Below are 122,937 nucleotides of genomic sequence, written 5' to 3' on the forward strand. Positions count from 1 at the left end.
TGTTCTGAACTGAAGAGGGGGTATCCCAAGGATATCAATCATTCTGAAAGATTCTGCATGTAAGAATGGTCAAAAATCCCTTCCAATGTGTTCTCTAACCAGAATCGTAAATTATAGGAAAATATTCCATTGAATCATTAATAAAGCATACTGCTTTCCACATGTTGGAAAATAAAGCTTATGTCAATAACTGTATTATTCTTTTAGTTTACAGCATTTTTTCGTGCCAATAATTCTGGAGCCCACTGTATATGGATGATTTGAGCTTTGGGCTGGAACATCAGGTATCCCAGCCCATGAGTAGGAAGGTTTGGGAGCCTCGCCAGGAAGGAGCAACCAGCTTCAACATGCCCGTGAGGATGATGCAGCACACTCCCAAATGAGAATGAGGTGCTTAAACACTGTGACTGTGATTGATACAGGTAAATTGCCAGAGGAGAATGCATATATCACACTATTGACAACTATGAGACACTTCTGGTGTTTTTAGTGCTCAGGACTGCAAGGTTGATGAAATCTCAGTTTTCACAGTCCAAGAGTGGTCCAAATCTGGTTTTAAGGGAGGTGGAGGGCACAGGAAAGGTTTATTTCTTTATTGAAGTACCTGTTAAACAACTTTGAAAAGATTCCAATGAATATGCCAATGCAAACTGAGTAATCAAATACAGGTTAAGTCAGTGGGGAATTCCATACAAAGCCCAGCTGCCAGCATGCTCCCATTTAATTACAGCAGAAACATTATAATGGGGTTGTGTTTGACTGACAGCTTGGGTCTTGGAAAGCTGTGCTATCTCTCCATTGAGTATACTGCTGCTGTGAAGCACCGTCATTTCTCAGTCAGCTTTGTTAGGCTTGGTCAGTCCTCCAGTGACTTCAGTTATATTCCATTCAATAATTAAAAGTGTGGCTCTCCGGGACCCCGATGTTATTCTGTTATGCTGGGACCCTAATCGCAGGGGACAATGAATTAAAAAAAAAAACCCTAACACCTGAGCAAGCAGCTGGCCCAGTTGTGGATAACGGCAGGAACGTGAGGAAAATTTGGGAATGCGGTTTAGCGTTGGCGGGTGGGGATTCACCAGGCGGAGATCGCCTCTGCTACCTTCTGTCTAATCTTGTGATCCGCTCCTCTTGGCCAGGAGTCAGAGGCTTAATCTGCGGTCTGTAGGAGCACGCACACTTCCTGTGTGAGCCCTGAAGGTAGGAGATGCCTTGGCCATACCGCCACCTCACATCCCCTTCCTGCACACGGGCCCTGGAGCAGACCGGGAGAGGGCTACCCCAGGGGCCCGCCTACCCCGCACCGAGGCTGGTCCGAAAACTGTCAATACACACAGGAAGAGAGAGAAGGGAAGGTATTTTACTGAGTCTTTGTACCCCCCCCCCCCCCCCCCCCCCGTCTCTATGACCAGGGGAATGGGCTAGGTCGGATAACAAGTTGGACACACATACTGTAACGTCCTGTTTTTCAAACTTGTAAAACTGAAGAACCAAACTTTTCTCTTTTTCACCAATCTAATGCCTTTCGGAAATGAGTGTAAACACCAAGTAAATACGCTAATCTGAAACTAAACATTCCGACCGTCTTAATCCCCTGGCTGTTATTTTTAGCTCATTTCTGTGTTTTTCTTCCATTTCAAGAAGCTGTTGATAGAAGGGAGCCGAGAAGCGTGGTGCAGAATGATTTGAGTCCTGTTATAGCAATGCCAGCGGTCCCATCATTCATCCACATCCATTCATCTACTGACGTACAGCACGGTTCAACATTCCAGTTGGAATAAGTGACAAAATTATTATTTAAATTACTAAGCGAGGCATTATCACATTTATTATCCTATATCCTATATATCCAATCAATCAGAACAACAATGCTGTTGTATATTTAGCAATCAAATTTCACAGCTGTGTTTTGCTTATTAAGCCTATCTCAGTCTGTCTGTCTCACTCTCACACACACAGACACACACATACACAAGTAGACCCTTGCCTGATAGAGCCATTAATTAATGTTGTGATAAGAAACATATGACTAATACATTATAAAATATACTTGATAAATTAAGAGGCATGCTTTGTTATTATTCCAGGGCACAAGCTGGCAGATGAAAGCATTCTTCTTCCTGTTCAGCCTAGTGGCCCAAACTCTGAGAGATTTGCAGGCGGCAAGGCAGCTGTTGTAAGACTGGCGCCTGGCCTGTCCCCACACACCCCGACAGCAAGGCCGAGTGCCTCCCTTAATGAAGAGAGCCCTCTCACATGAGCGGCACAGTAATCATTATTTCCCTTTTTATTCAGGGTGCCACGTGCAAGCTCCCCAGCTTTCTAAATGGATTTGCTGCATGACTACTTCCTGAAGCAGTCTGTGCTGTTCCAGCAAATACTGCCCCCTGTGGGTGAAGGGTGGTGGCTCAGCTTGTGGTAGTGGAGCACAAGTGTGAGAAGGGCGCTGTTTAAAAAAGCATTACTTTATTTACGAACTGAAGACAAAAAAAAGATAGATTAAAGATAGAAATGATTAATTTTTCAGCTTGCCTTTTTTACTCAGTCTAGAGTGTGACTTCACTGTTCACCTCATTTAGGAGGGCTGCAGTGTTTTCAACATTTTTCCGTCTGCTGTATGTTTTGTGGGAGGCATCTGAGACAGGCAGGGTGTTTGTACACACGCTTCTCCACTTCTGTCTCCCACACCCCGCCCCACACCCCCCTTTGCAGAATCTTGGCTCAGCTGAAACCCAAATGCCAGGCTGTGCCTGGCCAGCCAGCTGGGCTCAAGCATCCCCCTGCTCCCAGTGGCACATGTGTACCAGGAGAAAAACAGGAACCAGATCTGATCCCTTTTAATTAAGTCCCTATTAATGTCAAGGACTGTGTTGACTGGTACTTTCAGAGTCTCATTAAATCTAAGCAGCACCCTTTATTCTTGGACAAATTGAGGGGTGAAATTTCAGTTCCAGCCAGTGCCTCAGTTAGAATGCTTCCCAATCACTGGGGGAGGATTTACGAGGCCTGCTTTACTCAACAACGAAAGTCAATATGTTTAAATTAGTTCGCTTTACATTTCTGTCCCTAAATTAACATGCTTTTAGTGTATAGGTAACCTTATTAAATGTAACTTCATTAGTTCCTGATTTTCCCACTCTTTGGACGAAGTGACAAATTTATAAGTGAAATGGCTGAGCCATTATCCTATTTATTTTATTAGTATCAAAAGTGAAAGTGGCTATTTAAATTCCCTGTTTCTCCTTGGCAGCTTCCAGCGCGATTCATTTCCATGCAGCTTGTGCTCTGGAACTGTGGCAAGCCCAGTGAAAAACGGACATCAGTCATGACCATTAACATAAAGCAGGCTGACTGCCCTGACAGTACTCTGCTTTGGACAGCTTGCATTAAAGCAATGTTAGACAATCCTGCCTCCGCTCTGAGACTGACACAATTGGCTGCGTCAGAACTCATTACATTAAATACAGAAAGTAATAAACAGCAGTAACTGAAGGAGTCATATGTAGTATTTATTGATAACCAGATATAATTCATGGATAAAGTCCCAGCATAAACATTATTACTATGTTTTAACTATATTAATGTGCAACAAAAACAGTTATATTTTACATGTGTTTGGCATTTATTGTGCATTCTTTCCCCCGGTCATTAAAAAGTTATGAATGCTACATTAGACTTGTGTTGTGTTACCACAGGGAATGAATTTGCATGAAATTTGTAAAGCAGGGCCGATTGACCATGCATGTTTACGCAGTCTCCAGTAATCCAATCCCCACACTGCCATCTACATTTGGGCTTCTCCCAGTACACACATTCCTCAACTTGCACACACTGTAGCCTACTGTCTATAAGCATGTGGGCCATGTCCCAATATTACACCTAGACCCAGAAATCTGACCGCCTTTCTTTCAGAATGCATGCTTCCTTTTTGACTTTATAAATTTTGACTTTGACGCTGCCACTCCCCTTCCAGTATTGGACATTTTTATCCTTGACATTTCTCTACGAATTCATCAACAGCATGTGCCTCAGAACTCGCAGCAAGGCTGCCCTTTAAGTGATCCGTTGGTTCAGAAGGGCAAGTGAGATGGGAACAACAATGTTACTGAAACCATTCCGTCCTAAATGATGCTACAGAGATAGCAGTCACAGTTAAGCGCAGCAAAGGTCAGGATTTGATACCCCTCCTTTGAGTACAGTATGTCACTGGGCAGCAGCCCAGATTCTGGCCAATTTGATCTGTTTCCTCTTACTTCTCCCCCTGCGGAGCTGTGACTTTCATAGACGAGAATGACGCAGACAAACGAACTGAATTGATTACATACGGCAGGGTCATATAGCTTGTGTGAAAGTGCAGTGGTGAGCTGGTAGATGTTTAAGAAGTGAAGAAAGCTGCACCTCATGAAATGTAGATTTGCACACTCCTGTGTCCTGATGTTCTGCCCTTAGGCGTATCCTGCCTGACTGACGAAATATTCATAATAAAAAAAGCTGCCGTTTCCTCTTACACCGTAGCCATTAGTTGCAAATATTATGGGATGTGTAACATGGAGGGAGGGGGTTGGAGGAGGGTTGATTCAAACCAGAAGGGAGGGATGTTTTAAAGCTAATGACGCCAGAACTCCATTAGCTCTGGGTAATTTAAAGTCACTTTATGGTGTAAATCTCTGGCTCCCTCGTCAGAATGCTGGGAGAACAGTACTGACCGTTCAGTCTGTATCAGTCCATGCTATGCAGAGCGCCATTTACACGCCGGTGCACTTCTCACACTGTAAATAAACAGGGCCTCCATCACTGCCACAGCCTGGATTCCAGCTACTGTCATTATGCGCCATGTCACAGTTTACTTGCACATTATGAGTGTGTTGCCTATTAATTTGCCTCTGTTGTTATTTATTCTTTTTTATTATCCATTTAACTAGTACCCTTATCAAGAGCAGCTCCATAAATAATAAAAGGAGTTTCAATGAGCTCCAGTATAAATACAAAAATGGACTACAACACAATGAAAACATTGTCATTGTAAAGGTAATTGAATCAAGCCAGGGATACTACAGTATATAGCCATACTATGAGGGAAGTATTAATGTAATTTTCCAGAATTCAGCAATATAGGCATACAACTCCTACTAATTACCTAGCTTTTGTAATTTGCCCAGAGAAATCTAAAGGAGTTAGAGGGAAGAGGGAAGCACTTGATGGATGATCGGTACTGTAAGGACAAATGAGGGAAAAGGTGCTTGGACACTTTCTTACACATACACAAACAAACAAATGCCCCCTCTATTGGTTTCTGTTCTTGATTTTGAGTCATTCTGAATCAGACTGTTTGCCAGTAGTGGGAAATTTGGAGTTTGTGTGCTCCTTGCTAATTAAAGACTGAAGTGAATTTCCCTAGTGTACGCAAAACTGGTTTCACTGTGTGCTGGAGTGGGGCGGGGCGGACTGTGCCTCCAGGCAGCTGGCTGTTGCTGTTGTTGTTGCCATTGCTGCTGTTGTTGTTGCTTCAACTGTGGCAGAGTGGAGCCTTTTCCTATTTCCTATCTTTGTTTTTAATTCCCAGAGCACTATATGGGCTTTGGCTCTGCTTGTCCTGAGCCCATAAAAGTTGGCACCAATGTCTCTCTCACTCACTCTGACTCTCTCTCTCTCTCATGTTCTCACATTCTCTCTGTCGAATACACTCTAATGCACTCCCTCATTCTCTCATACACTCTCTATCATACTCTCTCTCTCCCTTTCTGTAGTACCATTTATGTTTCTCAGTCATCTAATCTCCCCCATCTCTGCCAATAAGATGCATGCTTCCCTGCATCTTTCTGCTCAGTCACACTCACTCTTAGCCCTGGGGGGGGGGGGGGGGGTCACAATGAAGGAGCCATTTTCAGCCACTTGTTTCTGCTTTTATGACCGATAAGTGGCAGAGGGAGAGAAACTCTCTGCATTGGCTTTTTTCCCGCCCACACCCACACCCCAAAGGAGTACGGCATACACACCCTCTCATTCACCATGATTGAATGCTTTGGAATGCCATGCTAATCATGTGATAATCATAACGAATCTAACAGACTTTGACTGGTACGTACAGTACCATTGCTGTTTGAACTACCCATACACCCACACACCCATACAATCATCAAAAATATGGTATATTTATTTCAAAATAATAAGTTTAATTAAGCATACGATACCAACACCCCCGTTTTTAGTAATTTGTGCACTTCAGGGATAACACTACTGAGTTTACCTCAAGTGTTTTATGTGATTGTTGCACATTTTCAAGGACCTTTAACTATTCTTACTATTCCTAACCACTCCTGCATACAGAATCTCTCAAGATCCTTCAAATCCTTCAGTCTGTGCCTCATTTTTTGATCAGGTTCAAGTGTACAACCTAGAGATGGCCAATGCAAAAACAATAATTGTGATTTTTGGTCCTTTGCATTATTGTCTTGCTGAAAGATCCATTTCAGTCAGGTTTGGGCTTCCTTGGGAAGGGAAAGGTTTTTGTAAAGTCTTGGTTCATGATTCCATTTATGTGAACAAGAGCCCCAGGATGCAAAGTTAGTAGATGCAAAACAGCCCCCGAAAAACAAAGATCCTTGCACTATATTTCATCATGACATCTTTTTCAACATAAGCATCCTTCTTCTGACGCCAAACCCACCATTGCTGTGCGTGGCCAAAAGGATGAATTTTGGTCTCATCTGACCATAACACCTGGTTTCAATCTAATCCAATCTTCCAATGCCGTTTTAGCACACTCCGGGTGCTTATTTTTTATGAATGCCATCGATATTTTTATGTAACCATCTCCTGACTGCTGAAGAACTCCCAGTATAAAATAATTCCTGGGTAATGTGTACCCATCTTGCAGATGGATTTTGTATTTATATTTAAGTTTGAGGGATAAATAAACTATAGTATTTGTGCTGCTAACTATTACTTTCTCAAGTTACATTTCTTAAAAAAAAAATCTAGAGCATACCAGGAGGAAAGACTATTGTCAATGAGAAGCTTATACTAAAATAACACGGTGAAGCACAGCGGGTTTCTCACTTGTTCTGGGAGCGGGGAAACCTGAGGTTAATTCCTGGCAGGGCGTGGGGGTGGAGAGGAACGCGGCGTACAATTGGAGGAACGGGTGTCTGTCCTCAGCCCCAGGGTGACCCCACAGACCACTGCCTCCTCCATTCAATATTAAAACATAAACAACATGTCTGTGTCCGTTTCTGTTTCCTCTTCTCCGTCGCATTAAAGACCCTGTGTGTGTTAAACTGTACCCTGACTCCGGGGCTGGAGAGATCTCTGATACTAATTTCTGGGGGTTAAAACAATAAACACTCCGCTGTTGGGCTCAAAAGACCAGCGAGGCCACCCTTCCTGTCTCCATAGTTCATGATTGGTGGAAAATCACAACAAAGGGAAGGGGGGAAAAGGCATGGGACACATGATTGCCCTGCCAGATCTGAGCCAGCGGAGGAATTTGTCAAAGGTGACTGCCTAATCTCTACATTTCACAGGAAGCTGCAGGCCTTCTTTGTTACTGGTCACTTCAGAAGTCATTTTAAAATATAGGTTATTAAAATACAGATTGTTTGCATTCATTTGGTCTAACTGCTAATAATTCCCTCCTTCCCATTTCTACATCAATATCTCCTTATTTTTCTTTGTCTAAGCAGACATCTGTTCAAGTCATCTATAAAATGCCTCAGTCTTGCTCCTGTCAATATGTCAGCAATTATACCACAAAGACTTCACATGTTGGTTAAATTTATACTCAAGGCGCATTCTGAGAAAATTAACATTCAATTGAATGCTGGCTGCGCTGCTGTTGTACTTTCTACCTTCAGTCTTCTTCATGTGGCTCTATACATTGCTCTGGAGCATGTCTATCTGGCATTTATTAAGCGCCTGATTCGATTCTAATATTCCCCATGCTGTGTTGCCCAAAAGAACCTGGAATGAAACCCAGCCAGTACATATGGGGACATGTGTAAATTGTTTTTTGTTACTTTTGTTTTTCTCCAAAACTTCATCTCGTTTTCATGGTGCTAGTAGACTTCGAGTCTCTTGAAGCAGACAGGGGTCAGTACGCCAGGCACAGTTTACTCTGAGTTTTATTTTATTTTATCCAGCACCATAGAACTCATAGACAGTTTGCTCAAAGCTTTCCCCTAATTCTAGTTTCACCGGAGAGCTGTCTTAACTGGCAGCAGAAGCACAATGGGCTCCTGAGTACCAGACACCCGCTAGTGTGTGTGTGCTAATGGTCTCCTGCAGTCTGGGCCCCAGCTGTCTGTCTGTGCAATTAGCTGTAATCAACTCTGCTGGCTCCCTGTGTGTCCTGCACAGTCCCTTTCACACGCTGGCACTGAACCGGATACTTCACATCCGCACATCTGACACATGAGCACTCACACACACGTGCACAAACACACAAACACACATACACACGCGCACAAACACACATACACACATACACACACACACATGCACACACACACGCACACATACACACACACACACACACGCACAAACACACATACACACATACACACACACACATGCACACACACACGCACACATACACACACACACACGCGCACAAACACACATACACACATACACACACACACATGCACACACACACGCACACATACACACACACACACGCACGCACAGTCAAGTATACAGGCAGCTCCAAAATTATTTGCGCCATTGATAGTAATGGTGGAATGGAAATGAAATATCCCTCAATAAGGGATGGTGTCTTAATCAGATTGCAGACCAGAGAAGAGCAGGATTGGCTGAAACCGTAGCTATGTAGAGCACTCTCCTGCATCTTGTCTGCTTTCCCACATGTAGTTCAGCAGGCTCATTAGAGATATGACCCTGGTGGTGGGAGGCCGGTACTGCGGGCCCTGGGCTGTGGCTCAGCCCCCCTGGATGGGATGGCCATGTGTTGTGCAGATGGCGCTCCGTCTTTGTGAATCGGCCTTTGTAATGAGCGGCATCCTTCACGGCAGTTACTGTATTTCCCCTTTCAAATGCTGACCTCGTCCTCCTTTCCCCTCTGATTGAAATCACCTTTCCCAGGCTGAGACGGATGTGGAGCTTTCACAAGACCCACTCAGCCCTCTGCACCCCCCTCCCCCCCCCCCCCCCTCCCCCCCCCCCAGGACTTGTTATGCTCTAGTCTCTTTCTCATAACCAAACCTGTAACCTTATTTGTGTTAGGATTAAAATGTACATTATGCTTGGTGTGGTGGTTAATTTGATCAGCTTTATGTTTGTTTATGTAGGGTGTGGGTGCACTTTGTCAAGAGAACAGTTTCAGGCTACTTTTTTTATTACTAATTCCTGAGTAAATTCACAACGTCACAAAGGACAACATAACACAGGCTATGTAGGAGGCCATGCCAAAATGTGGGACCTCTACCTGGACTTACTGCCAACAAGCTTGTGAATAATTTATAAATATGTTCTGCTGTGGGAGTAAATTCATTTGTTTCATGAAGGCTTTAAGGAATACAGACTTCGGGGGTTCCCTCACTGCCCTTTCCTCCTGCTAGGATCAGTAGAATGATGAGACGCTTGCAGCCATAGTGGATTTTCTTTCAATGAACCCCCCCTCGTCCATTCTTTCAGCTCACACAGATGAGGGATATTGATATTTCCTTTACCATTGCATTGTGTGTCACTGTCCCACTGCTTAAAGGCATTACCGAAAGTAGAAACCTTTGCAAAGAGGACATTATGTTCAACTGGGTCTAATGGAGCTGAATGAACCACACATTTGCAAATAAAATACTGGCCCTTCTGAAGGGTCCGGGGAGGGGAAGGGAGGGGGAGTGTATTTGGTTTTGGCTGTGCAGACCTTGCATTAGTTCTCTGGCTGCCATGCACTGGAGGGAACTATGGAGGGCGAGGAGGCCCAGGGAACAGACCGAGTTCAGGCACAGTCCCCAATACCAATGACTGCAGTTCTAACAGTGAGAGAGGCGTGGCACCTCCAGAGGACGGATACAGTTACAGGAGCAGCCCAAGGCAGCCGTAGGGTGGGGTGTGTGATCACAGAGTTGGCCGGGACGCTTTGGCCGTTCTGTTCCGTGCATAATGTCTCCTGTGTAATGAAATCCCAACTGGCTCTCTGCACTGGGAAATCAGAGAGGTTTTGAAAGGCTGGTGCACGAGCACGCTTGTCACTTTAATAATGGGCGAGGAGGGGGTGGGGCTGTCTGCAGATGCTCTGAGCTGTCAGTGACAGGGACTGTCTGACCTGCGTGTGTGTTTGCAGTGTGGTTGGGAGTAACTAGTGACAGAGGATTTCCTGCTAAAATGAGTGACATGTAAGATTGGGGAGGGGGGGCAGAGGGCACCCCATCTATCCCTCTTCGTGTGTGTTCCACTGAGTCGGCCGGCCTGTTGTGTTTGGTCCTCTCAGGCCCAGCAGGATTAGTATTAATCAGAGTGGCTCTGCATCTGTCACAGCTGTGCCTCAGTGCACTGTGGGAAAGTACAGCTCTGCCTGGGGCCTAGGCAGTCTTCAATCCACTGCTAAGCCATGGCCTGTTCCACTCCACCGAGCCCTCCCCACCTTGTCTTACCCTGCCCAGTCCCACAATACCCTACCCTACCTAGCCCCAACCAACCTGACCCACTGTACCCTGCCCCCACCAACCTGACCCACTGGACCCAGCCCCAACCAACCTGACCCACTGTACCCTGCCCCAACCAACCTGACTCACTGTAACCTGCCCCAACAAACCTGACCCACTGTACCCTGCCCCAACCAACCTGACCCACTGTAACCTGCCCCAACCAACCTGACCCACTGTACCCTGCCCCAACCAACCTGACCCACTGTAACCTGCCCCACCCCACTCAACCCTGCCCTGTCCAATCCACCCAGCCACACCCCACCCCACTCCACCCTGCCCTGTCCAACCACCCAGCCGACCCAGGGGTTTGTAGCTGTGGTGCACTCCTCTGCCTGTGTGTCCCTGGCAGCCCCTCCCCAGCCTCCCACTGCTCAGGCCTGGGGGCAGTGCGGCACTCAGCACATTTCCCAGGACGTGTTGACTCTGTGTCAGGAGGACAGACAGTGCTTTTCTGTGCCCGGAGCAGTTTGTTTTTCCAGGGTCAGGGCAATTCTTCTTCCCTGCAGCATGAAGGCACACTAACTCCCCAACAACTGGGATTTTCGCAGTCCTTCGAGACGGTCCTATAAAAACAGTGGTGTCTGGCAGAATCGTGCTGTTTGTCCCACAGTGGAATCCTCCTTCAATTGGAGGTCTTCACACAAGAAGTCTGGATAGAATTTTTAAAAACCTCTGTAATTTTAGGACTATTAAAAACCTCCCAAGAATTCTCAGCTCTTGCCTAAACTAAGTCTCTCAGAAATGTTCCTCTTTTTGTAGTGTGATAACTTTATCCTCCTATCTATATGTGTCTGTGCGTGTCTCTGTGTGCACGTATGCGTGTATGTGTGTGTGTGTTTGTGTGCTTGCTTGTACTTATTTTTTTATTACACACTGCACTCACACTGTATGTGAAAGTGTATTACAGTAATATTGCTCTGCACTGCCCCATGCAGGCCGCTCAGAAAACTGCAGATTACATTACATTATTGGCATTTGGCAGACGCTCTTATCCAGAGCGACGTACAACAAAGTGCATACTCATAACCAGGGATAAGTGCGCTGAAAGACCCTAGAGGGAAGTACAGATGGTTGGGTAAAGGTGCCGTGCTTTACTGCAGCTTCATTCTGCCAGAGACAGAACAGCGCTTTCTCACTCAGGTGACCCCGTTCCAGACCCTGTCATGGTGCTGCCTATAAATTCAAATGGCTCAAAAGCTTGATTCTGTTAATTTTCCTATTTTGTTATAGCAATGTCAATATGGATGTGACCCACACAATCACACCTTATGATAGCCCATGCCAGTTGTCATAAGTATTTTATCAATACTGAGCAAACTAGCAAAGTTCCCCCCGCTACACATACAGTGGTGTGAAAAAGTGTTTGCCCCCTTCCTGATTTCTTATTTTATTTTTTTGCATGTTTGTCACACTTAAATGTTTCAGATCATCAAACAAATTTAAATATTATTCAAAGACAACACAAGTAAACACAAAATGCAGTTTTTAAATTATGCAGTTTTTATTATTAAGGGAGAAAAGAAATCCAAACCTACATGGCCCTGTGTGAAAAACTGATTGCCCCCCCTGTTAAAACATAACTTAACTGTGGTTTATCAAACCTGAGTTCAATTTCTCTAGCCACACCCAGGCCTGATTACTGCCACACCTGTTCTCAATCAAGAAATCACTTAAATAGGACCTGCCTGACAAAGTGAAGTAGACCAAATGATCCTCAAAAGCTAGACATCATGCCGAGATCTAAAGAAATTCAGGAACAAATTAGAAATTAGAAATTGAGATCTATCAGTCTGGAAAAGGTTATAAAGCCATTTCTAAAGCTTTGGGACTCCAGCGAACCACAGTGAGAGCCGTTATCCACAAATGGTGAAAACACGGAACAGTGGTGAACCTTCCCAGGAGTGGCCGGCCGACCAAAATTACCCCAAGAGCGCAGCAACGACTCATCCAAGAGGTCACAAAAGACCCCATAACAACATCCAAAGAACTGCAGGCCTCACTTGCCTCAGTTAAGGTCAGTGTTCATGACTCCACCATAAAAAAGAGACTGGGCAAAAATGGCCTGCATGGCAGAGTTCCAAGACGAAAACTACTGCTGAGCAAAAAGAACATTAAGACTCGTCTCAATTTTGCCAGAAAACATCTTGAGTCTTTTGGGAAAATACTCTGTGGTCTGACGAGACAAAAGTTGAACTTTTTGGAAGGCTTGTGTCCCATTACATCTGGTGTAAAGATAACACCGTATTTCAGAAAAAGAACATCATACCAACAGTAAAATATGGTGGTGGTAGGGTGATGGTCTGGGGCTGTTTTGCTGCTTCAGGACCTGGAAGACTTGCTGTGATAAATGGAACCATGAATTCTGCTGTCTACCAAAAAATCCTGTCTGGCCATCTGTTCGTGACCTCAAACTGAAACAAACTTGGGTTCTGCAGCAGGACAATGATCCAAAACACACCAGCAAGTCCACCTCTGAATGGCTGAAGAAAATCAAAATGAAGACTTTGGAGTGGCCTAGTCAAAGTCCTGACCTGAATCCTATTGAGATGCTGTGGCATGACCTTAAAAAGGCGGTTCATGCTCAAACCCTCCAATGTGGCTGAATTGCAACAATTCTGCAAAGATGAGTGGGCCAAAATTCCTCCACAGCGCTGTAAGAGACTCATTGCAAGTTATCGCAAACGCTTGATTGCAGTTGTTGCTGCTAAGGGTGGCCCCCACACAGGGCCATGTAGGTTTGGATTTTTATTTTTCCCTTAATAATAAAAACCTTCATTTAAAAACTGCATTTTGAGTTTACTTGTGTTGTCTTTGAATAATATTTAAATTTGTTTGATCTAAAACATTTAAGTGTGACAAACATGCAAAAAAATTAGAAATCAGGAAGGGGGCAAACACTTTTTCAAGACGGTGTTACCCAGTCTTTTAGGCAGTGACCTAGAGGAAATGACACGTCAGTCTGACAGTGCTGATTCTTCTCTCATTACGTTCATGCTTATATTGACCTGGGTCTAAAAATATGGGTCACTCTGCTTGCATAACCACAAACCCCACCCCCACTCCATTAATGTGTCACACGGTCTCCCCCGGTAATGCACTGCGAAGAGGGGGCCAGCCCCGCGCTTTGACTGGAGAGCAATCCAAGATGTTGGCATTTCAGAGGTAATGCCAAACGCATGTGGGAGAGCAGAGAGAGGAGAGCCAGACAGGACCGCCATTTTAAACTCTTGATAATTGCAACTGACCTGCCTTCTTTTTTTCTGATTCTTTGTACTTCGGATATCTTTTTCCAAGCTTGAAACCAAGGGAAGCAGTTCTCAAGCACAATCACCTGATCTTAAAACACAATCAACAGCAAGAGACCCAAACTATAGTCCAAATGTGAATGTGAAATTAAAGGTCCCATATTGTGGAAAAACAAAATTTTTCTTGCTATTTGGATTATAAAGAAGTTTTCGGTGCTATAAAAACATTGTGAAAGTATCAAAATGCACTGTCCCCAAAGAAATCCACACAATCCAAATTACAAAACTGTGCATTTAAACAAGCCGTTTGGACTTCCATAATGATCAGGTCAAAACTGCAGTGCTTATTTGCATATGCCTGCGTTCAGCTCGACTCACCTTGTGGCTGGAAAAAATCCAAGGGTTGGCACAGACAGCGGTCAGTTCGTTGGCTAGCCAGCCAATCAGAACAGAGGTCCATTGATACTAATGAGCCTTATAGATACAGTCACTAAAACAGTTTCTGTTCTTGGCCATGCTCATGAGAGGTACTGCCGAATGGATAGATATATAAAGGTGGATAGAGATTGTTTTTGGTCTTTAATTTGTTATTTTTAAAAGTACCTCTGATTTAACCAGATTAAACACTGCAGTAAATAATGGTAATTTGTTTAAGAGAGTATTAATCATTTTAGTATTGCATGAAAGGACATAAGAGGGAACATATGGTAGGGAAGGATGTTGGCTGGGTGGTTGTGTATGTGTATGTGTGTGTGCGTGTGCGTGTGCATGTGTAGGTGCGTGTGCAGCCGAGGGTGGAGGCCGACAGCATGACTCAGATGCCAGCGGCATGGGAAGCATCTCTTCCCGCCAGCTCTAAATATTTTCCGAGTCAAGATGCACAAAGGCCCCAAAGGCTCAGCCTGGCCTAATTCTGTGTCAGGAGGGAAGTCTGGGGAATTTTGAGGAATTGTGCTCTGAACATCATGTCACTGTGATGAGAGAATGTTCCAGGGCCAATAAGTCTGTCAGAGAAAGAGACAAATCATTTTCTAACACACATTCCCATTTCCTCTTCCTCTGTACTTCTCATCAATAATGCTCTCGTTTCATTTGGTCTAATGGAGAAAATGTTTCATATGGTAACTGTAACATTTCATATGGTCATGTGCCTCAGAAGGAAATACTCTCAAAAAATGCAAATCCCGTCCTCTGGTACTCTTAGTTGGCTCAATTACACGAGGTAAGATCAATCAAGCGCAGAAAAGTATTTGAATCCAAAACAATTATGTATTTGACTCTGTTCAGGTCACGTTTCCAAGTTCCTCAATCAAAGTTTTAATGGTGACCCACGCTGGAACACAACTGTGGGCTTCTGGGTAGAGGCAGCTCTTCCAGTACACGGGCCTTCACTGGAGCCTCGTTCACCCCATCCGAGGCTCAGTGTGTGCCCTTGTTCGGCACATTCCCCCAAAATGTCAATGCCGCTTCCCCGTCTGCTCCCAGTTACAGCGGGGCGGGTGGAACAGTGCGCTGGAGGACAGGGAAACCCAGAGCGATGTGCCTTCCTTCTGCACACAGTGAGCTGTCACCAGCTCCCCGGCACCCTGAATTCACACACACGTGTTCTCCAACTGCTCTCAGGTTTCGCCTTTCAGTCCAAGACTTTTGTTTTGCTTGATGCGTCTCAAATTGATTGTACACGCCGGGTCCAATAGGGACCCCTGTGCCTGAATTAGCTTTCACTACATGACAGAATTTGAGCAAAGATGAGAACATTCTAGGTTCCTTTCTTGACACTACCAGCAAAATGCATCCTGAATCAAATATTTGCTTTGCTCGCTATATCACTTACTAATTTGGTCATACCCCTTATTCAGCAGCGACATTATATTTTGTACACTGAAAACATTTTCAGATGCTCATTTTTGCTGAACCAGCAATCACATCTGTTCCAAGTACTCAGTTCACAATATTCATGACAGGAATCTAGGCCTGTGTCTCTGGGTGAAGGTATAATTTCTGTGTACCAAATGTGATATCGGTTACAAGCATACACTGCGTGAGCATAATTCTTGTGTTTAATAAGCATTTAATTCTTAAAAGAGACAAAAGGTAAATGTGGTGCAGTGTTGCCACCCACTCTGATGTTCTGGTCCTGGACAGAATCTCTTCCTCTGCTCCCCAGTGTCTCCAGTCTTCCAATGGCATGTGTCACATCTTACCCACTTCCTGGAGACAACGGAAATAGTTACTCAAATGCTTAATGTACACAATGTGCTATTGAACATCAGCACACGGGCGGCTGCCTAATCCCCAGTGTACTCCCTGTTTAAACTCCAGATTGAGCTCACAGTGCACAGGATGCTGTCAGGGGCGCAGCGTGTGCTTGTCTTGATCTTGTGCAGGCTGCTGTGGAGAGAGATGTGCTCGTACAAGGGAGGCTGATTCTAGTGCAGCGTGAATATTAAATGCTGATTTTTGCAGGTTGAGAAAACTAAACCCGGTCTCTCCTCTCAGGCACAATACCCCACTTCCTGTGAGAGAAAGACTGCAGAACCAAACTTGGCCTCTACACTGAGCAAACCATCCCCATAACCAGCAAGAGCTCAACTAGCACACCCATTATATCCACATACCTGCGATTGTATCACCTTTTTCCACAGCCTGGTGGTAATGGCTTAGCTAAACACAAATGTGTGACTGACGCACCTCTCTGGTTTGTCCAGACCCAATAGCAGACCCACATTAATGTGTATTCACAATTTTTTTCCACTTTGGATGAAATGCAAATGAATGAGTAGCGAATTTGCTGAAGGGAACCTCAGTGTTTGCTCCTGGGTTTTGGATGCCTGTTGCATTGCACATACATGTCGGAATAATTAACAGCCCTAAAGTCTGGTTGGGTTACATTCTGCAGTTCTGCCCTTCAAAAAAATGTTGATGAAAAATTACGCAATGTTTACATGTAACACGGTGCTCTTTCAGATCAGTACTCTGGAAAGTGACCCCAATATTCAGACACTATTAAGCTCAGAATGAAGACATTTAAATGCAGCTCTGTCTCTCACACACACACACTCTCTCTCTCCCTCTCCCTCCCACCTGCTCTCTCTCACGCTCTTCACTGTCAGGTGTCTTACAGTATGACAGATACGTATATCTGCACATAAGCTTGGCAGCCTACAGCGTTAGACAACACAGATCTTTGCATGTCCAATCTGAGCCAGTCTAGGGCAGGATGGTGTTGGAGTGATTCTATCAGTAGACTAGAGGCAGTCATCTCCATTTCTGTGTTCTGTGTTTCCTTTCTGACCGCCATCATATTCCATTATCTTCCTATCTCAATCTGTCAGGGCAGCACTAGAGAGCAGACAACAGGAACTCGGCTGTTATCTGTGTGTATGAGAGATATCCTAAGAGTATGAGGATAGCTGTCAGTGATGCGGCTCATAGCTTAGCATTCTTCCTCTGATGAGATGTTGTCTCCTATACTGGATAATCTTTCCCATCTTTCAAGTGCTTTGCCTCTGTAAGGAAACATTCACTGCAAAAAGGGGTAATGCAGCTAACACGCGTCTAATGGATGTGATATGATATTGTGCATAAATCATTGAGAGCTATAAGTTAAAAGTGTCTCACCCACTTTCCTGAGTGTGGTCACTTATAACAGTGAACTAATCTTCAGAGGATATGTAAACACAAAACCTCACACAGAAGTTATTTTTTATAAACATGCTTATATGGAAATGTAACATTAGTGTTACATAAGTGTTTTTAAATTTCAAATAAATCATGAAAAAATGAAAAAGGAACATGAAAATTATGAGCAGTACCGGATGTGACCTTATCAAAATTGCAAGCGTAAAAAAGGACAAACCAGTGCCTATTGTTTGTAATGAGGGCATGTACATATATGCCTTTCAGTTTTTCCCATTTTGTGCCGAAAAAATTGCTTAATGTGGCTTTTGCAACTGGTTTATTTGGGAGGGGGGTGTGGGGGTGTCTCGGAACAGACTTTGTTTAAAGTTTAAGTCTGGTCTGTTTTGACAGGTGTGAAAGCTTGTTTCACACCACAGCGCACACCAGCAATTTGGACCAAAGATCAGCCTCCATAGATCTACTGCCAGTGCTCTCTGCATGTCTGCTTGCGGGAATACTGTTGCTATAAATGCAAAGAAAGCAACCTGACTTATTATGTACAGTACATACTGTATGTATGAATATGGTTGTGTATATGTACTGCATGTATGTGTATGCCTGCCCAAAGCAGGATCAACACTATGGAACACATATTTGTGTTTTGCTGGCCTAATTCTTGTAAATGTTTTTTCTTTATTGAAACACGGCCACATTTTGTACTATTTGCACAGTTTGTATTACTTTTTCATGTTAAAACCCCAGTCTAGCCAAATTAAAACTATTCTTAATTTGCAAATGAGTTACAATTTGTCAAGTGAACTAAATATGCACCTAAATAAATACCTCCTCAATGTTAAGGCATGTTGTTCTTTAAAATGACATTAAATCATTATAATCCATTAAAATCATTAAAATTAAAATGTATTCCTCAGGGAGGCAAACATTTGACCAGCTGAACCCAGCGATGTGCTTTCAGCCTTGCATAAACATTAAACCGCAAGCCTTGATTAATCTTTAATGATCTCTTGATTAAATCTGGGTTCTTTTGAGGTGCACCTACATTAAGCTGCTCCTACATCTGACTCCAGTCACAAGTCTCCCTCTGGCTCTGGCTCTTAGAGGAGCACAGGGGCAGCTGCTGGTCCATATCTGATCCTGGGCCTGTAATGGTTTGCTTGCCACACAGTTAACAACAGCCACATCAAAATGCAATTTAGCTTTTTTCCTCTCTTTTCTTTTTCTCAAGTTGAGTCTTTGAAGGCTCAATAAAGTAATCTATTTAAGAGCACATTGAGTGCAGAGGATTGACACCTACCTGGTTAATAATGTACTTAGGGGAGTGGCCAGCTCTTTCTGAAGATGCCTGCAGGTGTCTGGGGCAAGCTCGACACAGGTGTTAGAAACTTTTTAAACAATGTCGGGTTTGCAGTGAAGCCCTCACTCGTGCTGTCTGAAAGATTTCCGCTTAATGCTGACATAAACCATCTCCACTGTGTCCTGTTCCTGCTGATACCACAACCACTGTACTATGGTCCAACACAGGATTTCATTTTGTCTTTATAATTAGCTTTTATTGATTTTATTGTCCTGTTTCTTGTGAACCAGTGAATGCATTTACTGTATATTTATACCTCATGTTGTCACTTCTGTAAATAACCTTGCATGTTTTTTGCCATATAGTATCTTTCATTTTATTGTTCCTAGTGACATGACATGGTTTATACATAGACTTTTGCAAACCCTCAGATCTAAACTCAGTAAATAAAGCACACAGTATTTAAATATAAGACTGAAATTATTTTTACAGAGAGCTTGAACATTTCCTTGCCATCTGTGGCACTGTTTCAGTATTTGGCATGATGCTGGCCCGGTCACTGCTGTGGTTACTGCACTCATCAGCGTAGTCTGAGGTTTCTGAGCTTCATACAGAGCACATTCCCCTGCTCTACCAAACACACACTGCTTTTAGCAGGACAGAACCTGTGTTGGGTTTATCTTGTTGTTGAAATTGTAGTTGTTTTTTTAGGGGGTGTGGGTTTGGTTCACCAGGGACTGAGCTCTGCTCACTCATCCCCAGCATGAGAGCTTCTGAGAGAGGACCAGCAGTACCCAGGGCTTCTTGGAGAGGACCAGCAGTTCCCTGTCCACCAGGCATCCCCCTGCCAGCAGCACTGAAATCTGCTGTGCTGTGTGCTTTCCACTGCTGGAACTGCTGTTTGCCAGTGATCAAACACCATACTGTAATTTAGACAATTAGGCTTTAATACAGAGGTCTGAACACAGTGAGAGAGACTGGCACAGAGACAAGTTCACACCACTCACTGTAATTACTGCTGCACACCAGGCAGTTATCCAGCAGTCTGGCCAAATACTGTAAATATTGAAGTGAGATGGTTTTTCAATGTATTTTACTCTAAATTAACATGAGACAGCACAGAACTCTGCTGCTTCAAACAATCCTTCAGGAGACTTGGGTGAGCTGGAGCAACATCATCTTATTAAAACAGACAGTATCCTCTCCATTCTTAATGTGGGCACACGCAGCACAGAATGGCATTGAAACAAACGTGCTGTTGAAGTCTGGCTCCTGTAACCTAACCAGAACATCCTTGGGCCAAAGGCAATGCTACTGCTGTGGCACAAAGTCACCACTGTTTCAGTTTAATGGCTGCTCTTCAAAGTGCCGCAAAAATTACTGTGTAGCTTTTCGGTGCCAGCCCAAATTTGAGCCTCCAATTTTCGAGCACAAGCCCTATTTTTTTAATTCCAACATTTTTTAGGTTGTTGTTTTATGAGGAACAGAATTTCAATCTGTCTGATTTGGTGGTGAATACAAAAAGGCTATGAGGTCCCTGCAATTTGTCTGACTGGGATTCTGACTTAATGACCCAAGAAAAGCAAAACGTCTTGTAATATGACTACACAAACATCACACAATCAAATGATTGATGTCTTAATTACTATAGTCCAAAAAGACCAAATAAGACTAATTCAAACTGAAAAGCAAACATAAATATACTGTGAAATACCAGAATAATGATTGGAAAATGTATTTTAAAAGTACAAACATTGAAGACTGAATGATTATTTTGTTTCAAATTTAACACAATTTAAAAAGAGAATACTTAAAGCATTCTTGTATATCTATAAAGACAAAACCAGTTGCACCTCAAAGAAATACAGCAAGTAAATAAAAGTCATACCTGTAAACCAGCAGATGAGATCAGTAGAAAAAACATTAATCAGATTGATAGTAGAGGTTGTTCATGTGCAGAACTTTTTATTTGTTTTGCCAAACTTTACTTCCTTGTTTTTTTATTCAGGCATATTTTTCACCATTTGATGGCATTTGTTGCTCTTTTCACCCTTAAACTCCAATGTGGCTGGAAGGAAAGCGACTGAAAACTAGAATATGTTTATCATTCGTGAGCACTTTATTAGGTATTTATGAGACTTGTTTTTTTACACTTAAGTTTTCTGCTGCTGTAGCCTATCCACTTAGAGATTTGACGTGATGTGTGTTCAGAGATGCTCTTCTGCATACCAATGTGTGGTTATTTGTGTTACTGTCACCTTCCTGTCAGCTTTGACCAGTCTGGCCATTCTCCTCTGACCTCTCTCATTAACAAGGTTTCTGCCTGTGTCATGGTGGGAGGTAGTACCCGGTGGGTCCACCAGAGGGCTGAGGATCATTAGTTCCACCTGTTCCTCATTAACTCCTGGGGAATTACCTTCCCCAAGAGTATTTAAAGCCAGTGCTGACTCCCTTCAGTGCTTTTGTGTTCAACGTTTGCACTTGCACAAAGCCGATAAGACCCCAGGTAGACTCTGTACTGGTAGAGTCAGGTATGGTGTTGGTTATTTATCAAAAATCTCTGAGACTACCAAAAAATAGGTAAGGAAGGCGCTCGGTTGTGATGTTTGTTCACCGACGCCTTCCTGAAAGGTTTTCATTTCTTCCTTTTTGTTTGGGGCTCGTGTGAGCCGGTGGTAGAGGGACGTTGTCCCCGGTATTGTATTTTAGTTTGTGTTTTTCTTCCTGAGCTGCGCCTCATGGGTTTTTGTTTTGTGCCTAGCGGTTTTTGCTAGGTTGTACTTTTATTTGTGAAATTCACTATTATTACTCACAGTGCTCACTTCCCAGCACTATATCTGGTTTGTGTATTCGCCCTGTTTTCTGAGGGTTGTTTTTATTTTCTACAGCTGTTTTTTGGGCTTAATTTCTGTTCTTTCCAATTACCGCCTACGGGTTAGTTTCTGTTCCTCCCTGTGTCCCGGGAGAAGGTCTTATTGTTGTGTACCACTTTCTTTATTGTGAGTTCGCCTTCAAGGGTCGAACCTCAGTCGCTACTGGCCCTCCACCCTGCCCCTACCCTACAGCCTGCAGAACTGCTGCCCACTGGATGTTTTTTGTTTTTCACACCATTCTCTGCAAATTCTAGAGACACATTTTTCCCCATTCAGATGGTTGCTGTGAACACTAACTGGAGCTCCTGACCCATATCTGCATGCTTTTATGTATTGCAATGCTGCCACACGATTGGCTGATGAGATAATTGCATGAATAAGTAGCTGGACAGGTTATTCTAATAAAGTGCTCTGTAAGTGTACATTGGTATATGTCTGCACATCAAATGCATATTTAACAGTTGGAAACATCCAATTTCTTTCCAAACGTTACTCTAAGTGTCATGTTATCATGTAACTTACTGACCACACTAATATATGAGTAACATACCTACTATGAAACAAGTACAATTTTGCCCCAGTCTCATAGCTCAATGGCCCTCCAAAACATACCTGAACATGCAGCTGTCCTGAAATATACCTGCACTGTGCATTTTCCTCTGCCTCACTAACATGTGTGAAGCTGGCTGTTGCTATTCTGTTTTAGCACACTGTTATAAAATTATATCCATGAACAAACACACTGTCACATTTCATGTTTGTCATGTCATGTTTTATGTTTTGTTATTGTCTTGGTTATGTTATTGTCATGTCACGTATTATGTCAGTCTAGTCTCACCACGTGTTTATGTTTCATGTCATGTTATGTTTCAGGTTTAGTTGTTACGATTTAATTGTTAGTCTTGCCATGTCATGTTATATAGTTTATTGTCATTGTTTTGCAAACTGGTTATGTCACAATTTATGTTCCATGTTATGTTGTACTGTTCATTGATTTAGCATACACTTTTTCGTGTCTTTCTGCAAACCTTGCATTCCTGCTTTCTCTCTCTCCCTTTCTGTCACTCACACCCTAATTGTTTCAATTCCCCTTGTCTATTTACTAACCTACTAATGCTAGATAGGGACTCCAAAGCTGCTCATTATAATTTACTGAAAGCTAGGCTACATTGGCTTTTAAGGTTTTGAGCCTCACTTTATGCTATTATGATATCAAAACATGCTTCAACGAGGAATAACATGATCATTTGATACTCTGCACAAAGGGAATTTGAGTAGTGACTGTTTTTATTTATTTTTTATTATTTTTGAGAGCAATGCATTATCACATATATGTCACATTTCATGTAATGGATTCTATATACCCTGTTGAGTTAGCTACTGTAGAAAGCCAGCAAAAAGTATAACGTATTGATTGCAACAATTGTCTGTAGCAAATATAGGGATAATGTGTAGTGGGACTGTAGAGACCCTTTCCTCCCAGAATTGCCTTAAAAAGCCCAGATTTGCAATTATACAATCTGTGGTTCTGGGCTTAATGTCTAAAATAATTGATCAAATTACTGGTGCACACTTTAATGGCAGAGTTTAGACTTCATAAATGCAATGTGTGTCTGCTGGTTTGAACCTGAATAAGAAGTTTGGAATTTCTGTGTAGCCTGGAATGCAAGGTTCAAGTTGAGTGAAGGTTTGGAATGGAGTGTAAATTAAGGAGATACATGAAACTTGGCACAGGGTGGTTTGGAAATTTGAAAGGATTTTTAGAATGGAACATTGAACTACACAGACAGATAAAGTGCCTCTTGACTTCATGCCAATATCTAGCAAAGGCTTACAGTGTATATTCTGTGTGTGTTTGTGTGCGCGCGTGTGTGTGCGTGTGTGTATGTGTGTGTGAGTGTGTGTGTGTGTGTGTAGTCTCTTAGTTCTTTATGGATGCCTCTCATAGGTGTGAAGTGTGAAAGCTCCCAAACAAATAACCATTTTACCAAACAAAGACGTTGAATTCTTAAGTGGATTAAGCTGTTATTGAGACATTGCTTATAGTATGCAGTTGTCTTTACTTGTGCAATTTTTTATGCATGCACTGCTGAACAGCAAGCAAAAGTTTTTTTAAATTATTATTTATTTTTTTAGGCCTGACTCCTAAAAAAATAAAAGTAGTTTTCACTGCTGCTAGTTGGAGTGGTCCTGGATAGAGTTTTCCATTTTTATATGAATCTCCTGGCAGCGATAAAGGTAAACATGCCCAATTGTGTGGTGTTTTTTTTGTTGATGCTAAGCCAAAAAATAAATTAGACCTATAAAATGCAGGGTTTTTTTGCAAACCCCCATGATTCTGGAAAAACAATTAGAGCACCGGTGCACAGACAAGTGTGTGCAAAAGAAACACGCAGGTGGAGCCCAAGCAGAACCAAGATTTCTGCAAAAGATGTAAAAGGTATCAAATCATGCTTTCATGGATGTCTGCTGCATTATGAGGAAAACTGAGATGGGAAGTAAGTGATTAAAATAGCTGAACTTGACATTGATTTTTCTTAGTCTTTGCAGCTCTTAACATTGACTAATGTTAGCTTCCTTTCTTCTGTAGTTCAAGGCTCCCATGTGCATCATGTTTCTATTCAGCACTGAAAAAAGACTGCACAATCCTCTTTCAGCTCACATTTTAACCTGCTTGTTCAGAACTCTAAACTGTCTCCAGGTTTGTTGATATTGTAGGGTATTTCTGTTCCCAAAAGGTTTCTGTGTCTAGATTTTCTGAGTGTAGCTTTTCATTACCTAAACAGCTCCAAGGTGAGACTTTGGCAGGCATTTGGTCTTAGTTTTCTTTTTTTCTTTTAAATGAAATTCTCAATTAATATCTCAGCCCTTCAAGATCTCGGTTTCTTACTGTTCATTGAAGAGGGAATAGAATAATGCTTCCTTTTTTGATATGTATATAATTAGTACACTAACCTAGTGCTGTAGAAAAAGGGTACAGTGTATTTTACTGTACATTGGAAGTACAGTCTTTCAAACGTGGATTTTTCCAAGGTGTTTTGCGCAAACCTGTGCATGTGCATGAATGTTTGTGCGTCTGTGTGTGCGTGCATGGGCATGAGCATGTGTGTATTTGTGTGTGTGTGTGTGTGTGTGTGTGTGTGCATGGGCATGAGCATGTGTGTATTTGTGTGTGTGTGCATGTTTGTGTGTGTGTGTGTGTGTGTGCATGGGAATGAGCATGTGTGTATTTATGTGCGTGCCTGTGTGTGTGTGTGTGTGCATGGGCATGTGTGTATTTGTGTGTGTGTGTGTGTGTGTGTGTGTGTGTGCATGGGCATCGGCATCGGCATGTGTGTATTTGTGTGTTTGTGCATGTTTGTGTGTGTGTGTGTGTGTGTGTGTGCATGGGCATCGGCATGTGTGTATTTGTGTGTTTGTGCATGTTTGTGTGTGTGTGTGTGTGTGTGTGTGTGTGTGTGTGCACATGGGCATGGGCAAGTGTGTATTTGTGTGTGTGTGTGTGTGTGTGTGCATGAACATGTGTGTATTTGTGTGTGTGTGTGTGCATGTTTGTGTGTGTGTCTCTGTGTGTGTGTATGCGCATGCCTGTGTGTGTGTGCATGTTTGTGTGTGTGTGTGTGTGTGTGTGTGTGTGCAGCAAGTCTGATCTTTTGCTGTGGAAAGAAAAACACAGGAGCCAGTGCCAGGTCTCATCATTGGCAGTGTTCCCAAAGCAAAAGGGTGTCAATTCTTAAAGGCCATTTGGTCAGGAAGGCGGTTGGTCTCCTTTTCCATGAAGAAAAGTATATGGAAATTGTATGTTGCCTTGCTTTATTGCATTGTGTATACTACACCTGCTGCACCAAAGGCATGTCTATGTGTGTGTGTGTGTGTGTGTGTGTGTGCGCGCGCATCAGGACATGTGCATGCGTGCATATCTACTATAGTGTGCATGTATGCATGCATTTTTATGGTTATCAGGCATGACTGTCGAATGGGGTTTCAGATTATCTGTCTAGATTCATACACCCGCTTACTTACCCTTCAGCCTTGATTTATGTCTAGTGATGCGAGCCTGAATTGTATTCTCACCCTCTCTCCTAAACGTACAGTACAGTTTTCTTTTATGGTATTTCTGTCTTCCCATATGCTGGGCCTCTAAGACAGGCGACACAGGGCCAGGCAGTTTGGAGTCCTCTGCAGACTGTCTGCAGTGTACAAAAACAGCTCATTTTTATGCCGTTGACATGTACATATTATAAATTATCATTACTTTATTGCTGACTCATAACAGAGTAGTGGGGAACCTCTGTGCTGAGATGGCTGGTTTCAGTCACCTCTGCTGTAATTAAACTGAGAGAATTATCAGGATAAAAAAATCATGTGTCAGAAGGATGGGATTGAGTGAGTGACTGTGGGACCAGGTCAGAGATTATATTAGCTGCATCACATTAACTGAGCAGACACTGTCACCCAGACGTGCAATGGAGAAGAAACATACTATATGTGCATTCATCTGTTTAATATCAGCTGTAGTTCCAGACCTGGCTGACAATATTCCCAGGCCAGCAAGAAAAGATCACTACTAAAACCCAAATGCAAGTTGATGCTAGTACTGTACATTGACAACAAGTCCTAAGAGAAACCTAAAACAATCTAAATATAATCTAAGACCATAAGAATCATAATTGGTATAAAAGGTAAGAGTGTTAAGGGGTGGAGAGGGGAGGGGATCCAAGATGCAGTCTGAAGAAGTGGGTCTTCAGTTTGTGCTGGAATATGGCCAAGAATCCTGCTTTCCTGACCACCAAAGGGCATTCTTTCTACCACTGGTGGGCCAGTACAGACAGGCACGGTGACTAGAAGGAGTGAACATGCAGAGAGGGGAGCCAGTCACCTGGAGGGTGCTAATCTAATGTAATAAGTTGAAGATTGATTTGTGGTATGGTGTGTTTCAGGCTGGTTTTTTTTTGTTTGTTTGTTTTTTTTAAAGGGAGCCACTCATCCTATTATTAAATATACATTTCCTGTGCTACTTATTTCAGTTATAACAAAATAGGTATATTAATACTGCATGATATGACTAATTTTGAAGGATGACAGTTAATTCAGTAGCGTAACACATTCTTACAGGTTTTGAATTACAGAACATAAAATTAATTGCATAGGCTTGTAAAATAAAACCGAAGAAAGGGGAAAAAATAGTATAATTTACAGTTACAGTTCTCTACTGTGAATAAAAGATGATACACTCGTCGGTCAGATTAACCCTCTGCACAATGCTCAGAATGGTCACCCTATTCAGTGGCTTTCATCTCCCTGCCTTTGAGCCCTGATGGAGAGAGGCATCTCCCAGGGCCAGGGTGTTTACATTGAACAACAGAGGCTGTCACCTTTCCAAACATTGGGCTTTAACAGTCTGGACCAGGAATGGCTGTCAAACACTGAAGGTTGGACAGATTGTGGCAGCTGCGATCGTTATCCCACTTTCAACAACGATCACTGTGATTTAGAGAATTTTTTACATTTATTCACAAATTTTGCACCATGTGGATGAAATTGTTGCCTTGGTGCAAATGTTGGTAAAAGAAGGATGGGAGTCCAGTGGGTCTTCAGTTTGAGGAATGGAGATATTTATGTGTTAGACATGGCAACCCACTGGCACATTGATACCCACACATTTAATTAGTTTTACCTGGCAGGAGAATAAAACATGAGTAAGCTTGTACTAAAGGTTTAATTATGTTTCTGTCAGGTTTGAGGTCACCCTCCCTTTCTGTGGCTTTTCCTGTGAGGGTTGTGTATGGTTCCCCCACCCATAATTTCTGCTGTGTTTTGACGTCTTCCTTGCTGCAAAATGCTTGGCTCGAGGTGGGAGCAGTGCAGCTCTGGAGCAGGGGAGTGAATTACGACTGCAGCCATGCATGCCAGCCATTCCGTGCGCTTTTCTCAGACCGAGCGCGTTGGATATCGTAGGAGTGTGTGTCCACCGTGTTCATGGGTGACCGTCTGTGCGAATGTGCTTATGCTGGTGCTGTGTTCCGGATGGGAGCTTGAGTCTGCTGCATGCCTGTGTGTTCCTGTGTGTGCGAGCCATAGTCATGTTATTACACATGTTTAGGCACTTTCCCCTTCTCTCAGTAAAGCCCTAGCATGTACAACAGTGAACCTTCTCTCAGTAAAGTGCTAGCATGTACAACAGTGAACCTTCTCTCAGTAAAGTGCTAGCATGTACAACAGTGAACCTTCTCTCGGTAAAGTGCTAGCATGTACAACAGTGAACCTTCTCTCGGTAAAGTGCTAGCATGTACAACAGTGAACCTTCTCTCGGTAAAGTGCTAGCATGTACAACAGTGAACCTTCTCTCAGTAAAGTGCTAGCATGTACAACAGTGAACCTTCTCTCAGTAAAGTGCTAGCATGTACAACAGTGAACCTTCTCTCAGTAAAGTGCTAGCATGTACAACAGTGAACCTTCTCTCAGTAAAGTGCTAGCATGTACAACAGTGAACCTTCTCTCGGTAAAGTGCTAGCATGTACAACAGTGAACCTTCTCTCGGTAAAGTGCTAGCATGTACAACAGTGAACCTTCTCTCGGTAAAGTGCTAGCATGTACAACAGTGAACCTTCTCTCGGTAAAGTGCTAGCATGTACAACAGTGAACCTTCTCTCAGTAAAGTGCTAGCATGTACAACAGTGAACCTTCTCTCAGTAAAGTGCTAGCATGTACAACAGTGAACCTTCTCTCAGTAAAGTGCTAGCATGTACAACAGTGAACCTTCTCTCAGTAAAGTGCTAGCATGTACAACAGTGAACCTTCTCTCAGTAAAGTGCTAGCATGTACAACAGTGAACCTTCTCTCAGTAAAGTGCTAGCATGTACAACAGTGAACCTTCTCTCGGTAAAGTGTTAGCATGTACAACAGTGAACCTTCTCTCAGTAAAGTGCTAGCATGTACAACAGCGGATTAGAGTGAAGCACAGGCAGCGATTGAAGTCACATACATTTCCTGAATGTCTTTGCCTGGTGGGACAGCGATAGAGCCCTGGTTGTTTCAGTGCCTCTCCATCTCTGTGTAAAGGCCCAGTCTTGATCGCCAAGCCGCTGAAATGGGTCACAGTCAGTCACACAGACACACAGCGTGCGCACACCTGGACAAACACTGTCGGAAAGCTGAAGCAGCATCGCCGTGGAGACTGCCACGCACACTGGACGCGTTTGACCTGCAGGAGATGTGCAGAGGAGCTCTCTTTTTTCATAGTTTTCATGCTCTCATGTACATAAGTATTCAGATGCTTTGCTGTGGCACTTCGAATTATGGCCAGGTGCATCCTGTTTGCTTTAATTATCCTTGAGAATTTGATTGGAGTCTACTTGTGGCAAATTGAATTGATTGGACATATTTTTAAAGGCACACACCTGTGTATATAAGACCCCACCATTCACACTGCATGTCAGGACAAACACCAAGTCATGAATCCAAGGAACTCTCTGTAGACCTCTGCGATAAATAGTGGTGAGGCACAGATCAGCGCAAGGGTATAAAATCATTTCAAAAGCTTTGAGTGTTACCAGGAGCACAGTGGCCTCAGTAACTGTGAAATATCGATAAAAAATTTTATATAAATCTATAAAGTGTGCAAAAAGTGAAGGCGTCTGAATACTTTCTGAATATCACTCCCCAAATATTCTTCCCACATCTTAGTTGTGAAACACACCTCTAACAGCCGGCTTTTTGTGATATACTCTTTACCTCTACCTCTTTCCTCCTCTTTCTCTCTCATTCTCTTTTATTTCTCTCTGCTCTCTCCCCTTTCTCTTGCTCTCCTCTCGCTTTCTCTCACCTCCTCTATTTCATTCTGTTCCCTACTGCTTTCTGTGGAGCTCTCCGCGTTCTGCTCTGTGATTGGCTGTGAGAAAAAGGTATTTCCAGGCCATGCATCAGGGTACAGGTTAAGAGGTTAAGAGCTGCCCACTACTCTTCAGAGGTGAGACATTTTCCCTCTTTAATGCTGCCTGCCATTTTTGGAGCGTTTTAGCATTCAGACATGAGGGAAGTATGGAAAGTATTTTTAAAACTAGTAAAGTGTTATTGATTTCAGCAGAGTGGAGAGAAGTACTTGGATCTGGGTGCCATATGGTGAACTCTATGGCATGAATCAGAACGACAATAAAAAAGGCCCCTCGGCCACAACTGCATGTTCATAATAATAATAATGCTTGTTTCCTGTGCCTTGTCTGCAAGTGTAGGATTGTGCCCAAAACTTGACAACACTTTGCCAGCAGTTTGGGTACCGTGAGTCACACGGCTGTTTTTTCCATGGCTGTTGTTACTCAATGGGAGGCCATTTTATTATCGTACCGGAAGCACAGATCTCCGGAGTGGGCAAAGCCTTCCCCATCGATGGAGACCTGTCTCCTGTCACTACAGTTGGCATGTGCCACTCAGAATGTATATACCCATAGACATATTTCACTTTCCATAGCTCCATAATGTTTTCATGGGCACTGCCTTCATGGGCAGTGCCGGTTCAGCTACTTCTATAATGTGTGCTTCATGACCCGCGCCACATTTATTTGCATCAAGAGTCATCGAGCAATAGGATAGATAGATAAACCCACCCATTTTTTAACTGGAACTCTGCATAGCAGAGACAAAGGCCAGCACTTTTTCAGCTTTTAAACAGTGCGTTCAAATGCAAAAAATAAGTTAATTCTGTTTAAACTGACCAGGGACTGAAAGACCTTGCTGCTGAAAAAATAACCTGGGAAGTAATTGTAGTTCGCATTTCATCCATGTTTGAAATAAATGGTGTGATGACAGAGATGTTATGTCAGCAGTCCACAGTATAGTAAATTCCAGAAGCACACAAGGAAGGGAACAATAACAGATGGTGCCAGTTGTGGAGTAGTTCATTTTTGGGGGGAGGGGAGGGTGGTGTGAGTCTGGAGGAGGTCCTGGAGCGTGTCAGACAGCCTGGGAACAGCTCAGCCCATCGCTCATGTCCTTATCAGGGCCGATAGTATGGGGCTAGCTAAACAGCGACGCGCCAGGCTCTACCAGACAGCACCCACGCACACGGCGAGCAAATGTACATCTTACAGCCTGTCAGCACAACCCCATCACTTACTGCACTGCTCTCCACAAACTATTTTAAATCCTCATTCCTCCTGTAGAATAAATAGACACAACGTTCAATGTCATTAGTAATGTTGTTTTGAGTTTTGCCTTCTTTGGCACAGTTAGTAGCCTACAGGTCAGCGGTTTGCTGTTTATTGAAATTATATCCTCATTGGTTAAAAGGTGATTAAAGATAAAATTAAGTGATATTGGCGTTAATGTTTAACACCAATCTATTGGATTGACACTTGTAGAATTGTCATTTCACTTCATACATAAATAATAAATGCGTGTGTCTTGCATGTGTGTGTTTGTGCACATGCATGTTTGTATGCATGTGTGGGTGTGGGCATGTGTGTGTGCGTGTGTGTGTGTGTGTGTGTGTGTGAGTGCACATATTTCTGTTTTGTGTGCTGTCAGTCTCAATGGCTTCCACTGCTGTTGTTTGCTTGTAGCCCCATACTGACACCCCCTCACTAGCCGCATGCATCCCAGCAGCCTCTGCCTGTATAACAGCATGCCTACGCAGCACAGTTGTGAAACCTTAACATTCTTCTCCAGCTCATTCCAACCCCAGCAGCCCACGGAAACTATTTCATGTCACTCTCGGAAAAAAGATTATGTCTGCTGTGGTAAAGTTGTGTAAGTCAAACTCTCTCACACACACATAGACACGCTTACACAAAAGCACACACACACACAGAATAAAAGTACAGCGTTAGAACAGATACTTGAGCCAGGAGTGACTTCATCCATTTATTAATTGCGTAATCGAATTTTGACATTAAAGTAACACCATATTTGGTAGTGAAGGAGGGTGGAGTGACAAATAACGGGATGCAGCCCTTCGAGCAAGGAATACTGTTGGGAAGAGAGACACAGAACGGATTTATTTTTTGATACGTTTTGCATTTTATAGACTTTAAGGAAAGAATTTTAATCATGGGGCGGCTACAAAGTTTAGTGTTGGGAGTAATTTTTTTCTTGATCCAGACTTTTAGGTCAGGATTTTGTGAAGACGGATTGCCATGCCAGCCAAGTTTCGATTCAGCTGTTTTTGTATTCTCGGTGTACAGAAAGACTCTTAACACGGGAACGAGACTAGGCAAAGTACATTTTGATGACTGCGGTGGTCCTCAGAAAGTCTTAATTCAGGCTAGGAATTTCCACATTAAAGTGGACTCTGATGGGACGGTGCATCTGAATAGACCTACTACGCTGCACAGTGGAGAAAAGAACTTCACAATCAGCATTTTGGGCTCCAAGAGCGAGAGGAAGTCAGCCACAGTCAGAGTGGTTCACTTACCCAGTCCTGAAAAGACTCCAGTGCTGTTGATGCCACACTCTTCCAAAGGATTGAAGAGGAGAAAGAGGGACTGGCTCATACCCCCAATCCGCATCCCAGAGAACAGCAGAGGCCCCTTCCCCCAAAAAATTGTGCGGATGAGATCCAGCCACGGTAAGAAAAAGAAGGTACAGTACAGCATCACTGGGCCTGGGGCAGATCAGCCAGCTCTTATGCTTTTCACCATTGACAAAGACACTGGCTGGTTAAGTGTCATCCAGTCTTTGGACCGAGAGAAGGATGACAAATATATACTCTTTGTTCATGCTGTTGCAGAGGGCGACAATCAGACTGAGGAAGCATTGGAAATTGTCATCTTTGTGAGCGATCAGAACGACAACAAACCTGAATTTACCAAGGATCTCTTTCTGGGCAGCATAGCTGAATCATCCCCAAGAGGTTTTGAATTTATGAGGGTGACAGCTGTTGATAAAGATGAACCTGGATCATTTAATTCTGACATTAGATACAAACTTCTGACACAAGACCCAGAGAGTCCAGAAGCAAATATGTTCTTAATTAACTCTATAACTGGAGGGATTCTACTGAATTCAGGGGGGCTGGACAGAGAGAAAATTTCTAATTATACATTGGTAATTCAAGCTTCTGATATGGAGGGGGAAGGCCTCTCAAACACCTGCACAGCAATCATCACAGTAATCAGCAATGATGACGCTCCTAAGTTTGTGCCGAGTTCATACACAGTGTCAGTCCCTGAGAATGAAGTGGGTGCCCTGGTGGTGAAAATGCCAGTGACTGATGGGGATGAACCTCACACACCAGCCTGGTCAACTAAATACAAGATTATTGAAGGAAACAATGGAGGGTTCTTCAGTGTCAGCACTGGACCCAGCATGCTGGAGGGCATTATTACTACAGCCAAGGGCCTTGATTTTGAGAAGGATGAGAATTACACCTTGCTGGTCACTGTGGAGAATGACGCCCCATTTGGCGCCCTTCTGCCGACCTCCACTGCCACAGTTACTGTGAATGTGGTGGATGGGAATGATGCTCCAGTCTTTAATCCAGTTGAGAAGGTGATCAGTAAACCAGAGATCCTGAAAGTGGGGGCTGACCTAATTGTATATACAGCAACTGATCCTGATGCAACAGCAGGAAAAAGTCAGAAAATGTGGTATAAATCAGGCCATGATCCTGCTGGATGGCTAAGCATCAATAATGAGACTGGACTCATCAAAATCAAGAGCCCCATGGATAAAGACTCTCCCTTTGTTGAAGGGGGCAGATACCGGGCCCTCATCCTTGCCATTGATGACGATGATATCCCTGCAACAGGGACTGGGACTCTGCTGATTGAGTTGGAAGAAGTGAAGGTGGTGAAGTAAGTGATAAAGCTCCCATAATGGAGCTTTCCAGCCAGAGCTCCCAGGATGGTCCAAGACCGCGTGGACTGCCTATGGGTCTATGACAACCACAGACATTTCCAGGACAACACCATCACTGCAAATGTAACTTGTAAAGCTTGCAGTACTTGCATGAGAACAGCTTAAAATTATCACCAGATTTAAATTGACATAAATTTGTATCAGTGTTCATGATCAGACATCATCAGATTTTCGTGCATGCGTGATTATGGCAATCAAGATGCTCATTTATTTTTACATTGATATTCTTGTTGTATTTTATTGTGTGTTTTGGGCCTCTCTTGCAGAATTAGTGCTTCTGGTAAGTGTAATTATTGTAAGACAGTGTACCTCATTTATCAATATTTACTGGATTTATCACACCACTTTTTTTGTATCCGCATGTGTATGTTCATAAATACCAAGTAACCATATATCAAAAGTGTATTCACATAATTTTTGATTAACAATTGGTGCCCCTAAATTACAATATAAACATCTTGGAAATCCTTCACTGTAGGCTAATTGCATTTTTGGCATAAGAATAAGCATGCTTTGGCAGATTATTTTCTTTGGTTTATTATTTTCTTCCGTAAGTTTCTTCTTTAACTATAATAAATTAACCAAGTAAATGAAAAAGAAGGAGAGTGCAATGCTAATAACCACTGAGTTCACACAGACACCTTTTCCTGATATGAACCATATTTATCTGTTTACTTTTTTTTTGCTTTTTATATGCCAATATGCAAATATTTAATCAAAAACAAAAATAATCATGAAGCACAATATATATTGAAATCTTGATTAACTGCAGAATTAGCACATTAGTTAAGCAACACAATTCTTTAAAATGATATTCATGAAATACTGTGGTCCTAACAGAGGCAAATGAACAGGCACAGATACACAATCATTTTCTCCAAACAGTAGTTCTGCACAGAACTGCAATAAATTATCATTATTTTCCTCATTGTATCATTTTATAGCACAGTAGATTTCTTAGTGTGCTAAAGGTGTTGAAACCTAGTGCACCTTAAGGTGAAATATTTATGGTCCTGCTGACAGCCAACCATATTAATTTTAGTATAGCAAAGCAGCTTTGTTTCTCAAGTAGCCCTGCAGATATGCTGTACTCTTTTGCTGTTTGTGAAATGAGTATGTCTTATTAAATGCAGAAACAGCATCAATCCAACATACCTACATGTATAAGTGTGAGCAGGTAACCAGTTTGAAACTGGAAGATGGCACTCAGTAAAGTGCATACCTCTGCTAACACTTAGCACTCGTCAAGAGTCGGAACAGTACTGTCCTCTCAGGTCCACTTTTGCACTTGTTCTTGTGTTTGATTTGCACTTTGTTGTACGTCACTCTGGATAAGAGCATCTGCTAAATGCCACGTAATGTAATGTAAAAGATATGCCAGTTTCACATGTGAGATATTCACCGAACGTTAATCATTTATTCCATGCCATGCCGTCAGTAGATGCATGCAGTTGCATGACTGTAGCACTACAGTCGTTTCAGAAAGTATTCAGACCCCTTCACTTTTTCACTCTTTATTGTGTTGTAGATTTAATTTTAAATAGATAACATTGCCATTTTTGCCACCTCCCTGACCAAGGCCCTTCTTGCCTGGTAACTCAGATGGCCAACTCTAGAAAGACTCCTGGTGGTTCTAAACTTGAGACTGCTGTGCTCCTGGGAACACTCAAAGCTTAAGAAGTGGTTTCATATGTTTGCCCTGATCTATGGCTCACCACAGTTTTATCACAAAGGTCTCTGGAGCATCTTTGGACTTCATAGCTTGCTTGCTGAATACTTTCTGAAGGAGACATGTTATGGTGTCGATCCATTGCTTTTTGTGAGATGTCACATCAGAGTGCAAATCACCTTGCATTCAAGGTCATTCTTTCAAACCCTCACTATGCTTTGGGTAACCTCTCCTTTAAATATCTCATGGCTTGAATATATTCAGTGTGAGCACAGTTCAAATTACCCCTCTGACAAAATGTTTATTTTCTGTGAAAACAGACCCATATCTGCACACTGATTGACAGATTAATTGCAGCTAGGAGAGAGGGGGAGTGGGCAGGAGACGTGGTGTTTCAGGTTTGGTGTTTATGTGGCTTTGCACACAGATTATGAGTGTTTGCCCTCCTTGTTGTTGTTATGGGAGTGCACACAGTGCAGCACTGTACTGGCCAGGTGACACACCCTCGCCGTAGCCTTAATTAGCTGGGCTGTTTCTTTCCTGCAGTGAAGGGCAGCGTGGCACCTGACAGATTAGGATTAATGGGCTTCTTCTCCCCAGCTAAATTATATTTATATTTGCTGATGAATCACAGAGAGAGAGAAAGAAGCATGAGAGAGAGAGAGATAGAGAGAGAGATAGAGAGAGAGAGAGAGAGAGAGAGAGAGAGAGAGAGAGAGAGAGGGAGAGAGGGGCAGGGGAGGAGGGAAGGGGGGCTTTGTTTGTCTGACCACTGTGATGGCAGCACCCACCCTGCTGTTACCCAGTCATCCATCCATCAACCAATTTACATAGCCAGGCCTTTCAGTCCCACAATGCACCTGAGGTCCACTGCACAAGAGTCACAGATCCTTGATCAACCCTAATTGTCAGGAGTACACTGCTAAGATTTACTTCTATATTTTATATTTAATTTTAGATTTTTATTTAATGCAATGGTTTCCTCATTCATTTCATTTTGCTGTATTTGGAATATAATGTTTTCAGTTTATATTTAATTTGATATAATTTGTTTTCAGTTTTTTTTTTTCCTCTTTACCGATAACAATGCAATGTCGTTGTGCAGTACATGCATGCACACCTGCTTCTTTTTACAGTATATGGCAATTGCCAAAAGTGTGGAGTCATATGGTAAATGGTTGGCATTTATATAGCGCCTTTATCCAATTGATGCTTCTCATTCACCCATTCATACACACACTCACACACCAACGACGATTGGCTGCCATGCAAGGCGCCGACCAGCTTGTCAGGAGCATTTAGGGGTTAGGTGTCTTGCTCAGGGACACTTCGACACAGCCCAGGCGGGGGATCGAACCGGCAACCCTCCGACTGCCAGACAACTGCTCTTACTGCCTGAGCCATGTCGCCATATGGCTACACATGCTATGTTTCTGTGAGTCTGGGAAGACCCTGAGTCCACTATGCCATCATAATACATAAATTATGATAATATAAGTAGCTCTCTATTGACATACAGATGTATTCTCTGATGCATAACATGTCAAATGTCCATTTATTTATGAGTGTGTTTGTGTAAGTGTGTGTGGATGTATGCATGTGTTCATTTTAAATCCCTGCACCAACATAGGTTTTTTAAAAATAGCAGTGAATTAGCAGCAGCCAGAGTGAACTCCAGCAGAGTGAGCAGATTACCCTTGGAAAACATACAGTGCTGTCAGCACAGGGCACCGCGAGGAGTAAACAGCTGGCAGTGTTGAACTCCAGCGGCAGGGACCGAGGAATGTGACGCCGCGGTGTCACTCAGTGAGACAGTGGGCGCTCTCAGCACTGCAGCCAGTAAACAGGCCGGGGAACACGCCTTTACAAGGCAAACACAGACACTTGGGCTGGTGGCCTGCTGACAGACAGCTCTCAGAAGGCTACATGTTGATGGGGACGGCGGCTGAGTCACTGCAGAAGTCACAGCCCGTTATATATGCCTCATGTTCTTTCCTCCTCCTCTGACAACACGTTCAGGGCAGCACTGCTGATACATACAGATATACTATGTCAGGTTAACATGGAAAAAACCCTCCATGAGTGTTTAAGTAGACTACCAGGTGCAAATTCTCATCTCATTTTGGTGTTACAAAACTGCCATTTTATTTAGTTGAGCCTTGGGATGTTTCTTCTACATCAATGTTGCTTAACAAAAGAACATTTCTGTTTTGAATGCAATGCCAGTGTTTGCTGTTAGTAGACATTGATGCACTTTTGGATTCCACACTAGAACTAAATCTCCCACTGAAAATACTAAGATTATTTTTTTAAGAAGTTGTGCATACACTACAGTTAGCATAATTTAAAAATATAGGTACTTAGCCCTACAATAGATACCCATCCCATTCCACTATAATCAATACCATTACATTGTGGGAAAAGCACATTTAAACAGGTGCATTTAAATATGAAAGAATAATCGTTGCGCCATTCTAATTCCTGTTTACAGCAAGTGCACAAAGTTGAAAATACGCTTACCTCTTGCATTGTTTATCATTGTTTTCATTGCATTATCATAGTTTTTTTCTACTTGAACCATAGTATGTGTTTTGGGTTGCAAAATATTTTCATAATCTGGCAAGTTGTCAGGTCAGGAGTCTGTTTAGAGCAAAGGGTTTTGGGGGTCCAAGGTTTCTCCCCTAAATTTGTTTCCTTCCCATGCAGTGGGATCCAAGCCATGGGCCCCCAGATCCGCACAGCATGCCGGAACATTCTCAGGCTCAGTCCCCGCAGGGAGGTTTATGGTTTTCACCTTTTTCCACCATGAGCTAGCTGCACAGTGGGGTCTGTGTTTATTGACACATAAAATCTCTGAAAGATATACGGTATAAGTAAGGAAGGGGCTTGTTTCCCCCATTCAGAACACGCCACAATGAAACGTTCTGAACCACAAAAACAGTTGGACGGGATTCGTTCATTCATTTAGCCCAGATTGAATTGTTAAACAAAGAGCTATTCATAGAGGGAAGTTGTCTTGAGAAAACATGTTCAAACCAAAGGTTCATTTAAAGTAAGAAAAATGATGCTTCCTGTGGACACAACACAGTAGCTTCTTGATGTAGCTCTGAAAATCTGGATAGAGGAACACACTAAAACCACAACAGAGCCCATTTGATTAGTTAACAAGATGAGTAATCAACCAGATCATTTTAGCATGATTTTTACCTTCAGAACAAAACAAAACAAAAAGATTGGAAGTGTGGGATAAGTCTTTACAGAAAATTAAACTTTACTTGAAATGAATTCAGATCCACCAAGCCAGAGTTCCACTAGTCACATAGACAGAGGAAAACGTTTGATGTCTGGAAGCAATTATTAAAAGCCTGACTCAGATGCCTCAGTAGTTTCTCAGATATAGGGGTGCAGGGGGACAGGGGATGAATAGAGCCATGATGCCTTTCCTTTTGCTGTCAGCTCTGAGAGTCACTGTCTGTGAACAAAGAGCAGCTTTACTCCTAACTGTCACTTGGGGTAACTGGGATTTTGTCAATCCAAAGACCTTTCAATCCAAAGCCAGCATCAAGGAACTTACACCTGGAGAGGAATTACAGAAGAAACGCATTGTTTTTTGTCAGGTTCTTTTCAAAAGTGTTTGGGTGTGCTGTGTCGCTTTGACAGACCGTTTTCCAAAAGGCCATTGGGTTGTGCTCCAAGCCTTACTGTGAAAAAATGAAAGCATTTTATGAAGTCTGTCTCTAAATTCCACTCTGCTAGGCTATATATGGGAATATTAAAATTGTGTGAAAGAGTGGAAAATCTTTCCAAAAAGCCGATCATGCCATCACTGAGATGGGGAAATAACAGTGGTGTTGTCTGGCAGATGGCTCCTTCGGAGTCAGGTGTAAGTGATGCAGCATGGATGGGTGGGCAACACTGGAGACAGCCAGGGCGGTGTTTCATCAATGCCAGAAAATTCCACAGTGGCATTAGAAAATATTTATAAAGGGAGAGGAGAGAGAAGCCTCAGACATAAACACTGGGGTGCTGGGAAGGGAGGCTGGAGAGAGGCTGCCATCGGGATGGCTTCCCAGAGTGTGTGAGCTGCTCAGCCCATCTGCTCTTCACATGCTGTTTGTGCAGTTTGGATGATTCCCATTCTCTCACTCTTTGTCCCTTCCCCTTTTCTCACTTGTTTCTCTATTTTTCCACGTCTCTCTCTATCACTCTCTCCCACTTTCTCTCTCCCTTTGTCTCACTTTCTCCCTCTATCTCTCTCTGTATTTTGCTCCTTCCATATTTTTCTGTATCTCACTCTCCCTTTCTTTCTCTTCCTCTCTTTCCCTTTGTCTCCATTTCTCCTTCTCTTTATGTGTCTCCCTTGCTCTCACTCTCTGTCTCTCTCTCCCTCTCTCCCTCTCTCCCTCTCTCCCTTGCTCTCTCTCTCTCTCTCTCTCTGTACTTTACTTCGGCACAAACCCTAATTATGGGGTGTTGCTGTTCCGGCCCGGTTCACTTACTCCCACAGATCGTTGCAGGAGCTGTTTCACCACCTCCTCCCCTCCTCCCCTCCTCCCCTCCCCCATCACTGCTGTGTTTGTACGCCCTCCACTTCACAGCCGAGGCCGTTGCACTCACCACCTTTTATTCATCATCCTTATTTTCCATCTACATTCACCACTAACAAGGCCTTGCACAACACTGAGCTCGCTGCTGGCAGTTTCAGCATTCAAATATTTGTGTTTGTGTTCCCTGCAGTGTCATGAGGTCTGAACCAATTTGTTGTCCTGGCTTAAAAAATGTTGGGGGGGTGATGTCCCCCTGTGAACATTGCACACACACATGTGCCTGTCCTAGTGTGGGTTTGAGTCACAGCTTTAGCGGTGTTTTCTGAATCACTTTATTTTATTACTCTCTCCAAGCTCTGCCTGGAGAGGCAGCCCCAGGCCTGTTAACCCCAGGTCTGTCTGTAGACCTCTAACCATATAATTTGTTATCTGGGGGCTCCATCTTGGGGTTAAATTGGGCTCGCCTGCAGAAGAAGAAATCCCCCATTGCATGACCTACTAGTATTTGTTTAGGTGTTGGTTCAAAATGGCAAAAGTTCAATTTTCAGGTTTATTTTTGGATATGTGAGGTTTTTTTTCTTATTTACATTTTGCTTCCTGTTTTTATCTGCCTATATAAATCTTATATAGAATATTATTATTATTTGTGAAGTCCTTAAGCAGGTTGCAAGTATTCCTCTGCCACTGCTTCTACAGCACTGCTTTTACATGTTTTTTATCCTGCCAGCCTTTATCACAGAGATGTGCTTTTTCAGGTTGTAATTTATATTGGTGAAATCATAAAAAAACGTTTATTGTACATATTTTTGGTCCATGCATTCCAGTGTATGTATTTTGTCAAAGTGACAGGTACAGGCTCATTTCAAGCTGCCAGTCATTTAAAGGCCTGTAGATGCATGTAAACCTTAAACATTTTTGGCTAGGTGTCATTTATGGTAATGAGAGTGACTGGCAGATAATGCTCCTTTTCATTACAGGCTTCTGGGCTCAGAGTCAGAACAGTGCCCTCGGCTGAATGAAGAAACAGCATGGAAAGTATTTCCTGAAATGAAATTCAATCTCATTTGCCTTTAAATAGCAGAATATTGGCCTTAGGGACCATCTGAAAAGTCATGGTTCTGGCAGTTTTGCTTTTATCTGCCAATTTGGCCTGGAAAGAGGTAGTTGAAATCTATTTGCAAGTTATAAAGTTTTTCTCAAGGGTGATTCCTAATAAGGAAAGATAATACATTTCTTTGACAATAGAATGCTTTACTGAGACTGTTACAGTTCATTTTCACCTCATTTTGTGTGCTCTGTAACATATAAAAAAATCTAAATAGCATTTTTTTTTATAGGAAAACTGCTGGCTGGCAGTACACACAAATTCATTCAGCAGTTGACTAATTAAAAAAAGAAGAGCTGTCCAGCACAGATCAGAGTAAGGTATAAATGGTTGAACAGGAAATTTTCTTAAATTACATCTTACGCAAAACTAAAGAGTCTTCAGCGAGAAAGGAAGGCTTATTCTGAGATTTATTTTCTGTTTATTTTCAGTGGAGAATAGGCATCGCCTGCCTACAGCCAAGACAAATATGGGCTTTGTTTCAAAAACATCGCTTTGGCGGGTGTGGGGGCATGATTTGGGGTGGGTTGGATCCCATTTTACTCATCTGAAGCCAGATAAATCACTAAATAGGAAAAGCAAGAAAGAGTAATTACTCGATAATCTGTTCCTACACAGTACACCATTCATTAATCAGCAGAAACGCTGCATTGGACTGTTTGCTTTCAAAAATTTCTGTGGTGGTAATCGGTATCAGCAGTAAGGAAGAACTTGGTGAGGAGGTAGATGGTGGAAGACTTGCGGTGCCTTCATCAGTGTGCACTTCAGGGGAGATGGCTTGTGCAGACTGAGCAGCATGGCTCTTCCTGAAGGTCCCATTTTCTCAGAGTCTAGAACCTTCCAACAGGGGACTGGAGCCATGGGCTGGTGGTGATATTGCTAAAGATGGTGCTGTGGAGAACTGTAATCCATGGCTTTCCTGTGCCGGCTGGTGTGGCGGTGTTGGGTTTCTCCTCATGGCCTCTAGCCAGGCCTCGACTAGCTGCAGGACGGGCTTGCATTTTGATTCCCTTTGAAAGGGGATAGAGACCCTCCCTCTCCAAAATGTTTTCAACAGCCCCACTGTATATGATGTGCAGAGGAAATGCCGGAGCATCTCCTTACACAGCTGGCCTGTGGGTAGAGCTGATGGGGCTATGAGCACATCCTCCCTGGGCTCTGGGCCCGGGGGACTGTGCTCGGCTGGAGATGAAGGTCCCAACAGAGACCCTGAGGGTTCAGAAAGCCAATCACAGGCCCGCATTGTGCACACAGACCCCCAGAGAAGGACGGGGGGGGGGGGGGGGGGGGAGGACTGCTTTCAAGATATGCCATTCCCCCACTGAGGAAATTAAGAGCTTTCGGAAAGCCCAGAAAGAGCATTGAGTTGCGCCTTTCGTCAATCTCACTGATCTGCCGATCTCAGAAGAGGAGGGGGGGGGACATTATTGAGGATGAGAAGGTTTCGCTGTGTTTGGTCTGCCTACACAAACGGTGGAAAATAGCTTTAAAAAAGCATTTGGCTTGGCAGGGCGGCCTTATTTCATTTGGATCCAGCCACAAAAGGATGAGTAGCGCTACTCGTCTGGAGCCTGACCAGAGGCCTTTCTTCAGGGACTGCACAGGCACTAAAATCCATATGTGAGACCTATCACACATGATAACTACTGTATGTATGCACCTCATACTCACTTTAAAAGCCAGACCATCCCAGCACTGCAGGTAAAACTGTAGAGAGGTGGGTGTCAACAGAGAGATAATAGAGAGACTGTCACGTTTCAGGTCTGTCTCACCATGTTTTATGTTGATTTATGTTTATTTATGTTGTCTAGGTTCGTCATGTTGTTTAGTTATGTTTCGTTACGATTTATTTTCTTGTCATGTTTAGTTATGTCTCGTTACGATTTATTTTCTTGTCATGTCTAGTTATGTTTTCGTACGATTTTATTACCTGGTTATGTTGAGTGATTATCGTCTTAGTTTCGCTTTGTGTTATGTTTTGATGCATGTTTATTGTTACGTTAACTGGTCGTTGTTATGCAGACACTTTTACATGTTTTTCCGCAAACCTTGCGTTCCGCCTTTTCTCTCTCTCTCTCTCTCTCTCTCGTTCTGTCATTCACTCCCCTAAGTGTTTCCATTTGTCTATTTACTAAAACTACTAACGCTAGATCAGGATTGGGTAGAGACTAACAAACTAATCATGTGTTCATGTTACCTTACGTTTCTTGTGCATGTCATTTACTAATTTACTAATGCTAGGGCAGGATAGGTTTATTACTAACGATTACTAATCTCCTTGTTAAACTTGTCATCCATCGCACCTGTTTTCCATTTCCTTGCTACGCTCTAACTAATTGTCTACACCTGTCTACACCTGCATTTATAGCCCAGTCGCGCAACTGTTCACTGCGAAATTGTCTGCCTCTGTTTACCACGCAACTCTTGAGCATTTACCACTATTGATTACACGTTACGATCCAAGCCTGTTACCGACCATTGTTTATTGATTTCTGTTTTGTGACCATCGTTTGTTTTTTGACTCCGTCCTCGCCTACCGTTTTTGTACTTTTGCTTCGCTGATTGTTTCATGGTTTCGACTCCCGCTTCGTCCACGACTACGCCTCTGCCTGCCGTCCGTCTGTTCATCTGCCCCGCTGACAGCTCTCCTGCTACCGGACCTCCCTGCACGTCTACCGACTACGAGTTTGCCTCTTCCCTCGGCACCGTGCTTTTTGTTTGTTTACTTTTTGTTTGGCTGGATCTACGTGTATGGACTTTGCTTGTGTTGACTACTCTCCTGGGATTCGTCCCGAATAAAGCCCTGAGGGGTCTTTATATTACTATTGTTTCTGAGTCGTGCATTTTGGGTCCAACCCCCACGCACCCGTCTCAGAACAATTTCGCCACAATGGACCCTGCTGACTCTACTGCCATGTTCCACGCCCTCCAGCATTCACTAGGAATCTCCGAGCTTCACCTGGAGATTTGTGAACTGTGTGCGGAGATGAAGAAGCTCGCTGTCACGGTCCTGCTACAACCACGGGAGGAGCCTACCCACCCACCCGCATCCCCAGCGTTCAACCCCATGGAAACCTGGCAATTCCGGGAGCCCCAACAACCCCCCCCCGGAGAGGTTCGGTGGAGAACCTGAGAGGTGCAAGGCTTTCCTACTCCAATGTGACTTCGTATTCAGGCAACAGCCCCAGACCTACAACAGCGACGACCGTCGGATAGGCTATGTGATGGGACTGCTGAAGGGGAAGGCATTGGACTGGGCTACTGCGGTGTGGACCGGGGGTTCATCTCCTCCTCGTTACCCGGCCTTCGTCGAGGAGATTCGGAAAGTTTTCCAACACGCATCCAGCGACCAGGAGCCATCCCAGAGACTGATTGCTCTGCGCCAGGGACGGAAGACCGCGGCAGACCACTCCATCGACTTCCGCACCCTCGCGGCGGCCACTAGTTGGAACGATGCGGCGTTGGCGAATCTCTTCCTGGCCAGCCTGAGTGAGACGCTCCGGGACGAGCTGGTGCGACTGGACCCCATCACCCAGCTCGACCAACTCGTGTGCACCACGATCCGCCTTGACAACCGTGCCAGACAACGCCGGTCGGAGAGACCGATCCTTCCCGGCAACCCGTACCCCAGGCAGGGGCCTAATCCTCGACATGAGGAGCAGCAGTCGGAGGGACCCGAACCCATGGACCTGTCCCGGGCCGGTACCAAGATCTCTACCGAGGAACGAGCACGCCGCAGAACCACCGGCTCGTGCTTCTACTGTGGGAGGCCGGGTCACACCCAGGCTCGGTGCTCCTTCAGGACCAGGCGACCAGTAGAGGTGAGAGCAGTCGACAGGCATGAGGGTTCTGACAGAGACAACCATCGTCCCACGCTCACCACCCTGCTGATTCTTCCCGACGGAACAACCCGGGTTAACGCATTGGTGGATTCTGGAGTGGACGCCAACCTCATCGACGAAGTTCTGGTGTCTGAACTGAACATTCCCACCCTCCCTCTACCCCACCCTGAGAATGCGCGGTCGCTGGATGGAAGGACTTTCTGCCGCATGACGCACATCACTATTCCCGTACAACTGATCATTTCTGGGAACCATCGGGAGATGACCCAGTTCCGCCTCATCCAGTCCCCTAATGACCAACTCATCTTGGGATTACCCTGGCTCCAGAAACACAACCCCACGATCAACTGGAGTTCTAATCAAGTTCAAGCCTGGGATTCTAGATGTCATCTGTCCTGCTTGCGTTCCGCCCCACCACCAGCAGAGGGAGCACTAGCTCCACCACAGACTCCCAAGCCCTCCCTGGAAAGGGTTCCCACGCCTTACCATGACCTGGGCACGGTGTTCTCCAAGACTCAAGCTCAGTCACTGCCGCCCCATCAACCCTACGACTGCGCCATCGAGCTCCTTCCCGGTTCGTCACTCCCCTCTAGTCGCCTATACAACGTCTCCAGACCAGAAAGGGAGGCTATGGAGAAATACATCCGTGACTGCCTGGCTAACGGACTAATTCGCCCATCTTCCTCTCCCGTCGGTGCGGGATTCTTCTTCGTTCAGAAGAAGGATGGCTCCCTATGCCCATGCATCGACTACAGGGAGCTGAACAACATCACGGTGAGGAACAAGTATCCTCTGCCCCTGATGGACTCCGCGTTCCACCCACTTCACGAGGCCACCATCTTCACCAAGCTGGATCTTCGCAACGCTTACAACCTGGTCCGGATCCGTGAGGGCGATGAATGGAAGACCGCCTTCAACACCTCTCTCGGACACTTCGAATACCTGGTCATGCCATTCGGCCTCACCAATGCTCCTGCTGTGTTCCAGGCTCTGGTGAATGATGTTCTTCGGGACTTGTTGGGCCGCCATGTGTTCGTCTACCTGGATGACATCTTGATCTACTCCACTAATGCCAAGGATCATGAAAACCACGTCAGGCAAGTTCTACAGAGACTTCTAGAGAACAAATTATTTGTCAAGGCAGAGAAGTGCGTCTTCCACTCCGACACAGTTGAGTTCCTTGGGTTTATCCTTGAGAAGGGACAGATCAGGGCGGATCCCAAGAAAATTCTGGCGGTCACCGACTGGCCCACACCCACTTCACGCAAGCAACTCCAGCGCTTCTTGGGATTCGCCAATTTCTACCGTAGGTTCAGCCGTTCCTATAGTCAAGTGGTCTCCCCTCTAACCAAGCTCACGTCCCCTGCGGTGCCATTCCGGTGGAGCCCCGAAGCTAAGACGTCCTTCACCAAGGTCAAGAGACTGTTCTCTTCCGCTCCCATCCTGGTACACCCCGACCCCACCCGCCAGTTTGTGGTCGAGACGGATGCTTCCGACACAGGGGTGGGAGCAGTGCTCTCTCAGGTGGCGGCCGCTGACAACCGACTACACCCCTGCGCCTTCTTCTCCAAGAAGCTGTCCCCGGCGGAGAGGAACTATGACGTTGGAAACCGAGAGCTGCTGGCAGTCAAACTGGCGCTGGAGGAGTGGAGACATTGGCTGGAGGGGGCCGAGAAGCCGTTCATCGTTTGGACCGACCACAAAAACCTGGCATACCTCCAGACAGCCAAGATGCTGAATTCTCGACAGGCTAGATGGGCACTGTTCTTCGGGAGGTTCAACTTCTCTCTGACCTACCGCCCGGGGTCGAAGAACGTTAAGCCCGACGCCCTGTCCCGTCAATTTAACACCTGTTCTGAGCGTGATGTTCCCGAGAACATCCTTCCTGCCTCCTGCACTATCGGATCTGTTACATGGAAGATCGAGGCGGTGATCCAGAGGGCTCTACGGGAGGATCCCGATCCCAGATCCAACCCCGGATTACGCCTATACGTTCCCTCAGCCGCTCGGACATAGGTGCTGCAATGGGCCCATTCATCCCTCCTTTCCTGCCATCCCGGCTTTACCCGCACCTTGGCGGTGCTGAAGCGGAGATTCTGGTGGGGCTCCATGATCCCTGACACCAGGCGCTTCATCAAGGCATGTACCACCTGTGCCAGAAGCAAGGCCTCCCACCAAGCCCCCGCTGGTCTACTCCAACCCCTGCCTGTGCCCAGCCGACCCTGGAGCCACATCGGCGTGGACTTCGTTACCGGACTTCCCCCTTCCGAAGGTAACACCACCATCCTCACTGTGGTAAATCGATTCAGTAAGGCGGCCCACTTCATCCCCCTGCCAGGGTTACCCACTGCCCAAGAGACTGCGGATGTACTGATCAAGGAAGTGTTCCGCATCCATGGAATCCCCTCAGACATTGTATCCGACCGGGGCCCACAATTCATTTCTCAAGTGTGGAAAGCTTTCTGCCTGGCCCTCGGTGCCACAGCCAGTCTCTCATCCGGCTACCACCCTCAATCCAATGGGCAGACCGAGAGGGCCAACCAGGATTTGGGAGCCGCGCTACGTTGTGTCTCTGCCCAGAATCCGGCTTCATGGAGCAAGATGCTCATCTGGGTTGAGTACGCACACAACACCTTACCCTGTGCCGCCACCGGGAAATCTCCATTTGAGGTCTCCCTGGGCTACCAACCTCCACTGTTACCTGACCAAGAAGCCGAGATCGCTGTTCCCTCCCTCGCCATCCACATGAAACGGTGCGCCAAGGTTTGGAGGGATGCCAAGGCCGCGCTGCTAAGCACGGCAGACCGTAATTGGCGTTTTGCTGATCGCCACCGCACTCCAGCTCCGGCCTACAAACCAGGTGACTCCGTCTGGCTGTCCACTAAGGACATTCCCCTCCAAGCCACTTCCCACAAACTGCAACCCCGCTTTAATGGTCCCTTTAAGATCCACAAAATCATCAATCCTTCCTCTGTTAAATTGTCACTCCCTGCTTCCCTTAAGATTCACCCCACATTCCATGTCTCCTGTATTAAGCCTGTATCCTCTCACCCCATATGTCCCCCGGATCCCCCACCACCTCCCCCCCGCATTATTGACAACCTCCCTGCATTTACTGTTAACAAACTCTTGAACATTCGTAAGAGGGGCCGTGGGGTTCAATACTTGGTTGACTGGGAGGGCTATGGCCCTGAGGAGCGTTCCTGGGTCGCTCCCAGTCTCATTCTGGACAAATCGCTCATCAGAGACTTCCATCGTGACCACCCTGATAAATTCCAAGGACCGCCAGGAGTCGGTCGTTAAGGGGGGGGTCCTGTCACGTTTCAGGTCTGTCTCGCCAAACCTTGCGTTCCGCCTTTTCTCTCTCTCTCTCTCGTTCTGTCATTCACTCCCCTAAGTGTTTCCATTTGTCTATTTACTAAAACTACTAACGCTAGATCAGGATTGGGTAGAGACTAACAAACTAATCATGTGTTCATGTTACCTTACGTTTCTCGTGCATGTCATTTACTAATTTACTAATGCTAGGGCAGGATAGGTTTATTACTAACGATTACTAATCTCCTTGTTAAACTTGTCATCCATCGCACCTGTTTTCCATTTCCTTGCTACGCTCTAACTAATTGTCTACACCTGTCTACACCTGCATTTATAGCCCAGTCGCGCAACTGTTCACTGCGAAATTGTCTGCCTCTGTTTACCACGCAACTCTTGAGCATTTACCACTATTGATTACACGTTACGATCCAAGCCTGTTACCGACCATTGTTTATAGATTTCTGTTTTGTGACCATCGTTTGTTTTTTGACTCCGTCCTCGCCTACCGTTTTTGTACTTTTGCTTCGCTGATTGTTTCATGGTTTCGACTCCCGCTTCGTCCACGACTACGCCTCTGCCTGCCGTCCGTCTGTTCATCTGCCCCGCTGACAGCTCTCCTGCTACCGGACCTCCCTGCACGTCTACCGACTACGAGTTTGCCTCTTCCCTCGGCACTGTGCTTTTTGTTTGTTTACTTTTTGTTTGGCTGGATCTACGTGTATGGACTTTGCTTGTGTTGACTACTCTCCTGGGATTCGTCCCGAATAAAGCCCTGAGGGGTCTTTATATTACTATTGTTTCTGAGTCGTGCATTTTGGGTCCAACCCCCACGCACCCGTCTCAGAGACCCCTGAACCCATGACTGTGTGATCTGCTATCTGTTATACTGTACCTCATCACCTCATAGGGAGCATCACCTTCTCATAGCACTGCTGCAACATCATAGGACCTTTCTCAGAAGGTGGTCAAATGTTTGTGGAATCTGTTCTGATAGCCTTGCCAATTTTCCAGTTCTTAGTGAGGGGCTGCCCTGTGCCTTTGAAGACAGCTTTACAGCAGCTCCATATTCTTGCCTAGCAATGTGTGCTTGAGATTATGAAGGTATCACCTGTTTTCTCCAGCACCTGTAGTTTCATCATTCTGCTATGAACCAGACCCACCAAAAATATCCATTTTCAGATGACCCCTTAGAAGCTGCTAGGAAAGAAAGAATGGTTTCTCAGAATCTCTTCTCGTCCGTGGGAGTCGGCCTCGCCTTGAATTTTCCGAGGGCGTTTCATAATGCGGGGCACACAACATTGATTTGGCGCTGTGACAAATCAGGCCTTTGTAATGTGTCTTGGCGGGGACGTTATTTCGTTGCAGAAAATGAGCCCAGAAGGTTGGCAGGACCTGACAGGATCGTATACCTTTGACCCCCATCAACTCTCGCATCAACCGAGACCTGCAAATAAATGTGTGGAGCTCGAGGAGGGGGGTGGAGGTGGGGGGCTGTGTTCTGAATCAGGCCCTGTGTGCTGCTCCCATCTGCACATGCTCAGCTGTGCAAACTTGGGAGCGTTTAATGACACACGTGAGCCTCCATCATTCTTGGGGTTAAATTGGGCTCGCCTGCAGGAGAAGAAATATGTCACATTCCTGTATTCTCAGACCGGCCCTAAAAGGCATCGAAGTGCACAGCAGCGAGAGGCGCTCTGTTCTTCCCCCTCCTGGGCAGGGCTGGCTCTGAGCTGCACCCCTCCGCTGGGGAACAGATGCTTTATTCGGGTCAGTGGAAAGCCCTGTGCTGGTGGGAAGTGCCCCACACCTGCACAGCAGGTCATGCCAACCGCTTACAGGGCAGGGGCATGCTGGCAATCAGAGGGCCAGGGCCTGGGAATTTAACTGTGAAGATCTCCATGCATGTAGCTACAATGAATTAAGCTACTCTAAAGGAACATGACTTTGTTATGGTATTCAACAGTGAACACCTGCAATGCTATCAAAATATCAAAATATTTTGTTTGGTATAGTTTCAATTCCCTCTGTAAATATAAAAGAAAATTGGTACCCTTCAGTTCTCATTTATGGGTGTGATTGCTATTTACTTCTCTCGTTAGATTTTCATTTCCTTTTGGAGTAGACTTAAGGTGATCTCACTTGATTTTTTGTAATTTTTTTGGGTTGCCATACTATATACCATTTTTTCCTGAGAACGCCTATTGTGAAAAATATGGGCAACATGGCTCAGGCAGTAAGAGCAGTCGTCTGGCAGACGGAGGGTTGCCAGTTCGATCCCCCGCCCGGGCTGTGTCGAAGTGTCCCTGAGCAAGACACCTAACCCCTAAAATGCTCCTGACGAGCTGGTTGGTGCCTTGCATGGCAGCCAATCGCCGTTGGTGTGTGAGTGTGTGTATGAATGGGTGAATGAAAAGCATCAATTGTACAGTGCTTTGGATAAAGGCGCTATATAAATGCCAACCAAAAAGACTCCTGATTGCTCTGCACCATCACCCCCTAGTCATTCAGCGCAATCCTGATAGTCAATGACACAAATCAGTAGTTGGCAATACACCATCTATATCCCAGCACAGCACTGAGCAACCACGCATTCAGAACCTTGCTGTTAGGACATAATGTTATCCCCTGAACCCTGCTCCCTCTCATGATGTGATTACATTACTTTGCTTTTTTGATTGGAAGACACCCTAATGCAGTTTGTGCATGCATGCATACATGTGTGCATGTATATACACTGACCAAGCACTTTATTAGGAACATTTTTACTTTAGTACATTAATGTGATTATCTAATCAGCCAATTGTGTGGCAGCAGTGCACTGCATATAATCACGTAGATATGGGTCAGGAGCTTCAGTCAATGCTCACATCAACCATCAGAATGGTGAAAAAATGTGATCTAAGTGACTTTGACTGTGGAAGGATTGTTGGTGGCAGACAGGGTGGTTGAGTATCTCAGAAACTGCTGATCTCCCAGGATTTTCATGCACAAATAGCAGGAGACAATCCTCCCCTGGAGCAATGCAGGGTTAAGGGCCTTGCTCAAGGGCCCAACGGCTGTGCGGATTTTATTGTGGCTACACCGGATATCAAACCACCGACCTTGCATGTCCCAATCATTTACCCTAACCACTATGCTACAGGCTGCAACTGGTCTCTAGAGTTTGCAAAGAATGGTGCAAAAAACAAAACAAAAAAATCCAGTAGCCTTGGGTTTGCATTTAATGTATGTTAGCTATAGGAATAAATTGGACATCTCGGAACCGCCTGTGGTTCCCAAGGATTGGTTTAGGACGTAACACAGTATATACAGTATAAAGTACATATATAAAGAGGGTGAGATTTGTATTGACATTCATTTTTTAGATTTAGTCAATACATTAGGTGTTTGCTCTCAGTAAATATAAATCTGAACCCAGCCGCGGAGTTGTCTGGGCCCCTCGTGTCTCCTGCCCGGGCTGTGTGACTGTATGCTGCTGACAGCCGATTAAAATCAAGTCTAATCAGCCTGGGATCCCGTCTCAGCCGCTATCAGATGGGACTTTGCAGTGGCGTGCGTCTAAGTGGAAACATGCTGTTAAACACTTTTTTATTGCATTGTAGACATTCAAGCCAGTCTTACAAGTAAAAATAATACACGGACCTTTACCTAAAACTGAACTTTGCATTAGCGTGCATTTGAACATGAAAGCATGTGAATCTTTAGTCAGGTTTTGTGGTGTACATGTGTTTTTTTTTTTCAGTTTCACTCTGGTTTTGAACCAGGCTGAAATCTCTTGATTTCTCCCTTCCATGATGGTAAACTTCAATTTGCCGCCTACTCAAATTCCCCACAGCATCTTAATGACTACTGGGCTGCCAGATTATGGGGCTTTTCCAGCTCCTTTTCTGCCTTTAACCTGTGGAGATCTGCAAAGGCATATATTACAGCCCAATGGCACCATTTAAGTTTAAACAGCCAGTTCTAATGTCCAGAGCCTGATAACAGCATGTTTCTGGTATTTGGCCTTTTCCCTGTCTGAGAATATTTGCAGGAAACAACAGATGACAGATGGAGCGATTCAGAAGAAGAAAATCTTCTTAAAGCTGAAGCAAAGAAATAAAAAAAGTCCTCCAAGCCTAGAGGCTCTTTAGGGTTGAATCGGGCCAAATGTATCATTAGATTGCACATCTGCACATCTAAATGCAATTGATTTTGGCAGCAATGGTGTTTCAGGCATGAGGTCTGATCGTCTGAGGAAATGGGCCAGCCTCAAGCACCCTACAAATGACCCTCGCCCTCTAATGCCATTACGCCTCTGAAGCAGGAGCTGTGGAAGCGCAGACCTCAGCAGTACATCGCTATTATAGTTAGACACTCGAGCTGAGCAGGGAGAAGGGGGGGAAAGAGGGGTGTTTTTATTGAAAGCAGGTAAAGAAGGCATTCTACCCCTCACTCTTTCAACTGAAAAAACAAGAGCTCGCCGAGTTCCATCTCCACTGATTATGAGTGTATAGTAGAGCGGGGGAAAAGGGGGTTGTAGGAAGTCGGCGGATATGAAACAGAAAGATCTGTTTGCTTGGAGTCTGGCACACTGAGCTCTGCTTCCAGCTGTTGGTCTGATGGGATCTGATCACCCTCTGAGCAAGTTCCCGTTCCTTATTGCAGATTTTAAAGATGAACAGTAGGTCTTCCAACAAAAGGTCACCTGCAGAGTAGCCATTTCTCACCCTTTTAATGTTTGAGACTATTTGGAATCATGTTACAGTGCAGTGGCCTTGTCAAAGTCTTTACTTAAACCCAACAGAGATGGTGTGGCAGGACCTGAAACAAGCAGTCCGTGCTCGAAAACCTACTAATGTGTCTGAGCAGTCCTGCAAAGAAGAGTGGGATAAAAGTCCTCCGGGTGTCCCAATGCAGTAAAATCGGTAAAAACGTTATTAAACTTTCAAAAAAAAGGTGTAAAGTCACTTCTCCATTTGTGTAAACATTCTCAGCCTCCTTTTTAGAACAGTCATGTATACAAGGTATGGAAAAAAAAGGCACTTGCTGATTTTAAGTTATAAATCTTTTCACACATGCTGTGCTTTGAGATTGCAGAATAGCTTTTTTTGACTTTGGTACACTTTTTATTGCTGCCCCACTGCCAAGAAATGTTTGGCTGTCTCACATTTTAATGTACAGTAAAAATGACGGAGAGTTATGATGTGCTCAGTCAGACATTCCAGGTTACAGATGGGGTCCAATGAGAGCCGTTACCAGGACCGTGCTCTTTCCACCCCTTCACCGAAGCGAGGAGCGGAGAACCCGGCTCCATTTGTCAGCCTATTCCAGGCGGGGAACGCCAAGGTCAACAGCAGCAATCAAACTCTATTGCCCCGAACTAGCCGTGGTAGACACCTTGCACCTTGCACATGGAGTATTGCTTTGATGGAAGACCATCGTTGTTGCAACTGTATAAATAATGTGGTAACGCATACAGTATGAAATAACTAATAATAGTGTAGATTAATAATTGTCAACTTTATTTTGCTATGTATGGATTCACTGCTCTTCACAAACTTATTTTTCCTGCTTTTTAGTTCGCAATGGCCAACTTTATGACATTTTGAATAATTTGCATAGGATACTTATATACTCAAAACTGTAACTTTAATATGTTTTACAGGTATGTTCTATAGTTGTGTGTACTATACCATGTGTTTGTACTTCCTGTAGAGGAAACAGTGATGCTGGACTGTGTTCAGCAGAGCGTTCCCACCCGTTTGTTGCTGTGTGTGATTTTCTCTAACACATTTTTGTCAATTTGCAGTGGATTATAAAGAAACCAGATGTGTTCCTTTGTTTCAGACATGCCATCCAAGTAAATATTTCACAGAGTGGTTCATTTTTTCTCATCAGTGTGGGTATTTATGCCAAACAAAGAGTCAGGTGCAAAGGGAAGAAGCAGTTGTTAGTCATTTAAGGGACTGGTGTTCCTGTGTATTTAGTCTTGTTCCTTTCTGACGAGGACCAGGAGTACAACTGCACCACGGCCTGGAAGATCAACAAATCTATGGTAATTAGGGAACTGCTTTTTTCTGTTTATTTATTCTTCTGTAGTTTCATCATTCTCTTGCCCAGATGTTGCCGGAATGGCCCTTTGGTCACTTTCTCACCAAACTCCAGAAATCCCAATGGGTAATTTAAGAGTATTCACTGGACACTGTTTGTTTGTGAAGGACAAAAGTCCACACTTTCCTGTGCCACAGATTGTTGGCCATTCTGTAAATGTGTTCATACATGAAAACACCCCTCCCTATCACACTCATTAGCTGAACGAAAATGGGGGTGGGGTTGTGACAGAGAACGAGAACAGAGAAACTAAACTTTCTCCATTCCCCAGCAGTGGGAGAAGAAAAAGGTCATTCACTCTCCCTTTCTGTCCATCTCTGGCTTTTGCAAAGACAGACATTCTGTCTCTGCGTGTACTGCAGCCCTCTGTTCTCAAAGTGAGCATCCATACGCAACACACAATTATCCCACATTGATCCCTGTCCTTCTATCAGTTCCCCCCAAAAAACACAAAGAACATCTAACTGCAACATGTAGCTATTTGCAATATCTGTCTCCCTGTCTGCTGAATCTGCAAATAACTGTTTCTCCTATAAAGATTTCAAGTTTCCCACAATGGTCGAAGGCAATTCCTGTCCTTGCATCGCTCAATGTCAGCCTCCCTGTGTGCTTAAACTGTTATACCTGACAGAAATGAGCAGAGGACACAGATGCATACTCTGCAGAAATGATCTCAGAGGACACAGATGCATACTCTGCAGAAATGATCTCAGAGGACACAGATGCATACTCTGCAGAAATGATCTCAGAGGACACAGATGCATACTCTGCAGAAATGATCTCAGAGGACACAGATGCATACTCTGCAGAAATTATCTCAGAGGACACAGATGCATACTCTACAGAAATGATCTCAGAGGACACAGATGCATACTCTGCAGAAATTATCTCAGAGGACACAGATGCATACTCTGCAGAGATGATCTCAGAAGACACAGATGCATACTCTGCAGAAATGATCTCAGAGGACACAGATGCATACTCTGCGGAAATGATCTCAGGGGACACAGATGCATACTCTGCAGAAATGATCTCAGAGGACACAGATGCATACTCTACATACCTTGCAGCAGTGGGAGAAGACAAAGGTCATTGGGACTTCCTTCCCCCTACCAAGACAAAAAAAAGTTCAAACTGCTCTCAAGCACAGAGAGAAAGAAACAGAAAGAAAGTGTGTGTGTGTGAGAGAGAGAGAGAGAGAGAGAGAGAGAGATGTCTTCATTTGCCCTAAACATCTGGTTGAAACATGACCTGGTTTATGGTTTATTGGAATGGGGTTTTCTTTAGAATATGGTCTGGTAACGAGGAGATTGAGAGGCGGACTCTTTAGCGTAGTCACATACGCCAAGACATTCAACCCAATTTCTGTTTGGGGAGTCTGAAACATGTGTTGATTTATAAATAGATGAACAATTTCTCAAACTTACAATGTGCTGGGCCCGGGGAAGAGTTAATAGTTATATTTGGATTTGATAATTGGATCACAAAAACAGTCACACAACAAGATTGATGCTTAAAAATATTTTTATATCTTGCCTATGAGAATATACCATCTTGTACATGTGCCAAATTTTTCCTACTTATTTTTCTGGGGGACTCATTTGGTGATGGAAAACCCATCTACTGCCCTCTCAAAGTGTTCAAAGTACACGATATGCAGTTAATAGCATGAAATTATGTCACTTTTTTCCTAAGTTTGTGCAATGTCCCTAAAGCACATAAAGATTGAAAGGGTTTTTTCATTTTATGAAATTGGCAAGCTTGGTATTTAAAAAAACATTTGTGGTTATGCAAAATAACTCCTCTAAATGTGCTGAATTAAACCATTTTCCATAAATTAAGTGTTCACTATCTGCAGCCTATTTGTCTTGTTCAAATTATGTACCACTTTAAAAAGAAACTTGTAACATGAAAGATTTTGCAATGGAAAGGGATTGTTAAAAAAAAAATTCTCCAGCATTTCCACTGAAAATGTAGCTTCAGACATGAAGGAATGTGGTCCTGATAGCACCAAGTATCTGTTGTCCCATGGTGAATAGTAGTGGAGCTTTGGGCTAAATTTGGTGCTGTCTGTGCCAAGATGCATCTACTTGAAGGGCCTATGGATTACTATGATAACAATGCCTGAATTGACTTTTAGAGTGAAAACATGTAACAGGGCACCTCCCTCTCCACTGCTGCTGGCACTCATCACTCAAGCCATTTAGGGTGGGGGGATTTGGACAGCATCCTGAATATAAGGGCAACGTAGAGTGTATTATTTTATTATTATTAAATGTATTGAAGTGCAAAAAACAAATGCTGGATTTAGTGTCTGCAAAGAAACTGGTAGATGTGCATCTTTTGATGTAATGAAATAAATTACACTTTGAATACAAATTTCTGAGTGATAATTACGGCGCGTTGTTTTAAAAAAACAATCTACTGGAAAATTAAATTAGCTTTTCAGAGTTTCGGACCATGTTGTCTTGCCAACCTCAATATAATAACTATAAAACTATTACTACCTGAGAAGTGTTGGTATTGGCAGGGCGTCAGAGCAGCGGCAGTAAAAGCCTGGCGTTGTTGGATACTGCGCTGCCACATCCTTCTGATTGTATTTCAAGCCATTCAACACTTTTTACGGCATTTGACACCAGTCTGGTTTTCTCCATAACAGACTTACCGTATGGGATAGATTTACCCACATTCTAGACATTCCGATTGAATCCCACGGTGCATCTTTTTTGCCTGTCCCAGGTGTTAAAATGGTTGGCATTCATATAGCACCTTTATCCAAAGCACTGTACAATTGATGCTTCTCATTCACCCATTTATACACACACTCACACACCGACGGCAATTGGCTGCCATGCAAGGTGCCAACCAGCTCGTCAGGAGCATTTGGGGGTCAGGTGTCTTGCTCAGGGACACTTCGACACAGCCCAGGCGGGGGATCGAACCGACAACCCTCCGACTGCCAGATGACTGCTCTTACTGCCTGAGCCATGTCGCCCCCCGAAGTGAGTGTTCCCGAACGTACGCAGCCAAGAATGCTTTTAAGCCAACTGTACTCCACGCGCTCACGGTTATGCCGCATTGACACCGTTCCACCAATCTGTACGGCATCACCTGGTCACCGGGGGCAGTGGATTGGTTCATATTTTGGAGTTGAAGGTAGGTGAATGGTTGTGGATTGCAGGACGCTTGTGGAATGGTGGCTGGAGTCTCGGTGGATGGGTCTCAGTGTGAACCGTGTTACAGCCAAGCTGGTAATTGATCCAAAAGGAAAGATTAATGTCCATGGGATCATTTGCAATGGCCCCACTCCCTGTTTTATTTGGTGAGTTTCTCCTCATTCAGCTTTTTTATTGCTTTATGTGAAATATAAATACATTCAAGACCCAATTTTTTAAGCCTTTAAATAAAACAAACCATGAATAAGGTATGTGTTTCAAAGAAGGATTGTTTTTGCTTCAGATACAGTAGGTATGGCCATTTCCCACATATCACCAGGAGAGTTCCTTCTCCCCCGAAGCCCCTCATTCCAGGCGAGGGCCTGGGACTTGTGCCAAAACTGTAAAAGTATAGAAATGGGAGGAATTGAATCCCCATCTAAAACATGCCAAAGCCAAGGCGAGATGAAAGGTTATTTCCAAAAAATAACATTGCTGAAACAAGACAATAACTTGCTTTTACTACACAAGACGCTTCCTTTATCATAAATGTGTGTGTGTGTGTGTATGTGTGTGTGTATGTGAGAGAGAGAGAGAGAGAGAGAGAGAGAGAGAGAGAGAGAGTTGGTTATGAAAATTGAGTTCTTGTTTTGGTTGATATCATTTTACACGGTAGCTGTGCCGCTGAGGAATTCTGCTTGCCAGAGATAATTTAGGGAAAGGCTGTCAGAATATGGGGTACTGTGGAAGCGGGGGTGGAGAGAGGGGGCAGAGGCATAGAATGAGAAGGAAACAGCTACTGCACTGTTCTGAGCTGATTACAGGAGAAGGCGGTTAGGGCCAGCACAACACAAGTGGGAGCTATAACCCTGCAAAACTACATTAAACCCACAGTCAGAGAAATTAAAGGAGAACAAACAACACTCGGGTTAAAAAATATCCCCTTCCTGTGTCTGTCCCAGAATTATGTTGGTTTCAAACTATAAGACAACACTGGTTGATCTATAAATATTTATACTGAAAGGAAATTACAGAGACCAGGTATTTGTTAAGACCTTGGTGGAATGCCCTTGAGATTGCATTGCTCTCTCTATATATATTTATTTTGTTGAAAACCAGTGACATATTTCCACTATGAAAATTAAAGTGGCAATTAAAATTACTAAAACATTTCAGGACATTGTATGTGCATTTTAGAATGGAAATCCAAATGCAGGTTGCATTATTTAGTTATTTAACTCCAGGTATCTCTTAAATATTTGCTCTGGATTATCCATTTGCCCAGCGCTAGGAACTAGGGAATGATTAATGGTGCTGTGAACCTCTTCGTTTGCCTGGCCAGACTTCTTAAAATCCCAGTCTGTAAATATTTGATGTTGCTGGTAATGTATTAATAGGCAATTTGTCTGATTGAATGGAAATTAATAATGATTAGCTTACTGTAATTCTATTAAGTCCTAAGAAAAGTGCAAACAATAAACTGTGAATGTTTAGCACTGTACTCTGTGTGTTAAGGAACTATAGTGTGCCCTTGTGGCTGACTAAGGAAATATTGTTACTTTTCTGGTCTGTTTGTTGAAGTAACCAAATAGTAGTTAGTTATGTGTTATGTGTTTCCTTTGACAACTGACAAAAAATGTTTCATTAATTAAAATTGAATGCTGGGTCACTGTATGAGGGAGGTTGTTAGTTGGCTGATTTGTCTTGTGTGTCTCAGCTGCCAGACTGAACAGTGAAAACTAACTAGCTGCCTACATGCACTTCAAAGGAGAGTACATAGGCTACTTGTCTGAGGTCTGCCTAATTGACAGAGGTTGCGGTAATGATGAAAAGTCAAATGCAGTTTACAAATACAACTGGGCATTCCAATATACATTTAAATATTATTAAATAATCAAATATATAGTTTTGGATTATTTATGGTATGTTTAGATATGCAAACATTTAAGCTATGTGCCAGAAAAGCATACACTTATGCTGCAACTCCAGATTCAACTTGGAGTCCAAATAATATCATTGCATCATTATCATTTTCTACACTACACAGCTCAGTGTTAAGCACTCTTCATGAGTTGAAATCTAATCTCATATTTAATATCACATCATTATTTCCCCCTTTTATGGGACCTATGCTAATATGAAAGAGAAACTGAAAATGTGTTGGACTGCTGTGCAAATAGAGTGCTAATGAACTAGTGTGGGCCAGTATGCAATAAATGCTTTACTTCTTCCTTTACCATAATCACATAAAAATCAGACCTGTGACTATAAAATAATTTTGTTGACTGTTCCAGTACATGATTTAGTACATTCATGGATCTATTAGGTTGTATCCCTATCATGTTTTCTGCAACACAACTTCTGTTGTGTAAATTTAGTTGATGCCTGTGAAAAACCAAGCCAAGCTTTTAGGTGCGGTGGAGGTGCTTGCAAGAATAATTAATTTGCCAGAATTCTGCAAATACTGTAACCAAAGCAGTCTGGCAAAGTATCTGCCATTTTGTGCCCTTTTCTATGGGCAATGGTAGTGGCTTCAAAATTGGAAATATTTACTGGATGCCATTTTTTGAAGGGGGAAAAACACATTCATCCTCCAAGCCCAGTCTGACTCATGCCCAGAGTGGCCCTTGTTCTTGGTCCCATGGATGAATGCAGCTCTTTATTTCACAAAATGCCAGGCCTGGCGTCAATTCATCAGCATGTTCCCATACTTTTTAACCTTGGCATTGTTTCTGGCCTGCAACTGAAGGGCAGTCAAAGCGACATAAACAGTGATTGAGACATTTTATAACAACTGCACTCTGTCATACACAGCAGTGTCTCCACATAGAGAGTTCGAGTGGCAGAGTGTGAAAAGATAACTAAAATGTGTGCAGTACTTTTACTACAATTACAGTGTTGGTGCAGACAGTAGAGCTTATCGATATACGTATTTCAGGTAAGCTGGTGCATTGGTTATATTAACCGTTCACGATAGAGGAACCTAGGCCTATATTGCAATTGTCACTACAAAGTAAAAATGGAAAGCCAATAGTACAATTAAGACGATTACATTATATTACGTTCGTAAAAAGAAAATAAAAATGTGTTAATTTGTGAAGCTAATTATAAAGACGCTGCTATTCACTATGTTTAGTCTGTTTTTGCCGTGACTCAAAAGTGCTCTTGGATTTGGCTGCTTAAAGAGCTATGGATTTAGGTTATGGGTGAAATTGAAAATAGTTTCCTCCGAAAATTAGCATAAGCATTCTTAAACATCTGTTCATGGTTGCCAATAAACCAATGTTTTAAAATATATATATACGGGTGGCAATAGTCGTGCTCACATATCATCTTTTTGATAATTAACAATCTTTAAACAGGCTTGACTTTACACTGGTTTGGCTTTTTTACGTTAATAAAAAGCTTGAATATGTGCAGAATATGTGTAAGACGCTGCTTCCATCTGCTGTGTAATGTGTGTATTACAATATGTTAATTATATTAATCGTGAAAAGATGTGTTTTTGTTGTTCTTATTTGAGTGGACAAACGCATTGTACAGTAAAATAATCAGACACGAGACTCGCACAAACTGGAATAATCGTTTAGACAAATTAAATCTTTGGGCGCAAGTCTATGCTACGTCGCTAGATGGCATTTTAGCAACATTTTCAAGCTCGAGAGCGTGATTCAGTTTCTATGGAAACGTAAACGTACAATGCACCTGAGACGCTTGCGCAGTGGAAGACGACCCTTTTCGTGATAGTTATAGCTTACTATAAATACAATTGATGTACTGTCCGTTAAATGTGTTTTATATGAACAATAAACCATGTCCATAGCATAACGTTGTGGGACTTATGAAAAAAGATCAATTAACAGCCTCCATGATAATTATTGCACAGTGATTTTTATAGTATCCCATGATCCTCCGCTTTATTTTGTCTTGTAGCTCAGGGAGATGAGAGGGTGGCTGACACAACCTTGTTTTCTTTCGACCTAGGAGCTATCAGCCACAACAATGACAATGTTAGACATTTACAAACGGACCTAATAAAAACTGGCATCTCAAGGAGATTACTGGCCTGGTAAATAATCGACACCACAGTGATATTATTAAGGTAAGTTGCCTATGGCAGAACCATTTTAGCATGCTTGTTTGCCTGTAACCCTGGAAAACGAGCTATTGCTACGGGTGGCACCTGCCTCTGGAGTCTGAAGACCAGCAACACAGTAATATATTTTTTTTACCGCAACATTAGATGGCTTGTAGCAGCTGCTGCATTTAAGGTCAGTTGTTCTTATATTATTTCGTTGGCATGCTTTTACTTTGATAAACGTATTCAATGTGTTATTTTGTGTGCTGCTGTGATGATAGACTGGTGATGCTAGCGGTGGGCAGATATAACTGTTAACGTTAGTTAGCTAGCTAACGTCAACTACCTCGACTGAGCATGAGATGTCGAGAGTCAAGTCAGACAAAAGTTATTGCACACTATTTCAACCAACGATCCATATTTCAACAGCAGTCTAACTAGTCGTCTAATCTAAGTTGTCATTGGGCCATTTTAGCTACGTTAATTACCTCTAAATGTATTAGCTTAGCATTTGCGACACGGGTCACAGACTATTTGTATTTATTTGGGTTCCCTAACTAGCTAGATAGCAAGGCAATAATGCATGTTAGCATGTTAGCAAGTTTGGTTGTCAGTAAAGGTCGATATCTAAGGTACATAATCATTTTAATGTATGTTTTTATTTGTCTATAGTGACTGTGACCGCACTGAATGATAGCTGGTTTGGTGGGTGTGCTCCCCTGTCGTTATCTTGCTGCCCGTCTCCTGCTTGCATGACATGAGTGTAATGATGTGAGATATTTTTAGACAGCCAAGGGCATACTGCGGAAGTCAGTTTGCGAGCCAACTACAGATTATTGCTAGCTATATATTTTGAGAATGTGGTATGGAATATGGTAGCTACCTGCGAACAATACACATTATTATATATTTTATCTATTACAGTTACTGTATGGATATACAGTATACCATTAAATCAGCCAGCTGGCTTGTGGCGTTTTCTGCTACTCTGCTCCAGCTAGCTAATCAGCGATTTGTTAGCTGACAGCCTATTATTACCAAGCGAGCTAGTTAAGTAGCTAGTAACGTACAGCAGTCAAATGCTTTTGTTTACTGTGCTAGATGGGCCTTGAGACTGGGCGCAACGCGATTAGCCTGCCTAAAAATGATGTTCATTAGGATAAATTATGAATGCGGATGGAGCGCCAAACCATCTCTGTCTCCTCATCAGTCTTGAAAATTGTATCCAAATTCCAAGACTATCCTTTTTATCATGCACTGATACTCGTCGGATACGGCTCCGCCCGCAATGCAGGTGCTATGTTCCGTATTGTCTTTTCGTATTGTCTTTTCTGCGCCGCTCTGTTATGACCAGATCTTAAAGCTTAACCCTCATGTTTTTTTATGAGTTATGCTCACTAAACATGGAAATTATATTTTAAGTACATTGGATGCACTTTATTTATTTGCTTGAAAACAACTCTTTAATTTGTCGAACCTACTTCTGCAAATATTGCCTTCTGATAACAGCGGCAGATAACCTGCTGAGCTGCGAGAAATGCATTTGTTAGAAATACACCAAGTGGGCACTGGTGCAAGTGAAACCTTACATCGTGGATTAAACGGTAAAATCAAGGCAACAACCCTTGTCTGGTGTGAGGTATTCCCCTATATCAGGTCAAGTTGAAGCAACTGGCAACATTGACACAGTGCTCACCCTGTAGTGGTCCACAGTAAAGCCAGTCTGCGTGATTGGACCCGTAGCACATTTGGCTCTAGGAATGTGCTCTCAATCAACGAAAGCGTAATGTCACAAGCCCTTTTTTAATTTTTTTATTTGCTTGAGTATTTAAGTCTTGTTCTTATGCACATCACTTCAGTTCAATGTACGATCAGGACATTGGTTTCTCCTCCAATAGAACAGTTGATGGTAAGATATTTTTGACCAGTGTCTCCTCTGCTGCTGCAGTTCATTGATTATTTATGGCAATAGCTGGGGAAGTGCTCAATCTGAATGGGTGGGGAGAGAATGAGAGACTGTGCGAGATCCATTAAGGTCGAGCCACTGGGATTCAATGCGTCTCTGCCTGGGGGGTGGGATGAGTTTTAAGTTTTCTCTGAAATGCATGGTCTGTTATCTTGTAGTGGCCATATTAAATTATGCCCAGTGTTCATGTTAGCCTCTCTGAGTCTCGTAAACCGACACGTCTTAAAAGGAGTGAGTATTGTCGTGTCGCTGCAGTGCCTAGTGACGTTACCTCCGGAGGGTGGCCAGCATGTCAGATGGATTTATAGCTCGGCAGGGTGGGCCAAGATGGGGAGGGGAAGGTGTCGTGCTTGGCAGCACTGGAAGTGTTGCAGATTTAACGTTTAAATGTCCTGGCAGCAGTGTATGGGGAAGGGGGATGATGATTAAATGAGAGCTGATTTTTCTGTTCTCATCACCTTGCTGTGATCTCAGCCATTGACTCAAGCATCAGCAACCATGTCTTGTGTCTTATGGGAAAAGAGTGGTGACTCATGGGGACTGTCACCGTGGAGGTCTCTCTGGGGTGCTGCATCTCTGTTAACCCCAGGGGAATTCTGGGAAGGAGGGGCATGGCTGACCAGATACGCTTTACCGGAATTTCAGGGAGACTTTCAATTATTCATCTGCGTACTTGCCTAGGCGCCAGTCCCTGTTGCCCAGTAAAGGGCCTTGCAGTGTTGTAAATACAGGCAGTGCTGCATTGCCACTGCAGTGGAGGGTTTAAATTTAACAATAATTTGCTGAAACACTGGAGCCCTTTCCAAGACGGAACACAGCCAACTTCCTCTCTGTAATATGTATTAGCGCATATGTATAGCAAACATTTGGAATGGACTCCACAAAATATGTCGACATTCATGTTTTGAAGTTGTGAATGGCAAAAGGAAGCTACAAGAACAAACAAATACAAATGTTGTATTGAAGGTGATAACACAATGATGTTGCACGGAGATGCAATTATGTTGTAAAGAAGTGAGCAAATGCTGGAGGAGGCCAATGCCTGCACTCAAAGGGGAAAATCGATATGCACTCCAGGGCCCGGACAGGAGGCAGGGGGAGGGTGGAGACAGTAGTGTGCAGATTGAATAATGGCCACTTACTTCACCTCAAGCGGCCTTGTCACAAAGCTTCTAGAACAAGGACACACAAAGTGGAAGATGGCCAGCAACCAAGCAACCTGCCCGATCCAATCACAGGATGATGTACAGTATGGGGATGCTCATTTCATGTGTATGTTGCTAAATAATAATAATAGCAGTAGTATCTCTCTCTTTGGCAGTAGAATTATAGTATCACGGCAAGTCCTTTGTCAGCAGCAATGCATTGTGAGGTCCTGTCTGCAGTGGGAAAATGGAGGAACTGCATGAACACTTTTCGATTAAGACCTTGTTTGCATTGATGGAGCGTCATTGTTACTTTTTTCATTCAGAGAATGGAAAGTGGGTGCAGGTAATGGTTCCCAAATTTTAAGAATGGGCATGCACTAAGAAACCTTTTGTAAAACTTCAAATGAAATGACAGTCAATGTGAGAGTGTTTTTTGTTTTTTTTGTATGTTGGGCTTTTGTTTCAGGCAATATTACTTGGTCACCTGCTGTAATCCTTGAGTTGAATTCGTCCTGTAAATTTATTTCTTGGTCCTTGATACTTTGCTGTAATCTGTGCTAGCTCTGTGAACAAGAGCTGCATTGAATTCTCCTAGCCCCCACGTCCCTCCCTGTACTGTAGGCCTGTTGTTTTGCCTGCTGCATACTGAAGAACTGTAATGGTTCCGCCTCTGGTTTTAACTGCCATCAACTGTGAGTTTTTTTATTTATTCTCACGCACGGTCCCATTGATCTCCTGTTTATGGTCTCATATGTTAACAGAGCTTTTAGCACTTTCCAGAACAATTGTCAAACCATGATCTTTCAACACTCCCTTCCTCTCTGTCTCTCACTTTCTAGCTCCCTCCTTCTCACTCTATCTTGCTATCTGTCTCTCTATCTCTCTCTCACACACACACACACACACACACACACACACTGCAAAGAGGGTGCTGTTCCTGTTCTTAGCAATCACAGCAACTCTGGTCCGTCCCAGGAGGACCTTCAGAACAGACCATGTACCTCCCCACCGTTATTAGCACAGAAACCTAACTACATGCTCATTACGGACACACACACAAACACATTCTTGTTCCTATACACTCTCCCTCCAAACTCAAATATACGCTCTCACCTCACATGCATATACATTACCCAGAGACTCTTATTAACCCTCAGTGACAGAACATGTTCTCAGAATATTTATTGCATCATATGATTCTGTTGTGTATCACAGTCAGATAAATACAGGCATCATCAGCACAAAGGAAGGGGTTTCCAGTATGTGTTATCGCATATTGCTGTGTGTTCAGTTGCATATTGACTGATGCTCTTTCAGCCTTGACCTCCAGCCAGGAAAGCTGTCAGGAGTCAGTGCTTGATAGCTTCTTGGAGAATGACTGCATCTTTGCAGCCAATGATGTCACCACAATACCATCTCAGGTGCAGTAAACGGCTACCCACGGATCAGAACAGCAACAGAATAGGCATTGCAGGGTCACTCATGAATAATTAAAGCAAGAGTGGTTCTATGGCTCACCTTTGTGGAACCACACTCGACAGAATATTTCAAATGCAATGAAGAGACTGAGAGATTTTGCTTGGCCTATTTTTTGTCACCATAATTTTATGTCCTGGACATATTGCCACTGTATTTTTACAATGGTGAAATTATACTTACTTGTACAAATGTTCATATTTCACTTTCAAATGTGTGTTGAAGTCCACCTGTGGGTTAGGTGTGGCTGTAGAGTTTCCCTTATGCACTGCTCCACTCTCACTATAAACTGTTCTGAGATCTTTGGAAAGCTTTGTATTATGGGTACATTGGTGATTATGTTACGTTGTATAACAGACAGGGCTCCCTTTTCACTTCCAAGTGTATTGACACAGCAACTTCAGCCTGCTTTTTTTATTCAGAGTGCTATGTCTTTGTAAGAGAACAAAGTGCACTCTTGCACCTCATTCATCTTGTCTTTTCATTAAGGTCCCTGTTATTTTAAGCTCCTCTCCTCCCTTGCTGTGGAAAAGTCACTAAACGGAGACGTGGAGATTGATCAAGCCTGAGGTCCCAATCCTGTATTAGGAGACGCAGGGGCGGCCCACCTCTAATGGCCTCTAATGGTCAAAGCAGCTGCCCGACAGCAGCGTTTGTTGGGCGTTCGCAGTGATGTTAAGATGTCCGCACTCTCCCCCCGGTAACCTGAGCAGCGTTGCGTAACGGAGGGCGTGATGCTGCAGCCAGTTACCCACTGGGCCTTTGTTCTAAGAAATTGAAGGCTCGGAGTGCGCCATTTTTGCACTAAGTTCGAGGAGATAGGGAAACGTGAAGTTTTTGCCCCACCACACATCTCAAAATTGACCGGTGACTGTTCCTCAGCCACAGAATGAATTCTACATTTTGAGATTTTAAAAAGCGTTGATAGATTTACAGTGTATGATGGCAGGAATTCATTCCTTCATTATTAAATGAGAAGCTCGCCCTGGCTCGCCCATCTCACTGTCAAGCTGAAGTTGGAACCTCTTCCAGAAGTTGAGAAGGTTAAGCTCCACATCTCTCATTATGAGTAACAGCCTATCATAGGACATCATGTGACACAAAGATTCCCCCGTCTGACTTGTGTACTGCTTTTTGGAGGTGCAGATTAATGTTGCTTAATGTTGGAAAAGGTGTATAACCTTGCTTCAGGATCAATGGGAGAATAGTTTCATCTGCTAATGGAGGACACTGGAATGGCAGGAACTATATTTTAAGATACAGCAACAAATATGATAAGCTGTAAGACAATGACGCCCTGCTGGTTAAAATCCCCATTTACCTGGCAACGCTGTGGCAAATTATAGTCTGTCGAGGTTGAACAATAGACAATGGATCCCACCTACACAATAGATTAATGCTTAGTACGTTAATCCACCAAGCAGACCCAGATAAAAGGGATAGTTCACTTTCTTGCTTTGTAAATATATTATTTCAATGCTGATTTATACTTTAGTTTGGTCCAGACAGTTTTTGTATGCGATTAAGAATATTTTAGATATTTATAGAAGTTACAGCTTACAGGCTTACAATGGCACATACTGGGCTTTTGGGGGTTTATGGACTAAATCGAATTATAGCCGATCTGGTGACAAAAATATGTTGCTGTAGGCTGCACTGCATTGAGTTGCACTTTACAGATAACAGATACAGATAAAGGAAAGATAATCATGGGAGGTGTTAACCGAGTAACATAATGTAACCGAGCGTTTTAACTTGGGCAGTAAAAATAACATAACTTACAACACACGAGTGAGCGAGGAGAGAATGATCAAACTTTTATTGTCTGTAGTTCACTCCGTAAAACAACAGACAGAGCCACAAGCATAGAGGAGTATACTTAGACATGGAACGCCCCGAGATGCTAAAATGCATTCAGTACACTGATATTCTCTTGAAACTACTTGTGAAGTTAGTAATAATTTAATATGTTGTTTTGCGGGACTGGCTGCAAGAATGAGCCATGCTAGCTGATTTTGACAGCTGTGCTGTAAAACTGAACACATATTGAGTTCTTTCTATGCTTCAGTTCAAAATGGAAAGGGCTCTGTTCAGTTTCATTGCACTGAAGTCTGGAATACAGCGTCATATTTCAATAAATTGCTTACTATTATTTTGCCAGCTAACATTAGTTAATAGCCTATTTCCTTTCAGTGATGGTGAACTTTTCTTCGGCGATGAAGCAGTTGGCTTTTAGTTGCAGCAGAAACTTTTAGGCTGCGTGAATCATTTCTCAGCAACAGGGTCTATTTTTGCTGCCGTTCTCATTGCGCATTAATGACTACATTTGTTTCTAAACTAAAAAGAAATTGTGCATAGCTACATTACTTTGGCTAGTTAACCATGGTATAAGCGATATAATACGCTATGAACGAGTCAGTTATGAGGAAATAATTGCTTCAGGGTGGTGAACGGCCCGACCCGAAGCACCACCTTGTCATTTAATTATTTCCTCATAACTTACTTTTTCATAGGGTATTATCCCTTCCTTATTCACAATTATATACATAAATTCAGTGGGATGTTAGTACTTAAGCACAGTGGTCTCAGATTTGATACACCATAGGAACAATTTCCAACAGAAAATAAAATTACCGTAAATCCTCAAATTGTGTCCGGGGTCTTTTATTTACTTAGGCTGCACAAAGCACAGGCCTTTATTTGGGGCAGGCTTGTATTCGAGGCAGGCCTTTATTTCTTATTAGGCTTCTGTTGTTCTTAGAAATAAAGTAAAAGGCTACACTTAAAGTGGGCCAACACTGTTCAACACTTCCTGTAACCGTTCAGAAATCAAATAGTGTAGGCTAATCAGGAAACACCATTTGGTAAGTCAAAGTGTCAGTCTTAACAGACCTTGTTTATTGCAAACATTCTCAAACACAATAAATCACATGCAAGTCCTGAATCCATAAAATAACAACTTGCCAGACACGCCTTCATGAACAATAACAAATTAGCGTAGATAACAGTAAGTTAAGGATCTTTTATTGTGAGACATGCGTTTTGTTTAGAGCAGCATACCGGTAGGCTATCAAAGGATTTTCGCTTTGGTTTGGGATTTAATTTACTTTTGGACTGTTTGATTCTATTGCTAAATGTTGGGAATGGTGGGCACTGAAATCTGGGGGGTATTTGATGGTTCACTGTTAAGTTTTATGTAGTTGAAAGAGTGTCGGGATTTCCACCCATCTGTTTATTGCGAGCCAAGGCAGTCGCTTTCATTCATTCATTGAACGTGCGCTGTGCTGTAAATACATGGAAACCTTATTGCGTAGCCAAGTAGCCTAAATTGAGTTAATTTTAAATTTTGCCTGATTTACTTTTTTGTTAAATTCGTAGGATGGAATGCCTTGCGGCAACAATTGTGTTTAAATGTATACTGCTTCAGTCTTTGGCAAGCTACTCAGAAGGGGGCGGCAAGCGACTGGTAGCTTGAGAGCAACGTGTTGGAGACCCATGGTGTAGGACAACGACTTTTCATTGGCGACAGTATTAAACCAACCAACAATATAAAATATTAAGAAGAGCTATTTTATTTCATTGAGTTAAGTAGAAACAATGTCTTCTAGTGCTCATGGACTGATAGCCCTACTGGTAGGCAATATTACCCCGGCTTGTATTTGGGGGCCGGCCTTTATTTGTCCGAATCGGCCACGCCCCCGGCTATTATCCGAGGCCCGGCTTCAAATAGAATCCCGGACACAATTTGAGGATTTACTGTAAGCAGCATAATGTTTTTGAAGAATAATTCGGTATCATATGCACATACCACACTGAAAAACCTGCTTTGGAGTTATTTGACATTAAATAATATAAAAAATCCCCAGAAAGTGACCTGTGTTTTTAAGAGCAAAGTTGATAACTGGCTATGTCTGCCTTGTGTTGTTCACTAATGCCCAGGCCTTTTTTTATGCTGTGTGTGTAACACATTCAACGTTTTGTTTTGTTTTGTTTTACCCCACAGGTGTGCAGCACTGTGAGTGAGTGCCTGGGTGTGTGTGTGTGTGGGTGGGTGTGTGTGTGTGAGTGTCAGCCATGGCGAACGTAAGCCTGGAGAACCAGTTGCAGAGTGCGCAGAAGAACCTGCTCTTCCTGCAGCAGGACCATGCGAACACACTGAAGGGCCTCCATGCCGAGATCCGCCGCCTACAGCAGCACTGCACAGGTAACCCCCTGTGTGTAATGCTATACGCAGTCAATGAATCACTTGTGTATCACAGCCATTGTTGGTCCAGTAGATGGTTGGTCCAGACATACTGAATATCCCAATGAATTTCCCCCAACAGTTAGCAACAACTAACTGTTGCTAACCTACAGGCCTAGTAGCATGTTATATTAACCCAAAACTGTGTTACTTTAGAATAGCCCAACAGCTAGTCATATTCATAATTTGCTAAAGAACAAACCACAGTATGGTGATTTTGTTGGACAATTTGGTGGCCAATGTTGGAGGTCATTTTGTTTTGGCAACAAGGAGTGTTGCCTAATGTTGCCTCACCAACAAAACTGATATAACACCAACACTGTGCCAACTGGGTTACTTTAATCAACCGTCTATGATCAGAAACATAATATTAACTGTAAGTGCTGCATTGTGTTATATTGTACAGTAACCACAATCATACCCTTGACAGTTAGCATTGCTTAACAACCATTCTGAGAGTTGTAACACCCTGTACCAAATGTCAACCGCTTTCATAGTCATAATACTTAATATAAACAAATACATTTGAACCATAAAAAATAATTGCCAGAACATATTAAAAAACAGAACAACGCAGAACATTGTGATAACGACATGCTAGGGGGTGCAGCTGCTGGTAAAACTGGCATGAAGGGCTGGCAGTGTATATACTCTTCTGTATGTCATCCAGCACAGAAGGTTACAGATGTTATTGTGCAATGGTGCAGACTCCGCCCCACATAAGTCTGAGTAATAGACTGGCTGATGTTGCTTTGGCTGTCTCCATAGTCCTGGTGATATGATTGTAACAGGCTGGTTGATCTTGCATTGGCTGTCTGTAAGCACCCTCTCTCTCCCTCACAGATCTGACATATGAGCTGACAGTGAGGAACTCTGAAGACACAGGTAAGACCAGGTGCCAGTCCTTCTGTTAGGCCCTGCCAGAAAACACATCACATCACACAAACTGCACATGTAGCCAGAACACTCTACTGCCCTGATTGTGTATGAGTGTGTGTATGCGAGTGTATACAGTATATGAGTGTTGTGCATTTGTCAATGTGAATGTTTGTGTGTGAACTTGTATTTGTACAGTACTGTGCAGAAGTCTTAGGCACCCTAGACTTTATTATATATGTGTTTATTTTTTTGTGTGTGTTAGTATAAAATAACACATTTGAGATTTCCAAATATTCATTTTTCAAAATATTTAATTTTACAGAGACATTTTTGTATTTAATTTAAAAAAGTTACATATTACTGTAAGTAATTGACTACTTTTTACATAAAAACTTGATCAAGGCTGTCTGAGATCAGAAGCAAGGAGCCAACCAAAGTCTGCAGAAGAACTGTGGCAAGTTCTCCAAAATGCTTGGAACAACCTCCCTGCTGATTGTCTTAGCCAACGCTGTCCTGCAGTTCTATATCTCAGAGAAGTGATGAAGATTTAACGCCAAAGGGTGGTCACAAAAAATATTGATTTGATTCAGTTTTTAACTATTCTGCCTAATTACTAAAATGTAATGTAAAATGTATAGTATGTTTATTTAGGACCTTTCATTGAATTATTTTTGAAAGAATCTTATCCGAGTGTTATACAGGTGCCTAAGACTTTTGCACAGTACTGTATGTGCAAGTGAGTGTCTGTGTGTGTGGAGCAGATGTCATCAGCCGAAAGAGCTTGTGTATTCTCACAGGTGCACTCCAGTGTCTGCTTTACGTAGAGGAGTTCAGCTGGGAGTGCTGACAGAAGCGTCTATCGCTTGAATCTTGTGATTTCTGCCCCACTCCTGGACTTTTGGGACCATCTTTGAGGAAATAACTTAATTGCGCACATTTCAATAATGATTTCACATCACAGGGATTTGTCGTATGCCTTGCGTAATGGAATCAGTGTTATTGCACTGGGCTGCAGCCTGCGGATCAGAGACGATAATGTCTCGGAATACTTTCTCTTCGCTCGTCGCTGGCCAGCCCCTTTGGGGCCATTGGTAATCTGGCCACTTTTTCTGTCCACGTCCTCAGCTTTTTTATCTGTACTGCTTATCACCAATGACATGCACTCCATTCCACTGTACTTGCTCTTGCTTTGCATTAATTCACACTGTTCAGTCCTAAATATATTCCAGTCCGTGGGAGGAGTTGCACGTACAATGGCAGTGCTTCACCTGAGCTTTGAACCTCAAGTCCAAAGATACAAGATCACACGTCCATTTTTAAATCCCAGCACACTGCTACACGTATGTATTGTTATATAGGAGGGTAGGTGTGGCTGGAAGCTGATGAGCTGAGGTGGGGCCTGGTGTTTTAATGTTCAGTGTATCAGCGGTGGTGAGTGAGTGATTTATGGGATCTTGGTTCTGTGAAATCTAATTCTGCCGTTGAGCCAATGATCCCAGGAAAGGCTGGCTCAGGCTTAGGCCCTGCCATGTTCTCTGCAGGCCTGGGGCCCCCTGGCTGCCGTAGGCCACACAACGATAAGAAGTGTAAAATGTGCTGCGTCTTAAATTTTCACAGTATCAGTATTCTTAAAGGCTTTTATGCTGTTCCTGCAGTAATCACATTATCAGTCTCCAATATTCATTTTAATTTTCATAGTATCAGTATTGTAAAGGCCTTTTATGCTGTTACATCTGTCATGAAATTATTAGTCTCCAATGTTCAATTTATCAGTCTTTAAAAGGACTCACTAAGAATTGTGTCCATCATAATAAAAAATGTTGTATTATGATGTTCACATTCTCCTTCTAAAACGATTCCTGGTAACGCTTCTGTTATTTAATAAATATTGTCATTCTCTTCTTGAAATGTTGAAATTTTAAAATTCACACAATTTGTCTTCAAATGGACTTAAATATTTAGATCTGCATTAGCAGTTTGTACCCACACACAAATGCCTAGGCCCTGGACCAGCTATTAATGTTGAACTTTGTGTGGGGAAAAAAAGAAGCATGGAGCTGCTTCTCAGCTTCCCAGAACAGCATAAATAAGGTCTGTGCTCCCATACTGAGACAGGAAGTCTGGTTACAGTGAGAAGAGCTTTAAAAAGCTGTGGCCCTGAAGCCACCGGGGCCGTAAATAAGATGGCTGGCCAGCTACCGAACAGAGGCTCCTGGCCACAGACGGAGAAGCCGCAGAGGGTTCCGCCTGTAGCCTGGTAACGAGGCGTCGCCCCGGGAAGCTCACAGGACCCCACTGAGCTGGGGGTGGGAGAGGGGGGGTCAGAGCCTTCTTTTCTCACGGCCCCCACGAATCATTAACGGAACACCGCCCACTGCGTAACCATGGACGCATAACATAAATAAGCAGAGCTCCAGTTCTGAGGCAAGGGCGAGATGGTGTCGAGTGACCATGTGAAAAGCACATCGGCCGACGCTCCCGGCTCAGGTACACAGAGTTCATAGAGGACATACAAACCTGGCCATTCAAAGCATCATCTATTGCCATGTGCTGACCATTCATCTCATGACCACATTATCACATAGCATTAATGTAGTTGACACTCCTATCCATAGCAGCTAGAAATGCAGAAGAACATGAAGTGCATTCACCTGATTTGAGTAATCGGACTAGATTTGGCGAACAGCATTCACAGACCTGCATGTGTATGTAAAAAAAGCACTAATGCAATTAATTGTGCTCAGCAAGAACCAATACAAGTCCCAAATACGTACAGATTACTTCATGAAAAAGTAAGAAATAGCTTGATCCAGTACCAATATAGGAGTGTTAGGGGGTGGTAATGGCAGAGCTTGTTGTTTGGTACTGAGGACTGGTCCTGCAGTGGTGAAAAGTATCTCAGTTAACCAGGTTGACCTTAGGAGGTCTGGCAAGCTGAGATCCGCAGTGAGACCCATGTGTCAGACAGAGGGAAGGAGAGGAAACGCAGAGTGTGAGGAAGAGATGGCAGATCCAAGCCATTGCATGCAGAGGGAAAAGAGGCAAGCCAAGTACAGAGCCTTGGGGAACACCAAAAATGTATATGCACACATTTGTTAAGGTAAGTTACTGAGGGTGCAGAAGATCAGTGTTATGTGTGATTCTATTTCGGTGAACGGAAAGTAGGAACTGAACTGACCTACATGAGTGTGTTTATTAGCCTTCACTATCCCTCTCCAGTTGACCTAAAACGGCATCATCACCAGCCTTTCTTAAGCTGTCCATCCCTAAAAATAGTGTATGGGCCACTGTCGACTCATCAAAGGGCTGCATGGCCGCTTTCAGCTGTAGATTCATAAAACAAAGGGGGATGTGTGGGCAAATACCTGACAGGCATTTACCCCAGTAGAATTGGCTTGATTGTTGACTTCCACTTTCTCCACATGCACTTTTTTTAACAATTATAATTTTAAAATGATAATTAATGTAAGGTTATCAGGTACAGTATAAGCAGTAGCACCTGTACCAGCTTGTACATTTGAGGATAATGTTAACAGAAGCTGGCTCTGTGTGTTGATCCCGTTGTCATGTGGTGTTTATGCCAGGATAGTAAGTATCAGGTTAGCGTGGGGCAGCACGCAAGGTGCAGCGCTGCAAATTGGATTATGGGACTCTGTGCTAATGCACACTCTGCAGTCTACTTAGAGCAGGAGAGCCCGCCTGCCCCAGCTGGGCTGAGACGCGGAGGAGGGCCCCTGCTCTTGGTGGACAGACAATCAGCAAGTTTGACGCAGCAACAAGAGAGAACCTTACTGACCGCACAAAAATTAACCAGTCAGAAGCACCCAGGGGCCATGCAATGTTCTTTTTTTGTAATGAGTGTGTAAGTTTCAAAGGCTAATGAGCGATATTAGGAGTACTGGAGATTTCTGCCAGCTACAGCATGAATTATTTAGTGCCAGAAATCTTTGGCTTCGGTAATTGTTATATTGAGGGGCTTGATTCGGAGTGGTTGGTGAGATTAGCATACTACAAGAGATGAGCTCTGATGACCTGGCACTAACTCGGTGGTTTGTGGGTGGCTGTGGATGGGTGTCGATGAAACAGGACTCGAGAGGAAGATTCTGTTCAGCCTATGAGCGTGAGTAGCGTTCAAGGTCAGAGAAGTTGACGGGCGAGTTGTTCCACGCTTGATATCGATCGGGCCTGAAACTGGAGCCATCTCCCAGGCTCTGGGCTCCGAGCAGGCTTGCCTCAGACTGCTTATGAAGCCATAACCCCCACTAGCACTCCCCTCCCTGCAATAGAGAGAAGCCTGCACTTACGAAGGCAGTGTGCAGATAACTCAATTATCTGCTGCAGTCCACAGGGAGTGGCCTCTTCTACAGCACGACTGTGGGCGTTGTCTGTTTGTCTGACTGTCCGTCTGCTTGATTGATGTAATGAATGTGTGTGGAGGTGTATGTTTTTCTCCATCTTTTTGTGTGCCTGCCTGATCTGCCTCTCCAACCCCACCACACAGGGGATCATCCTCTCAGATCCCGCCACACAGGGGATCATCCTCTCAGACCCCACCACACAGGGGATCATCCTCTCAGACCCCGCCACACAGGGGATCATCCTCTCAGACCCCACCACACAGGGGATCATCCTCTCAGCCTCTCAGACCCCACCACACAGGGGATCATCCTCTCAGACCCCCCCACACAGGAGATCATCCTCTCAGACCCCACCACACAGGGGATCATCCTCTCAGACCCCACCACACAGGGGATCATCCTCTCAGACCCCACCACACAGGAGATCATCCACTCAGCCTCTCAGACCCCACCACACAGGGGACGATTGTCCACCCCTTCCCCCCGGCCCATCATTTACAATCTCTGTGACATCAGTCCTTTATCTAATAACGCAAACATCTAATATGATTCTGAATGTACTGTACCGCCGAGGTCTAGACTGACGTAAATCAGATCCACCTGTTAAATGACAAAAGCCTGCACTGGTCAGGGAATCGAATGTTCTCTGTGAAACAAGCTATCATTACTGCCAGTCATTTGCTCAGACTGGTCCAGCCAGTGGGGCAAAGTAGCTTAACTAAATTACAGTGGTAATTCTGTCTCTGGTCATATTGCGTGGGTGGGGTATGGCACAAGTGTGTTGCTATCCCAGTCTGACCAACTTCCTTCTGTGTGTGTTTGTGGTTGTGTATGTCTGTGTGGCGTTTGTGCGTGTGTGTGGTGTTTGGTTGTGTGGTGTTTGTGTGCGTGCGTGTGTGTGTGGTGTTTGTGTGTGTGTGTGTGGTGTTTGTGTGTATTGTGTGTGTGTGTTTGGTTGTGTGTGTGTGTGTGTGTGTGTGTATGTGTGTTTGTGTGTGTGTATGTGTGTATGTATGTGTATGTGTGTTTGTGTGTGTGTATGTGTGTGTGTGTATGTGTGTGTGTGTGTGTGTATGTGTGTGTGTGTTTGTGTGTGTGTGTGTGTGTGTGTGTGTGTACAGATGACGGGGAGGCGCGCTGCAGGGCGCTGCGTCAGAAGTGTGAGGAGCTGGAGGAGCAGCTGAAGGCCAAGGAGCAGGAGAACGGGGAGCTCCTGAGGGAGCTGGAGCAGAAGAACGCCATGATCTCAGTGTTGGAGAACACCATCAAGGAGCGGGAGAAGAAGTACCTGGAGGAGCTGAAGATGAAGAGCCACAAGCTGGCCGTGCTGTCGGGAGAGCTGGAGCAGAGGGCCAGCACCATCGCCTACCTCACCGCCCAGCTCCACGCCACCAAGAAGAGGCTGCTGGCCGGGAGCTCCTCGGAGACCAGCCCCAACGTGAGCCCCGTGGGCTCCTACAAGCCCTCCCCGCCCCCGGCCAAGGAGCGGCAGCAGCCCGACACCCCGCGGCGGCGCATGAAGAAGAGCCTGTCTCAGCCGCTGCACTCGGAGTACGCCGAGCTGTACCGCCTGGGCTCAGACGGGCGGAGGCTGGTCCTGCGCGAGGCGGTCGACGCCATGCCCGACCCCACGCCCTTCCTGCAGGGCGCGGCCGAGGCCCAGGTGCTGCGGGAGCGCCCGGCCATCATCCCTCCCATCGCCTGCGAGCGCCCTCTGGGGGGCTCCGCCTCCGGCAGCCCGCGCCACAGCCCCGCCCGCGACCGCGACCGGCAGCACCGGACCCACGTGGGCGTGGCCCACCGCATCCACCACGCCGCCCCGCCGCCCCCCCCGCAGCCCGAGCTGGAGACGCTGGCCGTCGACCAGGTGAGCGCCGACGCGGTGGTGAGGAAGCGCTCGGGCGCCGACAGAACAGTGTGAGGGCCGGAACCCGCCGGAACCCACCGCACCGCGCCCAGCACGCCGCTTTTTATGCAACTCCACAAACCCACCGGAAAGGGACAAAGTCTAACAACACTTTGTTCACATTCCTCCTTAAAGACTTGTTTTCCTGTGTAGAAAAGGACCGAGCATGCCAAATCCCCTTTTGTTTACTCTTTTCTTTCAAAACCCATGTGACTTTCCCATTCCACTTCTTACACTTAGCAAACTCTTTCTGACTCAGTGCAAACAAATAAATAACCACAGCCAAATGTCAGCATTATTGCCTGCTAATTTGATGCACCCTGGATACATACACATATTCATGAATGCCACCGCGAAATCATATCACCATATTTCAACCTGCAGTGAACCAGTCAATGGCTCAGTCTACACATATAGAGTAAGTATCAATAACTCCCATGTAGGAACTTACAGCGACATGTTAACCAAGTGTTTACTTATTAAACTTGTTCTTCTCAAATGTTTTTTTTTTTCTCTCTCTTCCTGTAATCTGAATGCATATACTGTACTATAGGACAGGATCCCAGGTCTGTGAATAATTTAACTGAATTGGTGACAAAGCCTTCCAAGAAGCTGCAATGTGTGTGCGTATGTGCGCATGCGTTAGTTTGTGTGCTTGTGTTTGTGTGAATACAAGTATGAGACTTTGCACATGCGTGCAAGCGTGTGTGTGTGTGTGTGTGTGTGTGTGTGTTTGCGTGTGTAGATGTATATGTGTGCATGATACAGGCCTGAAGAAATGTGAAGGCTGAGACAAGGGCATTTTTGTGACCACATTAATATATTTGTTAATTTTGATTTTGTAATACATCCTGTAACATATGAAAAAATGGCAACGTATTGTGTTTCAATTTGTTTGTTCAATTGTATTGACAGAGAACCAAATACACATTTTAAAAAAGTATTTTAACTTTTGTTTATGCACTTTTTCTATGGTTTTAACTTTTTAATGGTTTGGCCTCCCGGTGCTGTGTCCATATTGTGATTCTCTCACTTTGTTGACCTGAACACCTCTGAAGACATGGTTTACAGCAGAGCCGTCTGTCACGATGGACTGACGTTCACTCCTCTTTCCCCTCTATTTCACCTCTGCACTCCTCTATTTCCATCTCCCCATTCCCTCTCTTTGGCCCTGTCCCCTCCACTCTCTCTCTCTCATACACACAGGCGCAGAATGCTGTTAATAGAAGTGAGTTATAAAGCTGCACATTTAGCTATATTGTGTCCCATTATATGTGTGAAATGATGCTCAGTTCAGCTGAAGAGCAGTACTTCATCATCAGAAATATTAGCTCTGTTAACACAGGACACATTTTGCTGTCCACTGGTGCATACCTTGGACTTTTTATGTTGACGCTATAGGTTACAGTACATTCCTGATAAATTAATTAATCATTCAGAGTTTTTCTGGAGGTGGTGATATTTTTTATCATGATTAATATACAGGCTACAGTAAGGCTCAATTTTGCAACTTACCACCCGACCCTGGGTCCTCAGCAGTGGACTTGTTACTTGATGGATACTTTATAGCCATGCAAAAATAACATGCTTAATTTCATTGTGGGGGGGGGGGGGGTGCTTCTATATACAAACAATTGGTACCGAAACAATTTAATATCCGAGGTGATCTCCATTGCTGTGATGGAGCAGAGCTATCTGCAGTCTGCCTCACTGACTGAGAAAAATAAAAAGCCTGAAGGCCTCATTTAAATGCTTGTGGTTTATTCCTTGTTGCTTCCTCTCTTCATGTTGATGAAAAGTAAAGACTTCTGTGATCTCTGCCAATTTGCTTGTGCGTATTTCAGAATGCAGCCACATTCACAACCCACAACTCAGGTTTGGGTCACACATGAAATGAGTATGGTAAGCACTCAAAACAGAAAATAATAATTGGATTATTATTAATAACTGGGTTCCAAATACAGTATATAAGTACCATTATGAACAGGCTTTGTTGATGCAAGAAGCAACACTTGGCTGATTACCAAACATCATCCTCAGCTGTGCCTTTTTGCGGCTGGCACTGTCCGTGGTGCTGAAGGTGTTCCAGGCTCATGGAGATATCAGCAGCCTCTGACAGTGGCCAGACTGCCCTCTCCCCTGTTCTTCACTGCTGCTTGTGTCTCTCACATTATCACATAAGCCGTACATTCAGTGTCTCAGTTTTGTCTTGTTTTTTACTTTATTGCTGTAGGTATTGACATACAAATGCACAATACCCCTCCCTAACTTCCCCTCAAAGGAAATTAATAATATTGATAAAAAGTGTTAGATACAGAAAAGGATAATAATAATAAATGATAACGTGTCTCAAATTTCTAGCGCAGAATTACCAAGGGCACCTGCAGCCTTACCACATCTGCATTCCCATCTTGTATTCTGTTTCTCCTAATTATTCCTGTTGTGTTGTATAACTCTTATACAATCAATGCAAGTGTGCAACGTGTATCAATGTGCTCTTTAAAATCTGAAAATCACAAAAATCTTCTGAAGCAGATGTTTCAAATGCAGTTGTGTCAGGAACTATATTAAAAGTTTACCAATTAATAATAATATTAGTAGTAGTAGTAGTAGTAGTAGTAGTAGTAGTAGTACTAGTAGTAGTAGTATTGGTAGAAGTAGTATGATAGCACCTCATTCATAATAGTGTATTATCTGTATATAAATGCATGTTATTTGTTGAGTACCTTCTGCAGAATCAAGGCCCTTGCTGTGCATAATTTGACCAGAGCAACCACCCAGTGAAAATGAGTCAAACAAAAGAACTATACTAATCCACCACTGGTTGTTTTTGCTATTGGGCCTATAGGGCTCTTGCTCTGCTATAAGTCCTGTCACAAGCAACCCTGTAAAAAGGCAAAAGGTCAGGAACTATTCCAGAACAAAGGCTTACCTTTTTAAATTATGTATGCCCTTCTGGCTCTTAGCAGGTTTCAGAAGCAGTGACTGCTTTTGGCTGTGTCTATGTGTTATCCCTGGAGCCTTCGTACCCAGCAGCGTGAGGCACTTTGTCGCCCCCTGGAGTGCTGGAGATGTACTACAACACAGCGGCCATTTTCATTCCAATAAGGTCTGCAATTTCTTTGCATATAGAAATGCAAGATTAAGTTTGGCTTAACTACCCCAATATAGTATATTGGAGTAACATGAATGGTGTAATATTATGCTTATGTCAAACAATCTGACAAAGGCATACATACTTTTGCCTTCCATCTGCCGGAATTACAGAGTGAAAAATGTTTCTTTTTTATTTATTATATATATATATATATATATATATATATATATATATATATATATATATATATATATATATATATATATATAATTTATTTATTTATTTATTTATTTATTTATATTTATTTTTCATAGGTGATGCTTGGGTTGTCATATGTACGTTGCGTATTCTCAGTGGGAATATGACCGGGGCGATGGGGTTAGTAGCACAGAATCTCTAATGATTGCAGTAAGTAAAGACCATGGTTTCTTCAGCAGAGAGCCCCTGTCACTGTGCTTTATGTTTCTATTTTGGGCCATAGAGAAGAGTGCCCCCTGCTGACCAACCAACACCTTTTCTAGAAGCAATTTCTTTTCCCAGGAAATCTTCCATTCAAGCTGTGATCAAGTTCACACCTTCATATGTGAAGGGTACAGGGTGGTGTGTCCTTGCCTGCAGTGTCTAAATTGTCAGGTCCAGATCTAATCTGAATCTATATACATATACTTTGGCCTCAGATATATATTATTTTCCACATTCATTATTTTGTCTGAAAAAGGAACCTCTTTTGTCTATTTTGTCACCGGTGGCCCCTTAAATACTGCTGGTGAACGTCCATATTTGAATTATCTTTTATTTTTTATTAATTTCGTTTTATGTATTACATTTGTATGGACTTCCTAAACATTCCTCACTTCCCAGTATTTAATACATCTTAAAGTTGACCTAAAGAAAAAACTAGGCGATGTATTATTTTATCTGAGCTGTTCATGGCATGTTAAATTCCCCCATTACTATAGCACTAACAGAAAATAATTGGTCAATTTCAGTTTCAAATTACTCAAACTAATCATGCATTGTGGTTAAGGTGGTTGTTTCACATTCAGCTGCCCACTAAATAGACCTAGATTATGGGATATTGTAAAATATGCCTAATATACCTTAGGTAATTGAAAGACATTTGGCCCATTGATTATTTCCAACTCCAGAGCTGTAACTCTGAATCTCAGCTATCCAATGATGATCAGTACCATTCCATGTTTTGCACTCTCTTATCCAGAGCAATTTACCCAGATTTTATTTTTACACATATTAAATGTATATGGCGAATTTACTTTCAGGTTTGACTGTGGTGACTGTGAATTGAACCCAGAAACCTTTGAGGCAAGTTATTATGGGATGTCAACATTACCAAAATCATGCATAGAACTGTTTTAAGGATAATACAATTATAATAAAGTGCACTTCCCAGAGAAGAAAGCAGTGTTATACGTACCTAGATGGGAAACCTCCTTGGAAGAATATGCAGCAGGGACCGACATTCATGGGCCAGTAGAGGTCTATCTGCCCTCTGTTGAAATAAACCCCCGTGCAGTGAAGGGAACCAGGTGCTGTCCTGCAGCACTTCCCAGCCCTGTGTACCCTGCTTTTCATTCTAACCGCAGTTTCAACCACTGCATTTTAACAAGCTGATATTTTTTTTCCGAATTAGATGCTTTTCATATCTGGAGATATTGTTTACCCTGTTAAGCCACAGAAATATCCAAGTATTCCATGATAAAAAATTGATTTCCTTGTTGTGCTTATTACGATATATTGCAAACAAATAGATAAAGGCAACACAATTATAAAACTGAACAAATGAAAGGAGGAGAATCAATAGGCCCCAAATTGCTGACACATGGTCACTAAAATGAACAATTTGTAGATAATGAAGAATTCAAAGACAAAGCAAATGATAACAAGCCAAACCTGCATTGTTAACAAACTAAAAAATGTGTAGAAGAACCTAATTAGCTTATTCACCTAAAATTAACAAATGTTTTTTTTGTCCCAAAAACCATTTTTATGTAATTGTTTGCAATATACATTACCGCCTAATCATCCCGATTTAATTGGATAAAAATACTCTCCATCTGAGCTAATGTGCAGTGAGCATTCTGCTGAAAAAAGGCTGCCATTACATCACCCATGTGGGTGCTACACGTTGTAAGTGGTTGAGGTGAGTTCCCCCGTCATCACTGTAAAGCGCTTTGAGTGTGCATTGCATAGATGCCACATTCTCCTGCCAGTGAGATAGCAACAACAACAACGCATTTGGGAGTATTACTTTGTGAGAATCAGATGATGACTGAAAAACTGCAGAACATTTCAGAAATTACAATGCACAACTAAATCAGTATAATTGCTGGATTAGAGATATTCCTGAAGAATACACAACGTTCCCCAAAAATCATTATGCAAATAGTATGAAGGGTTTGGGTTTTACGCCTCACAGCAAGGAGGTCCTGGGTTCGAATCCCCAACGGCCGGGGCCTCTCTGTTCGGAGTTTGCATGTTCTCCCCGTGTCTGCGTGGGTTTCCTCCGGGTACTTCGGTTTCCTCCCACAGTTCAAAGACATGCAGGTTAGGCTGATTGGAGAATCTAAATTGCCCATAGGTATGAGTGTGTGAGTGAATGGTGTGTGTGCCCTGTGATGGACTGGCGACCTGTCCAGGGTGTATTCCTGCCTTTCGCCCAATGTATGCTCCAGCCCCCCTGCGACCCTGTTCAGGATAAGCGGGTTAAGATAATGGATGGATGGATGGGTTTGGGTTTTACATGAAAAAATGTCGCACGTATAAATAGGCTGGCCGGCTCCTGCATTTAGGCACTCTACTGACACTAGATGTCGCTATACCACAAGTATTGATTCGATCGTCGCACTCTTGGCAATAAACATTTATTATTCCTCATCCAAATCGTAAAATGTTTGATAGCTAATTTATTGGTGTTATTGTTGTTGTTTTATCTTTAAACTTTACACCCTGCTCCTTTGACTGTTGAAATATGTGTCCATCAATTTAGGTAATTATAATACTTATTTTTAGTTCCAATAAAAACAAGTTTGTATATGCAATGATTGAATTTGCTCGGAAAACTGTGGCAAATACAAATACATCTGTGTTTCACGTAACAGCGGTATCAATTCATATGTGTAATGTTAAGTGGAGGAGACTATTTAAATAACACATTGAACATGAATTAGTCAACAGCTCATGGGCATATATGATCATGCAAGTGTATCCCAGGGATATCAATCCTTTCCGAAAAGAGCCGGTATGGGAGCATGTTTTTGTATTAGCCTAGCAGTAACCAACCTGATTCTACTTGTCAAGTACTTGATCGAATACCATAATTAATTAATTAGTTAAATCAGGTTTCGTGCTGGGCTAAAACCTTCACCCACACGGCACTTTTTGGATAGGATTGGACACTCCTGAAATGGAGTGTCCAATCCTAAAGTCGATTCCATCAATTTCCCTTCTGAACCAGCGGTTCTCAAGTTTGATCTGGGGCCCTCTGCATATGCTGTTCTTTATTCCAACCACAATTGCAACCCAGAATTTTAACATTTTTAATTTTTTTAATAACTATTTTAATGGTCAGAGGAATTACCCCATATTATGTCAAAATACACACTGTATGCATGGCATGAAGAATAAAAGTCCCATGTCAACATTACGTTGTTGTGCCACATTGCAAACTGTTACTTAGGCTAGTATATATATATTATATGGAACACCATTTTTGTTTCAAAAAGTTGAATCAATGGGCAATTATGATGTTATATTGAGCTTTGTTGCACAGCAAAGAAACACCGTATGACGCGCAGCAGCCTAAGGCGACTGGGTGATATATGCATAGTATAAGCACAACACGCGGTTTAAATATGCAAATAGCTCAATATCAAACCTATATGCTGACTGTGTACAGGTTCCATTGCCGGTGACTTCATTTAGTCACGTGATATGACGCCATGTTGGTTCACACCAAATTAATTTCGAACAGGTGGTGCGGCAATATCGTTTCCAAGTGAAGCAATGAAAGGTGTTTGTGTTTTTGATGTGCACCTAATTTTTACGTTAATCTGTTCATATGCGCCAAATTTCTTTATGCGGCCACAGGAAAAAGCAAAAGCCCTTTGCTCTTTTAGAGCTATCGTTGATCAATTCTACATGCACTGTTACTGTTGATGACTTTGTATCCATAACTGATTCTCATTTATTTACACACACACCAGCGCGCACGGGATATAGCTATAGGGAATAATTATATACATGAACGGCAACAAGCGATTGTCTCATCAGAAACGCAAGGCAAGGATTAGGTACGGATATATATTTTTTATGGATTTATATATTGTTTTCCTCCTTTTATGCACACGCATCGCAGGGTTAAGCTCAAAGCGGTGTTGCAAGGGGGCGTGTGATAGCGTGCAGCGGCAATTTAAGGCAAAGTGAGATTGAACAATTTTCCCTTTCCCTTTCTTTGGATAAAGCGATCTGATCTAACAGTATGCTCATCTATTCTGACATCAAAATGTTTACCATTATAAAGACCTTGTTTGCTTCTGTTGGCTAGGTAAACCATGCCGTGTTATGGGGTATCCCGAACACGGTAAATTAACATGAGGGTACGAGATGGGGTTCCTTTCCTTCGCTGAAATCGTGCCCCTCTGCTGTTTTTGTTCAGAAGCCGACACCGCAGAGTCTGCAAGAGCAACAGCGTTGTGCATTTCTGAAACATCTCTCATTTAAGCGCTCTGCGAATTTTATTTTATTGGTTATATTTGGCACAAAAGATCATTGAAAGTAAAAAGGAAGAATGACCATGCATTGTTATGATGTAATGACAGCCTAATGGAACATTAGGTTAGATTTGCATCAATATTGCTAGAGATAGCTAAGCTGGCGATTTCGTTTTATTTTGGCGACGTAGATCGTCATATTTTATCGAATGATAGGTTATAATGTTTTAATCTCCTTAACATGTATGAGAGACCGTACAAATTGAGTCGGTAGCTTACGGACGGTAGTGATTTTTTTTCTCATGTTTTTTTTCTATTCGCAGACACCTAGGTGAATCCCGACCTTCGTGCGTAAATTTTTAAGAACCTGTTTGGACGAATATCGCCACAGTGTAGGCAGGATATCACACTGGAACAATAGTCGGGCGATTAATTTAAAAATACCAGCGAATAAAAACAACTATGCTTATTATATGCTGGAAATATTATAACTGGGGCATATTTTTTCTTTTCCTATCTGGATAGCAGATTACGAGGTCTGGTAAACACACAGAAGATACGCGGGAGTATGGCAAATTCTTGGAAATAACACGGGGGCAGACCGATTCCGGATGTAATCAATCCACACAACTACCATTTTCTTTTACATTTTAAATAAGATTCGATGGAGGGGAAGAGAAGACACGCTGTGGCTGCTCTACAGTAGGAGAAGAGGAGCAATTATTTGTAAGTGGAATATCCTTATGAAAGATCGAATTTTGTCATAAGAAGGAAAGGGGGTGCACATAATCGCACCTAGCAAACCAGCAATGGTTTGGCTGGAGCAACACAATAACCTGCGATTCTTTGTTGTTACAGGTTTGTGTGGTCGAGCGCAAATACTGTACGTGGCGTTCAATTTTGCAATAGAGTTCACAACCTATTGTGTGTAACGTTGGCTTTTTACAGTATTGCTTAAAAAATCAGCAGCGGTTTCCAACGAGCTCAGTTTGGAGTTCATTAAAACTGGAAATATGCAATGCTATTTAGTCAGAATAAGATATTACAATATAGACTGCATATTAATCCAATTCCATACGTGCGCTTAAAGAATGATAATATCGAGCGCGCTAAGGGAAAAGCACCGTGTTTGAAAAATGGTGATTACTGTTTATGAAGGCATTCTATTGCCTTTTTGAGTGTCTTGAAATATAGAGCAAGAATGATATTTGCTCCATCATCATTCCTGCTAGGTAATGTGACTAGCTTTTGCTCCTGCTCTTATGTAGAGCTATGTAAGGTCTGTTTAGGTGATGTGACAAAATACAGTAAGCGGAGAGTGGTGTATTTACGAGATCATTACATCAGAGCATCGAATAATTGTGGAAGGGTCATCACTTCAAGCTGCCTTCATAACCAATTCCATGGTACATGGTAAAATTAATCTCTTGCTTGAATTAGGGCACCATGTGAAGAGGCTTCTGAAGGACATGTTTAATGGAAATCTGTAAAAAGGCACAAATTCTATTATTTCTCTGCCTGTTTTTCTGTTGTTGCTTCCAATATGTATGGTAATATAGTGACATCTGTAAACAATTTGCCGTAGTCCCCATTTGTCTTGGGGGAGATTTGAGGATGGTCAATTAATTCATTCAGCACAGTACCAAAATATTTAATGAACTTTGTACATCCTTTCTCTCACACATGCATCTTTCCTTTCACCTGACCCAGGAGAGTGAGGCCAACGTGCACTGGGGAGTTTTTGTGTGGAGGAGGTGAAGGCCGGGCTTCTGTTGTTTGGAGACAACCCCCGCCAGCTGAATACTGCTGGGACAGTAATCTTTGCCGCTATCATCAACAGCAGCAAGAGAAAGCACTTCAAACTAAAGTCGGCTTCACCATTAGCTGTGGTCCATGGGCTGAGAGGGGCTGCATACACTTTAAGACTTTGACGATCATGTCATTTTACATGCTGTGATGTGTGTGTGTCTCAGCAGACCACAATAACGGAAGCTAAGCACAGCGGACAACTGAACTGGGAATCCTCAGATCCTGGAATTTTGAATAGGAGACCCCTCCAAAGTGGTTTGAGGGTTTTCAAGGGCCTGTTGTTTCCTGACCCTGGACTGTCGGGGTGATTCAAGGACAGCTTTTTTCCCCCCTCTGTGGGGTTTTGTGTGTGTCAGCGGTGGGGGACATGATGGCGCGGCCAGGCTCTGGTGTGATGGTGTCGGTGAACGGGCTCGGGTACCCCCCGCAGAACCTGGCGCGGGTGGTGGTGTGGGAGTGGCTGAACGAGCACGCACGCTGGCGACCCTACAGCGCCGCTGTGTGCCACCACATTGAGAACGTGCTGAAGGGCGACGCGCGCGGCACGGTGGTGCTGGGACAGGTGGACGCGCAGCTGGCCCCTTACATCATCGACCTGCAGTCCATGCACCAGTTCCGCCAGGACACAGGTAAGGGGTCGCAGGCCTCCATTACATCTGCATTTGTCCTTAACTTGACTCCAGTTTATGAGCAGTCTGTTTTCTTTTCATGTAAAACATGAGAATGCTAGTTAGGGCTGCATGCTATGAGGAAAATATGTGATATGTGACAACATTGTTGAATATTGCGATGATGACATGGCTTGCCATAAATAATAAACAAATAAACAAATATTTTAGTATGCTTAGTTCTAATGTCTTTCTGCTTTAGGTACATTGCTAATAGACCCCAGACAACGAATTGCCTATGCCCACTGAATACAATTTTTTTTCATGTATTATTTCCAGTCTGCTTTTATTGGAAAAATTGCACATGAACAGCCAATCAATTCAACAGAACATCAATTTAAATAAATACTATTCATCACAGTTCAAGTAGTCTTTTGCGATGTGCTTATCTCGTCTGTTCTTATCTCGATGGTGATGATTATAAGATATATTGTGCGGCCCTAATGCTAGTATATGCTACACACTGCTTATGTAGCAAAAAAACAAGTTTTTGTTTGTACTTTAAAGGTTAAGGACTTGCCACTTTTCTGTTTTATTGTGAATAACTTGGATATTTAGAAAAAAGGAAAAAGCTTGAAAGAGTTTCATTCATGCTTAATTGCATATTCCAGAGTGTTTGTTTTGTCTAGCCTTTCCAGACATGTGTAAAGCTTAGGAGTTGAATTACAAGGTCAATGAAAAAATGAAGCGAATAAGCCTTAGTCAAGCGAGCGGCGTATTAATGGCAGTGAAAGCTGGAGGAGCCGTATGATGTTCAAGTCGAAGGCCCAGTGTGCCAAAGATTATCAGCGAGCACATTTATTCTCCTGTCTGCTTCCACTGCAGCATCTGCCGGGGCTTACGGCCAAGGCAAGATTTATGAACAACGGAGGAAAAGGCGTGCACTCACGCTGTATGCTTGTCTGCTTTTATTAAAAAAAAGAAAATCTGCATGTTCAACTTTTCTTTTCGCCTCATTAACAAAGAAAACCAGAAACTTTTGCAGATTCCTCTGACAGACCACAGATTGTAAGTGTTAGTTTGGGCCCTGTGGGGTCCAGTTTTTGTGTTGCTGCATTTCTTTTCCAACTTGATTTCCCCCACGCTGTCGTGTGGAGGTACACACTGCTCAGTTCTGAGAGTGCAGAACTTGGATGGAACCAAGTTATTAGGTTAAGACTATTACTGTGATTGGTAGAGAGATAAATTTACTGTTGGTTTATAGTCAGGCATGGGGTCCTGATATATAGTGCGATAGATTTGGCTTCCTCCATAGAGATAATACTCTCCAAGGCACATGACTTCCACATAGGAAAATAACAGCAGATCTGTATCCCTTGCAGGTATTCCCAGCACTGCAGGTTCGTGATTTTCTGAGCTTCATTTTACAGTCAGGCTACGGGGTCCTGTAATTTGTGTTGGTAAAAAAAAAAAAGTAAAATGTTGTTATTAGAAATGGTTTTAGGTCAGCAGTTTTCTTTTTAACAACAGACGAACAGCAACTGAGATTTTTTATTCTATGCAAGGTTTTCTTGCAAGATTTATAAGTAAAATGGAAATGCAGGCATAGGCAGGGGCTCTGAACTCCACATCCGCTGCTGTTCCCTTGAGTGTAATACCTACACTAGTTCTAGTTTTCATATAGCAAACATTGGGACAGTCAGGTGTTTTGGTGCTATGATGTTGCTGAGAGCATAACAGTGTTTTCTCGAGCACTGAGTAGTAAAATAAAGCTGTCATTACAAAACCACCAAATGCACCCTCATGTTAATTTACTGTGTTCGGGATACCCCAATTTTTTGCCAAATGCATGCTTGGGAAGGTTGATGGCTGATCAACAAATATTGTGACACCTCAACACATGCCCTCACACCTCCCAGTTAACAATGGTGAGAATGTTCTAGAGGAAATTACAGCATGCGCTGAGACTCGTTGGCACAGTTGTGCTACCTTGAACTGTTGTGCCACCATGGGGGATGAAATTGGGCTCAGAGCCAAGGGAGGGTCATCCCATGACTGCGGGCTTCTGTTCTCCTCATAAAGACATGCATGGTGCTACAACTCATTTGTACAGCACAGCTTTTCTCATTAATATACATCGTGGCATGGATTCCACAAAATGTTGGATACATTCCTTTGAGATTCTGTTCCATGTTGACATGATTGCGTCATGCAATTTCTGCTGATTTTTCAGCTGCACATTCATGGTACGAATCTCCCATTCTACCACATCGGATTGGATTCAGATCCAGTGACTGGGAGGGCCAATGAAGAACATTGAACTCATTTTCATGTTCATGAAACCAGTTTGAGATGACTTTTGCTTTGTGCCATGGTGGATTATCTTGCTGGAAGTAGCCATTAGAAGATGGGTTTATTGTGGCCTTGAAGGATGTGCATGGTCAGCAACAATACTCAAATAGGCTGTGGCATTCAAGCGATGATTGATTGGTTAAAGGGCCCGTTAGTGTGCCCAGAAAACATGCCCCACACAATTACACCACCACCCCAGCCTGGTCTGTTGACACAAGGCAGGTTGAGTCTGAGGATTCATGCTGCTTGCACCAAATTCTGACCCTACCATCTGCATGTCTCAGCATAAATTGAGATTCATCAGACTAGGCTACGTTTTCCAGTCTTCAACTGTCCAGTTTTGGTGAGCCTGTGCGCACTGCAGCCACAGCTTTCTGTTCTTGGCTGACTGAAGTGGAACCCGATGTGGTCTTCTGCTGTAGTAGCACATGCACCTCAAGGTCCAATGTGTTGTACACTCCGAGATGCTTTTCTGCTCACTACAATTGTACTACAGAGTGGTTATCACAGCCTTTCTGTCTGTTTGAACCAGTCTGGACATTCTCTGTCGACTGCTCTCATCAACAAGGTGTTTCTGTCCGCAGAACGACCGCTCACAATTTTTTTTAGTTTTTCGCACCATTCTGAGTAAACTAGAAACTGTTGTGCGTGAAAATCCCAGGATATCAGCAGTTGCAGAAATACTCAAACCAGGCTGTCTGGCACCAGCAGTGATACCATGGTCAAAGTCACTTAGATCACATTTGTCCCCATTCTGATGGATATTGTGAACATTAACTGAAGCTCCTGACCTGTGTCTGCATGATTTCATGCAATGCACTGCTGCCACAGGATTAGGTGATTAGATAATCGCATGAACAAGTAGGTGTACAGGTGTTCTTAATAAAGGGCTCTGTGAGTGTATATGATTAATAAAGGACTCTTAATTGTATCTGTGTCAGTGGTGTTGTAGCAAAGATTAAACCATGTCAGTGATGACCATGTTTAAAAATTCACTTTTTTTTGTCTTGAAATCAGAGGTATCACACAAGGTGGCTGTGTAACCTTATTCTGCTCGGTCTTAAAATCAATGAAAGCAAACAACAGAAGACTTGAAAGTGTTTGTAAAAGCATCTCAGGTGTATTTTTTATTTTTTTTGTCAATGTCAGTGTCACTTACAGCTGTGAGGTTGTTGTGTCAGTTTTATGATTCATGATTTTCTGAACGTGCCTTGTTCTCCACTTGCACTCTACCTGCCTTCTGTAGAGGATTCTTTGGAAGGGAAGGAAGGAGTGGGTGGTTTCGTTTATTGAGGGGCCGAGGCAGCAGCCAGCCGCCCACCTGGGGAACGTGGAAAGGCAGCCTCGTTTTGCTGGTGTCCTCACTGCACAAGTATGCATCCTGCAAATCTCGGCCCATGTCTCCCTGGCCCCTGGAAGGAAGACCTATGACCTCAGAAATGAGACCGTACACACCCATTGAGCCACCATGACCTGCTTCCTCACGCTCAGAGGATGCCGTTTGCACTGCAGCAAAAGGTTTGGGGATTAGCAGAACCTCTTGGCTTTCTTTTGGGCTTTTTGCTGCTCTAATACAGGGGGTGTATGAATAATGGATTTCTGGCGCTTGCTGGCAGAGGCACCCAGTCGTGCTGGAGAGGAGATATTCCCCTGGGCCTTTGTGCCAGGTGACGCTGTCTATTCAACCACCGTCGGTATCAATGTGCACCCTTGATTTTACTGTGGTGCTCTTAAGCGAACACATTGGCCTGTTTACAAAGGTTTTTGTTGTAACTTTGTAAGAAATGCAGGGCCTGTGTTGTTGCTAGATGGTTTTTCAGCGCACAAAAGGAAAAGAAGCAGTGAGGTCGGCTCGATGCACTGAGGTTGCCTCTAAACTTGTTAGGCTTAAATGCCACACTTAAGCCTTCCGAACAAACTGACAAATGAAAAAAACGAATGTTGGTGGCATACAGTAATGCAAGCAAGTGTGCTGAGGATTATCTATGGAGCTTATTGTTTATTTCAAGGAAGAAAATATGTCTGCTGAAATTGTCCTTCTCGCTCAATGCTTGTTGGGATAGGCTTCAGCACTCCGCACAACTCTGACCAGGAATAAGTACTGTAGGTTAGATAATGGATGGATGGATGGATGAAATTGTACGCTTTCTGCCTGTCCAAAAGTCCATTTGGTGTTCAACCATGTTTTTTTTTAACAGAAAGCAGGGCTTTACTTCATCGTGACCAGCCTTGGTCATAAGCAGTAGTCTGTGAAATTGGTCAGGGAAATGTAGGGTTACCAGGTTACCAGCCTGCCTTGGTGTGACCATAACCAGCACCTCACCCTCTTAAGCCTGGCCTGTCACTTCATTCGGTAGATCTCAGTTAATTTCCTGTTCCTTGTATCTAAATGTGTCTATATCAATGGTGATATACTCCGCTTAGATGATGGCTGTTTAGGAATGCTTCTCTGTTTCATGCCTTGCCAGAAGGGCCCAGAGTCAGGGTGAGTGCATTCACTCTATTGTCCCAGGGCTAATACCTTCTCACCCTCCAGCTCCACCACTTCTTGAAAAATAATGGAAGAAAATAAAACTCAGGTAAAGCCCTTGACTTAACTCTGGTGCTATAAGATCCAAGTTCACCACTGATCAAACTCCTTTCTTACTAGAGTTGGTGCCCTGGCCTAAGAAATTGCACACAGCGGGCGTCTCTCGCTCCCCGTCATTAATGCTTAAGCTAAAGTCACGCGTGTCCCCCCGCGTACACAGGCCTCTCTGCGCGACCAGCGAGCCGTTTGTCAGCCGCTGCCGTGGTTCTGCAGACGGCGCTGACGTTTATCGGTCCTCGCTGTGCAGTTCGACACGTTACCGTCCTCTCTGCTGGGATAAAACTGTCACAGTACGAGCTGACGAGCAGCATCCTGAGGCCTCCACAGTCATTCAGCCAAATCTGCCGTTTTCCTGCCCAATCAAGCCCGCGTTCTTCTCAGCCCGACTCTAACGCACTTTCTGATTTTTGCCTCCAAATGAGTCCCAGTGCATCATTAAATAATAAATAAGAATACAGTTGATGTTCAAATTTTATTTAGACAACCTTGCTTCACAGCACTCATGGATGGCTTGTGTTCTCTCTCCCAGAGAGAAAAATGATTTTGCGTGTGCTCATGAGACAAGAGTCGGGAAACTACAGAAGTTTCAGCTGGCCGTTTAACCACCCAGATAAAGAGTTTCTTGTGCTTTTCCCAATTAAAAGAAGTTACCATGAGAACTAGCTCAGCCGCCTATGCGTTTGATCATATAAATAATTTTCAGAAATAATAAGTACGGGTCCAGTAACATTTACAGTATGTTGTTTTTAGCTGTGCGTCTTTTATTCTTCATGTAATCATAATTTTTTAAATTTGTACAGTAAATCTTGTGTATTCGAAGCAGCTATATGGCTCCTAGTCCTAAACTGTGAGTGCACTTTTTGGCAGGAGCCACCATGATGGAGTGTCTTGTGAGATGTGAGCCAACGTGTTCCTCTCCCGGTGCACTAGTCCTGATTAGGGTTTGTTTTGTTGTGGAGGTGGGGCCACGGCAGTGCGGGATCCCGGCCCAGGGGTTGCCGTGGCTCTGAGCTATTTTGATTTGAGCCTCCCTGTAATCTCGGCAGGGCTGCGGCCACGCGCGGTTGCCCTGGCAGCAGGGGTGCTCCCGAGTGCTACGGTAAACACCGCTTTGCACATGACGCAAAGCGGGGATCGTGCCCAGGGAACAGCCCGAAAGGCTCCGCACAGGAAATTCCTCCCACTGCAAGATGGGGAAATAGACATTGAATGGCATAATATACAGTATTTGTATGTTGGATGGGAGAAGGGGAAGTTCTTTTAATTTGTTGTTTATTGGGTTCTTCAACTCTGTTGCCATATTATGCGTACATTGCACTCATGTAAATTAATGCTGAGTATTTTATTTTGCTGGGTCTGTCTGTCTATCATTGTCTGCCTGTCTCTGCAATTATGTCCCAGAAGCAAGTTGTCAGTCTCATTCTAATTTATACTCAAGGAACCCCTTGGGATCTGCGTCAAGCCTGTTTCAGTGGAAGTGAATTGCAGTGAGTGTGTGTGAGCTCAGTGTGTATGCATTTGTGTGCACTTTGTGTATTTATGTTTGTGCATCAGTGCCTGTGTGTTTGTGAGACAGTCCAGTGCAGCGGAGCATTGTGGGCTCCTGTCCAGGGGTGTGTTTCAGCCTCTCTGAGCTCAAAGACCTGTTCCGCCTGCTACCACAGCACAGCGTTGTCCAATCAGAGTCCCCACCACACGCCAGGACTCTGTCCATTTGATCCAGTGGGGCTCGACATGGCACTGGGGACCTCAGTGATGCCCTCTGGCTGATGGACCTGTCTTAGCTGCATTGTGTGAAGGACAACCAGGGAAGTGACCTTCTCAAACAGACACTCAAAGTCAACAAGGGCATCTGCCCGTGCCTAGCACAACTGCAGTCAGCCAGCTATCAGCCAGCCGCTGACGCCAGAGTAAACCGTAAAGCAGCCTGGGAAAGTGACTGCAGACTTGTCCCAAGCCTGTCCCACAGAGGCAGAGAGGAACATTCACACATCCTCTGGTGTGGGTCCCCCCCATTTAGGCTTTCCAGGAGACCCAGGGCTGCCAGCTGATAAATTCCCCTAATGAGGGACCGTGCAACTCCACGGCAGGGAGGGAAATTCAGCTGCTTGCTTTCTCTGCCTTGTGGTTTAGTTTTTTCCGACCGTGAGAACCTCGTCTCCTTTGACCTGCCTGCGTTGCGCATGTGGTCTGTTGAGTAATTGCAGCAGGTCGGCTGCTGTTGTCCTACTTGCGAGGAACCGAGAGAAGAAAAAGCGTGAGAGAGGAAAAGTATTTGTTTTTGTTTGAAGTGTTGGAAATGGGCAGGTTCTCTCAGGGGTTTAGCTGTGTGCAATGTTCAGAGCTGTGGGCTGCTATTGGGTCAGCGGTGACTCACTGTGTGTGTGTGTGTGTGTGTGTGTGTGTGTGTGTGTGTGTGTGTGTGTGTGTGTGTGTGAGAGAGAGAGAGAGAGAGAATGTGTCTCTGCATATATGTGCATGTGTATAGTGACTGTGTGCCCAGGTGTGTTTGTGTGAATATATGTATGTATGTGTGAATGTGTGAAAGTGTTTTTGTGGGGTCCCAGGGAGATTGGTGTAAAACACTGTCTTTTGGTTTCTGGTGTGTGCAGGTGTGAGGATTCGTGCTGTGTACATACTTCTGATCAAGTTCTTCACCTTGTGACCTAAGTTGCTTCACACCTCATGGTGGTAAACGCAGTAAACAGAATCATGACTCAACTCACAGGATAGATAGAGAAAACACAATCAAGTCAAGATCTTCCTGAGATTTCAACCATGCTGATTACAACACTCATACTCGGAAGCTCAGATATGTAGTCTAAGCCATTGTTGAAAGGACTGCCACCATCCACCTACAGACATGGCTCTGAACACAGGAACCAGAGCCACTCTCTCCAGTCCAGGCAACTCCTGCCGGAGCACCTAATCTGTTGCCAAAGCAACCCGAACACTCAGCTCCCGGCGGCAAAGTAAATGTACCAGCTCACTTCATTCAGTAGCTCAGTTAATTTTCTTTTCCTTGTATCTAAATGTGTGTATATCAATTGTGATACACTCAGCTTAGACAATGGCTTTTTTTCGCTATTCTTCTTTTCCTGCTTATTTGTGCGCGTATACGATATACTGCTGCAACCTCCACCAATAATTGTGTGCAGACAAGTGCATGCTCTGCTCTAAAGCGCACAAGGCCATGTTGCACTTCTTATCACACTGCAGCCGGTGAGGGCAGGCTCACGTTGTCATTAGTTGATGGTCATATGCAACTTCACAGGTTGACGTACAGATGCTCAGCTGGCCAGCAGTGCTGAGCCCACTGAGACCCATCCCTGGCAGTTGTCACTCCGCGGGGTGGCCTGTAGCGTAGTGGTTAAGGTACATGACTGGGCCCTGTAGCGTAGTGGTTAAGGTACATGACTGGGCCCTGTAGCGTAGTGGTTAAGGTACATGACTGGGCCCTGTAGCGTAGTGGTTAAGGTGCATGACTGGGCCCTGTAGCGTTGTGGTTAAGGTACATGACTGGGCCCTGTAGCGTAGTGGTTAAGGTACATGACTGGGCCCTGTAGCGTAGTGGTTAAGGTACATGACTGGGCCCTGTAGCGTAGTGGTTAAGGTACATGACTGGGTCCTGTAGCGTAGTGGTTAAGGTACATGACTGGGCCCTGTAGCGTAGTGGTTAAGGTACATGACTGGACCCTGTAGCATAGTGGTTAAGGTACGTGACTGGGACCCGCAAGGTCGGTAGTTCGATTGTGTTCGATGTGTGGCCACAATAAGATCCGCACAGCTTTTGGGCCCTTGAGCAAGGCCCTTAACCCTGCATTGCTCCAGGGGGGATTGTCTCCTGCTTAGTCTAATCAACTGTACGTCGCTCTGGATAAGAGCATCTGCCAAATGCCAATAATGTAATGTAATGTAGCCTCTGTTGGTACTGGCACGGTCTGGACTTAATACCACGATATAACAATCTTTTGAACTCATACAATTACTACACCAAATGCACAGAATTCCTCCAATGGTGCAGAGACAACTTATCCAGGCAGTCAAAAATGATCCCAGAAGAACATTCAAAGGCCTGCAGGTCACTCTAGCCTCAGCTAATGTCAGTGTTCATGACAATAAGAAAGAGAGACCGGGCAAAGAAGGGATTCTTGGGAGAGTATCAAGGTGGAAACAACTTATAAACAACAAAAACATCAATGCTAGCACCTGGATGATCTCCAAGCCTCATGGGGTAATGTTATATGGACAGATGAGTCAAAAGTGAATGATATGGGTCCCATTATGCCTGGTGTAAAGCAAATACATATTTTCCCTGTAAGAACATCAGAATAAAATTCAAACGTGGTGGTAATATGATGCTGTGGATGCTTTGATACTTTGACCTGGGCAACTAATTTGGTTATGGGTAGCAAGACAATGATCCAAAACACAAAAGCAAGTCCACATTTAATTGACTGAAAAGAGCAGTTCATGTTTGAAAACATACCTACCATCTTTGTTAAAGCAGAAGGCTGGGTTAGGATTCCTCAATAGCGATGTGAACGACTGATAACAAATTATAGAAAGTGTTTGGTTGCAGTTATCACTGTTAAAGGTAGTGAAACCAGTTATTAAGTTTAAGGGTGCAAATACTTTTTCACAGGGGTGATATGGGTGTTTGATAACTTTTTCAATAAATAAATGAAATAATAATTTGTACAATGTGTTTTGTGTTCCCTTTGTCTAATATTTTAAATATTATTTTATGACACTTTCAATGACAAAAGACAATTAAGTGGTTCGTTCACATTATTCACCCCTGCCTTGTGTCCTGTATTTTGAGGGCACTGTACAGCTGTGATGGCGAACAGCCATGTCTGTCCTTTGATGTGATCTTAGACTAATTATCCCACTGACTTCACTCTGTAGGACAGCATACAAATATTATTGTGTGCACTTTGGTCTGACCTCTAGCCTTAAGACAGCCACTTCTGGATTTTAGTTAAGCAAAATGGCCTGCTTTGTAGCTTATGGTGAGGACTGGCTTTAGAACCGTCCCCCCTCCCTCAATTAGCAGGAAATCGGACAGCCTGTTTCCTGGAGAGCATGACCCCCGACCCTGGGAATAACAGGAGAAGCCTGTGGAATGTCATTTTGGGGTGAAGGGGAGAAAAGGAAGGGAGCGGGAAACTAAGCCCAGGACACACCTCTCCATTGCTAGAGCCATGACATTTGTGGGGGCTGTGATCTTCAGTCCTAAAAATGAATGTAAAGCATACTGTTATATTTATGAAAAGCACAGCTTTATGGAAGACCTCACGAAATGGCAGTGACAACGCCTTCATTCATTTCCAATGGGAGGTGGGGGGGCGCCTCTGCAAGGCATGTAGATTGCTAGCGGTGCGGGGTTAGCCAGTGAAGCGCCTCGTAGTGGCGGTGGAGCTGGCGAAAGTGCCAATAAAATTTGAATTCTGACATAAACATTGTCCCTCCTTTAAAATTTTAGTTCCCTATTTATTCGTTCGGCAATGTCTTATCACGGAAGATGTTAATACAATAAGCCTGAATTGCTAATTTACCTGCAAGTTTCACATTTAATGAAGGGAAAACCGGCAGCTTGTTCTGATCGATACAAACAGCAACGGTGCAACCACCACAAGTTTCATGTTAAACGTAAGGATAGCAGCACTAAAGCTGGCTGGCTGACCTGTTCTGATCAATAGGCTACTAATGTTAACATGTTGCTACACTGCACCAGTCGGGCCACAAGCTTCATGAATCCATACAATAAAAACAATGACATGTGATGTCCCTCGAATGATGGAAAACAAAGCAAGAATGTAACCTAGTTGATACAAAAATCAATAAAGTTCACTCCTATCCCTTTCCCTTTCTCACAGAACAGATATAAAAATATGGCAATAATATAGTCAGCCCAAACCACATAAAAAGTGCAATCTTACATTTTTGTGATTTTTATATTTTATTAAAACTGGTCAATGACAACATAGCCATTGAACCAGGTTAAAATGTGATTAACAATACAGTCAAAAAATACATTGTACGCCCACAAGCGACCGATTGAGGGATGCGGCTTTGGTGCCAAGTGGCTTTGCCAGGAACAGTGTATCCGTACCGTAAGGAGGATGGAAATTAGTGCCTTACTGTGGGTAACATGGCGAGCGAGTGTGTCATGAGGTGTATGTGTGTATGTATGTATGTATATATATACATACACATGTACTGTATGTGTGTGTGTATGTATGTATATATATACATACACATGTACTATATGTGTGTGTATGTATGTATATATACACATACACATGTACTGTGTGTGTGTGTGTATGTATGTATATATATACATACACATGTACTGTGTGTGTGTGTGTATGTATGTATATATATACATACACATGTACTGTGTGTGTGTGTGTATGTATGTATATATATACATACACATGTACTGTATGTGTGTGTGTATGTATGTATATATACACATACACATGTACTGTGTGTGTGTATGTATGTATATATATACATACACATGTACTGTATGTGTGTGTGTATGTATGTATATATATACATACACATGTACTGTATGTGTGTGTGTATGTATGTATATATATACATACACATGTACTGTATGTGTGTGTGTATGTGTGCATGCGAATGTGAGTGAAAACGATGAACTGAAGGGTCACCGCAGGCCTGGACAGATATCCAGTTGATTGATAGAATGAGGTTAGGCGCATGATGCAGGAGACACTGGGGTGGAAAGAAGGGAAAGGAGCACTTGCAGACGAGAGGTAAGCGGTTTCAGACAATAAAGCGAGGGAGAAAGAGTTTCACAGTGAAAAGCCGCTTCACAGGAGAGCGAGAGTATGAGCTGAACAGTCCCAGAAAGAGAGAGAGAGAGAGAGAGATGAGTTGTGAGATTTCAGAGAGCCACACTTCTGACGGACTGCATTCTCTAGGGCCCTCGGTGAGATAACACAAAGACCCAAAGGATTAGGATTTCAAATGGCGGCTCGTGGCAAGCAACCGAAAGGGTTCTCTCACTGCATTCGGCATGAGTCTCTTCCAAAGAGTGGCTCCTTTGTCATATTCGCGACCGAAACGGCACTTTTAATGCAAGCAGGAGCACAGTGGCACTGCATACGGCAGTAAAGGCCTCCCTGCAATGCTGCGACTGTATCCAGGCTTTAGACAATGATGTGGTGCCTCACCTGCCAAGCTGGGAGTATTCTCCACCCTCGTCTCCTACCCAATGAAAATGTGTTGCCATGCATTTCAAATGTACTTTCAAATTCAAATGTTGTTTCTTGATGTGGTCGTATAATTTGATACTGAAAATATCCAAACAGCCAGCCATTGTCAAACAAAATAACAATTCAATAATGCCAATATTCTGGATCTCCATGTATGGAGTGTTATTTTTATCTCTCAGTCCTGACATGCTCACGTGTTCAGAGAGAAAAACTGCACCTATGTTTATTTCTCTCTTTGAGAGGATAATGAAATTATTCGTCTGCCTGCTTAGACATGGGTCATGTCACTCAACAGCATGCAACAGTTTCCCCTGCTGCGGATGTTCTTTAGGACTTCACCACAGAAAGAGATGACTCTGCTTATTTTCACAGGTAACAAACACAGGAAAGCCCCTCACAAAAGCACTCCAGGGCCATTGGGCCATTTTGTCCCCATGTTTGAAGCTGAACCCTCAGTGTCACAGAAAGCTTTTTTGGGGTCAGACTTTGTTTTTGTCATTTTTTACTGATTAAGAATTATTTGACCACATAACTCATTTTCAGATACATGCTCGGAAGCATTCTGCCCAAGTGGTACTTCTATTTATGAGAGTGGAAATAGTGCACCTGTATTGAGGCAACCTGAAGCAATTACTTTTGATTGGATGCAACCAAATGAGTCTTCAGTCATTCCATGCCAATAACCTCATCCGATAAACACTGATTAACGTTTCCATTTCGACCAAGGTACAGTGCATTTGCTGTACGCAGTGTGCGGTGCTGCGTACAGCCGTTTAAAGACCCACATCTCCACCCCCGTAGGAAAAAGGGACAGCACAGGCCTGAGGTTGGAATGTAGTTTGTGACTAAATCCTCGCTTGCTATTTCTCAGAAGGGCGCTGTGACTCATGGCTGTGAGTCTGAGGTGTCTGTCAAACTGCCTCTCTGTCGTCAGGCCAGCGAATAATAAGGCGTCCGTCTTGCAGACACGCTCCGTCCGCATTGCGTTCTGCCCGGCCTCGTGGCCCCCCCTCTCTGTCCCAGGCCCTCCACTGCCCCCTGCTGGAGAGTGGTGGGGAGAGACGGAGCACCTCCTTCATTAGGTGTGAGGGCCAGGGAGTGACACAACCGAAAACACGGGATTGAGAGTCATGACTGAGAGGCAGCAAATGTGTTTCCCTCTCTTCCCACCATCTTAGCTCCCTCTCCTTTTCCCTCTCTGTCAGTCTCTCTTGTGTATGTATCTCACTTTTCCCTGTTCATTTCTCTCTCATCCCCCTGTTCTGTGTCTGTCTTTTTCTTAATTTTTCTGTCTGTTTCATTTTCCCCCTTCATTGTCTGTTTGTCCTTGAATGCTTCCCTTGTTTTCTCCTTAACTTGACTTTCCTCTCTCTCTCTCACTCTCACTAGCTCTCACTCTCACGCTCTTTCTCTGGACAGGAGTCCGTGTCACCTTTCCCAGCGACGCAGTCACAGTGACAATTTGCCATCTGTTGATGTTGCCTATGTCTTTATCATTTCCCTTGGAAAGTACAGCTAGTGATTTTTGCCTTCCTCAATACAAGGCTTTTCCATTTCACTCAGTGGGGCCTAATGGGATTGTCATAACCACGCCCCGGGGGTTACAGAAAGTTCTGGAATCACTGTAATTGTCCTTTCCTTTGTTGCCAGAGGCACAAGACAAGGTTAACTCTTTCGGTCCTTCTCCAATGTTAAACCACTTTTTTTTTTTTTTACCTGGGACAATTCAAACAGGCGCAAAAAGTACCAACAGGAAATGACAGCGATTGAGGGAAAACTAACCGCCTGCTATAACAACCTCACTATGACTGAGCTTGTGGAACCTTTTATTTTCCATCTGTCATCAAACTGATGTCATTGGTAATTTGGCTCAAGACTGAGCAGAAACTGCCCACGTCGCACAGTCCTTTCATCTTTTCAACCAAGTGAATCACAGCTTTGGTGGATGACATCTTATGCTGGTGGAATTGGCTGATTCACAAATCGGACATGTTTCTCTCATCTGTGATCAGATGGGCTTGGTGATTGCAGCTGAGCGCCGGGCCCTCATTTCACACTTTACTTCTCAGCTTCTCTTCCCATTCTGCCGACTGTCTCATTGACGCCTTTCATTCCACACCGCGTTCTGTCCGCCCTGGAACCTTTCGATTTGTGAAGTTTCTCTTGATCATATGTTTTATTTTTCATATGGACCAGATACAGCTTTGAAAGTAGAATGCCTTGATTGTGGTTGTGCATATCCATGGATCTATTAGTGTGCTTGAGTGTGTGTAAGCATATGTTTCTGTGAACGTTTATATTGTGTGTGTGTGTGTGTGTGTATGTGTATATGAGGATATGTGAGTGTGTGTGTTTATGTGGGTATGTGTGCATGTGGGTGTCTGTGAGCATGTGAACATGTAAACATAAGCCTATATGTATATATGTGTGTGTTTGTGTATTGATGCATTGAGCATATACATGTGTGAGGTCGTGTGTATGGATACATTGGTGTTCATATGTATAATACTATGTGTATACATGGCTACTGCATAATGTGTACAGTACTGTGCAGAAGTCTTAGGCACCCTAGACTTTATTATGTATGTATATATGTTAATTTTTTTGTGTGTGTTAGTATAAAATAACACATTTGAGATTTCCAAATATTAATTTTCCAAAAGATTTAATTTTACAGAGACATAAAAAGTAACATATTACTGTAACATATTTACTAACATATTTACTACTTTTTACATAAAAACTTGATCAAGGCTGTCTGAGATCAGAAGCAAGGAGCCAACCAAAGTCTGCAGAAGAACTGTGGCAAGTTCTCCAACATGCTTGGAACAACCTCCCTGCTTATTGTATTAGCCAACGCTGTCCTGCAGTTCTATATCTCAGAGAAGTGATGCAGTTTTAACGCCGAAGGGTGGTAACAAAAAATTGTGATTTGATTCAGTTTTTAACTATTCTGCCAAATTAGTAAAATGTAATGTAAAATGTATAGTACGTTTATTTAGGACCTTTCATTGAATTATGTTTGAAAGAATCTTATCTGTACAGAATGTTATACTGGTGCCTAAGACTTTTGCACAGTACTGTATATGTGTAGTGTGTACTATATGTGTGTCTGTGAACATTTATATTGTGTGTGTGTGTGTGTGTGTGTGTGTGTGTGTGTGTATGTGTGTGTGATTTTGATTAGACTTGGACTCGGAATGTGGAAGATCTGTGGGCTGAGGGAGATCTCTCTATCAATCACTCCACTCCCCCTCTCCATCTCTCTCTCTCTGTCTCTCCCTCTCTTCTGGGGCTGGTGATGGAGAGGCAGGGGGAGTTCCAGCTGCAGCAGTGCTCTCCTGGCTGATTGCCTCCGTTCACATGGCCCCCACACCTGCCCCCCCGGTGCTCACACAGCCATGCTCCCCGCTCTGGGGCCCCTCGCGCTCTCGTTTCCGCCCCGCGCTTCGTGTTGTGAGAGCCGCACACTCCTCTGAAACCTGAACGCAGTGTGTTGCCACAGCTCAGTCCCCCTGGGGGGCATCTGTGGTTTTCTTATTGATGGAGATCGCTCTGCCCAGCCCCGAGACCCAAACCCTACACCTGGAACGTTCACAGTAGTGCTTGTTGGATTTATGCTGCAGTAGAAGCTGTATTTGCTGACCAGGCAGTCAAATTGATTATGTGCATCACTGTTGAGTTGAGATGTGTGTGTGTGTGTGTGTGTGTGTTTTACTTACTTACTTTACTTTACTCTACTGGGGAAACTACTGTAGGGGTCCTCGCACGGGACTCCAAATTATGTAGGGTCCTTGCACGGGCCGCCAAATAACGCAGGGATTTTACTCTCTACGAAACCGGGGCGCCAGTTAAACGTTGTGTTGCAGTATAACTGCGAAAAGTAATCAGTCTCATAAAATTACTGTTATCAGAAATATCCAACCACAAATATAGTATTTCAATTAATTAAAATAACCAATATTAATGATTGAACATACCGATAACCTGAAGGTTGGAAGTTCTTCCAAAGACTGCTTTAACTCGGCTCTCATGTCTATGCGATTCCAAAACGGACACCGGGGTTTAATAAAATATATTTATTAAACAAACATACAACCACATAACAGATAAACGAACGGGAATTAGTAGGGAAATTTAGTTGGGTATGTGTGTGTGCGTGTGTGTGGCGCGCGCAAGCGCGCGTGTCGCTAGAGTTCTGGGTGTGGTAATGAGTTGGGGTTAGCTGTGAGAAGGGACTACTTGCGTAGTTTTACTCTATATATGCGCAAAAGACGGCGAATCAATTCACGTACATATATATGTAGCTAACCAAACACATTACAATGGTTGGATGGTAAATATAGAAACACAGATTCACGAAAACAGTTAAGACTAAACTAAACACTGGCTATGCCTGAATGTTTGTTCTCTTACTGAGTCCATACGCATTGGATCCAAAAGACGTGCTGTCCTTATAGGAGCCGCGATGGTGCTGTGAATGCGTGTCCTGGAGAGATGCGCAGGCTGGGGCGTCTTAGCCGCGCGCTATCGTCTGGTCCACTCGGTTGCTGGAAGGATGTTCGCTTGTCCTTTTTCCGGGTGGAAAAGTTTGTTGCTGTTGTTCGATGGTGAGCTTTGCAGGAGTAAACTGATGTAGCGTTCCGCGTACACCAGTTTCCACTCGCTATAGGCCACGAAGTTACCGCGAGGTAACTGGGTGTGTCCGTAGGCCTGGTAGTGCGCTGTGCAGCATTCAGCCTCTGTCCGAGTCTCGGAGCAGATGAGCTGAAGCGAATGCCCAAAAAGGGTGCGTCCAAGAGAAGAAGCAGAAGAGGCAGAAGAAGCAGAAGAGCCAGAAGAGAGATCCCAAGAACGTGTCTTGCTCTTATACGGGACCGTTTATTGCTCCCGCCATTACGGGATTGGCTGAACCAAGTTAGACGTCATTCGTGGTGGACGTCGCAGAATTTTCCTGTGGGAATGTGGAAGTTGTAGTCCCTACATCCCCCCTGTGGTCTCAGGATGCGGCTGAAGCCAGTGTTCCTCGAGAGCACAAAAGTCAGTTCATAGTCCACAGGTCAAGTACATTGGGTCGGTAACACAGTTCACAATTGACTGACAAACATCCAGGCATTTATCAACAATTAACTAAACTGGTCTAAAACACATGATACAAACAATGTGAAACACTAAGGTCGAACAGTGAATACATTGTCACACAACATGAGAAACCTTGGTGAAAGGGTTAGTCGTTTTGTTAGTTCAGGTGTTTTGTTAGTTATTGGATGGCGTCCAGAAGGTGGAGCACCAACAGGAATGACCCAGCCATGAAAATGTTCAGATGATGTAGGGGTCTAGGAAGGAGAGGCTGTAGCCTTTTTGGAAGTCTTGTTCAGACTGACCAATTGTTCTAGTCCCTACAGTCAGGTTGCTGACGAGGGTTGTCATCTGAAATATGTGGGGGCATTTTCAAATTAGGGCAGCTTTCTGTATCCAAGCTTAACCTTATGGCTGTGTCATCAGGAAGGAAATGGAGAGGTGGTCTCATTTATAAATGATGTGGTAAGCTCACAAGTGGTCTTGTCTTGCTTGGGGAAGAGGTGGAGTAAGGCACACTGGGGTGTGGCAATATACTTGTAAAGATTACACTGTAGTTTCTACATGCAATACTTTACGATGGTTCAGTAGGTGTAGAAAGAAGCAATGAACGTTTACGAGTTATAACAGGTGTCGGATTTAACTCTACAGTACCTACTTACGATCTGCGTTTGCTGCTGCTACATGCAAATCTAAGTGGCTGCTATAAACTACCAGTTTATTTTGCCACCCCCCTTTGGTAGGAAAGGTGTGCAAAAGAAAGTGGTCAAAGCTTCAGCTGGGAGTCTGCCTGTGAGGAGACCACGGCTATAGATCAGTCTTATTCAACGTCTTTTGATGGAGGTTGAACAAGACCAGATAGCTCTTTGGAGTGGTTACTCAAGGCATACACACTACTGAACAAAGATTAGAGGCTTTAGTTGTCCTCAGAGGAACTGAAGAAGCTCTCTTCAGACAAGGTATCTTCCCTATCAGAGTCATGCTGGTGACTCTGAGGCTTGGGCCTACCGGGTCGGTCTTCTCTCCAATTCCGGCTGGAATCAGAGTGTGAGAAGCGACCACGGTGGCTCTTAACTGGGAACTTACTCACATGCCGTTGTTTTGAGCCATTAGATTTTAATGGGGCAACTTGGGAAGTGCCGGCAGGCTTGGTTGGAACAACGTGCTTAGCTGTTTCCAATACCTCGTTCCTGGGCACAATCCTTAAAGTGTCCCAGACCATTTGGGCTTCATTTCTTAATTCAAGGGCTGAGTGTTGGCCCCTTGAAAACAGTGAAACATGAGTTCGGACACAGGGGTGCAGGTTGTGCACAAAAAGGGATTTGAAGGCTTGATCTTCATCTAAGCCTGGTCCGTTTCTGCCCTGGAAAAAAGCATGTTTAAGACGTTGGTAAAAGTCTTTTGGTCGTTCTGTACGGCTATGTTTAACCTCCACAGATTTGATCATGGCTGTGGCCTGATCAAACCGTGGCAGGTACTCAGCTACCAATGCTTCACAAACCTTGGGATAGCTGGAACGTACCTGTGGTGGAAGTTGTTCCATAAATGTATGGATCTTTCTGGTAGAGGTTTTCCATACCAGTCGTACCTTTTCTCGATCGGTTGCCCTGGGCAGATCCGAGAGACAGTAGTCAACTTCTCTCAAGTAACTCTAAATGTTAAATTCGGAGTCCTTCGGATCAAATGTGTGGACATACTTCGCCATGGCCTCTAGCTCCTCAAAGCGAAGACCATGTGAAGTTGCACTAGTCTGCCTGTTTGGAGAAGGAGAGACTGAAATCACATTTGAATGTGAATGCGTTTCATGCAGAGCTCGACGTCCTCGGTTTGGTTTAGGGGGTGGAGCTACAAAACTGTCATTCTCACAATGGTTGGCAGAAGATGAATTGTCGCTGTCAGTGTACTGTACAGAGCTGTCACCTATCCTCTCAGTTATAAAGGGAAAGCTAGCGGGATTAGCGTTGCTTTTTGTGTGCCCAATTAATAACGTTAGATCTCCTCTACCGTGTCCACGGGAGGGTTCCCTGACCTCCTCATGAGAGGGGTGGGCATGGAAGGTGCAGTCCTGTACTTGCCTGACTGTTTCTCCCTTGCGGAGATGGACCACCGTTGGGACGGAGTCCCCCCTTTCCCTCTCCAGGGAAGAGGTGGGCAAACCATTGCATGGGTGGTCAACAGCACTGCAATCTGAGGAGACTGACGAGTGTCCATCAGAGCAAGTTGTGGAACCGGGATCTGACAAACCCGAATCAATTTGTGACCCCCCTTCCCCTGCCTTGTGGTGTAAGGAGGAAGCAGGAGAAGCTGGAGTTGGGCAAGCCTGAGAAAGCAGGCTTACAGAAGAGAGTGGATGTGGTAGCTTGTGGCATCCACTCTTCAACTGAAATAATTCCTCTCTGTAGGAACAAAGATCTGATTCGGCTGAATGCAGATCACGCAAGTATTGTACTGCTTTCTTGCCAACAGTTTGAAGCTCAAGTAAAACACTGGTGTGTTGTCCTCTGAGGTATGCCATCTCTGATTCTAAGTTTTTGTTGCTCTGAAGAGCAAGACTAATCTGTCTGGCAAAATTCAAGACCAGACAACTTAGAATTGGGTCTTTTGACTGGGTGGGGGAGTGACCTTTCTCGTTGATTAATGAGAACATTTCTTTCCTACAATCAGTGAGGTTCATCTGATTCAGGAAAGCTATGTAGCCAGGTGCTAAACCTTGGGCTAAAAAGGAAAGGTACTCATCAATAGATATGGGTTCCATATCTCAAGCCAAATAAAGCTAAAAGCTAAAATCAGTAACTTAAGAGGGTACTCTTGAAGTTAACAATTTGACAAGGGCCTTGAGCTCCTAACAGTTGGCAATGAATTGTTTCCCAATATCACAATCCAACATACAAGTTGTGATGAAGGATAAAGAATTTAAAACGCTCTTTGAATATTCTCTATAACTATAGTACAAGGTAGCTATAGCATCACACAGGGACTCGAGTTGCACTAGCGGTACTGCAATGCAACAACAGCAAAATGAACAAACATATGGCGGATATTCAGACCGTAAAATAGGAACTGTGATGCTGATCACATTAATCCTAAATACCAGAATGTGATTGGTTGAAATTACAATTAAATTTGGATTTAAATGTAAAATTCAATTAATTATTAAAATTACTTTGACCAAGTAATTATAATTAATAATACAGTGCGGCTAATAATACTATTATTGATAATACGTATTATACCGGAAGGTAAATGCCAATCAACAAACTACCGTGTAAGATTACGAATGTAATGCCACAATGTTACACGAGGGGGCAGTATATTGAGAAAGCGGCTCATGCAGGCTTTCAAAAATGGTACAAGGGTGACATCTAGCGGTATTTTCAAAAGATTGCACTGGTGGCAATTTAGCTGAGAAAGAATGCCGAGAATTCGTTCTGGAGTCACGTGACATGAGCCAAAGCTCGTCTTTCTCACGCAGAGCTCCAAATTAGGAAGGGGAATTCGTTATGAAGTCACAAGACATGAAATTTGAGCCAAAGCTAGTCTTCCTCACATGGGGCACCAAAATATGTAGGGGTCCTCGCACGGGACTCCAAATTATGTAGGGTCCTTGCACGGGCCGCCAAATAACGCAGGGATTTTACTCTCTACGAAACCGGGGCGCCAGTTAAACGTTGTGTTGCAGTATAACTGCGAAAAGTAATCAGTCTCATAAAATTACTGTTATCAGAAATATCCAACCACAAATATAGTATTTCAATTAATTAAAATAACCAATATTAATGATTGAACATACCGATAACCTGAAGGTTGGAAGTTCTTCCAAAGACTGCTTTAACTCGGCTCTCATGTCTATGCGATTCCAAAACGGACACCGGGGTTTAATAAAATATATTTATTAAACAAACATACAACCACATAACAGATAAACGAACGGGAATTAGTAGGGAAATTTAGTTGGGTATGTGTGTGTGCGTGTGTGTGGCGCGCGCAAGCGCGCGTGTCGCTAGAGTTCTGGGTGTGGTAATGAGTTGGGGTTAGCTGTGAGAAGGGACTACTTGCGTAGTTTTACTCTATATATGCGCAAAAGACGGCGAATCAATTCACGTACATATATATGTAGCTAACCAAACACATTACAATGGTTGGATGGTAAATATAGAAACACAGATTCACGAAAACAGTTAAGACTAAACTAAACACTGGCTATGCCTGAATGTTTGTTCTCTTACTGAGTCCATACGCATTGGATCCAAAAGACGTGCTGTCCTTATAGGAGCCGCGATGGTGCTGTGAATGCGTGTCCTGGAGAGATGCGCAGGCTGGGGCGTCTTAGCCGCGCGCTATCGTCTGGTCCACTCGGTTGCTGGAAGGATGTTCGCTTGTCCTTTTTCCGGGTGGAAAAGTTTGTTGCTGTTGTTCGATGGTGAGCTTTGCAGGAGTAAACTGATGTAGCGTTCCGCGTACACCAGTTTCCACTCGCTATAGGCCACGAAGTTACCGCGAGGTAACTGGGTGTGTCCGTAGGCCTGGTAGTGCGCTGTGCAGCATTCAGCCTCTGTCCGAGTCTCGGAGCAGATGAGCTGAAGCGAATGCCCAAAAAGGGTGCGTCCAAGAGAAGAAGCAGAAGAGGCAGAAGAAGCAGAAGAGCCAGAAGAGAGATCCCAAGAACGTGTCTTGCTCTTATACGGGACCGTTTATTGCTCCCGCCATTACGGGATTGGCTGAACCAAGTTAGACGTCATTCGTGGTGGACGTCGCAGAATTTTCCTGTGGGAATGTGGAAGTTGTAGTCCCTACACTACACAACCAGTCCCTAGGTTTCTGATACGAGAGGTCAAATGTTTAGTATGCGCATCGCAGTTGAGCTGAGGTGTGTTTGTGTGTATGTGTGTGTTTTCAGTGTTACTTTACTCTTCTGGGGAAACTACACAACCGTTCCCAGTGTTTCTGTCCCCTGGAATCCTGTTAGTCAAACTAAACAACTCCTGAGTTGAATGGAAAGGAGAGAGGAAATTGCTGCGACAAGCCTACCTCTTTTTTTTGGGGGGGGGGGGGGTGCATTGGCTTTGCAGGCAGATGCAGGAGGGCGAGGAGCCACCGGGGGTGTGCACCCATAAGCACTCAAAGCCACGGCTCTGTCTCCGGGGACGACCATCAATTATTCTGATTGTGTGCAGCACGGTCGCTCGCGCGCCCGCAGAATTCTAATGGGATTCCTTCCCCCTCGCTCCCTCCTACACGCGCACACAGGAACTCCCTGCCGCACGGCGCCAGAGGGGGCCGGCTCTGATTGGTCAGCCGCAGGGTATCCACGGAAACCCTGCCGGACCGCCGTCACGTGAGGCCGGGCAGCCTGGCGCTGCTGTACCGGGCGAATGAAGCGGCGTGATCACAGGGGACCCGCCGATGACGCCTGGAGGAACCGCGCCTCACTTCCCCGGCAGTTTAATTAATTGAGCATATCAGCAAACACCCCACTTCTGGGGGGGTGGGATGCTGCCACTGTTTCAAGGTGAATTATAATCAGCCTGAGAAATCCCTCATCCTTCAACGCCCACACGCTCTGACTTCCTGCCTGGGATACCCTTCTCGTTGCACAGCACTGTGGGTGTAGCACTCCGTAAAGTAAAAAAATCTCAGTTGCCTGTTTGTCCCTGGCTCTTCAATGAAGCAATGCAACATGGACGCAAATCCATGACTTCTCATACAGGTGCGGGGCAGAGGGTCAGAACCCAATCTTCCCGGGCAACACTTCGGAGACACTTAAAGGGGAGACACTTGATTGGCTGGCAGTTCTTTTGCCTGGAGCTGGATTAATGATTCTGTACTGATCCACAGCAACCGTAATCAGCTTAACAGCCTCAGACATCACAGGCTGGCCTGAGAGAACGTGCCCCCTGTCTCAGCTTTTGAAACTGGGATTTCTCATGAGAAGGCTGGTTTCAGTCAGCAGGGGGCTATCCTTGTGACTGCGGCTGCTCTTAGTGGGAGATTTAAGATGGAGACTTAAGAATCTGCCCCTCCGGGATACGGGTGTTTGACCGTTGCAGTGTATTGCAGTGACAGGTGATCCTCCCAGCACCCTACTGTTGATTATAAACACTCCCTCGAGTGATTTAGCCTGGGATGGATTTACCACACAGCGGTATTTTAGTGTTATATCTCGGTGGAAAATCTGGTTTTGGTACTTTTTTTGCAAACGAGGTGAGACAGTTTGACTCATTTCAAGATTTACCAACTACAAATTTCACTTGTCAAGCCAAACAGTAATCTAAAACAAGCTAATATTTTCTACTTGAGAGAACGTCTTTTTTGAAGTCTCATTACGAGTCTAAAATGCTTGTTAAGACAGACGTTTTTGGCGTGTTAATGACCAAGAGCCGAGGAGAAAGCTGTGCCGGGCGTTATCCTGCTCCTGAAACCGAATCCGCTACACGCCGCTCATGCCCCGCTATTGATCCCGTTCAGCCAGTCAGCGCGCCTCTCATCCGCAGAGTTAGTTCATCCGCAGAGCCAGTTCATCCGCAGAGCCAGTTCATCCCCAGAGCCAGTTCATCCGCAGAGCCAGTTCATCCGCAGAGCCAGTTCATCCCCAGAGCCAGTTCATCCGCAGAGCCAGCTTAACCCGCAGAGCCAGTTCATCCGCAGAGCCTGTTCATCCGCAGAGCCAGTTCATCCGCTGAGCCAGTTCATCCGCTGAGCCAGTTCATCCGCAGAGCCAGTTCATCCGCAGAGCCAGTTCATTCCCAGTCGCTCGGCATCGTGGTCAGGAGGAGCCGGCGGTGTAGCGGCCCGCATCGCTCTGCGCTGTCTTCCGTTTCACCGGAGCGGGCTGGCGAGATCGGGCCACAGCGGGGCCGGTGAGTTATATGACTGGCACAGTTTGGTGCGCAGTGCCCAGGGACCGCTGTGTAAAGCCCCCTGGGAAATTACCCTGGAGACCCAACCCCAACCCGCAGGCAGCACTGCATGTTAAGCAGTCAAGCTGCCTTACCTTGATAGGAGACTGAAGGCTTGTCACTAGTTTACCCTTTTGATGTATTCATTAATTTCCTCCCCCATCCCATGTTCAGATGTGTGTTATATGGCCCTTTCTGCTGAGCAGGGCAGAAACTCATGATGAAGCGCGTTTTGTTTTGTCGGCTGGAAGCTGACGTGAGATGTTTCCCTGTCACAGAGATAAATCGGAGGGGGGGGGGGGGGGTGTAAGCTGTATGGGGAGAGCTGTCACTCCAGGCGGGAGATGCTATATAAATGAACTTTGCTTACTCTACCATGGGGGGTGAGTGCGAGGCTGCATGGTGATAAGTCTGTGTCTGTTACTCTGATGTCTTGGGCTGCATAGTGATATGCTGTTACTCAGCATGGGGATAAGCTGTTACTCTGCATGGTGATAAGCGGTCTGTTACTCTGATGTCTTGGTCTGCATGGTGATAAGTGGTCTGTTACTCTGCATGGTGATAAGCGGTCTGTTACTCTGATGTCTTGGTCTGCATGGTGATAAGTGGTCTGTTACTCTGATGTCTTGGTCTGCATGGTGATAAGCGGTCTGTTACTCTGATGTCTTGGTCTGCATGGTGATAAGCGGTCTGTTACTCTGATGTCTTGGTCTGCATGGTGATAAGCGGTCTGTTACTCTGCATGGTGATAAGCGGTCTGGTACTCTGATGTCTTGGTCTGCATAGTGATATGCTGTTACTCAGCATGGTGATTTGTGGCTCTGCACAGCGAGTTCTGACTGGGGCTTCAAGGGAGGTTGAGCGTCTGGGCACGCAGCACGTTACCGAGGCGACCGCTCATATCCGCCGTGGCTGCCGGGCCGTGCGCTAATCGTGTCCGGAGCCCTGCGGATCGCCGGGGCCGCGATGCGGGAGGATTAGCCAGTGACGTGTTCGCGCAGGGAGGCCAAGGGCCGCGGAGGAGGAGGTTTGGCAGCCGCCCCGAGCACCTTGGCACGGAACGGTCACGAAAGAGAAAAGTCGGGAGTTATTTTCCCTCTAATCTGTTGCAATTTTGCTGCAGTAGCTGGCAGGTAGTGTAACTTAATTTGTCCTTTTTTTTGTTGCCTCGGTAAGTGCAAGCTCTGCACAATCGTGCCGTATCACGCCAGCTCCCCACGGCTGCTGCAGCGGGGGCCACCTCCCCGGCCCCGCTTCCCCCGTACGGCAGCCTGGCCCGGGCAGCAGAGACTGTTTTACTGCAGTCTGTCCGAGTCAGACATCCTCTCTCCCCCTTCCCTCTTTTCTCTTACTTTTTCCTTTTTGCCAGCATCTCACCTTCACACGTTTCCACTCCTCCTCAACGCCCGCCCCGCCCTTTAAAGTCTCTGTGTTTCTTTTGTCGTCCTTCGTTGTCGAAAGGTAATTCTCAGCTGCTCCTTCTGCGGTTCCTTTTCGTCCTTCTTGGAAGGGGAGTGAGAGAGAGAGCGGTGGGGGGAGGGTATCGGGGGAGGAGGAGATATGGAGGAAATATCTCTTAAGCTTGCCTCTTGCTTGGAAAAGTCCACAGACAGTCACTGCTGTACAGATTTTTGCTCAGAATTATGCTCTTGAAATTCCATTTACCAAAAAGGACTTTCCAAACAATTCCCCCATATGACCACTGAGTGTTCTCTTATGAATTGTTGGCACAGATTTATTTTGTTTTTAGTTTTAGTTTTTATATTTTTTGTTCTGATCTGTGTGTATCATTCTTGTTTCTGTGCTTATTTTGACTTGCATCATCACCTATTTCACCGATACCTTTTTCAGATGCTGAAAGCCAAGCTTCCTTGAAAGATATGCTCACAGGGTTATGGAATAGATCAAGTACCAGATATATTATATATATATATATATATATATATATATATATATATATATATTATTGGCATTTGGCAGACGCTCTTATCCAGAGCGACTTACAGTTGATTAGACTAAGCTGGAGACCTCCCCTGGAGCAATGCAGGGTTAAGGGCCTTGCTCAAGGGCCCAACGACTGTGCAAATCTTATTGTGGCTACACCGGGATTAGAACCACCAACCTTGTGTGTCCCTGTCATTTACCTTAACCACTACGCTACAGGCCGCCCCTGTATATTCAATATATACAGGGTTATTTCGGAAAACTGGAAAACACCATCATGGCTCCCAATCAGTTCAGGAGGACGATCAACCCAAACAAATTGATCTGATATTTCTTCAGTTGCTATTGGCATGCTGGGAAAAATGCCCTCCCAGATGTGTGCAGTGAATACAGTGAGTGCTACAGACCTCGGCCTCTCATTTACTCCCTTGTATTTCAAGGAAATTTTGAAATATTCTATATAGGCTCAGCACTCTGAAGAGTCTGTGCAGTATTGAAGAGCCCTGTCAATCACGGAGTGGAAAACTGTGGCAATTCTCCCCGGCAGAGACGATCACAGCGTTCAAGCGCAATGTGATCGCGCCCCATGGCTCTGCTCATCACATTTAAAGGTTAAAGAAGAGCTCATTGAGACTGCTGCCCGCAGGAGGTGGCATTCTTTTATATTGCGACGTGAGTCCAGGGTTATCTTTATTGAGCTGAAGTAATAATAATGCATTACACTTTTCAATATTATGAAATATAAAAATTTCTGTGTTCTGTGTTATTTTTAAATTTGGTTACAGTTTCCAGCTGCTGGGTTGCATTTTAATTTTATAGTTTATCAGTGTGTGGGAGGCGGGTAGGGTTGAGTAACCAGCACAATATCAGTGTCTCATGTCATGTGCCATTCAACCCTGAGGACCTAAGATTGCAAATCCAGATCCATAACCCCTGCAGTATTCTGTGGTGAATGGATGAGCCTCATGATCTCGGAATGAATCCGGACCATGCTAGTGCCTACTGAGGCCAGTAGCTCCAATGGGTGATGGGCAATTGGCGATTTCTTTGCCCAGAGTATGGGAGGGATCTGCCGGTTAGGATTAGTGTTGGTTGCTATCTAGCAATCCTTGCTGATTGATTGGATGCCCCTGGACTGCATGCTATAGCCGCATATGAAAGGTCTTCCTCTGACTCTGCTCTGTGCAAGCTTAACTGCTGTATAGTCTGCAGGAGGAGAGCCGTGGATGTCTCCACTCCTGTATCAGCAGTGGGGTTCACAGCTGAACACAGCTGCAGTTGCAGACTGCTGATCATTCCAAGTTAGGGTGGGACTTGGACATGCTTTGCATGTTAAAAAAGAAGTTGAGGAGTTTCTCCCTCCATATGAACCCCAATCAGTGTTTGTTGTGCTTTCTGGTTCAAAATGGCTACCATGCATCACCAAGATGGTTGCAGTAGGGTAAGTAATAAGGTTCTGCCCCCCTGTGAAGCACTGGCAGGTCATGAGCGATGTCATGTAATTGCAGCCCTTTGTTATTTGCTGATTGGATTCTGTGCATTTGCTTCATGCAAGTCTGTACTGTAAAAAAAGCAGTAAAGAGTCTGACCCTTGGGGTTGGCTACTGGCCAGGAAAGATGGAGGGGGAGATGATCATGCGGGTGAACTCTGCGGAGAGCTCATCCTCTTCACTGTTCTCAAAACACCCTTGTTTGGGTGAAGTCATCCAGCTGGAGAGAGCCTTTGCCTCTCTCATGGCTCACCCAACCTTCCTCTTTAACCCTTCACTTTTTGTGCAGCTGTGTGCCGTCCACGCATTACTAGCCATCAGCATTATTTTCAAATCTTTCAGCTGTGCAGTAGACGGACAGCTCAGACACTGGTATCCCATTGCATCACAACAATGTCTAGACAGTGTTGAGAGAATTTTGTGTTTCAGGCGAGATGTTGGTTTCAACATCCCTTGGTGATCAAGGCCCCTGACTGGTGTGATCTACACCCCTTTGGTGTAATAATGACAGGGATCAGATTATCTCAAACTTGGTCCTGGGGCCCCCTGTATATGCTGGTTTTTATGGTCATTAGTTTCATAAAAGTTCTCAAATAATTCTTCCATATTTTTTTATGAATCATGTAGCTTAGATTTGGCTTGTTGCAATTTTCTATGTTTTACTCTACAGCTCATTGATTTCACATGTTAGTCTTGAATTTAATCAGCTTTAAAAATAAAAATAATAATTTGGCATGTAGCACACTGCTGAAAGTGAAATCCATAGTTCAGACAGATTAAGTCTTGTGATGAAAATCTGAGGCAGTTATGTTACACTGTGTGCATATACAGTGGACTCCAGAATTATTGGTACCCTTAATAAATATGTTGTATGTTTGAACATAAAATGCATATCATTATCCATGTTGTTTATTACATGCAGCCTTTTTTCTACAATTTTATTAAGGTTTATTACGCCAATTAATTAATAATTCTGGACCCAACTGCATATTGCTGATGTAGTGTGGGGTTAAGAGCGTAAATCATTCAGTAAACACTAAAAATATTTCATAGCTCAGGGATTGATTGTGGTGAGATCTGAGTTTAGGAATCCCTGATGTAGAGCAATAAAGCCCTTTCCTGGGTTTTTCACCATGCTCTCATCTGTCTGAAGGTAGAAAGGTTAGCGGAAGAAAAAACTCCCACTGTCAGTCACGCTGGAGGAATGGAGTTTGGGAAGGAAGAGACAGTTTTTATTGGCCTGCCATTTCCTATCTTTCTGAGTGCATCAGTAATCCTTTGCTGTTGCTGTGACGTGTTAACATTACAGACGTGCGCTGTTGATTGAACCCAGGGCCACCTGGTTGATTCGGTCGTGTGGCAGTAACACAAGAGAAATCAGATTCTCACCGAAGAGCACTGAAGGCGAATGCAATGTTCTCCCGGGGTTGCTATGACATTGAAGAAATGTGGTCTGTTGGCATGGAAATCTGGTCACCTGACAGGCTGGCAGGAGTGTAGGCATGTAGGCCTGTAAGATGTTGGCTCTGAAAGAAGAAAAACAATGCAGTTGCAGTGTGAATTATTGCGGATGCATTTGCATTCATCACTCTGGTTACAGGGTACATATTTCCATGTACATTGTTCAGTATTGCAACGCTGACAACCTATTTTATGTTGTTTGAATCTGTTTCCTTGGCAAAAAGGCATGGTATTCGTTATTACTTGTGCAAAATGAGAATAGTTGAAGGCATGGGGTTCTGTAATACTAGTCTGAATAGGCATCATATTCTTTAATACATTCATTCTTTTTACTCGGCTGAAAGTACATGACATTCTGTAATGCTAGTTTGAAGATGCATAGTATTGTGCCACAAGTAGTCTGTAAAGACATGGTATTCTCTTTTACTAATTTGAAAAGACGTGCTGTTCTCTATAACTGCTTTGAAAAGACGTCCGGGGATCCGGTTGGCTCTCACTTGCTTGGCTTGCTGTAAAACAAAGGGAATCCAGTGATGAGCACAGCTGGAGACAGATGGTTTCTCAGAGAGGGGGGGCTAGAGGGAGAAGGAATGACCCTAAATCTAACCCTAACCCTGCAGTTTCAAATCTGCTGCTGGAATGGAGTTCTGCTTCCCGGCGGGAGAAGTGACACGCCGTTATATCACAGACGCATGATTCATGATGGGGGGTAACCCGTGACCTTCAGAGAGGGGAGACAGCTTGGAGGTGTCATCTGCGGGCAGAGGGATTAGAGGAATGGAGAAATGGAGGAAGGGTGGGAGGAGGAGAGGATGGGAGAGTTGCTGAAGAAGCAGAGGGTCACACAGGAAGTGAGCGCTCTGCTGCGTTTCCTGCTCAGGAAGCAGGCGGAGGGGCGCGCAGAGAGTGTCAGCAGGGTGGCTGGTCTGCGAGGCAGGAAGGGGCAAAGGCGTGCGGTCCGCGCTCTTAATGTATGGAGCAGTTGCGCAGAGTGCTGGGGGGAAGTACTTGGTGTCATAAGTGTGTTTGAGTGGAGCGTCCTGTTATCCCCATTCTCCCCTGACCTTCCCCTCACCTCTACTGCGGCCCCACCCCTGCTCCACTGACCGGATAGCTGGGTGGATTTAGGCGATGAGCTGATGGGAGATTATGTGGACCGAGGGGGTTGGAAGCATTTGTAAAAGATTAAAGCTTTGGACTCTTTTTTTTTTAGAATGTACAGATGCCGACCACCATTGTGTTAAATTTCCGAAGTACGAGGGCCCCCATCCAAGGTTCTTTCGGTAAGACAGAAGAACAGCTCTGAGTATTTATCTTCTGAGGACGTTTCCTGTAATCAGCAATATCAAAGGCAGAACACATTCGCTCTGCCGACCACCTAATTTGGCTTCCCTTTATCCTTTACAAAACCTGTGATTTTACCTGCTTTCTTCCCCGGACTCCTCCCGTGTGCAGTGCGCCGGGCCCATGATGGAGACCGCTGACGTGCATTTAAAAGGGGTGTTTCACCAGCTCTGACCGTCCCTGGCCCTGTGCGACAGTGCGCTAAAGCCTGGCAAAAAACCACAAGCTATTAAGCGTTGAAGGGCAGGGCATTAATTCACAATTTAACAAGGCTGACGGCACAAAGGCTCGGATCGATGCTGTCTGAGGGAGCTGAGCATGCCCCCATCTGCAGTGGGTCACACGCACCGCGTGGCCCCACGGGAGAGCCCGGTGTGTCCCCTTTGATCCGGGGGCCCGCTACAGCACCCCACACCCACCCTTCTGGGCCCCAGGCGCGAGCAGGAGGAAGTGTTTGGGGGGCCCCGGGTGTGAAATGAGCCGTGAAGCCAGCTTCTTTAACGCGGCGGTGGCGGTCGTGATTCAAGGTCGTGGCTCTGGATTGTGCTGATGCGTTTTCCTCTCAGGAGCCAAGGAGTCAGAGCTGGGAGGCTGTGGGGTGATTATGCCCCCTCCACCCCGGCTTGGCACGTCCTTCCATTATCACCCGCCGTCCCCTGTGAGGGAGTGCATTTACCCGTTAAATTAAAGGGGGGGAGTGTGTGTCCCAGGGCAGGGCCACTGGATGCCCTTGCTGCTGAACATCAGGGAGATGGATGGGGTGTGCTGTCCTGATTTCCTGTGTGTGCTTCCCTAATGGTATTATAATGGAGCCCCCACCCACAGCAGGACTGAGGTACCACCCAGAACCAGGCAGGAGAAACTCCTGTGTACCTGCTCTTCAGTTATTCAACTCATGTACTCATTCCTACCCATTTCTAAAGGCACATAGGATGACTGATTCCAGTCATTTTGTAATTGACCATTAAAGAAAAGTTCAATTTCCCCCTACTGATCTAGAGGGTGGGGGAGGCAGTGGGGGTGGGGCTGTTTCTGCAGGAACCCGTGCCAAACTGATTAAAGTAATGGGCATTATGTAGCCTCAAACTAATGTCGCTTAGCAAAAGTTTTCTTTCTAAAACAAAGTCTAAACTTTGTTTTAATAAACAAGTTTATATTGTATCAATAGTATCAATTATTGAAGAGAGGAATTTGTAAGTGATTTGAATGTGTGATGTAACTGGCCTTGGGAATGTATCGCTTGACTGCAGTTCAGGCGATCGATCATAGTGTAGTGAGAAAGAAGAAATCTATAAGTTGAGCCTGTGTGCATTGTGTAGCGAATTATTAAAATCAATAGTTGTTTGCTAACTGTTTTGTTACATCAGTAAAATCTCATTAAAAAGCTAGTCATCCGCCTGTGCTGTCATCTTCTTCCAGTTCTGTGGCTTCCACGGTAGAGCCTTGCTCCAGAACGCCAACACAACAGTCGAGGAAAAATGCTCTGGGGATTGATCTGTTTGAGACTGTTACCAATCATCTGTTTTAATCATTTAAGATGACCATTAAGATTACTTTTTTAATCAAAAAAACTATTTATTTTATTTTTCAGTATTTTTCTCATCAACATAAGAACATAAAACTTAATAATATAATGATCGGAACAGGGCATTCATCCCATAGGCTTGACATTTACCTACAAACTACAGATGAAGTGGCCTTATAGTAATGGCAGTTAATAAGTTTAACATTTAAAAGGCCCAGGGGGGGAATGGCTGAGGAATTCTTGTTAACTTGCAGTTCTGTCCAGCCAGCAGAATGGCAGTTGAATGTGGGGGGAGTGTTCGGTCTGCATTTTCCTTCATTTGTCAAGTTTGCTAAACCCCATCTCTGCCCCATGCGGGCTTGTCAAAAAAAGAAATAAGCAGTGTATTTGAATGTACCTTAGAGGTGACAGCAGCATGATTGAAGTGGTCATGAAAATGGAGGAGAGGAGGTAGGGGCCATGCTTCTGCATGCACAATCCTGTTAACTGTAACAACAGCACACGCAGCATGTTGTGCAGAAAAATAAATTGTCAATAAATGACACATACAGAGTAAATTAGATTATTTGCATATTGAAATTGAGCCATAAGATGTGTTGAATTAAATCTAAGCTCCAGCGGGTCTGTATTTTTCATGGTTAAAATACCGCTGATGTGTACGTCTACTGGGATTCACCCCTCTTGTATTCTCTGGCTCTTTGGCTCTATTTAATTTGCCCGAGGTGAACATGAAAATTGTTCAGGCTACAGTCCATGTATATGTGCAAATATTTATGTTGACTGCTCAGCAATGTTTTTCTGTTTCTGAAGTTTGAGTACCTACTGGGTATAGAAATAGCCTTCTGATGTAAAGGGGACTATCTTGTCATGAGGTATGCGATGCAATAGCGTGTCTTTACCGGAACTTGGACTCCAGGGTGTATTATAACTTAATAAATGCAGAATGAGGACTAATATCTGTTGTCATGCATATGTAAATATTACAGCTGGTAACTGTAACAATGGTGTTATTTCACTGGGATAGCTATCAGACCTTATGAATTGAATGCTTTGTGTTACACACTTATAGACACTCTTAGAGTTCTTGTAGATTAGTAACAATTTAAAGGTTTACAGGTTTTCTTTTTTACATCAATATTCAAAAAAAAATTATTAATTCATATAATTTGACCTCAAATTCTGGTCTTACATTCTTGTAAACTTCTCATATTGTTTCTGTATATTTATGAGAAGGATTATAGCAGAGTTCCAGTACAGTTGGTAAAGGTGTAATGAAGCAAATAAGGCATTACCCATAATGCATGGGACACATCTTCAGTAAGATTTGAAAGTAACCTGCTCTCCTCCTCCCCAGGCACCATGCGGCCGGTGCAGCGGAACTTCTACGAGCCGTCGTCGGCCCCGGGGAAGGGCGTGGTGTGGGAGTGGGAGAACGACAGTGGCTCCTGGACGCCCTACGACATGGAGATCTGCGTGACCATCCAGAACGCCTACGAGAAGCAGCACCCGTGGCTGGACCTGACCTCGCTGGGCTTCTGCTACCTCATCGACTTCAACGGCATGGCGCAGACCAACCGGCAGAGCCAGCGCAAACGGCGTCTACGGAGGCGCATGGACCTGGCCTACCCGCTCATCATGGGCTCCATCCCCAAGTCGCAGTCCTGGCCCGTGGGCGCCAGCTCGGGGCAGCCCTGCTCCTGCCAGCAGTGCATCCTGGTCAACAGCACACGCGCCGCCTCTAACGCCATCCTGGCCTCGCAGCGGCGCAAGGTGTACGGGGGGCCCCCGGGGGCCCCGGCAGGCACCCTCACCATGGTGCGGCAGAGCAACACCTTCGCCGGCACCTCCCTCTGGTCCCCGGGCTCCGGTGCCGGTGGCAACAACAACATCAGCGTGGGCGGCGGCCACGGGAAGGCGGAGCAGGTGGGGCCGACGCCGGGCGGGGGCAGCTACACCCGCTCCCCCGCCCTGCCCGCCCTGCCCTCCTCCCACGCCCTCACCATTAACGGACAGAATAACCTCAACCGGCCCGGCACGCAGCGCGTCTCCATGGGAACTGCCAGGGGCGCCATCCCACCAGGGTAAGAGACCATGGCAACCGGCAACCCTTCCGACTCGTTGCTTCACTCCTGTGAAGGAGGCAATCTTTCCAACACATGAATAACTAATATACATAATTCATATAATATTTAAAAAATAGTGAGTAAATGTGACCTTTGTCATGGTATTTACTGTATATATACTTGACTGTGGAGGCACCTATCTACAGTATACAGTACAATTAATAGTATTTATTATAGTTTTTTCTGGTTCATTTGAGAGTAGGTTCAAGATGACACAACAAGATACTTGATTATGTGTCCTTTTGAGAATCACTGGGTGGAAATTGAAGCCCCACAGGGTGGGTGTGGGTGGAGAATATGAGCAGGGTTCGATGGGGTCTTTTATACGAGTAGGCTGTTTGCTCTTCCATCACAGTTACAGTAGCTGTGCTTCATGTTTTTCTGTAGGAGTGTTTTTCAGTGTGTTGCATCACACACACGTACAGTACTGTGCAGAAGGCACCCTAGACTTTATTATGTGTATAGGTTTATTTTTTTGTGTGTGTTAGTATAAAATAACATATTTGAGATTTCCAAATAGTCATTTTCCAAAAGATTTAATTTTACAGAGACATTTTTGTATTTAATTTTAAAAAGTAACATATTACTTTAAGCAATTGACTACTTTTTTACATAAAAACTTGATCAAGGCTGTCTGAGGCGGGCACCGATGGTGCAGTGGGTAGCACTGCCGCCTCACAGCAAGGAGGTCCTGGGTTCGAATCCCCGTCGGCCGGGGCCTCTCTGTGCGGAGCATGTTCTCCCCGTGTTTGCGTGGGTTTCCTCCGGGTACCCCGGTTTCCTCCCACAGTCCAAAGACATGCAGGTTAGGCTGATTGGAGAGTCTAAATTGCCCGTAGGTATGAGTGTGTGAGTGAATGGTGTGTGTGTGCCCTGCGATGGACTGGCGACCTGTCCAGTGTGTATTCCTGCCTTTCGCCAATGTATGCTGGGATAGGCTCCAGCCCCCCTGCGACCCTGTTCAGGATAAGCGGGTTAGGATAATGAATGAATGAAGGCTGTCTGAGATCAGAAACAAGGAGCCAACCAAAGTCTGCAGAAGAACTGTGGCAAGTTCCCCAACATGCTTGGAACAACCTCCCTGCTGATTGCCTTAGCCAATGCTGTCCTGCAGTTTTATATCTCAGAGAAGTGATGCAGTTTTATTTTTTGAAATAATCTTATCTGTACAGGATGTTATACAGGTGCCTAAGACTTTTTCACAGTACTGTACATCTTTTCACATTATGTTTTAGTTATACAGTAGTCTGCATTCAACACATCCTTGCTGTATTCTCTGCCA

The 122,937-nt window shown here is 44.1% G+C and overlaps 3 protein-coding genes and 1 long non-coding RNA gene across 7 annotated transcripts; all 4 read left to right on the top strand.

The window, feature by feature from the left end:
• The first annotated feature begins 260 nt into the window (after positions 1 to 260).
• Positions 261 to 2,817, top strand: LOC133140881 (uncharacterized). Its single transcript, XR_009710036.1, has 3 exons — positions 261 to 422; positions 1,140 to 1,355; positions 2,713 to 2,817. It is a non-coding gene; the product is annotated as an uncharacterized LOC133140881 (long non-coding RNA).
• Positions 2,818 to 31,632: 28,815 nt separating this feature from the next.
• LOC133140495 (cadherin-4-like) lies at positions 31,633 to 34,048 on the top strand. Its single transcript, XM_061260493.1, has one exon. It carries the CDS (start codon positions 31,763 to 31,765, stop codon positions 33,509 to 33,511), a length of 1,749 nt encoding a protein of 582 aa, XP_061116477.1. The 5' UTR covers positions 31,633 to 31,762; the 3' UTR covers positions 33,512 to 34,048.
• Positions 34,049 to 61,110: 27,062 nt separating this feature from the next.
• Positions 61,111 to 78,297, top strand: ccdc92 (coiled-coil domain containing 92). 4 transcript variants are annotated; one of them, XM_061261307.1, is made up of 4 exons: positions 61,111 to 61,402; positions 69,972 to 70,172; positions 71,055 to 71,096; positions 76,570 to 78,297. In XM_061261307.1, the coding sequence occupies exons 2-4, from the start codon at positions 70,043 to 70,045 to the stop codon at positions 77,367 to 77,369; spliced, it is 972 nt and encodes a 323-aa protein (XP_061117291.1). In that variant the 5' UTR covers positions 61,111 to 61,402; positions 69,972 to 70,042; the 3' UTR covers positions 77,370 to 78,297. The 4 variants fall into 4 exon arrangements, with proteins under 4 accessions (XP_061117291.1, XP_061117294.1, XP_061117292.1 ...); XM_061261310.1 differs by lacking the exon at positions 61,111 to 61,402 and adding an exon at positions 61,446 to 61,571; XM_061261308.1 differs by lacking the exon at positions 61,111 to 61,402 and adding an exon at positions 62,513 to 62,672.
• Positions 78,298 to 85,171: 6,874 nt separating this feature from the next.
• On the top strand, positions 85,172 to 121,617 carry LOC133139942 (E3 ubiquitin-protein ligase DTX1-like). Its single transcript, XM_061259434.1, has 3 exons — positions 85,172 to 85,907; positions 86,892 to 87,619; positions 120,887 to 121,617. Exons 2-3 carry the CDS (start codon positions 87,358 to 87,360, stop codon positions 121,615 to 121,617), a joined length of 993 nt encoding a protein of 330 aa, XP_061115418.1. The 5' UTR covers positions 85,172 to 85,907; positions 86,892 to 87,357.
• The last annotated feature ends 1,320 nt before the right edge of the window (positions 121,618 to 122,937 follow it).

This window comes from Conger conger, chromosome 11 (assembly GCF_963514075.1).
Source record: "Conger conger chromosome 11, fConCon1.1, whole genome shotgun sequence".
NCBI classification, from domain to species: domain Eukaryota; kingdom Metazoa; phylum Chordata; class Actinopteri; order Anguilliformes; family Congridae; genus Conger; species Conger conger.

Excerpts from the sequence above, each read along its gene's own strand:
- LOC133140495 (XM_061260493.1), top strand. The coding sequence starts at position 31,763 with ATGGGGCGGCTACAAAGTTTAGTGTTGGGAGTAATTTTTTTCTTGATC.
- ccdc92 (XM_061261307.1), top strand. The coding sequence starts at position 70,043 with ATGGCGAACGTAAGCCTGGAGAACCAGTTGCAGAGTGCGCAGAAGAAC. Across the intron at positions 70,173-71,054 it reads CCTACAGCAGCACTGCACAG|ATCTGACATATGAGCTGACA; the intron begins GTAACCCCCTGT and ends TCTCCCTCACAG. Across the intron at positions 71,097-76,569 it reads GAGGAACTCTGAAGACACAG|ATGACGGGGAGGCGCGCTGC; the intron begins GTAAGACCAGGT and ends GTGTGTGTACAG.
- LOC133139942 (XM_061259434.1), top strand. The coding sequence starts at position 87,358 with ATGATGGCGCGGCCAGGCTCTGGTGTGATGGTGTCGGTGAACGGGCTC. Across the intron at positions 87,620-120,886 it reads CCAGTTCCGCCAGGACACAG|GCACCATGCGGCCGGTGCAG; the intron begins GTAAGGGGTCGC and ends CCTCCTCCCCAG.